The sequence below is a fragment of the Mustelus asterias genome, chromosome 10, assembly GCF_964213995.1.
Source record: "Mustelus asterias chromosome 10, sMusAst1.hap1.1, whole genome shotgun sequence".
In the NCBI taxonomy this organism is placed as follows: Eukaryota; Metazoa; Chordata; class Chondrichthyes; order Carcharhiniformes; family Triakidae; genus Mustelus; species Mustelus asterias.
In genome coordinates, this window is record NC_135810.1 from 75,448,641 (window position 1) to 75,592,819 (window position 144,179).

The 144,179-nt window shown below is 44.9% G+C and overlaps 1 protein-coding gene across 1 annotated transcript; it reads left to right on the forward strand.

Annotated features, from left to right (window-relative positions):
* Positions 1–32,791: 32,791 nt before the first annotated feature.
* On the forward strand, positions 32,792–108,101 carry LOC144499686 (transmembrane protein 182-like). The gene is made up of 6 exons (XM_078221958.1): positions 32,792–33,153; positions 53,428–53,565; positions 69,159–69,255; positions 87,250–87,345; positions 101,273–101,398; positions 105,651–108,101. The coding sequence occupies exons 1-6, from the start codon at positions 33,010–33,012 to the stop codon at positions 105,890–105,892; spliced, it is 843 nt and encodes a 280-aa protein (XP_078078084.1). The 5' UTR covers positions 32,792–33,009; the 3' UTR covers positions 105,893–108,101.
* Positions 108,102–144,179: the final 36,078 nt, after the last annotated feature.

The following is a 144,179-nucleotide window of genomic DNA, read 5'->3' on the forward strand; positions in this document are numbered from 1 at the left end:
CCCACTAATCACAGGCAGAGTGGCAGCGGACCCTCCCTTCCCCCTCCCTGATCACAGGCAGAGTGGCAGCGGAGCCCCCCCCCCCCCCCCCCCCCCCCCCACCGATCTCAAGCAGAGAGCCGTTGGACGTTCGGCACTTATCTCCTCACTAATTGGAGCTCCGGAATTGGACTTTTGTAAAGCATGTCTGTTTCGCGTTGAATCTGGATGGGTGAATGCAGTGGTAAAAGGGGAAGTGCTGGTAAGGTTGGTGTGCAGCCCATTAAGTCAATTTAAATGCATGCAAATGCACTTAAATGGCCGTCGCACCCTTTTCGGGCGCGGTCCCGATCGCAGCTATTTTCAGGCCTTGGTAAAGGGGGAACCGGTGCAGAGGTGGGCGCGGATTATGCTACTCACCTCACGCCCGACTTTACCAAGTTTTCACGCCCGAAAACGGGCGAAACGTGATGGTAAAATCAGGCCAATGTGTTCAGGAAGGATAGAGAAGGAAATAAAGGAGGAAGGGTGACAGTATTAACTAAGGAAACTATTATAGTGCTGGTGAGAGGGGCTGTCCTAGTGAAATCAAAGACAGAGACCAATTTCCACGCTTCACTGGGACTGGTGTGTTCGGTTCTGAGATAAGAAAATTTCACGAGAAGTGCCTAACGTGGTTCCCAGCTATGTAAATCCAGGAAGCGGTTGTCCCTTCCCCGCTGTCAATAGCAGACTGCACATCCCAACGTCAAACATCCGAAGCTTAATTTAAATACATTTGCATCTCATTATGCTGGAATCACCACCCAAGTCAAATTTAAATCCTATGTCAGCATAACTTCAGAATGGCATGATTAAAAACTGCTTTTAAAATATGTGCACCTGGTGACTTGAACTTCAAGGGGAACTCCGAGGTGAGTACACACTACTTAGAGTGGCACTCACTAGGACCCCAATACAAGGAAGTGGCTCTGTGGATTTCGGGAGGGGGGAACCACAGGAAATTCTCTATAACAGCTTATTCATGGCTGCCTTGTAGCATTGGGGCATGGGCAACAGTGCAAGAGAGAAAGGAACCTCAGGGAAAGCAGTGCAATGGGTATAGGGGAGTTGACAACACAGACTAAAGATTGAATGCAAACACATGGGGGGCGGTGGAGAGGTGATGAAAAGGATGAGACAAATGGAAAAACCTGTCAAAGATGAGTACACTCTTGCAGCTGAGACCATTTAGCTTGAGCTCAATTGACATGCTTGGAATCAGGTTCATTAAGCTGCTATGTCTACACAAGCAGCACTAATTCCTAGAGTGGCTCTAAGCAGACAAGTGTGACCCTCATGTCTCTTTCTTTGATACTGCAATGAGGAGACCATCAGGAAGACAGAGGCTGGTGATCTTGTTATTTGCTTCATTGCTTATAGGCAGGATAGAAGACGGAGAAGAATATAATGGCTGTGTTTGGCTCGCCAAAGATAGGAGCAGGACTGCCAAGGCCAAGGGACAGCAGGGCCTCCTCTGCATTTCATGGATGGACCCCACAGAGCCGTAGTTCACAGGCCTATCAACAGACCCAGGGTCTATAGAATGTATATGTTCTACCTGCAGATGAACGACAACCAATGTCGCCGATGACTGCACAAATGCCACCTTCAGTAGGATTTGGTGCCATGCTGATGCAGAGGGCATCCACTGCCAGTGGCAGTGAAAGTGACCACTGGGCTCAGTTTCTACAGCCGTAGATCCCTCCGGGGCTCCACTGGGGAGCTGTGTGAGAACTCACAAGCCTCCACCCACAATTGTATCCAGGACGTCCCGGATGACATTTTTGCCAAGGAGCACAACTTTGTCAACTTTGTCAGAGATCAGGCAAGCCAAGATGAAAGAACTCTTAAATCTCCCTGTCAACAAGCAGTCTGGTGCATGAACCACAAAGGCTTCCACTTTCTTGTTGTTCAGCTCTGCTCAATTTTGACTGTAACAAATGGATCATGCAGGTTTGTGCAAGGTATTCCAGGGATGTACAGTACTCATACATCCTCAGCAGGTCTCAAATTCCTAATATCTACCCACAAAGTATATGGCTGAATACACGTATGGCCCTCTTACCACGTCTTGGTGCAAGCAGTCTGCTGACTGCTGCGCCCGTTGTCTGTGATGACTTCGATTGGCCCCCTTTGGAGAGCTGAGATCTGGAAGGCCCTGGCTTGCTTTTGGGGTCCTATAGTGTGGCAGTGCCACTCCCCTTGGCCTATGAAGCTGAAGTTGATGGGATCACAGGAAGAGGTTCATTCATTCAGATGTCAACTTAGGCTAGTGAGTGGGCTGCTTGAGTTACCCTCCTTCATCTCAGCAGCTGCAAGGTAGACATCTGGCATGTTTCCTAACTGTGTAAGGGGAAAAATACAAGGGAGCACACTTTAAAATGAAAATACAAGAAAGCACACTTTAAATTGGCTGCCTGGCACATAAAGGGTTAACTGGGAAAGAAGCCAAAAAAGCAGATACAGGCTCCCGCTGTTCAGAAATCACTTTAAGTCAAAACCTAACAGACAAGCCATTTCCAAATCACAGACAGTGACTCATAGCAAACAAACACCTCAGGAAGCCAAGCCAAGGGTCAAAACATCTTTTAAGATAAGGAAAACCCGAAACAAAGAGCTTAGATTAACGTTAGAGGAGCGCGGGAAAATATGAATGCGAGGAAACCTATTAGCACCTGAATGAGACGAAACTGACCATTGACAGATACAGACATGAGGAAATGTACCCATTCATATTATGTTAAATGTCTATACCTGCTTGTACTTGCTTAAACATGAAGGGATGTACCCATTCATAAAATGTTAAATGTCTATACCTGCTTGTACTCACTTAAACGATGTGATAATGTTCGAATCACCGGTTTACCTATTGTGTAAAGGGTATAAAAATGAACCGCTCCCGACATACTAGTGAGAAAAGGTGTTCTACGAACTTGTGCCTTATTTCCTGGAGCTCCGTTTAATAAATCGTATTTTCTGAATCTCGAAGTCTGACTACTAGTGGATTTTTCCCACAACAAATTGGCGTAGTCGGCTAGGATCCTATTACTGGTGAGATCGATTGGCCACGGTCGCAGCCGGGGTAGAGATCGCGGAATCTGTGACAGACTGGATCAGAAAATACAGTTTATAAGGGGAAATATTTGTACTGTGTATTTGTGATAGTATTTTGTTATAGTGATAAGTACTAACTGCTGATAGGAATAAATAACTGTGATTTGTGCTGATCGACAAAAGGACAAGGTAGTGCCTGTCTCAAAACCTCTGCCTTAGACTGGCTATTAAGAGCAGAAATCTGCCACGTGAAGGTCAGGAATTGAAGTGAGTGACAGACACCAAGGGCACTAAAGGATTGTGAAGCACAAAAGGGCAGAAGTCGGTTTAACATCACCCTCTGTAGTGGCGAACAGACGCAGAGTTGCCAGCTGATTGCATGAAAGTATTGAGAAGTTGAGAACTGTACTGTCAATGTTGTGAAAAGCGGGGTGGAACAGGAGTTTGATCAACTCTGACCTAAACCGGACTCCGGTGGAGAAGCACATTGCCGAAGTGATAATCGTGGAAGCCGTGAGTATAACTTGAAACCCTGTAACGGCAGTGAAACACGGTGTGAGAACAGCAATGGTGGCCGGGGGTAGTGAAGTCCCTACGGTAGAGAGCACACTTTGCTAAGAATAGTAATAGTGGCCGGGGGTAGTGAAGTCCCTACGGTAGTTAGCACACTTTACTAAAGAATAATCGTGGCCGGGGTTAGTGAAATCTGCGAAATGGCAGATAGTGAAGTTAAAAGGGGATCTGCAGGTTCCCTGATTGAAATCTACATGACACACAGGAAGGAGTTAATAAAGAGAATGCAAAAGGATGGCTGGGATACTTCTCAAACCTTAGAGCAGCAGAGAAAGTGGATAGATAAGGAAAAAAGAAACAGAACGAAGAAAATAGGAATAATGTTAACACATCAGTTAGCAGGTCTAATTGAACAGGTAGTTGCCTCTACAAGGAAATGGAGGGAGGATAAAGAAAGAATTAGAGAATTAGAATCCCGACTGAGGTAATTGGAAAAACAAAATCAGGTTTTAGAAAGGCAATGGGGAGGAGAAACAGATCCTCTACCTTCTTATGAGTCTACCCAGCAAGGACCAACCGCTCCCTCAGAAGAATGGGAACAGCTGGAATACAACTTAGCGCCCATAACTAGAGGGGGGACAGCAGCGCGACCAAAGGCAAATTATAAACCCTTTACCCCAGGGGAGAGACAGCAGATAATGGCTTCCCTGGGCAAATTACAAACTAGAAGCACGAACACTACATTCTGGGAAGAATTAGACACAATCTGGGGAGGACATCAATTACACCTAAGAGACGTACACCAGCTGGTCAGGGCAGCCTGTCCAGCGGATAAGTGGAGGCAGGTAGTAGGTGGACCCGCTGCCCCTATAGCACAGGATTATAATAGGGGACGGTGGACACATGTAATCCCCCTAACAGCAGAAATAGATGCCCAACAGGCACCCTTCTTACAGTTTAAAGAAGAAATTCAGAGGGTCTTAGGGAATGCTCCCATTAACTGGAGCAGAATTACCACCACAAGACAGCTAAAGGGAGAAGGAGCCTCTGAGTACGGGGAACGATTGTTCCGAATATACCAAGAGTGCTCAGGACAAGGAAATCCAGGGCGAGGAGATCGAGCGTTCATCCAAGCTTTTAAGGATGGACTCTCTAATGCCCACCAGATCATCCTAAAAATGGGAGTGATTATGTCCCAAAATTACGATGAGCTGGTGGAATGGGCTAGCGGCGTCCCAGGGGAAGAGAAACCCCAGACAAGAGCAAGGTTAGAAAGAGCAGCAGCCTACAGTAACGGGAATGGAACAAAACCCAAATTGATTTGCCACAATTGTGGACGACAAGGGCACTTTGCGAGGGATTGCGGGACTCTACGGAGAAAGAACAAAGCTGGGAACAGTGGTAAGTATTGCAGCCACTGTAATAAACACGGACATACGGAAGCAGTATGTTGGAATAAGCATGGGAGACCCCCAGCCCAATCCATGTCCCCAGCTGGACCCCAGGAACAAAAGGACACCCAGGGTCAGCAAGATTGACGGTCTGCAGCCCCCGTTCACAAGGGTAAAAAGGAGGGAAGGATTTATGTGTCAGCTCTGGTAGGGGGCAGACAATGCGAGATGCTATTGGACACAGGGGCATCCTTTGGGCAGCACGGTAGCACAGTGGTTAGCACTGCTGCTTCACAGCTCCAGGGACCTGGGTTCGATTCCCGGCTTGGGTCACTGTCTGTGTGGAGTTTGCACATTCTCCTCGTGTTTGCGTGGGTTTCCTCCGGGTGCCCCGGTTTCCTCCCACAGTCCAAAAATGTGCGGGTTAGGTTGATTGGCCGTGCTAAAAATTGTCCCTTAGTGTCCTGAAATGCGTAGGTTAGAGGGATTAGTGAGTAAATATGTAGGGATATGGGGGTAGGGCCTGGGTGGGATTGTGGTTGGTGCAGACTCGATGGGTCGAATGGCCTCTTTCTGTACTGTAGGGTTTCTATGTTTCTCTTTTTTCTCATCCATATCCGTTACCGACCTACCCTTACCCACTACAAATAAAATGATTTATCTGACTGGGATAGGAGGGAACAAAACACCCGCCTACCTGAGCGAGACCACGTTAGTAGAAATAAATAATCTATATATCCCAATGAAGTTCTATGTGTGCAGAAATAACGAGGGAACCACAATGGGGAACGATTTAATGAAAGAATATGAGATCTTGATAGACTGTGGGAAGGGAGAATTAATTTGGCCAAGACAGGACGGTCGAAAAACTAGAATAGGGAAACTCACAAGTCACCTCGAGACCAGTAAGGTGGCCACAGTCACCACCAGAAAATGGGAGTTAGAGACAGGAGGGTTCGGAGCCATTTGTGCTTCCGTTCCCGGAGTATGGGCTGAAACAAAGTTAGATACCGGTTTAACCAAAACAGACCCAATAAAGGTACCGGGACCAGAGCATAAACCACACTGGCAGTACCCAATCAAACCAGAAGCAGAGAAAGCTGTAGTAGAAATTGTTCAAGGGTTAGTGGAAAAGGGGATCCTGAGAGAAGCCACAAGCACCACTAACTCCCCAACATGGCCAGTGAGTAAACCTGACGGGAGCTATAGGCTCACGATAGATTACACCGGACTTAATAAAGTCACGTCCAAGCTGCACCCCATTGTAGCAAGCCCTTCGACAATCCTGAATGGACTGTCACAGGAGCATAAAATATTTACAGTACTGGACATAGCTAATGGATTCTGGTCCTTACCATTGGATCCTGAATCCCAAGACAAATTTGCATTTACAGTGGGGGACAAGCAGTACACCTGGACCCGCTTACCACAGGGATTCCACAACAGCCCCGCTATATTTCATTGAGTAATGAGTGACATCCTAAACAGGGTAGAACTGCCAGAGGGTAACACGACCTTACAATATGTAGACGACATCCTAATAGCTTCAGAGTCCAAGTCAGGACATCAAGAAGCCTTATATTTAGTACTGAACGAATTAAAAGCCGCAGGGTTAAAGGTCAGCCCCAAAAAGGCGCAGATCGGGAAATCACAGGTCCTATACCTCGGGCACCTTATATCCCAAGGACTTAAAGAAATGCCGGCGCACAGGAAAGAGGCAATACAACAGATGCCGCGACCGGTTAGCATAAGAGGGGTTAGAAAGGTGCTAGGACCATTCAACTACAGTCGGAGTTTCATCCAAGGGTTCTCAAAACTCACAGAACCCATACAGAGACTCGTTAAAGGGGGGAAGCCAGCTTTAGACCCCGTAGAGTGGGGACCCGAGCAAGAAGAAGCTTACACTAAATTAAAAACAGAACTAATATCAGCCCCCGGATTAGGCTTACCCGATCTTAACAAAGACTTCCACATTCATTGTAATAATGAGGAAGGGTTCTATTCCGCAATAGTAACACAGGACCATGGCGACAGAAAGAGACCCATAGGATATTATTCCACCGCAGAGGGGCCGGTAGTCACTGGACTGCCAAGGTGCATAGCCGCCTTGGATTGCGCCGCATGGGCTGTAAAGGTTAGCGAGCCAGTAATCATGACAGGGAATATAATCCTCCACACCAAACACACCTTGGTGGAAATGCTGAACACAGGAAAACTAAAGTCAGTCTCCAACATGAGAAGGGCTGAATGGGAAGCTGTCCTCCTACCTCCCAGCAAGTCCGTAACAATAATAAGGGATACGGGAAATAACCCAGCAGAAGGAATCTTAGATGGAGGAGAACCCCACAATTGTGGGGATGTGGATGTGGGAGAAGGGGAAGGTAGGATAAAGGATAAGCCCCTGGTAACAGCGGAAGAGACCCTCTTTGTGGATGGGTCACGCAAATATGTGGAAGGATCACCCCGGACAGGATGGGCAGTAGTAAATGATAAATTAGAAACGGTAAGGTCAGGAAGAATTGACGGAGGCTTGTCCGCACAAGTGGCAGAACTGGTGGCACTCACCCAGGCACTTGAGTTATCCGAGGGTAAAGCGGTAAACACTTATTCAGACAGCCGCTATGCCTTCGGAGTCACACATGATTATATGACAGCTTGGGGAAGGAGAGGGTTCATAACCACAGGGGGAACCCCTATCAAGCACCAGCAGAGAATTGAGGCATTATTGAGAGCTAGCGAGAGACCTAGAGAAGCCGCAGTAATAAAAATTAAAGTGCACCAGAAAGAGCCCGGAAGAGATAGCACAGACTGGTTAAATTTCAAAGGAAACCAAGCCGCAGATAGGGCAGCACAGTTAGCCCGAGAGCAGGAAATAATTGATGAATTGCCAATCGCAGCGATAGAACCAACAGAAGCTGAAGTAGACATTCAGGGTTTGCATGAGGATACCCCAAAGGAAGAAAAGGAGAAATGGGAAGCTCAGGGAGCGGTTAAGGGGACCGATAACATTTGGAGACGAGAAGATAAGGTAATAGCACCAGAGTGCATACAAAACACCCTATTGGGGTTACATAATGGACTCTCACATGTGGGTAGAGAGGCCATGATAACTAATATCGGGAAGGAGTGGTGGTGGAAGGGAATGGGAAAAGATATTGCCTGACACAGTCACCGATGCGTGACGTACGCGCAACACAACCCTGGCAGACCCATAAAAATTAAAATGGGACATCAGCCAAGACCCAAGGGACCCTGGGAACATCTACATCTAGATTTTACAGGACCACTACCACAGTCCCATGGCAAGGCTTACTGTCTGGTCATCATAGACCAGTTCACCAGGTGGGTGGAAGCGTTCCCGACTTCAAACTGCACTGCTACCACAGTGGCTAGGATATTGGCAGAGGAGGTAATCCCAAGATGGGGGAGTACCCCTACAAATTGATTCGGACCAGGGAACGCACTTCACTGGAAAGGTGATAAAAACAGTATGCCAATTAATGGGGATAAAACAAAAATTTCACATCCCCTACCACCCGCAGAGCTCTGGAATGGTGGAGCGTATGAACAGAACACTAAAAAATGCACTTGCTAAGGCCATGCAGACATCAGGGAGAAGGTGGACAGAGGTATTGCCCACCATACTAATGAAATTAAGAGCTACCACAAACCGGACAACCGGATTAACTCCTTATGAACTAATGACAGGACGGGCGATGCAGTTACCAGAAAGCATCATAACAGGTGGGACCGATGTCGGTCCACTAAAAGATAAAATCAAAAGATACGTTCTGGACCTGAGCACCCAGCTAAAAGGGATGCGCAAATTGGTAAGAGACAATCAGGAAATAAAAGACGCAGAGAGAGAGCTGGAAATGCTCCCTGACGTCCCAACAGTGGGAAGTCGCGTCCTAGTGAAAACATTACCCGACAAACCAGGGTTTGCACCAAAGTGGAATGGGCCATATGAAATTATAATTAGTGGGGACACCTGTGCCTGTATAGACATAAGAGGGAAAGGTGTCTGGAAGCACTGGACACAGCTGAAATTACACAAAGGAGATAAGTACCTAAATTGATGAACTAACAGAACTGCTTTCCTCAACACAGGCAAAGACTGCAAGCAAGAGCCGGCGTGCGCGGGTTAATAAATAAAATAACTTGTAAAATATTGAATTATAGTGTTAAGTTTTATGACTGTTGCGAATATGTATGTAATCGCATATGTAATTGTATTATTTTGCGTTGTGGCAACTGTAAATCTGACTGGGCTGGAAGATAACTTGTTTTACAAAGCTCACATACATTTACACGGGAATCGGACTGTATGTTACCCGTTAACCCAATCTGTCGAAGCCCTATTTGTAGCCACCCCTGGGTGGACCCCTCATGACTTATATACTGAAGATACATCAGAGACACCCTGTAAGGGACAAATTGGCAAATATAAAAGAGGTTTACAGGGGAGATGTGTGGGACTTGTAAACCCCACAAATCCTACGTGCGAGGGGTCCCAAAAGGAGGGAGGAAAAGCTTGCCCAGACACTGCAAGCTATCCGCTTTGTTTCACGCGGCAGGGATGGGGATGTGCCTATGCCTTAGTCCCCAAGAATGATTCGTGTGTACAGACACAGTGTGTCCGTCAACATTGTCGGATTAACAAGGGACAGATTACTTGTATTTGTGACGAACGGAAATGTTTAAATATAACCGTGGGAAGACAGCTTATTTGCGGGCAATGTAATGGAACTCACGTAAGCTCAGCCAAATGGACATAGCCCTTTGATACTTACCAGTTGGTGGGATCAAACGGGAAGCCAAATAAACTGAACAATTGGCAGTATGAGCAAACTCATAATCAGGACACTAAATGTTACCGGGCTAAGAAGGGGTATGTATTCCTCTTCAATGGTACCTACATGACAGAAACACCAAACCTCCCAAACCGTTTCGCGGTAGGAACAATCGGGCCACTGACTGTTCCATGCCCTCAGAAGGGGTACATTTGGAGGAGAATAGTAACCCGGGCTATTAGCAGGGAATTCTGCGCTGACTGGGAAGTCCCGGGTACACTGGGATCCTCACTGGGGTATGGGTTCCTCGGAGCTTTATCTCTAGGGGGGTCAGCCCGGGTAATTGGAACAAAGGATAGAAACCATATTGTTTGTGGACTAACAATCCTGGAAAACAGCACTTCAAAAGCATTGGAGGCTGTTAACCAAGAAATGGCTGAACTGAGATTGTATGCTCAGCAGACATGATACGCAGTGGACTACCAGTTAGCACAACAAGGGGGAGTCTGTGCAATCATAGGCAACAAATGCATAACCCATGTCACAGATGAGTCTTACAATATTACACAGGTCATCAATGACATCAGGACGCAACTTGATAACTTTAGACAGGGACCCAAGAGAGGAAGTAGTTGGCTGGCATGGCTGGTGGGAGAATCCTGGGAATCGTACCTGGTACATGGATTGGTCATACTCATTGTCATTATAATTGTCTGTTGTCTGACTGTGGGATGCCTTAAAGACTGTTTTAACATAATGTTGACAAGAATTGTGCCAGGAGCCAGTGTGTACATCGAAGAAGAGCCCCTAATGAAGATCCCTGAAGATGTCAGAAGAAATGAAGATACTGGAAGAAATGAAGACATCAAAAGAAGCAAAGAAGGAGAGAAGAATGAAGACCTGTATATGTGAATGTATGATTGTTGGTCTGGGGATTGTTCAAGCTATAATCCGACCAAAAAGGAGGGACTGTAAGGGGAAAAATACAAGGGAGCACACTTTAAAATGAAAATACAAGAAAGCACACTTTAAAATGGCTGCCTGGCACATAAAGGGTTAACTGGGAAAGAAGCCAAAAAAGCAGATACAGGCTCCCGCTGTTCAGAAATCACTTTAAGTCAAAACCTAACAGACAAGCCATTTCCAAATTACAGACAGTGACTCATAGCAAACAAACACCTCAGGAAGCCAAGCCAAGGGTCAAAACATCTTTTAAGATAAGGAAAACCCGAAACAAAGAGCTTAGATTAACGTTAGAGGAGCGCGGGAAAATATGAATGCGTGGAAACCAATTAGCACCTGAATGAGACGAAACTGACCATTGACAGATACAGACATGAGGAAATGTACCCATTCATATTATGTTAAATGTCTATACCTGCTTGCACTCACTTAAACGATGTGATAATGTTCAAATCACCGGTTTACCTATTGTGTAAAGGGTATAAAAATGAACCGCTCCCGACATACTAGGGAGAAAAGGTGTTCTACGAACTTGTGCCTTAACTCCCAGAGCTCCGTTTAATAAATCGTATTTTCTGAATCTCGAAGTCTGACTACTAGTGGATTTTTCCCACAACACTGTGTCCCTAGAATATAACTGAATACATTCAATATATACCAAATATTTCATAACAAGTTCTAGGAAATGCATAGTTATTTACATATTAATAGAACTGTCATTAACTTCAAGTGGTAAAAACAAAATAGATATTTACACTTGGAAGGACAAGGAGCGAGTGCCTGGCTCTCACAGTCAGTGTTTAGTGCAATCAGCACACACCTCACTTCATGTGTCCTTGCTTTGTGTGAGCATCACTTCCGTCATGCTGATAGGAAAAAAGCCACACAGATGGAAATCAGCAGAATGTGACAACTTTGTGCATGGGCAACAGGCAACAAAATGTCCCATGGGCTGCACTCAGAACCCAGATAGGTTTAAGGTTGCCCACCACTGATCTATTACACTGGGGTGTAACTTCCAGCCCGAATGCCGGGTTAAGTTGATTATGCCCCGCATATGCACATGGGATATCACGGAAGTATAAAGAGCGTCACATTTGAACCTCTGATTGAGGTTCTGAAAGCTGCCAGTACTGAAGGGCTGAGCTGGAATTGTGCCAAAAACTCCGTCACTTGCACTGTTGTTGAGTGATTTTTTTTGCCCTTATTTATTTGCACTTTTATCTTTTGGTCTAGCTGCGAGCGTGTAGAGACACCAGACATTCTTTGGATGGGTTATTTTTTTGTACATGTTTTTAAAAAATGTTTAACATATATGTAAAGCACAGAAAGTGAAAGAATGATTTAAAAAATTTTTTTTACAACTTTGTCATTACAATGAATTCCAGTAAAAAAAGTTTGTTTACATATAACAAAATCGATGTTAGTTTCTGGAATGAATTTCAGCATTTGGATTTGCAATATATTTTAAGCAGTTTTTAACCCTATTTTAAGAGTCTCCCTGATGCAACGTTGATCCTTGTGTAAGTTGACTTGTTCAAATGCTTCAGGCAAGTGTATCCCTAAAATAACGTGTGCAAGTCTCATGTAATGTTCATCCCAATTTTATGAGATTTCCTGATGCAACGTTGATCCTTATGCAATTTTATTACTTCAACTGCTTTGGGAAAGTGTATCCCTTAAGATAGCATATGCAAGTCTCCTGTAAGCTGATGTGAACTAGGTATTACAGAATCCAGTGCAGCTTGAAAATCTGGAGTCATGTTCCACCACCACTGGAACATGGTGCTTTTTGCTTGATTCTTAACTGAAGTTCTTTTTCATGCTTTGATGTAGGTATGGAAGAGTCAGGCTACATAAAATCCAAACCCTTCTCACTTCCCTTTCCCCTTTCCCCCCTTTCCCTTCTTCCTCCTTTCCCCCATCCTTTTCATCCCCCCCTCCTTTTCCCCCCTCCCCTTCCTCATATCCCTCTCTCACCTCCTTGTTTAGAAACAACAGAATTGTTGTGTTAGTGTATATATCAATATATTTTATTGATTGTTGTTAGAGAAATACATATTTTGTAAAAAACTTGTAAAGATGAGGCAATTAACCATGTCAGTGCAGCTGTTAAAGTAAAATGTTTAGTTAAATGTTAACATGGTCTCAAAGTTTTGTATTTATAACATTAGTTTTGTTAATAAATATTTTTCATTAAACTACAAAATTCTACTAATGCTCTATTGAAACAAAACTTTTAAATATTAAATTATACAAATGTTTTATTGAAACATACAGAACAATCAAATATGAGAATTATAAATGAAGCAAGCAAGGCAGAAGTAATACTAGTGATAAACACATCTAGATTTTCCACGGCCCAAAACGTGAACTCTCCTTTGCTCAGTCTTAAGCAGGTATCCGAATCATGATTCAAGTAGTTCTGATCCCTCATCTTCCCAGTAAATTTTCAGTTTCCATCATTTAAATTAAAACACAGAAAAACTCATATAACTTTTATAATAATAGAATGCTGGTTAAATAGTTTCCTAAATTTAAACTATTCTAAACTAAAACATTTATAAGCATGTTTAATGCAGATTTAAATAGTAATTTTCCATGAACTTTCCTCTGTTCCACTTCATGCATTAATTTTTCTAAATCATGGTCAGAGAAATTCTGAGCTTTTTCCGAGCAAACATTTCAGTGGCCATATTCTAAATTAAAACACACAAACACTTCTAATCATGCCACACATATTAAAAAGTTACACAATAATACAATGCAGATTTAGGGTGGCACGGTAGCACAGTGGTTAACACTGTTGCCTCACTGCTCCAGGGACCCGGGTTCAATTCCAGTCTTGGGTGTCTGTTAGTGTGGAGTTTACACATTTTCCCCGTGTCTGCGTGGGTTTCCTCCGGGTGCTCTGGTTTCCTCCCACATTCCAAAGATGTGCGGGTTAGGTTAATTAGCGATGGTATATTCCCCTTAGTGTCAGGGGGATTAGCAATGCAAATTCATGGGGTTCCAGGGATAGGGCCTAGGTGGAATTGTTGTCACTGCAGGCTCGATGGGCCGAATGGCCTCCTTCTGCACTGTAAGGATTCTATGATTCCAAACAGTGCTTTCACAAATTTAAAACGTATGTTTATTTATACATATTAAATAATACTCATGTTCAATCACTAAAATAAAACTAAAAATGGCAGTTTGAGTGAGCCAATAACAGTGGTATTAACTACTTAAAAAAAATAGCAACAAAAAAAGACAAGCTTCAACATAGCTTTTATAAGAGCAGATAAATCCTTCTGTTTTCAATGCAAAACTACCTTTTGAAACCTGGACTTCAATGGGCATTCCCAGTCTTGCCACGTCATAAGGGACTGTGGTTCAGGTTTGTTTGCATCGCGCTGGGTCCAGGGGAGATGGCTGCGCAGAAGGTCAAAGGCTGCTGCACCCATCGGGAGTTTCTGCACGAAAAATAAGTGTGCAAAAGTTTCTTCTATTTTTGGTGGCCTATAGATTTCCGCCAGCGACCAAAGGTTACAGCCCATTGTTTTCCTATGTATTAATCATTTTAATCCCCAACCGTCAATGAAACTATGCTTTTTAAATTAAAAATATAAGTGCTGCTTGGCATTTTATTTCAAACCATGAATCATTGAATCATTAGTCTTTAGCATAGCTAGAAATTTGTTACGCAACAATTTAAATTATGTAATTCAAGCCTATTGAAATGAATTACGGAATTTTACTTCCAAGATATGGAACAAGACTGGGTAAATAGAGTTAAGATACAGATCAGTCATAATGGTAGAACAAGCTCAAGAGGCTGAATGGCCTGCTCTTGTTCGTATGTTCCGATGCAAATATCAATGAATGGGGCTTGGCACATGTGTGGATATATCCATGCACAAAGTCAATTCAAACTGATCCAGGTTTCAAAGAACTATTAGGCAGCTAAATTAATGACTTGCATAGGACCTCTCTAATTTTCTCCAGAATTCCAGTTAAATCTTATCAACAACCTGAAGAATCTTTAGTGTCTCAAACCAATCTAAGGCCATTTGTGCATTTACTTTCAAGGAGTCAATATCTAAAGCATACGTTTCTCCCACTGTATATCCTCAATAGTGAAAATGAAAATATATATAATTACATTTCAGCCACATCCTGTTCGTCAATCCTTACCACCATGCTAAAGCTTTCAAAGGAACTATGTGGCTTTTCTGGTGATAGACAGAACTGATAAAACTTTACCATGGTAATACCGCTGATTGGTTGTTTCTTTTTTGTAAGGCATTTTTGGCATTCATTTGTGGTTTAGGTTAGTTTCAATGACTATTCATATGAATTGAGTGGTTGTTAGGACAGGGACAGTGACAGGAATACAATCCACCAAATGTTTTACATCTAAATTTAAAAAAAAAGAGAACTAAGACCATATGGTTCTTTCTGAGAACTGTGCAACTATAATGATTGGCTAAATAGCTTCCTTCTGTACTGTGAATTTTGACAGCTCCCACATGGAAACCAGGGCCGCGATTCTCCCATCGCAACCCGCAACTTTTCTGGTGGGTTGTGGTGGGAGATGTGCGTCGCTGGCCTTGTACCGGGATTTGCGCGTACACCGGGAACGCATGCGCATCTCCCAGAGTCAGCGAACAGTCGCCGGTCAGGCCACGCTAGAAACCAGAGGGAAGGCAGGTAAGTAATTTGAATCTTTTTAAAATGTATTTTTAAAAATGTTTTAAATGTGATCATCGGGAACTTTTGGGTCCCGATTGAATCTCCCACCCCACCAGGAGTATTTCATTCCGGCGGGGTTTACACTAGCTCCCTACACTTGGGGAACTAGCGGGAGACCCTGCCGGAATGAAGGGGGGGCAATCGGGGTCCCCCAGGGGGTCAGGCGGTGCCTGGGTATGGGCACCCTGGCAGTGCCAGCCTGTGCCCACTGACACTGTCCAAGGGGCAAAGTGCCCATGCTCAGGGGGCACTTTGGCACAGCCCATTGGGCATCGGGCAGTGCCAAGGGGGTGGGGCCAATTGTGGGCGATCGGTGGGGGTGGGGGGTCCTGATGCCACTCTTCATGACGATTGGTCTGGGATGGAGGGAGGGCAGCGATTGGGATGGGCTGGCGGGGGGGTGGTTAGCCAGGATCAGGGGGGTGGGGGGATTGCCACTGCTGGGAAGGGTGGGCTGTGCATTGGGGCGCTCCGGGACGGAGGGGGGGGGGGGGCGGCTGAGGGCTGGCCCGGGAATTGCTGTGGGGGCTGCGATTGGGTGATGGGGGAAGGGGGGCACGGGAAGGGCAGCACTGCAGGGGTCCCGGGCTCGCAGCGATTGAGCTGACCAGCAGACGGGGAGACTGACAGATCTGGACCACAGCACATGCGCATAGTTCCAGAATTGCCAAATTCTGGTGCGAATAGGCCCCCCCGCACCCCTACCCCCCCCCCCCCCCCCCCCACCTCTAGGGTTTTAATGAGATTCACGACTGGGACCTCTGCCGTGCATAGAGTGCGGAGATTCAGGTGAGAAGCTGAACTGAGAAAACAGTCAGGATCTAGAACAGTTTTCCCGCCAATTCAACGCTTTTGGAAGAATTGCAGCCCAGATTTCACCTCAGGAGTCCTGCTACTGATTAAATCCATTGCTTGTTGATTAAGGAATAAATTCTTGGCTGCATCCTCAACTATCTTTTCCCTGTCATACAATCTACTGAATAAGATATTACACCCTAATTTTTGACCAATTATCAGTGTTTCATAATATATAAAGTTAAATTTAGGACACAAAGATAAGTGGAAAAGTGAATCGTGTGGAGGGTGTAGAAGGTCTGCAGAGAGATTTGGACAGGTTGAGTGAGTGGGCGAGGATCTGGCAGATGGAGTATAATGTTGACAAATGCGAGGTTATTCACTTTGGAGGAAATAATAGCAAATTGGATTATTATCTAAATGGAAAAAAATTACAACATGCTGCTGTGCAAAGGGATCTGGGGGTCCTTGTGCATGAGACGCAAAAACCCAGTCTGCAGGTGCAACAGGTGATCAAGAAGGCAAATGGGATGTTGGCCTATTTCGCAAGGGGGATAGAATATAAAAGCAGAGATGTCTTGCTGCATCTGTACAGGGCATTGGTGAGGCCGCAGCTGGAATACTGTGTGCAGTATTGGTCCCCTTATTTGCGGAAGGATATATTGGCCTTGGAGGGAGTGCAGAGAAGGTTCACCAGGTTGATACCAGAGATGAGGGGTGTTGATTATGAGGAGAGACTGAGCAGATTGGGTTTGTACTCATTGGAATTTAGAAGGCTGAGGGGGGATCTTATAGAGGCCTATAAGATAATGAAGGGGCTGGAGAGGGTAAAGGCAGAGAGATTCTTTCCACTTAGAAAGGAAACTAGAACTAGAGGGCACAGCCTCAAAATAAAGGGGGGTCAGTTTAGGACAGAGTTGAGGAGGAACTTCTTCTCTCAGAGGGTGGTGAATCTCTGGAATTCTCTTCCCACTGAAGTGGTGGAGGCTTCCTCGTTGAATATGTTTAAATCACGGATAGATGGATTCCTGATCGGTAAGGGAATTAGGGGTTATGGGGATCAGGCGGGTAAGTGAAACTGATCCACTTCAGATCAGCCATTATCTTATTAAATGGCGGGGCAGGCTCGAGGGGCTAGATGGCCTACTCCTGCTCCTATTTCTTATGTTCTTATTGTATTTATGCTTCAAATAAGATCAATCAAGTAATTAACAAAACTTCTGGGGTCGAAACAAGTCTCTAAATTCTTTGAGAATTTGGCTTAACATGACCCAGGTCTTGATCCTCATAAAATATTTATTAGGTTGGGAAGCCCAAAGAGATCGCAGTCCTGGTGCTGAGATTCTATGAGAGAGGCTATTGCCCAAATTTATTCCTGCTTGTGATAACACAAAGGAAAAAAAACATTAATTGAAAAGCAGAATACAACGTTGATTCTGAGGGAATGCAGGCCTAAAGTGGACTGACTTGGCTTGGCTTTAGTGCTAGGGTGAGAAATTTTCTTGCAGAATGTACTTCTCTCTCCTGGTGAGCTGGTGGTGTATGCCACATGCTACTGTGAGGGCAAAAGCAAAATACTGACCATGCTGGAATCCGAAGCAAAAACAGAAAATGCTGGAAGGGTCATTTAGACTCGAAACGTTGGCTCTATTCTCTCTCCGCAGATGCTGTCAGACCTGCTGAGATTTTCCAGCATTTTCTGTTTTTGTACTGCGATAATAGTTGCCCCTTGAAAAATTCCAGTAGCCAACTGCATCACATGGCCAGGTGGAGGCCGCTGTCAGAATTGGCTCACTGTTGAAGGAACCTGGATATAAACAGGTGGCAAACACACACTCTCTCACTCCCACACAAACAGCATTTTTCTACTGGGTAATGGGGGGAGATGAAGGAGGGGGCCATAGGTGGGTGAAGGAGGAGGAAATGGGTTGGTAAGGAGGAGGACATGGGTTGTGTTGGTAAAAAGACAGGTATGGGTGGGTGAAAGGGGATGGATAGGTGAAGGAAGTGATGGGGTAAAGGAGGGGGTGTGTATGTGAAAGGGGGGAAATGGGTATGTGAAGTAAGGGACATGAATTGGAAAGGAGTAGATATGGAGGTGGGAAAGAGGGGGGTTAAGGGTGTGAAGAAAGGGGGATAGATGTGAAGGAGGGGAGGTAGGGTGAAGGAGGTGGTATGGGGGGTTGGTGAATGGGGAATTTGAGGTAGAGGATGTGAAATGCTTGCGATCTTGATGCCCGCTGCCATGGGCTGGGATTTACAGATGCGTCCATGTGTACAGATACCAAAAACTTGAATGTATTGCCAAAACATTGAATGTATTCAAGAGGCGGCTAGATATAGCATTTGGAGTGAATGGGATCAAAGGTTATGGGGAAAAAGCAGGATTAGGCTATTGAGTTGGATGATCAGCCATGAATGTAATGAATGGCGGAGCAGGCTCGAAGGGCCAAATGGCCTCCTATCTTCTATGTTTTTATGAACCTCAAATTCCAGCCTTGCCCACATGACAGCTGTTTCTGCGTGTGAGCTCTCTGATTCAAACTCCCAAACACTGGGTACCAACCATCTCTGTGCTCTCATCAGGCACTGTGAGCTGACTCTCTCCCCGGTTTCATACTGATGCTCTTCACTGAGCAGACACTTGCCACATGCAGCATGGGTAATGTTGTTCTGAACATGTGACTGACTCCATAGACTCTGAGCAGCAATGGATCAGATAAGTCTCGCCCTTCTTCTGTGTATGGTTCGGAAAAGTGACTGACTTTTCCAGTTTGGGAGGGTTTGCCATATATGTCCGCACCTGATTGGTTGTGAGTGATATGAATCATAAAACCTGCATTTTGGGGCCCCTTAGCTGGGTGCAATGTTTTCATTGTAAATCTACCCCTAACCTGGCTGGATGGCCCCCCGGGTGTGCACCTGTTGATCTTCTTCCCTATGGGTGCCAAAAGGCCCCTGGCTATCTCCTCGAGAGGGAGTGACAACTGGAGTGAGCTGTGACATTGATAGATTGCAGCAAGTGCCTCAGCCATGGAGTGCAGCTCCCGCAGCAATGCTGGACCAATGTCCTGGACCAAGGTCTCCACAGCGGTCGCCACCCAATGAGTGTTCAGCGTGGTGCATTGGCATGTTGGCACTATCACCTCAGTCTGAAGGCAGACAGACTCCTCCATTGAGTCTTGCAACTTGTTCCTGAGTTTGCCTTTGCAGCTCTGGCAACTGAGGCATGACTGGGTCTAGAGGCTCCTCATCTGCTGATTCCTGGTCTCCAGCAGTTCTCGAAGTGCCAGCAATTGGGATGTCCCTGCTCACCAGATTGTGACTCTGTGGCTACTCAAGAACTCGGTGCTGGGTGTGGGTGATCACTGATGGGTCAATTATGTTGGTCTGTTGATTAATCTTCTGTGATGTTTTCAGGGCTGGAGTCCAGGATCTGGCTTGTGGACCCCCTTTTCGAGATGTGCCTGTGAAAGAAAAGAGATTGTTAGTGATGTGTCTAAGAAACAAGCCTACTTGTGATAATAATAAATAAACTTTTTGTTGTGTGCCAGCTTTCTTGCACGAAGACAGATGGAAAAGTGTAAGCAGGATACCTCCCGGGCCAGATGATGAGGGAGCCTGTAATGCGTGGGTGCTGAGGATCAGGACATGACCCACAGGTGAGATAAAGGTGTGTGTGGGAGAGTGAGCTGGCATTGAGTGAGATTTCTGTGGGTGTGTGAGTTGAGAGTAATGAGAAGTGTTACCCTGGTGAAACTGAGATGATCATTCATCCTCTTTCAGCACTGGGTGGCTGTCCTCTTTTGGAGGTGCTGGTGCTGATCACAGCTGCCAGTGCCTCCCATGCTGGACTTGTTACCTTGCTTGGTGGCCTTGGCCCAGAGTGAGAGGAAGGACAGTGCAGTGGGCCTCCACTGTGTCCAGTTGGTGCTCGAGGGAGGCACAGTAAAATTTAAGGGCAGTTCCCAGTGGCTTCCTGTTTCTTGAGGAGTTCTACTTCTGAGCATGGGCAGCCTTTAAATGTGGTGCCCAGATTACTGAAGCTCTGAGTTCGCAGTGGGGTGGGCGAATCAGAGGCTACCAGCCAGCAATATGAGGAGAAACCCGTGTCTCTGCATTAAAACAAAGTGTCACACAATATTGTCGCCAGCAGGTCAAATACCACTTTACTAGCCCAACATCTCACATTGCTGATTTCTGGGATGATTCCACCCTGAATCTATTTGGTTACAGCTAAGAAACAAAAGAGGTACCATTGCACTATTGGGTGTACACAATAGGCCACCAACTACTGGTGGAGATATAAGGAGAAATTTGCAGGGAAATTACAGAGAAGTGCAAAACTATAGAGTAGTGATAATCAGGGACTTTAATCTTCCTGGTATAGGCTGGAATAGTAATAATGCAAAGGGTAGATGGGGAAAGAGTATCTGAAGTGTGTTCGGAGGAATTTTAATCATGGGTTTTCTGGCCCAATGAGGAAGAAGGCATTGCTGGATTTGATTCTGGGGAATAAAGTGGTCATTAGTGGAGTATTTAAGGAATAGTGATCATAGTATCACAGATGACTGACATGTCCCTGAGACATGAAATAGATCATAGAATCCCTACAGTGCAGAATTATGATTTGATTTATTATTGTCACATGTATTAGCATACAGTGAAAAGTATTGTGTCTTGCGCACTATACAGACAAAGCATATCATACATAGGGAAGGAAAGGCGTGAATGGAGAATGTAGCGTTACAGTCATAGCTAGGGTGTAGAGAAATATCAATTTAGTGCGAGGTAAGTCCATTCAAAAGTCTGACAGCAGCAGGGAAGAAGCTGCTCTTGAGTCGGTTGGTCCATGACCTCAGACTTTTGTATCTTTTTTCCAATGGAAAAAGGTGGAAGAGAGTATGTCTGGGATACGTGGGGTCCTTAATTATGCTGGCTGTTTTTCCGAGGCAGCGGGCAGTGTAGCCAGTGTCAATGGATGGGAGGCTAGTTTGTGTGATGGATTGCGTTTCATTCACATCCCTTTGTAGTTTCTTGCGGTCTTGGGTAGAGCAGGAGCAATACCAAGCTGTAATATAATCAGAAAGAATGCTTTCTATGGTGCATCTGTAGAAGTTGCAGAGAGTTGTAGCAGACATGCCAAATTTCCTTAGTCTCCTGAGAAAGTAGAGACGTTGGTGGGCTTTCTTAACTTTAGTGTCCGCATGGAGGGACTGGGACAGGTTGTTGGTCTGGCCCATCGATACTGCACTGACAACAATCCCACCCAGGCCCTATCTTCATAACCCACATACTTAACCTGCTAATCCCCTGACACTAAGGGTCAATTTAGCATGGCCAATAAACACAATCTGCACACACATCTTTGGAGTTGCTGGCCTATTGTGTATACTCAGGATCATAAACTTTTGAGTCAAACCATGCATTTTTGCTCATTTAAAATGTGGACCTTGCCGAACCAACACATGGCTGCTAGAGGCCACATGATTCACAAGTTGGCTTTGCTTCTAGAAATTGCCAACAGCAGTTTCAGGCCAAAGGCTCAACCATTGTCCTTGTGGATTCTCACACCTCCATTGTGAGGACATACTACAATAAATGATCTGTCTCCTCAGCCTGGTCTGATAACAAAGAGGAAAACATTGGTTATGCATTGTACTTGCAAAGACCTAAAAAGCCACCATCTATCTCTTAAACTGAAGAATGGATTTTGACCAGAGACATAGAAACTGCTTGCTGGCCTGCAACTGACTCACTATGAAGCAATGTCACATGACCAAAGCTTGACCATGACCTAGGCAACATGGTAGCACAGTGGTTAGCGCTGCTGCCTCACAGCACCATGGACCTGGGTTCAACTCCCAGCTTGGGTCACTGTCTGTGCAGAGTCTGCACGTTCTCCCCATGTCTGCGTGGGTTTCTGCTGGGGGCTCTGTTTTCCTCCCATAGTCTGAAAGATGTGCCAGTTAGGTACATTGGCTATACTAAATTCTTCCCCAGTGTCCCCAAAGAGTGGTGACTGGTGGATTTTCACAGTAACTTCTTTGCATTGTTAATGTAAGCACAATTCTCCTGGTAGTTGTAGTCAAGATGCAATCTCTGGTCCCCTTGCTCTTCCCGCGGCCTTTCCTTTGAACTGACTGTGTGTGATTGCAGCTGTCCCAGTGGGAGTCCTCCTTCAAATGGCCATTCTCGCACTCTACCATTTGGTAGCTGCTTCCTTTGTTTAAATCATACACAAGCCTACGGGAAAAGCAAGACTTACAACCCAACATCTATATTTAACTTTCCGTTTTATCAGAATGATATCAACAAGCTAGGGAACCATGAACAAATGGCTTACACTACTAAAAGTAGAAGATGAAAGACATGAACAAATGGCTTATACTACTACTACCAGGAGCAATATAAACAAAGGGGAGACTAGCCATAAGGAAGGGTTATGTTTGTGATACATTCCAGGTACAAAGTTCAACCTTTTAGGTACAAAATACATTGAGTACAAAAAGATTTAACCCTTTCCCTCCTTCAATCCCACCTTTTGGTCAGAGCCAAGTGCAAACATGGCCCCATGACCAATTCAGAGCCAAAGGTTACCTATATATGGACCTACCTCCTTCATCAGGAAGACTGTCCCTTCTGCCTGTACACTTGCACTCGGCATAATTCGGGCTGCTTGTTCAATAATGTCATATAAATACAACAAGCAATAACAATGACAATAATACAATCAACCCATGCATCAGATATGATCCCCACGACCCAAACCATTGCCCTAGCCATCCCGGAGGGTTATAATTATGATATTGGTTCCCTTCATCTTGTATTGTCATCGCCACTCGTTTGATATGATCTGCCAAACGAGTTATATTTTCCAAAACATCTGGGATATACGTGCAGCATTCGCATTCAATTATAGCGCACGTTCCTCCCTGGAAAGCCAACACATAATCAAGTGTCAATCAGTTCTGTAAAGCAACAGTCCGGATAGCTACAACCTCGGCTGATACTTCAGAGAAGGCTGTGCTCATCTCCTCGAACCTGTCTCTAGTTTCATTCGCAATTCTCTCCAAGATTGAGGCTATATGTATAAGTTCCTGTGCTGCTTTTGCTGTCCCATAAAGTGGGAAAGCTATCATAAAGAACCGTTCTGTCTCACTAATGGTGAATATAGGGTACCACATGTGCTAAATAACACAATCCCCAATCCCAAGGAAGCCATGGGTAGGCATTGTTTCCACAGACAAAACAGGTACCATCATATGCAGTCATGCTGCTCATATAAGTAGAGGAGAGGCTGACCAGGACATCAGCAATGGGGCAATGGACTATAATCTGTTGCACCAAAGTCCAGGCACCACTGGTGACATTAATCTGCTGGGTACAGTAGCTACAGCCAACATATATGGTTCCGTTTCTTACCAAGCAGATAGATCCCCCCTTGTTGGTTTTTCACAACATGCCTGATGGGGTTTTAAATGTCACTTTCCTTGTCCAATCTTGGGTTCCATTCTGATTCGAGATCCCCTCTACCATTCCTGGAGTTGACAAAGGGATAGGGAATAAAGGACTTTCCCCCCTTTCCTTCGTGCATGGGAATATGTAAACAGACCCAGCACTGGCTCAAAATTTTGACTGCAATACATACAAGGGAGACATATACATGAAAGTGTTCATGTGATAGGGTCGGATTTTAGAGGATTGGTACAATGATCGCTTGGATCGACCAAATCTCGTGTTGATGTACACATCCTTCCGAGCCCTCCGCTGATGCCGGGTTCAGGTCCATCCCGGTCCTCAGATAAAGACCAAAAATTCCAGCTACACCACGTTACATTGCATGGGAGACCCCAATCACCTCACCCCTCCAACAGAGTTGGCAACATGCCATGGTTAAGGAATCCCAAGCAGCGGTCCCTATGGGTTACCTCCTAGGGACTTATTCCATGTGTCGGAAGGTTACAATACATAGAGCCATCGTTACAGAGATGCTTGCGATGCTCTATCCTCAAGTCTACACAATTCCATCTATACTTCCCCTCCGTAACTAGCAAGGCAAGAGTCGTTAGAAGCAGCAAGAAAATCATCCTATCACTTAACTAATAACCCGCGCGACCGTTATACAATGGTCCAAAGGCTATACCGCCTGCGCGCCACTGCCCGCGAACCCGTTCAGCTTGCTTGGAGGTCAACCGTCTCACATACCTGTGAATTAAGCACACTACACAATTTTAACTTCATTAGGGGCGAACCCAGGTTTCAAGTAGTACTTTTACTCGGACGCAACTTCCTGCCCGTCAAGGAGCATTTCAAGCTCTCTCTCCCTCTGTGTCTCTTTGTTCCGGATTGTCTTTTACTAATTTGTGCATCCCTTTCAGTTGGGTGCTTAGTTCCAAAACATATTCCCTGAATTAATCTTTTAGTGAACCTACATCATCGCTCACTCTGTCATTAACTTCATAAGGGGTTAATCCGGTTGTCTGGTTTGTGGTAACTCTTAGCCTCATCAGTATAGTGGGCAATACTCCTGTCCACAATTTTCCCGATATCGGTATGGCTTTAGCTAGTACATTATACATTTAACTACACACCCCCCTTCCATAGAAAGCTTAGTATGAATTAAATAACGCTTTACACTGTTTTTTTGGCTGCAGTTGGGCATCCATTCATTTGTATATAATCTCATCAAAAGACATCGCATTCCCCATTAAAATCACATACCATACAGCTCCAATCTTTATATAATTGTTGTGCGAAAAATCCACGAGTAGTCAGACTTCAAGATTCAGAAAATACGATTTATTTAACGGAGCTCCGGGAAATAAGGCACAAGTTAGTAGAATACCTTTTCTCGCTAGAATGTCGGGAGCGGTCCATCTTTATACTTTTTACACAATGGATGGATCGGTGATTCGAACATTATCACATCGTTTAGGCAGGTACAAACAATATAGACATTTAATATAGTATTGTTCTTATGAATGGGTACATTTCCTTATGTCTGTATCTATCAATGGTTGGTTTCGGCTCATTCAGGTGTTAATTGGTTTCCTCGCATTCATATTTTCCCACCCTTCCTATGGCTAATCTATTCCCTTTGTTTCGGGTTTTCCTTATCTTAAAAGATGTCTTGACCCTTGGCTTGGCTTCCTGAAGTGTTTGTTTACTACGAGTCACTGTCTGTGATTGAGAAATGGCTTGTCTGTTAAGTTTTGATTTAAAGTGATTTCTGATAAGTGGGAGCCGGTGTCTGCTTTTTGGCTCCTTTCCCAGTTAACTCTTTATGTGCCAGGCAGCCATTTTAAAGTGTGTTCTCTTTGTATTTTCCCCTTACATAATGTACCCCGACATTATCTCTAATTTAATCATTTGTATGGCGAGGAAAACAGGAAGCTCCTACAGAATTATGTTTTATCAATACACAACATATAATATATAACTATATTATACAAAATTGGTGAAGGCTTTTCAGGATTTGATTTTATCTTCGGGTCTATACAGCAGTGCTATACTGTATAATAAAAATAATCAAGCGGCAGTTATATCATACCACTTTACACATCATCACTGTGATATCCAAACCCTTTTAATCCAAGCCATTTCCAATTTTAAACTGAGCTCCAGATCAAAACCCCCCCCCCCGGCACTCGAGGAAAACAACAGGCGCCACATCAAAACCAAAGTAGGTACGATGCGTACTAGTTAATTAATCAGAAACATTTTGGTTTGATTTTAACTGGCTAGATTTTAAGCTTGACAGTGCTCAATATTTGGTAAACCTTGAACAATAGATAAAATTCCAACGGCAGTACATAATTTTAACCAGGTTACAGAATATTAAACTCTCAGACATTTGTAAGGGCAATTTGCATTGGCAACTAAGATTTAATTGATTAATCTCCCGCTGGAACTTGAAATAAGCAGAATTACGATCCATTCCACTAGCTTAAAATATTTTAAACTGACTCATAGACAGTACATTTACCTCATTCTTTTGTCCTTGTTTATCTACTTTTCCATAAAATTACTTAATTTCTTCTCCCAATTTCTCAACTAACTCTCATAATCTTCACTTCAAGACAAAGGAGAGAGCACATGGTTCCCTCCAAGGTTTAAATCCTTTCTTAACAAAATTCAAACACAGATTTAATCAAAATTCAAATTGGCTATTTCCAACTTCAATTTATGTACTGTGATTTTGAAATTTCAATTTACTTTCCAATTTTATTTAAACTCTGTATCAAACCCACTGTTGTAAAATCACAACAAAGCAAACAACTTTGTAAACACACACAGACACACATGGAAGCTTCCAACACTCATTCAAATTTAACATCTTAAACTGAGATGTAAGTAAAACATTTAAAAGAATACAGAACTTGGATTAAGACAGTCACTTTTATTCTTCTTTCTTCGAAACTGTAATTAAAACTCAAAACAGAAGTAAATTCAAGAAATCTTATCACTTTAATCTTTAACAGTCTTAACACCTCCCCAGCTCTCCTGAGGCTAAACTAAGGTCATTTATTACCCGCAATAAACACTCCACAAGAACAAACAAAGGCTTCAACAATTCCCGCTCTCAATTTAATACAACAACAACCACCTACATTCGACTAGTAACCAGATCACACAAACACACTGAAATACAAAAACTAAGATCTCTCCTATCCACCTCCAGGTATGCCATTAGCCCATTCTACCAACTCATCATAGTTCGGGGTACTGAGAATTCCCATTTTAAGGATTTTTTGGTGAACACTAAAGAATTCATCCTTAAAAGCCCGGATGAACGCTCGATCTCCTTGGCCTGGGTTCCCTTGTCCTGAGCACTCCTGATGTACCTGGAACAACCATCCCCCACATTCAGAAGCTCCTTCCCCTTTTAGCTGTTTCATTGTGGTTATTCTGCTCCAGTTAGTAGGAGCATTCCCTACCACTCTCAGAATTTCTACCTTAAACTGGGCATCTATCTCTGATGTTAGGGTGACTACATGTGTCCACCATCCCCCACTATAATCCTGTGCTGGAGGAGCGGCGGGTCCACCTGTTATCTGCCTCCACTTACCCGCTGGACAGGCTGCCCTTACCAGCTGGTGTACATCTCTCAGGTGTAATAGGTGTCCTACCCAGATTGTGTCTAATTCTTCCCAGAATTTAGTGTTTGCGCTTCTAGGGTGTAATTTACCCAGGGAAGCCATTATCTGCTGCCTCTCACCTGAGGTGAAGGGTTCATAATTTACTTTTGGCTGCGCATCTGTTCCCCCTTGGGTTACTGGCACTAAGTTGTATTCTAGCGCTTCCCATTCCTCTGGAACAGCGTTTAGTCCCTGTTGTGTGGACTCACGAGGAGGTAGAGGAACGGTTTTCCCTCTCCATAGCTTTTCTTCTAATACTTGGTTTTGTTTCTCCAGTTCCCTTACTCTGCATTCTAACTCCTTAATCTTTTCTTTATCCTCACTCCATTTCTTAGTAGAGGTGACTACTTGTTCAATCAGTCCAGCTAACTGATGTATTAACAATACTCCTATTTTCTTTGTCATGTTTCTCTTTTCTTTATCCAACCACTTATGCTGTTGGCCCAGAGGGTAGGATAAGTTCCACCCACTTTTCTCATCTGTTTAATGAATTTGTTCCTCTTAGTCATACACTCATTTATCAGGGATTCCGGAGGTCCCCACTGTCTTTGTGATCCCGCCATAATACAGATAAGTTTTATACTCACCACCTGGAGCCTTCTATTCTCCCTTCTCACTCTCCCACTCCTAGGTCGCTCTTATCGGAGTCCGGTGTTACCTGTCAGGGGTGATCAAATCCCTCCGTACCACCACTTACACTATTAAGCTTACATTAGCTCAGACCAAAGGATTGAGATGTGTTTTCTTTAATGCCAGGAGTATAGTGAATAAAAGGGATGTGCTGAGAGCGTGGATCGATGCCTGGAAATGTGATGTGGTGGCCATTACGGAGACTTGGATGTCTCAGGGACAGGACTGGATACTCCAGGTGCCGGGATTCAGATGTTTCAGGAAGGACAGGGAGGGAGGCAAGAGAGGGGTGGAGTGGCACTGCTGATCAGGGATAGTGTCACAGCTGTAGAGAAGGTGTATGCTGTTGAGGGATTGTCCACCGAGTCTCTGTGGGTGGAAGTTCAGAGTGGGAAGGGGCCGGTCACTTTGCTGGGAGTTTTCTATAGGCCGCCCAATAGTAGCAGGGAAGTGGAGGAGCGGATAGGGAAACAGATCCTGGAGAGATGCAGTAATAGCAGAGTTGTTGTGATGGGAGACTTTAATTTCCCAAACATAGATTGGAATATCCCTAGGGTAAGGGGATTGGATGGGGAAGAGTTCATTAGGTGCGTTCAGGAGGGTTTCCTGACACAGCATGTGGACAAGCCTACAAGAGGAGAGGCTGTACTTGATCTGATACTGACCAATGAACCTGGACAGGTGTCAGATCTCTCAGTGGGAGAGCATCTTGGGGATAGCGATCATAACTCTATCTCCTTTAGGCTTGCATTGGAAAAAGAGAGGATGAGGCAAGCTAGGAAAGTGTTTATATGGAGTAAGGGGAAATATGAAGACATTAGACAGCAAATTAGAGCAGTAAATTGGAAGGAGGTATTCTCGGGGAAATGTACTGAAGAGAGGTGGCAATTTTTCAAGGAATGTCTGTCTAGAGTTCTACAGGACAACGTTCCGAGCAGACAGGGAGGTGTTGGTCGGTTAAAGGAACCGTGGTGCATGAAAGCTGTGCGGGACCGAGTCGAGAAGAAAAGGAAAGCGTACAAAAGGCTCAGAGAGCTTGGCGAAGATAGGGATTTAGAAGAGTATAAGGCTTGTAGGAAGGGACTAAAGAAGGAAATTAGGAGAGCCAGAAGGGGTCACAAGAAAGCCCTGGCAGGTAGGATTAAGGAGAACCCTAAGGCGTTCTATAAATATGTGAAGAGTAAAAGGATGAGACGTGACGGAATAGGGTCTATAAAAGGTGAAGGTGAGAAAGTCTGTACGGAACCAGTAGAAATGGCAGAGGTGCTCAATGAGTGTTTTGCCTCGGTTTTCACAGAGGAAAAGGACCTGGGTGGATGTACTGCGGATGTGGTTCCTATTTTCAAGAAGGGGAATAGGGATAGCCCAGGTAATTACCGGCCGGTGAGTCTAACCTCAGTGGTTGGTAAACTGATGGAGAAGATCCTGAGGGACAGGATATATGAGCATTTAGAGAGGTTTGGTATGCTCAAGAATACTCAGCACGGCTTTGTCAAGGGCAGATCGTGCCTTACGAGCCTGGTGGAGTTCTTCAAAAATGTGACAAAACACATTGACGAAGGGAAGGCGATAGATGTGGTTTATATGGATTTTAGCAAGGTGTTCGATAAGGTCCCCCATGCAAGGCTTCTAGAAAACGTGAGAGGGCATGGGGTCCAAGGGGCTGCTGCCCGCTGGATCCAGAACTGGCTTGCCCAAAGGAGGCAGAGAGTGGGTATAGATGGGTCTCTTTCTAAATGGAGGTCGGTCACCAGTGGTGTGCCCCAGGGATCTGTTCTGGGACCCTTGCTGTTTGTCATTTTCACAAATGACCTGGATGAGGAAGCGGAGGGATGGGTTGGTAAGTTTGCCGACGACACAAAGGTTGGTGGGGTTGTGGATAGTCTGGAGGGATGTCAGAAGTTACAGAGGGACATAGATAGGATGCAAGACTGGGCGGATCAGTGGCAGATGGCCTTCAACCCAGATAAATGCGTAGTGGTCCATTTTGGTAGGTCAAATGGGATGAAGGAGTACAATATAAAGTGAAAGACTCTTAGTACTGTAGAGGATCAGAAGGACCTTGGAGTCCGAGTCCATAGAACTCTAAAATCGGCCCCGCAGGTGGAGGAGGTGGTTAAGAAGGCATATGGTGTGCTGGCCTTTATCAATCGAGGGATTGAATTTAGGAGTCCGGGTATAATGATGCACCTATATAAGACCCTCGTCAGACCCCACTTGGAGTACTGTGCTCAGTTCTGGTCGCCTCACTATAGGAAGGATGTGGAAAAGATTGAAAGGGTGCAGAGGAGATTTACAAGGATGTTGCCTGGATTGAGTGGCATGCCTTATGAGGATAGGCTGAGTGAGCTCGGTCTTTTCTCCTTGGAGAGACGAAGGATAAGAGGAGACCTAATAGAGGTGCATAAGATGTTGAGAGGCGTAGATTGGGTGGACTCTCAGAGGCTTTTTCCCAGGGTGGAAATGTCTGCTACGAGAGGACACAGGTTTAGGGTGCTGGGGGGTAAGTACAGGGGAGATGTACGGGGTAGGTTTTTCACACAGAGGGTGGTAGACGTGTGGAATCGGCTGCCATCAGTGGTGGTGGAGGCGAACTCAATAGGGTCTTTTAAGAGACTCCTGGATGAGTCCATGGAGCTTAATAGGATGGAGGGTTATAGGTAGGTCTAGAAGATAGGGATGTGTTCGGCACAACTTGTGGGCCGAAGGGCCTGTTTGTGCTGTAGTTTTTCTATGTTTCTATTAATCTTACTTCATTAAGCCGGCTTTTACTCCGGTGATCACTCAGACAGTTTCTTTCTCACTCACGTCTGAACATCACACCTCAGGCACCTTTTTCTCCAGTCTTTGGACTCACTTGAGTATTAAAGAGAAATGCCTCCTTGTCCATATGTGTTCAGTACAGACGTCTTTCACTCTCACACTCTCTCATCACATATGATCAGCCCACTGTAGTTTGACTCAGAACTCTATTCCAGTACCCAGGTTGTGGCCATTCAACCTGAGCCCGCAAACAGAGTCCCGCAAACAGACCCCGGGGGTCTCCTGGGTTTCGGCACCAAATGAAGTAGGTAAAAATACCTCTGAGGCTGGTATGGGTCAAAATAGAGTAAGGCTTTATTCTCACAAGCTTGCAGGAGAACTTGACTCCTTGAAAGCGGAAGCCAAAGTTCTCTCTGAACACAAGAAGCGTGGACCTTTATACATCAGGGTTCCCAATACAAGCAAAGTCCAGTTAACAGTCCTTGATCATAAATTATAGTTCCTTTAACAGCTTCTGATGGTCTCTAACCATAATCCAGAGTGTATCTGGTATCCTTGGGTCATAAAGCACAATTCTCCTGGACGTTGTAGTCAAGATGCAATCTCTGGTCCCCCTGCTCTTCCCGCGGCCTTTCCTTTGAACTGACTGTGTGCGATTGCAGCTGTCCCAGTGGGAGTCCTCCTTCCAACGGCCATTCTCGCACTCTACCATTTGGTAGCTGCTTCCTTTGTTTAAATCATACACAAGCCTACGGGAAAAGCAAGACTTACAACCCAACATCTATATTTAACTGTCCGTTTTATCAGAATGATATCAACAAGCTAGGGAACCATGAACAAATGGCTTACACTACTAAAAGTAGAAGATGAAAGACATGAACAAATGGCTTATACTACTACCAGGAGCAATATAAACAAAGGAGAGTCTAGCCATAAGGAAGGGTTATGTTTGTGATACATTCCAGGTACAAAGTTCAACCTTTTAGGTACAAAATACATTGAGTACGAAAAAACATTCACCCTTTCCCTCCTTCAAAAAGCTTACATGATAATGTCTTTATGGGCTGGAATTCTCCGACCGTTCACGCCTGTGGGATTCTCTGGTCCCACTGCAGTGAACGGAGATTTTGTTGAGCGTCAATTCTCTGTCCTTGCTGGCAGCAGCAGTGGGGGCATGGACGGCCAGAGAATACCTCCTTATAGAGTACATAGAATACTAAAGCAAAGACATTTTGATGAACCCAGGTAAAACCGCTTTGACAAAGGGCCAACTGGACTTAAAAAACGCTGACGTTTTACAGATACTGCCAGACCTGCTGAGATTTTCCAGCATTTTCTCTTTTGGTTTCAGCTAAAACACAAGTTTGGTCTCAACTGGAAAATTGTGGCCAATCCTGGCCACTGCCCTTTAGGAAGGATTTGAAAGCTTTAGAGAGGGTGCAGAAAGGATCTACCAGATTTTCCATCACCTGGATAGATTGGAGAAGACAGCCTTGTTCTCCTTAAAGAGGTTGAAAGCGGATTTGATGGATCTGTTCAGAATCATGTGAAAAAATTGTGTGTTGTGTGTGTGTTGGGCGGGGGGTGAGGGGGTGATGGTGACAGGAGCCTAATTTCTCATGCAGTGGGGCGACCCAGATTGGCCACAAATAGCCTCCTTCTGTACCACAGCAATTCTGATGAGAACTCTGCAAGTATTAGTGAACACGGTAATGCTCCACTCAAACCTCATCCATCTTTATCCCATTTGATGTTCCTATGTAGTTATCTAAGTTCCCTTCAAATGATTCTCTGCAATTCACCTCAACCACTTTGTGTGACAAGTCAGTCTCTGAATAACAAAGTTTCTCCTGAATAACTAGTTTAAACGTATGGCCCCGTGCTTTCGATTCTCATGGGGGATGGTCACATTGGAATCTGATCCCTGCGCATATTTCTTTCGAGGCATCAATTGGACAGACAGACAGTGCTCTTCATTGGGTGAAAAATGCTTGAACCAAGACTGAATGAGAGAAAATTGCCGGAATTTCCCCGTGACTGGACTGGTTCCGGCTGACATTGTCAGAGCTGGGAGAGAATGCGAGGGGTTTTCTGAAAGTATACACACGGCGGAGATACAGAGTGTTCAGAGTTCTCTCTCTCTCACACACAGCCGTGCTGCTGCTGCTGGATTGAGTCAGTGAGCGATCCTCCACACACCGCAGCGGCACCATGCAGCGGCTCAGAGTGACTCTGCACTGTGCCAAGCTCAGCGCTGCCATCGCCTTGGTTCTCTTCTACTTAACTTCGTGCACCAACTATTGGCTCCACGCCATCACCTACCCGAGCGTCAATGATACCACGATGGCCAAGCTGGTGAGTGTCAGTCCCCAACCGGGAACCCTGAGCCTGGATGAGGGTCCAAGGATTGAAGCTGCCCACCCTCCCTCTCTCGCCCCTACTTTCCACAGACCCTCCCTCACCCCCACTTTCTCCGGACCCTCCCTAGTGGCGGATTAACCATTAGGCAGAGTAGACTTAAGCCTAGGGGCCCGGAAGGGAGAGGGGCCCCCAGAGCAAAAAAAACACTGTTCAGGTGAGCGTTCATTTTCGGCACTGAAGCGGATCAAAATCTATTTGCGCTCGAGCGATGAGAAACTTAGTCATGTGGCACTCATGCACAGTGAATCAGACATGCTTCGATCTGTTGATTTACATGCTGTTATCGACACTTTTGTAAACCAAAAAACACGGAAGCTTTTTAAAGTACAAATGTAAAGAAAATGAGAAATAAATGAATAAAAGGGCTGTAAATGATTAATATAACTTTATGATATTACACATGTAGTATATTATACATAGTACAACGATATAAGTTATCTAACGTCACTTTATTCTATTCAACGAAGGATGGGGCGGGGGCAAGGTCAGGGTGCCTTACTAAAGCTCAGCCTACGGGTCCGGGTGGTAGTTAATCCGCCACTGACCCTCCCTCTCCCCCACTTTCTCCCGACCCTCCTTCCCTCTCCCCCACTTTCCACGGACCCTCCCTCTCCCCACCTTCTCCGGACCCACCGTCTCCTCCCCAACCCCTGTTTTCCTGCAGCCCCCCCCCCCCCCCCTCTCCCTGGGGGTAGGTGTTACAGGGGCTGTTTACCGATAGTCTGTCTGAGTGACAGATAAGCGCTTTCCACTGTAAATCTTTAACTTTTAAACATGGAGTGCAGTTTTTTTTAAGTTCTGAAAAAAAGTTAGCACTTTTATCTGTCAGATTTGTTGTGTGTCTGTGTGTTTTTCAGAGTTTGTTACATTCTGAGACTGGCCACTGTTTGTGTGGTAGCGAATGTCCCAAGTATAGAACAGACTGGCCACTCACTGGTTTCCACAGCTCGCCAGGAGCGGATTAAGGGGGAGACTTGCCCCTCTCCAGATCCATGCAGCTTTTCGGAAATCTGGATCTGATCAGTATCTGATTTCACTCTGCACTTAAATATTGGCTATACAGACCCCTTTGAGAGGACAGCAAGTCCGTAGTTTGTTTACAAGAGCTAATCTGCACAATTACAATCTTTTTCCAAATTATTTTGTTCAAATGGCAAAGTGGGAACTGTTGCAGAGGTCAGAGCAAATGCTAAGACATGGGCAATCAATTAACTTATTGGGTCTTCACTTAGCACTTAATGGTAAAGAAATACCAGACTTAACAGGAGTTATAGAAAGTGGAGAATAAAGCCGAGCAGAAGCTGCTTTCAGAAAGCCACGTTCACAGTTGCCACTGCAGTACTATCTGCAGCGTAGATTGTCAACATCGTCACTCCTGAGGCCCCTTTACCCTGATATTAAAAGCTACACACTCTGTAACGCAACGCAAATACTTAAGATGCATAAACGTAGTTATACAGTTAAACACATTCATAATTTGATTTACGTGAAACCTGACGCCGTGCTGGCTACCAGATTGCTGCCTGTGTGAAGGGGCATTGCACTGAGCCCCTTGCTTTCTCAGTACTAGGTCCCTTGCCCTTTGTGTTTAATATCAATGATTTGGACCTGAATGGGATGGGGATTGGGGAGGGGGGGAGGGGGGGGGGCACGATTAAGAAATTTGTTGTGTGGTCGATAATGAGGAAGAAAGCTGTAAACTGCGGGAAGCTGTCAATGGACTAGTCGGGCGAGCAGAACAGTTAGTGTTTTTTTTGCTCTCGGGGGCCCCTCTCCCTTCCGGGCCCCTAGGCTTAAATCTACTCCGCCTAATGTGGTAAATAGAAGTCAATCTGCAGCGCACAATAAATGGGGGGATGCTGAGAAGTGTAGAGGAACAGAGGGACCTTGGAGTCCACATTCACAGATCCCAAGGCTGGCTGGACAGATGGTCAAGAAGGGATATGGGATACTTGCCTTTAATGGCTGAGGTTATGCTGGAACTGTATAAAACACCTTGAATACTGTGTGCAGTTCTGGTCATTGCATTAATATAGGAAAGATGTGATTGAGCTGCAGATGATACAAAGGAGATTTACAAGGATGTTGCCTGGCCTAGAGAATTTTAGTTATGAGGAAAGATTGGGTAGATTAGAGTTCTTTCCTTTAGAAGTGAGGCGGCTGAGGGGCGATGTGATTGAATTGTATCCATGATGTGGAGGTGCCGGCGTTGGACTGGGATGGGCACAGTAAGAAGTCTCACAACACCAGGTTAAAGTCCAACAGGTTTATTAGGAATCACAAGCTTTTGGAATACTTTGTACTGGCTTTCATCAGGTGAGTGGAAAGGTGGGTTCACAAACACGGCATATATAAGCGAAGACACAATTGCAAGATAGAACAAAGAACAAAGAACAGTACAGCACAGGAAACAGGCCCTTCGGCCCTCCAAGCCTGTGCCGCTCCTTGGTCAAACTAGACCAATCGTTTGTATCCCTCCATTCCCAGGCTGCTCATGTGACTATCCAGGTAAGTCTTAAACGATGTCAGCGTGCCTGCCTCCACCACCCTACTTGGCAGCGCATTCCAGGCCCCCACCACCCTCTGTGTAAAAAACGTCCCTCTGATATCTGAGTTATACTTCGCCCCTCTCAGCTTGAGCCCGTGACCCCTCGTGATCGTCACCTCCAACCTGGGAAAAAGCTTCCCACTGTTCACCCTATCTATACCCTTCATAATCTTGTACACCTCTATTAGATCTCCCCTCATTCTCCATCTTTCCAAGGAGAACAACCCCAGTCTACCCAATCTCTCCTCATAGCTAAGACCCTCCATACCAGGCAACATCCTGGTAAACCTTCTCTGCACTCTCTCTAACGCCTCCACGTCCTTCTGGTAGTGCGGCGACCAGAACTGGACGCAGTACTCCAAATGTGGCCTAACCAGTGTTCTATACAGCTGCATCATCAGACTCCAGCTTTTATACTCTATACCCCGTCCTATAAAGGCAAGCATACCATATGCCTTCTTCACCACCTTCTCCACCTGTGTTGCCACCTTCAAGGATTTGTGGACTTGCACACCTAGGTCCCTCTGTGTTTCTATACTCCTGATGACTCTGCCATTTATTGTATAACTCCTCCCTACATTATTTCTTCCAAAATGCATCACTTCGCATTTATCCGGATTAAACTCCATCTGCCACCTCTCCGCCCAATTTTCCAGCCTATTTATATCCTGCTGTATTGCCCGACAATGCTCTTCGCTATCCGCAAGTCCAGCCATCTTCGTGTCATCTGCAAACTTGCTGATTACACCAGTTACACCTTCTTCCAAATCATTTATATATATCACAAATAGCAGAGGTCCCAGTACAGAGCCCTGCGGAACACCACTGGTCACAGACCTCCAGCCGGAAAAAGACCCTTCGACCACTACCCTCTGTCTCCTATGGCCAAGCCAGTTCTCCACCCATCTAGCTACTTCTCCTTGTATCCCATGAGCCTTAACCTTCTTAACCAACCTGCCATGTGGGACTTTGTCAAATGCCTTACTGAAATCCATATAGATGACATCCACGGCCCTTCCTTCATCAACCGTTTTTGTCACTTCCTCAAAAAACTCCACCAAATTTGTAAGGCACGACCTCCCTCTTACAAAACCATTATGTCTGTCACTAATGAGATTGTTCCGTTCTAAATGCACATACATCCTGTCTCTAAGAATCCTCTCCAACAACTTCCCTACCACGGACGTCAAGCTCACCGACCTATAATTTCTTGGGTTATCCCTGCTACCCTTCTTAAACAACGGGACCACATTCACTATCCTCCAATCCTCAGGGACCTCACCCGTGTCCAAAGAAGCGACAAAGATTTCCGTCAGAGGCCCAGCAATTTCATCTCTCGTCTCCCTGAGCAGTTGAGGATAGATGCCATCAGGCCCTGGGGCTTTGTCAGTTTTAATGTTCCCTAAAAAACCTAACACTTCCTCTCTTGTAATGCAGATTTTCTCTAACGGGTCAACACCTCCCTCCGAGACACTCCCGGTTAACACGCCCCTCTCCTTCGTGAATACCGATGCAAAGTATTCATTTAGGATCTCCCCTATTCCCTTGGGTTCTAATCATAATTCCCCTCCTTTGTCCCTGAGAGGTCCGATTTTCTCCCTGACAACTCTTTTGTTCCTAACGTATGAATAGAATGCCTTAGGATTCTCCTTAATCCTGCCTGCCAAGAACATCTCGTGACCTCTTTTTGCCCTTCTAACTCCCCGTTTGAGTTCTTTCCTACTCTCTCTGTATTCCTCCAGAGCTCCATCTGTTTTCAGTTGCTTGGACTTAACGTACGCCTCCCTTTTCATTTTAATCAGATCCTCAATTTCCCTGGTTATCCACGGATAATGGTTGGAATGTGAGTCTTTACAGGTACAGACAGTGTGAGTGGAGAGAGGGATAATCACAAGCTAAAGAGGTGTGAATTCTCTCAAACCAGGACAGTTAGTAGGATTTTGCAAGCTCAAGCCAAATGGTGGGAGTTACATGTAGTGTGACATGAACCCAAGATCCCAGTTGAGGCCATCCTCATGCGTGCAGAACTTAGCTGTCAGTTTCTGCTCGGCGATTCTGTGTTGTCGTGTGTCAAAGAATCGCCGAGCGGATAAATACTATATAATTGCAATGGCCAATTATAATAATGATACATAATAACTATCAGGCTAATAACTTCAACAAAGAGTCCATTTGATATATAAACACCAAAGAACAACATTCCAACATGCCACAATCTCATTCCATCAAGACAACTGGCTGCAGGCCACCCCTTCATATTATGGTTACATACCCAGCACCATGTCAATCGGACAAAGACTGAGATGTATGAAGTGAAATGTCAGGTGCAACGCAAGTCTAGTACCTACCCTTAAAAGGCAATGAGCCCACTTATGTGGTTAGCCAATATATTGGCAACAAATGAAGTAAGATACAATATCAATCTAAATATCTACACACATGGGAAGGAAAATGGAAATCCAGCAGTCTGGAAGAGCTGTAAAATGTGACACAAAAACACCAGTAAGAGCTGCAAAGATTTACATGAAAAAGAGACTTATAATGATATTAAGGCTAACAGTAACATTTTGCATTAATATATCAACAAGAGTGTGATTAGGGAAAACGTGGTGTGAGTAGACAGGTGCAGAGTACATTATAATCAAATGGCATACTTGCTAAATGAATATTTTGCACTGGCTTCGCATTAGTGGAAGAGGAAAAGTATCATTGGTACAAGGTAAACAAACATGAATCAACAGGTGGAACTTATTGAAATCAATCAGTTTAAAAATTACAATGTTGAAAATAAGACGGCTTAAGCTATCACCAGGATCCGATAGTTTCCAAGTCAGGGTATTAAATAAAGGAAGTTATGGAATTACAGATGCATTAATTCTTCCAAAGCTTCAGGAAGTTGAATGGAAAACTTCCTGCCTGATTATATGCCTCCACCTCCTGGCCTCGCAGCTGTGGGTGTAGTACATTCCACCCCAAGTAACCTGTCAGTCCAGTATTAGTTGTGGGTGAGTTAATATATTTTGTCATGACTGAACACTTGGATACATTTGTGCTGATCAAAGAGTCTTCATGGATGTGCAAGTAGCGAGTTATATTTGGCGAATGTGATACACCATTCAACACTCTGATCTTTGTTTCCTAACTCACAACCAATTTCTAATCAACACCCCCAGATTCGCTGCAATACCTTGCACTTTAAGTTTTGCTAACAATCTCTCATACAAAACTTACCAATTGCTTCTCGATGGCCATGAAGATAACATCCATAGATGCTTCCTTATCTATCATTTTACAGACCTCTTCAAGTGTTGTAAAGCGAAGATGAAGTGAGTGGGCAAACAGGGAAAATGGAGTTCAATGTGACGAAATGTAAATTTATCCAGTTTGGATTTAAGAAAGATGAATTGGAATATGTATTAAATAGGGAGAATTCAGCAGAGGAGTGTTGAAGATTTGAGAGCGTGTGTGTACATTACACATTGGTTCCTGGGATGTTGGTCTTTGTTGCATTGTTTTCACAGAACAAAAACAGACCATTCAGTACAACATGTCTACACTGGTGTTTATATTCTAAGAGTTTTAACAACACCAGGTTAAAGTCCAACAGGTTTATTTGGTAGCAAATACCATTAGCTTTCGGAGCACTGCTCCTTCGTCAGATGGAGTGGATATCTGCTCTCAAACAGGGTGTTGTGGGAAAAATCCACTAGTAGTCAGACTTCAAGATTCAGAAAATACGATTTATTTAACGGAGCTCCGTGGAGACAAGGCACATGTCTGTAATAGACCTTCTCTCCGTAAGATGTCGGGAGCGGTCCATCTTTATACTCTTTACACAATGGATGGACCGGTGATTTGAACATTATCACATCGCTCAGGCAGGTACAAACAGATATAGACATTTAACATAGTATTGTTCTTATGAATGGGTACATTTCCTTATGTCTGTATCTATCAATGGTTGGTTTCGGCTCATTCAGGTGTTAATTGGTTTCCTCGCATTCATATTTTCCCGCCCTTCCTATGGCTAATCTATTCCCTTTGTTTCGGGTTTTCCCTATCTTAAAAGATGTCTTGACCCTCGGCTTGGCTTCCTGAGGTGTTTGTTTTATTTTGAGTCACCGTCTGTGATTTAGAAATGGCTTGTCTGTTAGGTTTTGATTTAAAGTGATTTCTGATAAGTGGGAGCCGGTGTCTGCTTTTTTGGCTCCTTTCCCAGTTAACTCTTTATGTGCCAGGCAGCCATTTTAAAGTGTGTTCTCCTTGTATTTTCCCCTTACAGTCCCTCCTTTTTGGTCAGATTATAGCTTCAACAATCCCCAGACCAACAATTATACATTCACATATACAAATCTTCGTTCTTCTCTCCTTCTTTGCTTCTTTCGACGTCTTCATTTCTTCCAGTATCTTCATTTCTTCCGATGTCTTTAGGGATCTTCATTAGGGGCTCTTCTTCGATGTACACACTGGCTCCTGGCACAATTCTTGTCAACATTATGTTAAAACAGAGTTTAAGGCATCCCACAGTCAGACAACAGACAATTATAATGACAATGAGTATGACCAATCCATGTAACAGGTACGACTCCCAGGACTCCCCCACCAGCCATGCCAGCCAACTACTTTCTCTCTTGGGTCCCTGTCTAAAGTTATCAAGTTGTTTCCTGATGTCATTGATGACCTGTGTAATGTTGAAAGACTCATCTGTGACATGGGTTATGCATTTGTTGCCTATGATTGCACAGACTCCCCCTTTTTGTGCTAACTGGTAGTCCACTGCGTATCGTGTCTGCTGTGCATATAATCTCAGTTCAGCCATTTCTTGGTTAACAGCCTCCAATGCTTTTGAAGTGCTGTTTCCCAGGATTGTTAGTCCACAAACAGTATGGTTTCTATTCTTTGCTCCAATTACCCCGGCTGACCCCCCCCCCGCCCCCCCAGAGATAAAGCTCCGAGGAACCCATACCCCAGTGAGGATCCCAGTGTACCCGGGGCTTCCCAGTCAGCGCAGAATTCCCTGCTAATAGCCCGGGTTACTATTCTCCTCCGAATGTACCCCTTCTGAGGGCATGGAACAGTCAGTGGTCCGATTGTTCCTACCGCAAAACGGTTTGGGAGGTTTGGTGTTTCTGTCATGTAGGTACCATTGAAGAGGAATACATACCCCTTCTTAGCCCGGTAACACTTAGTGTCCCGATTATGAGTTTGCTCATACTGCCAATTGTTCAGTTTATTTGGCTTCCCGTTTGATTCCACCACCTGGTAAGTATCAAAGGGGTATGTCCATTTGGCTGAGCTTACGTGAGTTCCATTACATTGTCCGCAAATAAGCTGTCTTCCCGCGGTTATATTTAAACATTTCCGTTTGAAACAAATACAAGTAATCTGTCCCTTGTTAATCCGACAATGTTGACGGACACACTGTGTCTGTACACAAGAATCATTCTTAGGGACTAAGGCATAGGCACATCCCCATCCCTGCCCCGTAAAACAAAGCAGATAGCTTGCAGTATCTGGGCAAGCTTTTCCTCCCACCTGTTGGGACCCCCCGCATGTAGGATCTGTGGGGTTTACAAGTCCCACACATCTCCCCTGTAAACCTCTTTTATATTTGCCAATTTGTCCCTTACAGGGTGTATCTGATGTATCTACAGTATATAAGTCCTGAGGGGTCCACCCAGGGGTGGCTACAAATAGGGCTTCTACGGATTGTGTTAACGGGTAATGTACAGTTCAATTCCCGTGTAAATGTATGTGAGCTTTGTAAAACAAGTTATCTTCCAGCCCAGTTAAATTTACAGTTGCCACAACGCAAAATAATACAGTTACATACGCGATTACATACATATCCGCAACAGTCATAAAACTTAACACTATAATTCAATTTTTACAAGTTATTTTATTTATTAACCCGCGCACGCCGGCTCTTGCTTGCAGTCTTTGCCTGTGTTGAGGAAAGCAGTTCTTTTAGTTCATCAATTTAGCTACTTATCTCCTTTGTATAATTTCAGCTGCGTCCAGTGCTTCCAGACACCTTTCCCTCTTATGTCTATACAGGCACAGGTGTCCCCACTAATTATAATTTCATATGGCACATTCCACTTTGGTGCAAACCCTGGTTTGTCGGGTAATGTTTTCACTAGGACGCGACTTCCCGCTGTTGGGACGTCAGGGAGCATTTCAAGCTCTCTCTCTGCATCTTTTATTTCCTGATGGTCTTTTACCAATTTGCGCATCCCTTTTAGCTGGGTGCTCAGGTCCAGAACGTATCTCTTGATTTTATCTTTTAGTGGACCTACATCGGTCCCAGCTGTTATGATGCTTTCTGGTAATTGCATCGCCCGTCCTGTCATTAGCTCATAAGGGGTTAATCCGGTTGTCCGGTTCGTGGTAGCTCTTAATTTCATTAGTATAGTGGGCAATACCTCTGTCCACCTTCTCCCTGATGTCTGCATGGCTTTAGCTAGTGCATTATACATTTTAACTATATATCCCCCTTCCATAGAAAGCTTAGTGTGAATTAAATAGCACTTTGTACTGGCCTTTTTTGGCTGCAGTTGGACATCCATTCATTTGTATGTAATCTTATCAAAAGACACCGCTTCCCCATTAAAATCACATGCCATACAGCTCCAATCTTTATATGATGTGCTCCTACACTATCTCTAATTTGATCATTTGTTTGCGTGCAAGCGCCGCACCGCAGTGCTTCACAAAATAATTATGTTTTTATCAATACACAATATATAGTATATAAATATATCATACAAAGTTGGTGAAGGTTTTTCAGGATTTGATGTTATTCTTGTGTCTATATGGCAGTGCTATACTGTATAATAAAAATAATCAAGCGGCAGTTGTATCATACCACTTTACACATCGTAACCGTGATATCCAAACCCTTTTAATTCAAGCCGTTTCCATTTTTAAACTGAGCTCCAGATCAAAACCCCCGCACTCTAGGAAAAATAGCAGGCGCCGAATCAAAATCAAAGTAGGTACTATACATACCAGTTATTTGATTAGGAACATTTTGGTTTCTTAACTGGCTAGATTTTAAGCTTTGCAGTGTTTTTATATTTGACAAACCTTGAACAATAAATGGCACATGAAATTCCGACGGCAGTGTATAATTTTAACCAGTTCAGAATACTAAACTATCTGACGTTCGTAAATCGCGATATTCTGTGATTAATACTGTATTTCACTGACTTGATATACTTTAAACTGACTCATAAACCTCAGTCTTTACCTTAGTCTTTTGTTCCTGCTTTTCTACCTTTCCACAATTACTTATTTTCTTCTCTGAACTTCTCAACTAATTCTTATAATTTCTACTTCAAGACAAAGGAAAGAGCACATGGTTCCTTCCAAGGTTTAAATCCTTTCTTAACATTAAAACATTAAAGCAAACAACAACAAAACATCCATGCAACACTTTGTTTAAACACACACAGACACACATGGAAGCTTCCAAAAGTCATTCCACAGCACATCCTTTTTCATTCAAACTTAACATTTCAAACTGGGATGAGAGTAAAACATTCAAAGAGAATACAGAACGTTGGTTAAGACGGTCGCTTTTATTCTTCTTTCTTCCAAACTATAATTAACTCAAAACAGAAGTAAATTCAAGAAATCTTATCACTTTAATCTTTAACAGTTTTAACACTCCCCCAGCCCCCCTGAGGCTAAACCAAGGTGCAATGCACTGCACCCACTGCCTGCAACAAACATTCCACAGGAACAAACAGGCTTCTCCAGCTCCCTGCTCTCAATCTAATACAACAACAACCACCTACATTCGACAAGCTACCAGATCTCACAAACACACTGAAATACAAAAACTAAGATCTCTCCTATCCACCTCCAGGTATGCCACTAGCCCATTCTACCAATTCATCGTAATCTTGGGACATAATCACTCCCATTTTTAGGATGAATTGGTGAGCACTAGAGAGTCCATCCTTAAAAGCCTGGATGAATGCTCGATCTCCTCGCCCTGGATTTCCTTGTCCTGAGCACTCTTGGTATATCCGGAACAGTCGTTCCCCGTACTCAGAAGCTCCTTCTCCTTTTAGCTGCTTTGTGGTGGTAATTCTGCTCCAGTTAGTGGGAGCAATCCCTAAGACCCTCTGAATTTCTTCTTTAAACTGTAAAAAGGGTGCCTGTTGGGCATCTATCTCTGCTGTCAGGGGGATTACATGTGTCCACCATCCCCCATTATAATCCTGTGCTATAGGGGTAGCGGGTCCACCTACTACCTGCCTCCACTTATCCGCTGGACAGGCTGCCCTGACTAGCTGGTGTATGTCTCTTGGGTATAATTGGTGTCCTACCCAGATTGTGTCTAATTCTTCCCAGAATGTAGTGTTTGCGCTTCTAGTTTGTAATTTGCCCAGGGAAGCCATTATCTGCTGTCTCTCTCCTGGGGTAAAGGGTTTATAATTTGCCTTTGGTCGCGCTGCTGTCCCCCCTCGGGTTATGGGCGCTAAGTTGTGTTCCAGCTGTTCCCATTCCTCTGAGGGAGCGGTTGGTCCTCACTGGGTAGACTCATAAGAAGGTAGAGGATCAGTTTCTCCTCCCCATTGCCTTTCTAAAACCTGATTTTGTTTTTCCAATTACCTCAGTCGGGATTCTAATTCTCTAATTCTTTCTTTATCTTCCCTCCATTTCTTTGTAGAGGAAACTATTTGTTCAATTAGACCTGCTAACTGATGTGTTAATATTACTCCTATCTTCTTCGTTTTGTTTCTTTTTTCCTTATCTATCCACTCTCTCTGCTGCTCTAAGGTTTGAGAAGTATCCCAGCCATCCTTTTGCATTCTCTTTATTAACTCCTTCCTGTCTGTCATGTAGATTTCAATCAGGGAACCTGCAGATCCCCTTTTCACTCCGCTACCTGTCATTTCGCAGATTTCACTAACCCCGGCCACGATTATTCTTTAGTAAAGTGTGCTCTCTACCGTAGGGACTTCACTACCCCCGGCCACTATTACTATTCTTAGCAAAGTGTGCTCTCTACCGTAGGGACTTCACTACCCCCGGCCACTATTGCTATTCTCACACCGTGTTTCACTGCCGTTACAGGGTTTCAAGTTATACTCACGGCTTCCACGATTACCACTTCGGCAATGTGCTTCTCCACCGGAGTCCGGTTTAGGTCAGAGTTGATCAAACTCCTGTTCCGCCCCGCTTTTCACAACATTGACAGTACAGTTCCCAACTTTTCAATACTTTCATGCAATCAGCTGGCAACTCTGCATCTGTTCACCACTACAGAGTTTGATGTTAAACCGACTTCTGCCCTTTTGTGCTTCATAATCCTTTAGTGCCCTTGGTGTCTGTCACTCACTTCAATTCCTGACCTTCACGTGGCAGATTTCTGCTCTTAATAGCCAGTCTAAGGCAGAGGTTTTGAGACAGGCACTACCTTGTCCTTTTGTCGATCCGCACAAATCACAGTTACTTATTACTATCAGCAGTTAGTACTTATCACTATAACAAATACTATAACAAATACACAGTACAAATATTTCCCCTTATAAACTGTATTTTCTGACCCAGTCTGACTTTCACAGATTCCGCGATCTCTACGCCGGTTGCGATCGTGGCCAATCGATCTCATAAGTAATAGGATCCTAGCCGACTACGCCAATTTGTTGTGGGAAAAATCCACTAGTAGTCAGACTTCGAGATTCAGAAAATACGATTTATTTAACGGAGCTCCGTGGAGACAAGGCACATGTCTGTAATAGACCTTCTCTCCGTAAGATGTCGGGAGCGGTCCATCTTTATACTCTTTACACAATGGATGGACCAGTGATTTGAACATTATCACATCGTTTAGGCAGGTACAAACAGATATAGACATTTAACATAGTATTGTTCTTATGAATGGGTACATTTCCTTATGTCTGTATCTATCAATGGTTGGTTTCGGCTCATTCAGGTGTTAATTGGTTTCCTCGCATTCATATTTTCCCGCCCTTCCTATGGCTAATCTATTCCCTTTGTTTCGGGTTTTCCTTATCTTAAAAGATGTCTCGACCCTCGGCTTGGCTTCCTGAGATGTTTGTTTTACTTTGAGTCACCGTCTGTGATTTAGAAATGGCTTGTCTGTTAGGTTTTGATTTAAAGTGATTTCTGATAAGTGGGAGCCGGTGTCTGCTTTTTTGGCTCCTTTCCCAGTTAACTCTTTATGTGCCAGGCAGCCATTTTAAAGTGTGTTCTCCTTGTATTTTCCCCTTACACAGGGCTATTCAAACAGGGATATTCTACACAGGCCTCCATCCAGCTTCATCTCATCTACATATGCATTTCATTCCTTTTCCCCTTTTATAGTTATCAACTTTCCCTTCAACTGATCCATATTATTTGCCTCAGCTACATCATGTTGCAGCAAGTTCCACATCTGCGTTCCTTCCTGAGTTCCATACTGGAGTTCCTAGCAGGATTAAAACACTAACTCCTGGGTTACTTTGGTCCTTATGCCCATCAATCCCCAAATTGGACTGCCAGACTACCACCCTTACCACATTCCACCGCGCCCCCCCCTCCCCCCCCCCACAAAAACTTCCCCGGCTTTCCCCTCATAGCCCCGACTGCTCTCTCATTCCCCCCCATCTAACTTCTGATCCCCCAATTACCCTCTCACCCTAAGGCTACACTCCTGACTCCGAATAGCTTCCCCCACAATTGTCTATGCCCCCCACACTGGATTACCCTCCCAATACCCCCAACAACTCCCCCGCCACCCAACTAACCCCAATACCCCCAACCCTTCCTGAGTACACCCTCAACCCCATGATTTCCCTCCCACACCACTGAGCACCCAAACCTCTCCCAATCAACCATTCCCCCCCCATGACCAAATGATTTCTCCTCCCCACATGGCCACCCCAGTCTGATTTCCACCCACCCTAACCCCTGATCAACCATCAGCTGGCAGCTCTAGATCTTGGAACAGAGCTTCAGTTTGGGGGCTGGGGTTTGAGAGGCCATAGGGAGCAGAGGAGGGCAACCTAGGTGCTGTAATACCTTGGGCTAGGGGCCTTCAATGTACCTTTGCTCCACCCCCCATCATTTCTGAATGGCCTCACAAGCCATTCAGTTGTGTAGAAATTAAATGGATCACCTAGACACCAGAAATGATGATATCACACCTTGCCCAGCCATCTCTGCAAATTCTTCCTCAGAAACATCTGGAAATCTGTGCCAAAATTGGAAAAGCTCACCATGGACCAGTTAAGCAACTGCCTGGAATACTCTGTCAGTCCTAACTTTTTTTTAAAAACAGCTAATATCTTAGATTCCTCCATCAATACATCTCAATATTTTCTAACCCACCAACAGACACACACACCAGAGGTGGTGTCATAGTGGCATGCAGTCAGTCTTCAACATTGACTCTGGACCCCATGAAACCTCATGGCATCTTGTCAAAGATGGGCATGAGAACTTGCTGCTAATTTGCTACCTGTTGACCTTGGAGCTGGTGAATCAATGCTGTTCGACACTGAGCACCACTTGGAAGAAATAAGGGTGCAAAATGTGCTGTGGCTGGGGGATTTCAATGCCCATCACCAAGAATGGCTCAGCAGCAAAATGATTCATTCATTTGGCTGAGTCCTGGTGTCATATCTGCCAGACAAAGCCTGTGGCACATGATGAGGCAACCAATAAAGGGGAAAAACTTATTTAGCCTCATCCTCACCAATCTACCTGTTATAGATGCATCTGCCCATGACAGTATTGATTGGGTTGACCACAGCACAGTCCTTGTGGAGACTAAGCCTCATCTTCAATTAGGATACCCTCCGTTGTGTCATGTGACACAACCACTGTGTGAATTGGATTAACTCAGAACAAATCTAGCAGCTCAGAACTGGGCATCAATAACGTGCTGCAGAATTGTGTTTAACTAAAATCTGAAATCTCATGGCCCAACATGTTCCCCCATCCTACCGTTACTAAAAAGCCAGGGATCAACCTTGATTCAGTGAGGAGTTTGGAATGCATGCCAGAAGCAGCACCAAGCATAGCTAAAAATGAGGCACCAACCTGGTGAAGCTACAATGCAGGACTATATACATGCTATGCAATGGAATAAACAGACCTCAGCAATTCCCCAACCAATAGATCAGATCAAACCTGGAATTCTCCAACCTCACCCGTTGCTGTGAATGGAGATTCTCCATTCTCGCTGGCAGGGCAGGCAATATTGGAGGATTCTGTGACAAAGCTCTGGGGTGGACAATTAAACAACCAACAGGAGGAGGCTGTAAAACCACCCCTCCTCAATGATGGGGGTGTATAGCACATCAGTGCAAAAGCCAAGGCTGAAGCATTTGCAGCCACCTTCAGCCATAAGTGCTGAGTGGTTGATTCACCTTGGCCTCCTCCTGAGGGCTCCATTATCATAAATGCACATATTTATATTGCACGAGAAGAGAATGCTGATTGGTACAGGCATTGCCATGGGGAATGCACCGGGAAATAGTTAGTTGCCAAGCTTTTATTCAAACTCAAACCAGGCAGACTGACTCTGATTTGTCAAGGCATTGCCAAGGAATGGCTGTCTCCCAGCTTCTATTTAGTTGAAAAAGGAGCAATGTTGGGACATGTTCTTTCTCTCTGCAAAGGACAGGGCCCTGTGTGTGAATATACGTAGCTTCTAGCAAGTGTAAGAGAGCCCCACTGTAAATCCGAAATTGGCTGTCAGTGTAATTCTTAACAAAATCAAGATTGTTCTGCAAGTGTTTTGATGCTGTACCAATCTGACATCCTTCTGACCTTCCTCAATTTCTTTATTGTTATCACCATTCTCGACCTCCTCCAAATATGCCATACAGAAAATTCTAAGTGCCAAATTTGCGTGAAAACTGGAGTAACTCCCGCAGGTTTTTAGTGTGATTTTCAGAATGAATCTGACACTCTTGAGCACTGCAGAATGCCATAGCGAGATTCACACTGAAAATCAGTGGGCGGGAGAGGTCAGCAGCATAGCACTAAGCGGGCCACTGCGCATGCGCTGATCTGTCAGCATCGAGATTGGCGCATACACAATGGCCCTGCAGTGCTGGATTCCTGATCCAACCCCCCTCATCGCCCCCCCCCACCTCCCCCACAGCCGTCATGAACTCCCACCCCGACCCTGATGGCCAGTCCCGATCACTCCCTTCCCTCCCTCTGGCACCAATCCCTATGCAGATTGGCAGCGGGACCCCCCCCCCCCATTCATTGGCCCTCTTATAGGCCCCACCCTCCGCCTGGTGGGCAGTGCCAAGGTGCCCCCTGAGCAGTGCCAGGGGCCCAGGCTGGTACTGCCCAGGGTCCACCCTCCTTACCCCTGACCTCCTGGGGGGGAGGGGGGAGCCTCAATTCTCTCTGGCGGGGTCAGCCACCTTCTCCCTGTTCGTGGGGAACAGGAGTAAACGCCGCTGGAGTGAACCACTCCTGGGGTGGGGGAGGGGGGGAAGATGCCAGCGGGCCTGGAGACTTCTGGTGAAATGGTAATGCTGATTTAGATATTTAAAATCAGCTCTATGCCCGATATCGGATGACTCCAAAAAACCTGGAGACGCACAGAGGCCGCGGCAACCAGCCGGGAGCCCGCTAAATGATTTGATTTATTATTGTCACGTGTATTAGTTTACAGTGAAAAATATTGTTTCTTGCATGCTATACAAAGTATACCGCTCATAGAGAAGGAAAGAAGAGAATGCAGAATGTAGTGTTATAGTCATGGCTCGGGTGTAGAGAAAGATTAACTTAATGCGAGGTCGGTCCATTCAAAAGTCTGGTGGCAGCAGAGAAGAAGCTGTTCTTGAGTCGGTTGGTACGTGACCTCAGACTCCTGTGTCTTTTTCCTGACGGAAGAAGATGGAAGAGAGAATGTCCGGGGTGCGTGGGGTCCTTGATTATGCTGGCTGCTTTTCCAAGGCAGTGTGAAGTGTAGACAGAGTCAATGGATGGGAGGCTGGTTTGCGTGATGGATTGGGCTACATTCACGACCTTTTGTAATTTCTTGCAGTCTTGGGCAGAGCAGGAGCCATACCAAGCTATGATACAACCAGAAAGAATGCTTTCTATGTTGCATCTGTAAAAGTTGGTGAAAGTTGTAGCTGACATGCCAAATTTCCTTAGTCTTCTGAGAAAGTAGAGGCGTTGGTGGGTTTTCTTAACTGTAGCGTTGGCATGGAGGGACCAGGACAGGTTGTTGGTGATCTGGACACCTAAAAACTTGAAGCTCTTGACCAATTCTACTTCGTCCCCATTGATGTGGACAGGGGCATGTTCTCCTTTACGCTTCCTGAAGTCAATGACAATCTCCTTTGTTTTGTTGACATTAAGGGAGATTATTGTTGCCACACCAGTTCACCAGATTCTCTATCTCATTCCTGTACTCTGTCTCGTCATTGTTTGAGATCCGACCCATTACAGTGGTTTTGTCAGCAAACTTGATAATCAATTTGGAGCAGAATTTGGCACAGTCATAGGTGTATAAGGGGTATAGTAGGGGGCTGAGAACACAGCCTTGTGGGGCACCGGTGTTGAGGATGATCATGGAGGAGTTGTTGCCTATCCTTACTGATTGTGGTCTGTGGGTTAGGAAGTTCAGGATCCAGTCGCAGAGGGAGGAGCCGAGGTCCAGGCCATGGAGTTTGGAGTTGAGCTTCATAGGAATAATGATGTTAAATGGCTTCCACTGATGTCTCCCAGCCCACTCCCTCTGCTAGAGCAGTGCAGCAGGCTGGGAGAATCGCCCACAAAGTATTTCATTTGTAAAGCCTCTCTCTCAGCCTCAGGGGATTCCAAAGTGATTTTCAGCCAATGAAGTTGATTTGAGGTGAAGTCACTGGTTGGAGGGGGATGCCTAATGGAAAGGAATTGAGAGTTTGGCAGAGGATATGAGATTCAGGAGATGAGACAGGTAAATTCAGCAAACAACTTCCATAGCAAATGGAAGACTGAATTAAGGTAGAGTTTCAACAATACAGTCATAGTTTTGTTATTACTGAGCAAAGCTTGGTAGGCAAAATGCCAGGAAAATATCAAAGCTTTACTGCTTAACTCTATAAATTGTGATTGAAGCTGGGATCTACCTGTTCTGCAGTGATCAGGCGAATATTATCTCAACTTGCTGAGTATTCATGGATTATTTCAATTCAGTATAGCACAGGTTTCTCTTTCTGAAACACTTGAGTGAGAAAAGGAATTTTGAGGATTACATTGGTAAATGGCACGGAAATAGATTATTTGGTTCACCCAGTCAATGCTGGTGTTTAGGCTTGTTGTGGGAAATCACCACTCGGAGTCAGACTTAAAGACTGAACATGCAGTTTATTGGACAAAGCTTTGGGCGAAGTGCTTGGCACTCTGCAGTGCTCGCAGTCAACTTCTCAACTTTAAAATGGCAGCTGAGCTTCTTTTATACATTTCAAAGAGTCGACAAGTACAGACATTATCAGTTATTACATCATTAGCCTTGGTTAGTTACACACATTAGCCAATTATGCCCCCCTAGCAACAATTGGCCTCCAATCACATTCCTTCAAAAACAACCGTTAACAAAACTTATTGTTTCGGTTCCAGTTTATCTTAAGCTAAGCTGACCATCTGGACCTCAAGATCTGGTTTTTTGTCTGTTCCGCAGTTTTTATACAATAACAGGATGTAGCTCAAAGGTTAGTTTGTTGTGCAATGTCTATGCCTAAGTCAGCACATTTTAATGTCTTTCCACAGAGTCCATTTTGTACCAGGTAACCATCTTGTATCTTCTAATTTCAGGATTCCATCTGGCAGCGTCTCATTTTTACTCCAACAGGCTCCAAGAAGCTATCTCTCATTGTAACATCTATTCTCTTCACCCATCAAATGCTTGTCTGCCTTGTAAATGCAGCTATAATATTTGTTTCAACCACTCCCTCTGATAATAGGTTCCACATCCTTACTATACTTTGACAAAGAAGTTTCTTCTAAATTTCTGATTCAATTTCCTGGTGACTATCTTGTATCAATGGCCGCTAGCTATGCTTTTCTCTACAAGTGGAATCAATCTGTCCACTTCTTTCATAATTTAAAGACCATCAGCCCTCAGCTTTCTTCTGTCAAGAGAAAAGTGATCCAGCCTGTCAGTTCTTTCCTGATCTGCATATCCATGCATTTCTAAGATCATTCTGATAAACTCCTGTGCTCCCTCTCCAGTGGCATTTTATCTTTTGTATAATGCGCAGATTCGAACTGCTTGCAATACTCTTAAGTGTGGTCTACCCTGGTTCAATACAGGTTTAGTAAGAAGTCTCACAACACCAGGTTAAAGTCCAAAGTTTTATTAGGTAGCGCAAGCTTTCTGAGTGTTGCTTCTTCCTCAGGTGAGTGAAGAGTTGTGTTCACAAACAGGGCATACATAGACACATTTTCAATTTACAAGATGCAATGCGAGTCTTTACAGGTATAGACAATGTGAGTGGAGAGAGGGTTAACCACAGGTTAAAGAGGTGTGAATTTTCTCCAACCAGGACAGTTAGTGAGATTTTGCAGGCCCAGGCAAGTCGTGGGGGTTATAGATAGTGTGACATGAACTCAAGATCCCGGTTGAGGCCGTCCTCATGTGTGCGGAACTTGGCTATCAGTTTTCACTCGGCGATTCTGTGTTGTGTGTTGTGAAGGCCGCCTTGGAGAATGCGAACCCGAAGATCAGAGGCTGAATGCCCGCGACTGCTGAAGTGTTCCCCGTCAGGAAGAGAGCACTCCTGCCTGGTGATTGTCGAGTGGTGTTCATTCATCTGTTGTCATTGTGTCTGCATGGACTCACCAATGTACCATGCCTCGGGACATCCTTTCCTGCAGCGTATCGGGTAGACAACGTTGGCCGAGTTGCAAGAGTATGTACTGTGTACCTGGTGGATGGTGTTCTCATGTGAGATGATGGCATCCATGTCAATGATCCGGCACGTCTTGCAGAGGTTGCTGTGGCAGGGTTGAGTTGTGTCATGGTCCCTATTCTCCTGAAGGCTGGGTAGTTTGCTGCGGACAATGGTCTGGGCTCGCAAAATCTCACTAACTGTCCTGGCTGGAGACAATTCACACCTCTTTAACCTGTGCTTAACCCTCTCTCCACTCACATTGTCTGTATCTGTAAAGACCTGATTAGCTGTAAAGACTCGCATTCCAACCATTATCTTGTAAATTGAGTCTGTGTCTCTGTATGCCCTGTTTATGAACACAACTCTTCACTCACCTGAGGAAGGAGCGAGACTCCGAAAGCTTGTGCTACCAAATAAACCTATTGGACTTTAACCTGTGAGACTTCTTACTGTGCTTACCCCAGTCCAACGCCAGCATCTCCACATCAATGCAAGTTTAGCATAGCTTCCCTTCTTTTCAATTCTAGCCCTCTGGAAATTAAACCTAGTGCTTTGTTTGGTTTGTATTTTGGCCCTGCTAACCTATGATAACTTTTAATGCTGTAATTTTACTCAGAGATCCCTTTGTTCCTCTACCCCATTTAAACATGCAACCTCCAAGTAATACACCATCTCCCTATTCTTTCTACCAAAATGTACTATCCTCACATTTTTCTGTATTGAACTTAGTTCGTCAATTGTTTGCTTATTTGGGAAGCTTTATTAATGCCTTCCTGTAATTTGTTGCAGCACTCCAATTCAACTGGAACCAATCAGGATCACTTCAGTGAGAAAGGGAATTCAACTGGAGTGATGCAGCCAGTTGTCCAGAAAAAGGAATATTTTATGACTCGAAGAAGGCACAACGCGGGGAGAACCCATTTTCAGGTAAGTTTGTAATGATGTACTTCCATGAACTTCATTCGTAACATAAAAAGATATTTATTAATCAGAAAAGCTGGACAGTAGTACAACAGCCACCCAGCTGCCCTACGTCTCTACATAGGCGAATTTCTCAGAAATTCTAAGCATTTAACGAGTGAGGAAAAACGTTAGGTTTTCTCGCTTTTTTTTCCAGCGAGGCAAGTAATGAGAATATATGGCACACTGCAGAACTGAAGCCGTCATGCGAATCTCGCCAGTGGAAGGGGGAGGGGAGATCTGAACATTAAAACTTAAAAGTTTCACATCTTGAGTATTCTGCTTTTTTATTTTTACTACCAAGAAGAATAACCTCAGATCTTTTCTGTAAGGATGAAGGACAAGTATGGCAAGTTTTGCGAACCTTGGATAATGAGAGATATTGTGAGCCTCGACAAAAAAAGGAAGCAATTGTCAAGGCTAGGAGGCTGGGAACACACGAAGCAAGTGTGGAATACAAGGAAAGTAGAAAGAAACTTAAGCAAGGAGTAAGGAGGGCTAAAAGAGGTCACAAAAAATCATTGGCCAGCGGGATTAAGGAAAATCCCAAGGCTTTTTATGCATATATAAAGAGCAAGAGGATAGCCAGGGAGAGAGTTGGCCCACTCAACGGCAGGGGAGGGAATCTATGTGTAGAGCCGGAGGAAATGGGCGAGGTATTAAATGAGTACTTTGCGTCAGTATTCACCAACGAGAAGGACTTGGTGGATGATGAGTCTGGGCGAGGGTGTGTAGATAGTTTGAGATAGTTGAGATCAAAAAGGAGGTATTGGGGTTCTTGAGAAACATTAAGGTAGACAAGTCCCCAGGGCCTGATGGGATATATCCCAGAATACTGAGAGAGGCAAGGGAGGAAATTGCTGGGGCCTTGAGAGAAACCTTTGTATTCTCACTGGCTACAGGGGAGGTCCCAGAGGATTGGAGAATAGCCAATGTTGTTCCTTTGTTTAAGAAGGGTAGCAAGAATAATCCAGGTAATTACAGACCGGTGAGCCTTACAACAGTGTAAGGGAAATTATTGGAGAGGATTTTTCGAGACAGGATTTACTCCCACTTAGAAATAAGTGGACGTATTAGCGAGAGGCAACATAGTTTTATGAAGGGGAGGTTGTGTCTCACTAACTTGATCAAGTTTTTCGAGGAAGTGACAAAGATGATTGATGACGGTAGGGCAGTGGATGCTGTCTACATGGACTTCAGTAAGGCCTTTGACAAGGTCCCTCATGGCAGACTGGAGCAGAAGTGAAGTTGCATGGGATCAGTTTGTGAACTGGCAAGGTGGATACAGAACTGGTTCGGTCATAGAAGACAGAGGGTAACAGTGGAAGGGTGTGTTTCTGAATGGAGGGCTGTGACAAGTGCCATTCCTCAGGGATCAGTGCTGGGACCTTTGCTGTTTGCAATATATATAAATGATTTGGAGGAAAATGTAACTGGTTTGATTAGTAAGTTTGTGGACAACACAAAGGTTGGTGGATTTGCGGATAGCAATGAGGACCATCAGAGGATACAGCAGGATATAGATCGGTTGGAGACTTGGGCGGAGAGCTGGCAGATGGAGTTTAATCCAGACAAATGTGAAGTAATGCATTTTGGAAGGTCTAATACAGAGAGGAAATATACACTAAATGGCAGAACCCTTAAGAGTATTGATAAGCAGAGGAATCTGGGTGTACAGGTACACAGGTCACTGAAAGTGGCAACACAGGTGGAGAAGGTAGTCAAGAAGGCATATGGCATGCTTGCCTTCATCAGCCAGGGCATTGAGTTTAAAAATTGGCAAGTCATGTTGCAACTTTATAGAACCTTAGTTAGGCTGCACTTGGAACATAGTGTTCAATTCTGGTCGCCACATTGCCAGAAGGTTGTGGAGGCTTTGGAGAGGGTACGGAAAAGATTTACGAGGATGTTGCCTGGCATAGGGGGCATTAGCTATGAGGAGAGGTTGGAGAAACTTGGCTTGTTCTCACTGGAACGACGGAGGTTGAGGGGCGACCTGATAGAAGTCGACAAGATTATAAGAGGCATGGACTGAGTGGATAGTCAGAAGCTTTTTCCCAGGGTGGAAGAGTCAATTACTAGGGGGCATAGGTTTAAGGTGCGAGGGGCAACGTTTAAAGGAGATGTATGAGGCAAGTTTTTTACACAGAGGGTGGTGGGTGCCTGAAACTCGTTGCGCAGGGAGGTCGTGGAAGCAGATACGATGGTGACTTTCAAGGAGCGTTTTGACAAATACATGAATAGGATGGGAATAGAGGGATATGGTCCCCGGAAGGGTAGGGGGTTTTAGTTCAGTCAGGCAGCATGGTTGATGCAGGCTTGGAGGGCCGAAGGGCCTATTCCTATGCTGTAATTTTCTTTGTTCTTTCTACGTAACACTCTATCTGCCATCTACGTGCCTACTCACGTAACCTTTCTCTCTCTTTCTGTAGATATTCTGTGGCTTCCTCCCAGCTTACATTCCCACACAGCAAACTTAGATAAGAACATAAGAACATAAGAAATAGGAGCAGGAGTAGGCCATCTAGCCCCTCGAGCCTGCCCTGCCATTCAATAAGATCATGGCTGATCTGATAGTGGTTTAGTTCCACTTACCCGCCCGCTCCCCATAACCCTTAATTCCCTTATTGATCAGAAATCTATCTACCTGTGACTTAAACATATTTAACGAGGTAGCCTCCACTGCTTCAATGGGCACAGAATTCCAGAGATTCACTACCCTCTGAGAGAAGAAGTTCCTCCTCAACTCTGTTCTAAACTGACTCCCCCATATTTTGTGGCTGTGTCCTCTCGTTCTTGTTTCCTTTCTAAGTGGAAAGAATCTCTCTGCCTCTACCCTGTCTAGCCCTTTCATTATCTTATATGTCTCTATAAGATCTCCCCTCAGCCTTCTAAACTCCAACGAGTACAGGCCCAATCTACTCAATCTCTCCTCATAAGCTAACCCCCTCATGCCCGGTATCAACCTGGTGAACCTTCTCTGTACTCCCTCCAAGGCCAATATATCCTTCGGCAAATAAGGGGACCAAAATTGCACACTAGTTGCAAATATTCTATTCTTTTCAACTCTAGTTGCGGCCTCACCAGTAGCTTGTACAATTGCAGCAAGACCTCCCTGCTTTTATACTCCATCCCCTTCGCGATATAGGCCAACATTCCATTTGCCTTCTTGATCACCTGCTGCACCTATATTCCACCTATATGTATTACTCTTGGTCTCTTCATCTTTCATATAGATTGTAAATAGCTGAGGCCATTACACAGATCCTTGTTGCATTCTATTAATCACAGCCTGCCAACTTGAAAATACCCAATATATCCTTCGTTTCTGCTTTTTGTCTGTCAGGTAACCCTCTATCCTTGCTAATAGATTTCCCCCAACTCCATGAGCTCTTATCATATGTATTAACTCTGTGTGGCATTTTTTGACAGCTGTTTGGAAATCCAGTTCTTCTTTATCCACCCACTAGTTCAATCCTCAAAAAAAAACATAAATAAATTCATCAAGCACGATTTTCCTTTTGTAATACCATGTTGACTTTGTCTGATGATAAATGTTAAGACTTCGTACATAATCGGTTTCAACATTTTCCAATGACTAATGTCAGGCTAACTGGCCCGTAGTTCCCTGTTTTCTCTTCGCCTCCTTCCTTCGATAGCAGATTCCAATCTGTTGGGACTATCTAGAATCTGGGAAATTTTGCAAAGTCATATTGAGTGCATCCACTATCTTTGCAGTTACCCCTATTAGAACCCCAGGATGTAGGCCATAATTTCTTGGGTGTTTGTTAGAGGCCTGATAGATTTCTACAATACTTGTTCTCTGCTGACGCTATTTACCTTAATTTCCTGACTTTTTAGCTCCTCGGTTACTCTGTATTTCTGTATGTAACATGTCTTCTGTGAGGACAGGTGCAAAATATTTTTAATGTCCCTGCAATAATTTCTCCTGTCTTTGCCTCTAAAGGGAGCAATATTTACTTTATGAGGAGCTACTCCCTTTTTTGTTATGCTTGTAATTGCTCTTATAAATTGTTTTTGTATTCCTCCCTGGTTTACTTTCACATTCTATTTTTATATTCTATTCTTTTCATGAATCCTCAAACACACTCAATCCTCAGGCTTCTTACTGTCCTTTGCCACAGTAGAAGCCTCATCTTTCAATCTAATGCTATCCTTAATTGCCAGAGTAAGTCACGCATGGATCAGTCATGTTTTTCAATGGAATGTATTTTTGTTGATCATTTTGAATTACCTCTTTAAATGTTTCCTACTGTTTATTTATCATGATATTTTTCAGTCTATTTATCCAATTAGTTTGAACCAGTTCTCCGTTTAGACCTTTGGTTATATTTCCTGCCCTAGATAAATGCATAAGAAAGGTTTACTAGGCTGATTCCAGGGATGGTGGGACTGATGTATGAGGAGAGATTGGCTAGGTTAGAATTGTTTTCACAGGAGTTCAGGCGAATGAAGGGGGATCTCAGGGACTTATAAAATTCCAATAGGACTAGACAGGGTAGATGCAGGGAGAATGTTCCTGATGGTGGGGGAGCCCAGAACCAGAGGTCACAGTGTGAGGATTCAGGGTAGACCATTTAGGACGGAGGTGAAGAGACATTTCTTCACCCAAAGAGTGGTGAGCCTGTGGAATTCATTGCCGCAGGAAGTAGTTGATGCCAAAACATTGAATATATTCAAGAGGCGGCTAGATATAGTTTTTGGGACGAATGGGATCAAAGGTTATGAGGAGAAAGCAGGATTAGGCTATTGAGTTGGACGATCAGCCATGATCGTAATGATTGGCGGTGCAGGCTCAAAGGGCCAAATGGCTTCCGCCTGCTCCTATCTTCTATGTTTCTATATTTCTCAAGTAGAACTGAGTATATGTGGAACATTAATTTTTACTCATGCCACTGCTTTTGCAAAATCAATAAAGACAGGAATTTTGACTGTTGAATCTAGTAAATTGTGATTCAAATGAATGAGGCTATATTACAACTGTAATTACTATATTGAATTTGAAAGCAATGGGCATATTTTTTGGTTAACTGGCTCATTCTCATGAGTGTGTTCAGGTGTCAGGAAATTAAGTGAAGACCTATATTAAGTAACCCTGTATAAATTGGACAGATATTTAGCTTTACAACCAAACATTTATTTTAACCTGTGTTAGTGTCTGGAACAAGCTGCCAGAGGTAGTAGTACAGGCAGGTCTTTTAAAAAGCGTTTAGACAGTTACATGGGTAAGATGGGTATAGAGGGATATGGGCCAAACACGGGCAATTGGGACTAGCTTAGAGGTTTAAAAAAAAGGGCAGCTTGGACAAGTTGGGCCGAAGGACCACTTTCCATGCTGTAAACCTCTATGACTCTATAACTTCAAGCCTAGTTATGAAGGGGAATTCAATCCAATTTAGCTTTGCCTAAAGCCTCATTTTCATAGAATCTCTTCAGTGCAGAAAGAGGCCATTTAGCCCATCAAGTCTGCAATGACTCTCTAACAGAGTATCCCATCCAGGCCTTATCCCAAAACCCCATATATTTACCCAGATAATCCTCCTCTAAACCACTCATCTTTGGACACTAAGTGGCAATTTAACATGGCCAATGTATCTAACCTGCACATCTTTGGACTGTGGGATGAAACCTACAATAACACGGGGAGAACGTGCAAACTACACACAGACAAACAGTCACCCAAGGTGGGAATTGAACCCAGGTCCCTGGTGCTGTCAGGCATCAGTGCTAACCACTGTGCCAACCAATTTTGCATTGATGTAACAGCAGTAGAGGGAAAAAAAAGAACTTGCATGTATTTAAATGAGACATGGGCATTGCTGGCTGGCCAGCATTTATTGCCCATCCCTATTTGCCCTTGAGAAGGCGCTGGTGAGCTTTCTGAGAGCAGTTCAGAGTCAACCACATTGCTGTGCCTCTGGAGTCACATGTACGTGAGATCAGGTAAGGACAGCAGATTTCCTTCCCTAAAAGGACATAATCAATGACATTTTTAATTGAGTCCAAATTCCACCATCTGCCGTGGCAGGATTTGAACCCAGGTCCCAGAAGGTTCACAGAGTTTCTGGATTAGTAGTCCAGTGAATAATATCACTAGACTATCACCTCCCCGATTAAAGACAGGCACAAACTACTTTTCGATTAATGATAAGGGTAAATTGTTTTTCTCCAATTTAAAGCTACATTAAGGAGAAAAAGAAAGTTCTAGCTTTTTCAAAAAAATAACTTAAATAATTCTTCTACTTGAAATAAATTTAGCATAAGAATCTTTTAACTTAAAGTATGACGGGGGAGTTCAGTCCCATGTTTTGCACAGCCTGCAACTTGTGGGAATTCCCAGACACTTCTTGCAGTGTGGATGACCACATTTGCAGGAAGTGCCTGAGAGTGGGTTTCAGAGCTTGAGCATCAGCCAAAGGCACAGCGGTGCATTCACAAGCCTGAGAGGTTCGTGGATGGCAGATTTTTAGATGTGGTCAGCCTGCACCTCAAGGAAATGCTGTCAGAGAGGGAATGGGTGACCACCAGTCAGACGGAGGGCAGGCAGGTAGTCAGGAAAGCCCCAGAGTGCATCTCACTCAATAACCACCTTTTCTATATTGGAAAATGGTGAGTGTGACAGTTCCTCTGGGGAGTGCCAGAGCCAAGTTCACGGTACTGTAGGTGGCTCAGCTGCCCAAAGGGGGTGGGAGGTGGGTGGGAGTAAGAGCAGGGGAACAATAGTGATAGGAGACTCAATAGTGAGGGGTGCAGACAGGCGTTTTTTGTGGTTACAGACTTCAAGATGGTATGCTGCCTCCCTGGTGTCAGGGTCAAGGATGTCACTGACTGGCTGCAGGGCATTTTAAAAGGGGAGGGTGAACAGTCAGAGGTCGTGGTTCACGTTGGTACCAACGACATAGGCAGAAAGAGGAATGATGCCCTGCAGCAAGAATTTAGGGAGCTAGGCAGCAGTATGAAAAGCAGGACCTCAAAGGTTGTAATCTCTGCATTACTCTCTGTGTCATGTGCTAGTGAGTGTATGAATAGAAAGATAGAGCAGATGAACATGTGGCTGAAGAGATGGTTCAGGAGGGAGAGCTTTAGTTTTTGGGTTCACTGGTTCTGTTTCTGGGAAAGGTGGGACCTGTACAAGTTACACCTGAATTGGAATGGTACCAATGCTCTTTCGGGGAGGTTTGCTATTGCTGTTGTTTTGGGGGGGTGGGGGGGAGGGGAGGGGTGGGGGGGAGGGGAGCGGTGGGGTGTGTTAAACTAATGTCGCAGGAGGATGTATTGCAGAGTGGAGGTACAGTTGAGGTTATGCGCAGCTAAACATAGAAGAAAAACTTAGTCAGAAGGCAGAGCAAAGATAGACATGTTAAGGAGCAAGGAAATATGGCAAAGCTGGGATGGCATTTATTTTAATGCAAGGATGTTATGAGTAAGCCTGTTGAATTAAGGGCATTGATTAACACATGGGAGTGTGATATTATTGCTATCATAGAGACATGGTTAAGGGAGGGGCAGGACAGACAGCTTAATATTCCAGGATGTAGAATCTTTAGGAGTGATGGTGGGGTGTAAGAGGTTGGTGTCGTAAAATTGTTCAAGGAGTCAAAGGATGACATCCTAGCTGGCTCCTCAACTGAGGCCATATGGGTGGAACTTGAAACAAAAAAGGGGGTAATCACATTGCTGGGAGTGTAGTATAGACCCCCAAACAGAGTCAGGGAGATTGAAGAGCACACACTTCAGAGAAGTGTAAAAATTATAGGGTAATAATAGTAGGGGATTGCAACTTCCTTTACCTTAATTGGGCTAGGCAGAGTGTGAAAGGTTTAGGAGGGACTGAAATTCTTAAAGTGCATTCAGCAGAGATTTTTGAGACAGTACTTAGAAAGTATAGGCTACTAACTATTTGTATAGATGTAGCACAAAAGACTTGTAGAAAAATTACAGAGAAGTGCAAGAATTATAGAGCAGGTATAATGGGGATTTTATCCAAATGTAGACTGGGATGGTAATGGTGTAAAGGGTGGAGAAGGGCTAGAGTTTCTAGAGTGTGTTCAGGAGAATTTTCTACACCGATATGTTTCCAGTCCAATAAGAAAGGAGGCATTGATGGATCTGGTTCATGGGAATGAAGTGTATCAAGTGTCAGTAGAAGAAAATTTAGGCGACAGTGATCATTGTCTCATAAAGTTTAGGTTGGTTATGAAAAAGGAGAAATGACAATCCAGAATAAGAATAATTAACTAGGGGAAAGGCGACTTCAGTGGGATAAGAATGCATCTTGCCCTGAAAAATTGGAATCGAAGATTGGCAGGCAAAATTGTAACTGAGCAAAGGACTAGCTTTAAAAAAAAGATTACCGTCAAGTTATATTCTCATGAAGGGGAAAAGTGGGGCTAATAGAGAGCTCCCTGGCTACTGCCCAGATCATGGTGAAAGAGGAGACACTTGAAATATTTAAAAATAAGAAAAAGGTATTGCATAGGCTAATTAATAAAGGCATCAGAATCTGATGAGGTGAATACTGAGAGAAATGAGTGGAAATTGCAGAAGTACTGACCATAATTTTCCAATCATCTTTAGACTCAGTAGTGGTGCCACAGGAGTAGAGAATTGAAAATGTTATACACTCTTGTACAAAAGTAGTTGTAAAGAGAGTCCAGCAGCTAAAGGCCAGTCAATTTAGCCCTGATGGTTGTGGAAGCCATAAAAATGATAAGTTGAGACAGCATTAATTATCACTTAGGTAAATATAGGTTAAGCCAGCTTGGAATTGGCTAAGGACAAATTGTGTTTAATTAACTTGCTGGAGCTTTTTGATCAGGAAGCAGTTGATAAAGATAATACTATTGTTGTTATGCATGTGGACTTCTAAAAGTCATTTGATAAATTGCCACAAAGCAGGCAAAGTTGGAGCTCATGGAATAAAAGGGACACCAGCAATCTGGATATGAAATTTGCTGAGTGACAGGAAACAGATTAGTGATGATTGCTTGTTTCAAATAGGAGGATGATATACACTGGAGTTATATAAGATTTAGGGATTTTGGAGTATAAAAGTCTTTTAAACAAAATCACAAGCTCCGAATGTTTAATCTATGGCAAAGGGTTCCTTAATTGTGCTTGACCTAACGAGGTACAAACAACTAGTATTTGTGAATTGAGCAGAATTTATGAAGTAAAATGTAAAATATACTTAACAGCAAGCAAGGAAGACAGTCTGACAATACTTTATCCTTCAAGGAACTCGGGTTCCTTGCAAGCTGACAGCACAGCCAATGTCTGTTCTCTGTCCCAGAAAGAATGATGAATAATGGGCCTGATTTGAAATCGCGGTAAAGTTGGGCGTTGGGCCTTTAATGTGATCCGAGCAGATCGCGCCTTTACCGACACCCGATTCGGGCGTGGGTCCGGCCCGCGCCCGAATCGGGCGGCCCGATGATTTAAATGCATTTGTATGCATCCGCGCTGTAACCGACCTGCAAAATAAAAGCCTGAAGTCGCCACTGCAGCCTCCGAAGAGCGGGGTCAGTTGTGAAAACCAGTTGATTGCTTGTTTGAAGTCTCCACAAAGACAGACTGAACCATCTGGCTTCATAATAGGCACCACAGGTGCTGCCCATTCCGCAAACTGGACAAGTTTTGTTATACCTCCTCGTTCCAATCTTTTAATTTGTTTCCACTTTCTCTCCTAGCAAATACAACCGGGTGAACCTTTCAAAATTTTGGAACTGCGTCCGGATTGATGTAATGTCGCTTTGACTCCTTTTATTGTTCCTAGCACTTCTCAGAAAACTTCTGGCATTTTAGCAGGACTTCGCTCAAGCGATTGTTTTCCAACTGGAGAATGTTCACCCAATCCAGGTGGATTTCTCTCCACCAACCCCTCCACTACCATTAATGGTAGCCTAACCAGTTGCTTTTCATAAGAAACAGGAAGAAAAGTCATACCCACAACTTTCAGTGGTTCCCCTGTATAAATCCTCATTCTTGATTAAGTATAAGGGACCTAGGTTCGATTCCCAGCTTGGTTCACTGTGTGGAGTCTGCACATTCTCACCATGTCTGCATGGGTTTCCTCCCAGTCTGAAAGACGTGTTGGTTAGGTGAATGGGCCATGCTAAATTCTCCCTCAATGTACCCAAACAGGCGCCGGAGTGTGGAAACTAGGGGATTTTCACAGTAACAATCGGTCTCTTAACATCTCATTTAGTGTCAACCCAAATTCACAAGCTTCTGCTGGATGTCTCAACCTTGTTAAGAAACTTGTGACAGACTCCCCCATCTCCTAGATTGCTGAGTAAAATCAGTACCTTCTCAGGATCAGGGGTGGCTTAGGGTCCTAATATTCTTTCACTAGGTCCACCAATTCATAGAAATCATAGAAACCCTACAGTGCAGAAGGAGGCCATTCGGCCCATCGAGTCTGCACTGACCACAATCCCACCCAGGCCCTACCCCCACATATTTACCCACTAATCCCTCTGACCTACGCATCTCAGGACTCTAAGGGGCAATTTTTAACCTGGCCAATCAACCTAACCCGCACATCTTTGGACTGTGGGAGGAAACCGGAGCACCCGGAGGAAACCCACGCAGACACGAGGAGAATGTGCAAACTCCACACAGACAGTGACCCGAGCCGGGAATCGAACCCGGGACCCTGGAGCTGTGAAGCAGCAGTGCTAACCACTGTGCTACCGTGCCGCCCTTAAAGGCGGGAAGGTTTTGGTACCTGTGGCCTCCAAGAAAATTAAGCTGTACATAATGGCAAATGGCAACAGTCCACACAGTCAGAAGGATGGCCCATTGCTTTTTATCTGACACTATGTGCCCGAATTTACCATTTTGATTCTAAGTGCTGAATCTGGGCGCAATTCAGATCCGACTTGTAAGCCTGTTCTCAGGCACCCCCATACATACTTAGCCTGAAAAAAGAATTGCGGGTCAGAATCACGCTGTGGGCGGGGGATTATCACACCCAAAATGCTGCAGCTCCGATTGGAGCTTTGAACTGTGCATACGCAGTGAAAAAAAAATTGAAAATCGCTCCCCTGTCACATTGCTCCCCGGGCTGCAAAAAGTGGATAAAGCAGACCGCCAGTGGAAAGTGGGAGCGATGGCCCCCACAGACATCGTTCCATCCCCGACAACATAACTGTCCCCCTTATTCACCCACCCCGCCTGCTACCCAGACCATTGCGACCCTCTGCTCCCCTTCCACCCCACCGGCCGCCCACAGACTGGCAGCGGGCCCCCTGCCCCCCCCCCCCCCCCCCCCCCCCCCCCCCCCCACCAGAGAACGATCTGGCACCCCTCCTCCTCCCCCTGCCAGGAAACCATCTGGCCTCCACCCCCCCCCCCCCCCCCCCCCCCCCCCCCCGCCGCCCCCCCCTCCACCTCCCCAACAGAAAGCAATCTGGCCCCCCTCCTCCCTCTCCCCCCCACCAGAGAATGATCAGGCCACCCTCCTTCTGCCACCCCCCCTCCCCAGTAAGATGTTTAACAACACCAGGTTAAAGTCCAACAGTTTATTTGGTAGCAAAAGCCACACCTACCAAATAAACCTGTTGGACTTTAACCTGGTGTTGTTAAACTTCTTACTGTGTCTACCCCAGTCCAACGCCGGCATCTCCACATCATGACCCCCCTCCCCCACCAGAGAATGATCTGGCCCACTTCCCTTTCCCTTTTCCCCCCCCTCCCCCAATCGATCTGAGTCAGAGAGCCATTGGAAACTCTGAACTTACCCCTTTTCAGAAACTGGAGCGACCGAAACAGACCTTTGCTGAGCATGTCTGTTTCGCTCCGAATCTGGACGCGCGAATGCGATGGTAAAGGGGGAAATGCTGATAAAATTGGGCGGGCAGCCCATTAATTCAATTTAAATGCATGCAAATACATTTAAATCACCGTTGCGCACGTTTCGGGCGCAATTCGGATCATGGCCATTTTCGGGCCTTGTGGTGAAGTGGACATCGGCGCAGGCGCGCATTGCGCAAATCGGCTCATGCCCGACTTTACCAAGTTTGCGTGCAATTGGGCCCTATGTCATTAGCTCAAAAAAAAATGTATTTGTTCTACGAATTGGGCCCAGTCCCTCAAAGCAGGGACAAAGAGTCCAGTTTCCCAAACAGAGGCATGATGCCTGACAATGGCTTACCCCCAATGCATCATGGCTGTTAGCAAGCAATTTCCTTCGTGTCTTTTTTTCCCTCATCACCACTGAAACAAGTCAGCAGAGACCAGTATCCCTTCACCAGATTCCCTTTTTATTTCCAAGCTGTATTTAAGTTCATAAAGTGTTACAAGCTCTGAGTCAGCAGCCAGAATAACAGGAGACCTGCCATTCCCAGTTATGTATGCAACAAAGTTCCTGATTGGACAAGCAATAAAGAGCTCAGGGATATTTTTTGTGTTCAACAAAATAAATAAAATCAACATCGTCAGATTGGAGAAGAAAAGATTGAGCAGTTCAAGATCGTGAGGGGTCTGGATAGAGTAGGTAGGGGGAAACTGTTTTTTTGGTGGAAGGATTGAGAACAAGAGGGCAGAGATTTAAGGTAATTGGCAAAAGAGGTGATGTTGACCTGAGGAAAAACATTTTCATGCAGTGAATGGTTTGGATCTGGAATTCAATTCCACAGACTGTAATGGAGGTAGGTTCAACTGAGGCATTCAAAAGGGAACTGGATCATTATCCGGAAACGAAAGATGTGCAGGGCTATCAGGAAAGTGTAGGGGTCATACTAGATGACTTGATCCTACAGAGGGCCTGTGTAGGATCAAGTCATCTAGTATGACCCCTACACAGAATGGACAGGACAGGCTGAATGGTCTCCTTTGTGCTGTATCCATTCTGTGGGTGGTATTATGCAAGGTGCTAGATTCCCTGCTCTGCCAGATAAAACGTCAGTGGAGATCGGGGAGGTGGACTCGACAAGTGGCAGCACCAGTTGGCCTGCACCCATTTGATGGACAATTTAGAATTGGCTTGTCGTTGGACTGGACCTAGGAATACCACCCCTCAGGGATAGCTGCTGCTGTCTCAGAGAGTTGCCAATCAATCAGAGGCCAGAAACTTCCAGGACTCTGGAACAGTGGGGTGTGGCATTGGATTGAAATTTGGGTAAATGACTGGTGGTCCTACCACGCGCCAAATTGGCAGGCCTGGCTGAGTGAATTGGGGTTGGGATTTGTGAGGCCATGTGGGGAGAGCAACCTGAGAACTCTCAAAGTTTGGGGAGAGGGCCTTCTATGTCCCTCTGGGGCCCATTATGGAAGGACACACCCCCTCCCCCATCCACCACTAGCCAATTCAGGATAACCTTCTCCCACCACTATTCTGTTGCTGGTGGGATGAGGTCCCTATGTGGGCATTAATTGGTTCTCAATTGCAATCATAGAGAAAGGCTTGGTTTCTGGGTCAGAAAGGAATCCAGTGCACATGGCAATATCTGAATTTCCATTTCCTTGTCCACTGCCTCTTTTTGCCAGCTTATTTGGGAATTGGAGGATGGTGGGGTGGAGTTGCAGCCGAAGTTGCTTCTGTTTATTATTCTATGGCCCAAATTTTTCAGTCCCTGCTAAGTGGGTCACCCCCCCCCGCAGTGGAGGCAGCACACACAAGATCTCCCAGTCCCAGTCCCGCAGAAGTCAATGGTAAATTGCATGGCTCGCCTGTCCAGCCGCTTGGGAACCCATGGCAGGCGTTGGCTTCAGCGGGACCGATCCTCCCAGCAGGAAGGACTGGAAAATACCCCCCTACATCGTTTGCTCATTTTATGAATTTGCCAACTTATTTCTTCCACCTGTTCACTTCTCCAGTTTGGTCCTGGACTGTACAACTGTGAGTGTGATTGGTGTCTCTTATTTCCTATAGCCATTCTGCTATCTCTAATTAATACAATTATAAAGCTTTCCTCCTCCTTTCAGGATTCTTTCTAAATATGTTTGAACCTTCAATATTTTACTTCTAATATTCAACCCACTCTTATTCCTCACTGGTTAAAATTGCTGGAAATGGAAATGGGAATCCTGGTATATGGTCTTATCTGCCATTCTTAAATGCCTCCTGAGTAGGTGAAAAGCCAGACCTGTTTCTCTCTCCACGGTGTTAATGTTGGAAATGCGGTGACAACTGAGTGCATGCTCCAGTTATGATTAAGGGCAGCTGATACTAATTGGGGACAGGTAAGGGCACATACTTAAGAGCCAGTTTTCACCTGTGGTGGAGGGAACTATGTTAAGTTCGTTTTCGTGAGACACTTCCGTCCCTGATACAAAGGCAAACACCAACTGTTATCCGATTCAAAAGTTCTTTATTTGGCTTACATATGCAAGCTGGCAAACCTTTGCTATGTAACTTCCATTCAGTGCTGGGAGTCAGTTAGCAAAAGCACGCCAAGCAAAAAGGCAGTCCCCTTTTGTACAATTTACAATTCCAGCAGACAGATTTCAGCAAGCACATGTCATCTGATACAATCAAGGACAAGCACAAGAAAGACCATTCTGTTCCTAGCAAAAACAATACCCCAGCTGTCTTAAGCACAAACATCTGTTGCAAAGGCCTGGTCTGGCCTAAATGTGACTCCAGCAATGTGGGTGACTTTTAAATGTCTTCTGAAACTCAGTTCAAGGGCAATTAGGAATGGACAGTAAGTGCTGGCCCAGCCAGTGATGCCCATGTGAATGAACTTAAAAAAACTAGGTTATGCTGGGTTTTGTGAATGAGCCCATTTTGAAGACAGACTAAATCCAACTTTCTTTGCCAGATGGATGTTCACTGAATTATCACACATCTAACCTGAATTTTTCCAGTATTTTTTGTTTTTTCCAGTATCTGCGGTATCTTTCATTTGTAAGAACAGGATGGTCTAACTGTGACCGTGAGGAAGCCTGTTGCTTCATATAATTAAACTATCTTCTCTGATCTTCAGATTTTTAGAATGATATCTTCAAAAGCAGGGAAAGTTTTAAAATTGTATTCCTCTCCTGACAGTTTTCTCTTTCATGTTACTTGGCATATGGTTCTGAAAGCATTGCAGTGATTTTATGATATTGGAAGTTTGAAGAGGACATATAGTGATGCCCAAATGTTCAGTCTGGGTTATAGCTTGTGAATAGTTTAACTAGTTCCATTGTGACTATGATTGCAGCTAAAATGCTTGGATTACTAAATGTCCAATTGAATGTTTTGGCTATTTCCTTCAGGAAGAGGTTGGCTATAAGATGATGCGAGCCCAGGAACATTCAATGTGATTATTACTCCTAAGGCATGAGTAAAAAATTCTCAATGCACCAAATGAGCTCCGGGTGGGAAAAATATCTCCATAAAATATCTCCATCTATTGACTATTAATTCACTTTGTAATATACAGCACATCAACCCAAAATTTACAATTATAGTGTTAAGTTTAAAAAAAACAAAGAAGACTACAAATAAATTAATTATAATGAGTAAAATCATTCATATGAAATATTATTTTGGTGAATTTATGTTGTATCTCTGTGTACTAATGTGTTTTTTTGGGGTGGTTTTACAGACACAATGGAGTGTGACTTACCATCATGAGGGTTTCTTCTGGAGATGCTGGTTCACAGACCAATGGGTAGAAGATACAATCTCAAAATTTATTTTCTGTGAGTGGTAACATGACTTTTGATGCGATGATATCTCTTCCAGTTGTTAAGCCAGCTTCTGTATTTCCATTTGCATGAAGTCACCTCACCTGTTATAGGAGTTTGTGATATTTAAATATTTCAATTGCGTTTCCAGCATATAACATATGAAGTGCTGGGCAGTACAGAGGCTGGTAACTCAGGCAAAAGCAAGTGAAAAGCCATTGTTTACTCACATAGTGTTGTCATCATTTTGATATTGGTCCACTGCTGGACACTTGTCCTGAAATGCCAATTGGTCCTCGGGTACAACTGGATGGCATCAATTTGCATTGTGTATGGAACCTGGGTCTGCAGGAATTCTGCCCCATTTACCCAAAACCAGCAAATTCTAGAGGGTGACTCTTCTGCCTTTTACCCTCCCACTTCATTAGGATTTTAGAAGAATACATTGTGAATTCTGCATAATGTGCTCTCATAAATCCTGAACAAATCTCTCTCCACCTTTTAATCCACTTGTTGGAAAGAAGCCGAAAAACTTCTTTTGTTTTCTAGTATTTCAACTGATCCTTCCTATTCCATCAGAATGGCATGCTGTCACACTTGATTTCCCACCTTGCTGTGAGAATAAGTGCTTTCAGAGGCAATGTTAGAGATCCAGCATCAGGAATGTCTCTGATCGGGTGCACAGCATTCTGAAGTGGGAGGGTGATCAGCCAGATGTCGTGGTACACATTGATACCAATGACGTAGGAAGGAAGAGTGAGGAGGTCCTAAAGAGTGAGTATAGAGAGCTTGGTAGGAAGTTAAAAAGCAGGACCCCGAGGTTAGTAATCTCAGGATTGCTACCTGTGCCACGTGCCAGTGAGGGTAAGAGTAGGATGCTCGGGCAGATGAACACGTGGCTGAGGGACTGGTGTAGGGGGCAGGGTTTCAGATTTCTAGATCATTGGGACCTCTTCTGGGGCAGGTGGGACCTGTACAAGAGAGATGGGTTACACCTGAACTACAAGGGGACCAATATACTTGCAGGGAGGTTTGCTAGTGTTATTGGGGAGGGTTTAAACTAGATTTGCAGGGGGATGGGAACCAGAGTGCCAGAGCAGATAGTGGAGCGGGGGTGAAAATAAATGATGTTAATAGTTGATGCAAATGCACAAATAGAAGGGTTGTGTGTGGTGGTAATAACCTTCTGAGGTGTGTCTATTTCAATGCCAGGAGTATTGTGGGGAAGGCAGATGAGCTGAGGGCGTGGATTGACACATGGAATTATGACATTATATCCATTAGTGAAACTTGGCTACAGGAGGGGCAGGACTGGCAGCTCAATGTTCCAGGGTTCCGATGTTTCAGACGTGATAGAGACAGAGGGAGGAAGGGTGGGGGGGTGGCATTGCTAGTCAGGGAAAATGCTACAGCAGTGCTCAGGCAGGACAGATTAGAGGGCTTGTCTACCGAGGCCATATGGGTGGAGCTGAGAAACAGGAAAGGTATGACCACATTAATGGGGTTGTATTATCGACCACCCAATAGTCAGCAAGAATTGGAGGAGCAAATCTGCAGAGAGATAGCAGACAACTGCAGGAAACATAAAGTTGTGATAGTAGGGGATTTTAATTTTCCACATATAGATTGGGACTCCCATACTGTTAAAGGTCTAGACGGGTTAGAGTTTGTAAAATGTGTTCAGGAAAATTTTCTAAATCAATATATAGAGGTACCAACTAGACAGGATGCAATATTAGATCTCCTATTAGGAAACGAGTTAGGACAAGTGACGGAAGTGTGTGTAGGGGAACACTTTGGTTCCAGTGATCATAACGCCATTAGTTTCAACTTGAACATGGATAAAGATAGATCTGGCCCTCGGGTTGAGGTTCTAAACTGGAAAAAGGCCAAATTTGAAGAAATGAGAAAGGATCTAAAAAGCATGGATTGGGACAGGCTGTTCTCTGGCAAGGATGTGAATGGTAAGTAGGAGGCCTTCAAAGGAGAAATTTTGAGAGTGCAGAGTTTGTATGTTCCTGTTAGGATTAAAGGCAAAGTGAATAAGAATAAGGAACCTTGGTTCTCGAGGGATATTGGAACTCTGATAAAGAAGAAGAGAGAGATGTATGACGTGTATAGGCAACAGGGAGCAAATAAGATGCTTGAGGAGTATAAAAAGTGCAAGAAACTACTTAAGAAAGAAATCAGGAGGGCTAAAAGAAGACATGAGGTTGCTTTGGCAGACAAGGTGAAGGATAATCCTAAGAGCTTCTACAGGTATATTAAGAGCAAAAGGATAGTAAGGGATAAAATTGGTCCTCTTGAAGATCAGAGTGGTCGGCTATGTATGGAACCAAAAGAAATGGGGGAGATATTAAATGGGTTTTTTGCATCCGTATCTACTAAGGAAACTGGCATGGAGTCTATGGAAATAAGACAAACAAGTAGGAAGGTCATGGAACCTATACAGATTAAAGGGGAGGAGGTGCTTGCTGTCTTGAGGCAAATCAGAGTAGGTAAATCCCCAGGACCGGACCGTGTATTCCCTCGGACCTTGAACGAGACTAGTGTTGAAATTGCAGGGGGCCCTGGCAGATATATTTACAATGTCGGTATCCACGGGTGAGGCGCCGGATGATTGGAGGATAGCTCATGTTGTTCTGTTGTTTAAAAAAGGCTCAAAAAGTAATGCGGGAAATTATAGGCCGGTAAGTTTGATGTCAGTAGTAGGTAAATTATTGGAAGGAGTACTAAAAGACTACAAATATTTGGACAGACAGGGACTTATTAGGGAGAGTCAACATGGCTTTGTGCGTGGTAGGTCATGTTTAACCAACCTATTAGAGTTTTTCGAGGAGGTTACCAGGAAAGTGGATGAAGGGAAGGCAGTGGATGTTGTCTACATGGACTTCAGTAAGGCCTTTGACAAGGTCCCGCATGGGAGGCTAGTCAGGAAGGTTCAGTCGCTAGGTATACATGGAGAGGTAGTAAATTGGATTAGATATTGGCTCAATGGAAGAAGCCAGAGAGTGGTTGTGGAGGATTGCTTATCTGAGTGGAGGCCTGTGACTAGTGGTGTGCCACAGGGATCAGTGCTGGGTCCATTGGTGTTTGTCATCTATATCAATGATCTGGATGATAATGTGGTAAATTGGATCAGCAAATTTGCTGATGATACAAAGATTGGAGGTGTAATGGACAGTGAGGAAGGTTTTTCAAAGCTTGCAGAGGGATTTGGACCAGCTAGAAAAATGGGCTGAAAAATGGCAGATGGAGTTTAATGCAGACAAGTGTGAGGTATTGCCCTTTGGAAGGACAAACCAAAGTAGAACATACAAGGTAAATTGTAGGACACTGAAGAGTGCAGTAGAACAGAGGGATCTGGGAATACAGATACATAATTCCCTAAAAGTGTTGTCACAGGTAGATAGGGTCGTAAAGAGTGCTTTTGGTACATTGGCCTTTATAAATCAAAGTATTGAGTATAGGAGTTGGAATGTTATGATCATGAAGCAAATACACGTATTCTTCAGGATTCTTCAATGTCTTATACACCAATTGTATAAGACATTGGTGAGACCGAATTTAGAGTATTGTGTGCAGTTTTGGTCACCTAATTACAGGAAGGATATTAATAAGGTTGAAAGAGTGCAGAGAAGGTTTACAAGGATGTTGCCGGGACTTGAGAAACTGAGTTACAGAGAAAGGTTGAATAGGTTAGGACTTTATTCCCTGGAGCGTAGAAGAATGAGGGGAGATTTGATAGAGGTGTATAAAATTATGATGGGTATAGATAGAATGAATGCAAGCAGGCTTTTTCCACTGAGGAGAAAATAACTAGAGGACATGGGTTAAGGGTGAGGGGGGAAAAGTTTAAAGGGAATATTAGGGGGGGCTTCTTCTCACAGAGAGTGTTGGGAGTGTGGAATGAGCTGTCAGATGAGGTGGTGAATGAGGTGGCTCACTTTTAACATTTAAGAAAAACTTGGACAGGTACATGGATGAGAGGGGTGTGGAGGGATATGGTCCAGGTGCAGGTCGGTGGGACTAGGCAGAAAAATGGAACTGCACTGCCAAGAAGGGCCAAAAGGCCTGTTTCTGTGCTGTAATGTTCTATGGTTCTATGGTTCTATCCAGCCAAACAGTCTCTGACTGAACAGCTTGGTAAGAGATCTGTGTCAATTTCACCGGGTGCACTCAAATGTTATCATTCTAGCAGGGACAGACCCCAGAACAAGGTTCCCTTACTCATTGTGGCCATTGGAGGCTGATGGTAAATTATAATAGTTCTACGTTAAGAAACAGGTCTCTCAACAACAAAGTGCACCTCTCTGTAGCGTCCTGCAGATCATTTCAAATGTGTTTAGCAAGGGTCTGGGTGACCCATCTACATAAATTGTGTACAGACCCTCAGTACGTTGGCTGGTCACATTGGGTGGAATTCTCTCCATCTTGAGAATAAGTGGGGTGGTGGGTGGCTCCAGCAGCGCCTCTCCTGCCAACCAGAATAGCGGGATCCCGTGCTTGGAACCTCATTAATTACGCACAAGCATGTGCCCCTTTGAGTCACCTGGCAGTCCGACAGCTGATTCATCCGCCCACCCTCAGCAGGCAGGTTTGAATATCCACATATTTAAATGTCAGTCCAGCACACTCTCACTCTCTCCAACCCACCTGACTTCACCAGACCGTGCAGGATGTCAGCAACCCAGAGGGAAAAGTCTAGTAGCCTCAAGAGGAAGTCTGTTCCTCAATTCAACCACCCTCCCCCGAGCCCATCACCTGCGAGGGACCCATGCCCCACTTGGATGTGTACCCTCCACCTCTGGAGTCTCTGTACATCCCCTTTCAGCAAAAGATTTAATATCTATCTGTAGATGAGGATTTCCCCTCAAGGCTATGTATTGCTACTTAAGCTAATACAGAGACTCATGGAATGCAGTGAACTGATTTTTAAGACGTGACTTTATTTCACCAAACGATCAAATGGGAGAATGATATAAAGTAGCCCTGCTCTCAAGGCATAGAATGCGGGCAGCCCAATATCACTCTGAAAAACAAATATTTCTCATTTAAAACATGTATTTTGAATTTATAAAATGAATGTCTTTTGCTTTTAGTGACATTTTGTGAAACTTCAGTCATGATAAAATCCAGCAAGCCCTGGTGTGAGTTTTTCTTGCAGCCATGTCAGGGTCTAACTTCCTTCCCTTTGGTCTTTCCTCTGCCTTCCACAGTCACTCCCAACTCTACCTCGCCTCCCTCACTGTACAGTCCACCCTCGGTCGAATTTTGGACCTTTGTTGTGGTGGCTGCATGGGCCCCACAGCACAGCTGTCCAGATAGACACTAGTAGATACTAGTGTGTGGCACCGAGGGTGAAGAAGATCCCTGTACTGGTTGGGTATGCACTGTTGGTTAAGTATTTAGTACTTTTATCGCTTACAGTTTGTAAGGTCTTTATTTTGTGGTCTATAGTTTGTAAGGGCTATATTCTGCAGTAACAGAGAGTGCAACGAACAAAGAGAGTGGCAGTTTGGTAAGTGTGTGAGTTAGGTGAAGAGGGGGAGGGAACTGTATTTTTTTAAAAAGACGGGATTAACTGAGAACAAATAAATTTAGGGTCATTATAATAACGTAATATGGGGTATAAGCAAAGTAGGGTAAGGGAAGTAAAGTTAGTGTGAGGGAGATATGTTAATAGAAATCTGATATAGTTATAACATTTTGTTTAAAAGAAGGGAGTAAATATGAGGCTTTAAGGCAGTCACGGCAGGGGAGCTCGCACCTGTAATATGCTCCTCCTGTGCTATGTAACAAACTGTGGAAGCTTCAGTTGGCCGTGGTAACCATGGTTGTGATTCTCCCATCACGATCCGCAACTTTTCTGGCGGATCGCAGTGGGAGACGCGCATCTTCGGCCTTGTACAGGGATTTGCGCATGCGCCAGGAATGCATGTGTGAACAGTCGCCGGTCAGACCACACTGGAAACCGGCGGGAAGGCAGGTAAGTAATTTGAATCTTTTAAAAATGTATTTTAAATATGTTTTAAATGTGATTATCGGGAACTTTCGGGTCCCGATTGAATCTCCCACCCCGCCAGGAGTACTTCATTCTGGCAGGGTTTAGACTAGCTCCCCACGTTCGAGGAACTAGCCAGAGACTCTGCCGGAATGAAGGGGGGGTGGGCAATCGGGGTCCCCCAGGGGGTTGGGCGGCAGGGGGGTGGTGCCCCCAGGGCATGGGCAGCCTGTCAGTGCTAGTTTGCACCCCCTGGCACTGCCCAATGGGCAAAGGACCTATGCCCAGGGGCACCTTGGCACTACCCATCAGACATTGGGCAGTGCCAAGGGGGTGGGGCCTATTGTGGGTGGGGCCTAGGGGTGATCAGTGGGGGTAGGGGGGTCCCGCTGCCACTCTGCAGACAGGATCGGTTTGGGATGGAGAGAGGCCAGCGATTGGGGCGGGCTGGGGGGTGGGGGGGTGGTGGTCTGCCTGGGGGTGGGGGCTGCCTCCGGGGGGTGGGGGGTCTGACCCTAGGGGGGTCAGTGGGGGGGATTGCCATTGCTGGGGGGGGTGGGCTGTGCATCGGGGCACTCCGGCCTGGGTTGGGGGGGTCAGGGCTGGCCCAGGAATTGTTGTGGGGGCTGCGATTGGGCCGGAGGGGGGGGGGGGGGGGGGCTGGAGGGGCAGCACATAGGGGGTTGTGGGCTGGCCAGCGATCGGGCTGGCCAACAAACGGGGAGTCTGACAGATCGGAGCCACTGTGCATGCGCAGAGTTCCAGCCCACCCCCCTGGAATTTTAATGATACTGCACTGCAGGGACCCCCTGCAGTACACAGAGTGCGGAGATTCAGGTGAGAAGCTGAACTGACAAAACAGTCGGGATTTAGAACAGTTTTCCTTCAATTCAGCACTTTTGGGAAAATCGCAGCCCACGTGTGCAAGAAGTGTGTCCAACTGAAGCTGTGACTAACTGCATTTCAGAGCTGGAGCTGAGGATGGATTCATTGTGGAGCATCTGTGATGCTGAGCAAGTCGTGAATAGCATGTTCAATGAGGTGGTCACACCACAGGTAAAGATTGATAGGCAGGAAAGGCGTGGGTGACCACCAGGCAGAGTAGAGGAAGGCAGGTAGTGTAGGAGTCCTCTGTGGCCATCCCCCTTTCTAACAGATATATCATTTTGGATACTGTTGGGGGAGACTGTTGGGACAGAAGAGTGAGCAGGGGAAAGCAGTAACAGCCAACTTCATGGCACCATGGGCGGATCTACTGCACAAGAGGAAGTAAGAAGAACAACAGGGCTATAGTGGTGGAGATTCATAGAAATCATAGAAAGAAATCATAGAAATCATAGAAACCCTACAGTACAGAAAGAGGCCATTCGGCCCATCGAGTCTGCACCGACCACAATCCCACCCAGGCCCTACCCCCATATATTTTACCCACTAATCCCTCTATTCTATGCATCCCAGGACACTAAGGGGCAATTTTAGCATAGCCAATCAACCTAACCCGCACATCTTTGGATTCAATTGTAAGGGGGACAGAAAGGCATTTTTGCAGCCACAAAAGAGATTCCAGGATGGTTTGTTGCCTCCCTAGTGCCAGGGTCAGGGATGTCACTGAATGACTGCAGGACATTCTGAAAGGAGGATAAACAGACAGAGATCGTGGTACATATTGGTACCAATGATCTAGGTAGAAAAAGGGATGAGGTCCTGCAAGTACAATTTAGGGAGTAGAGTAAAAAACAGGGCCCAGAAGGTAATCTCTGGATTACTTCCGGTGCCACGTGCTCGTGAGTTTTGAAATAGGAAGTTAGTCCAGATGAATGTTTGGCTGGAGAGATGGTGCAGGAGGGAAGGCTTTAGATTTCTGGGACACTGGGTCCATTTTTGGGGACGATGGGACCTGTACAAGGTGGACGGGTTGCACCTGAACTGAAATATGATCAGCGACCTTGCAGGGAGGTTTGCTACAGATGTTGGGGAGGGTTTGAACTAATTTGGCAGGGGGACAGCATCCTAAGAGAAGGTTCAGCAGGGGGAAATGCACAGCCAAATCTGGAAGTGACAGCAAGTGAGTCAGGAAGGCATAGAAGTTATAGGCCAGTTAAGGCACAAAGGAACTTGGCAAATTTGGATGGTATTTATTTTTGAGAGAAAGAAACACATTCACATTTGCACATTCTCCTCGTGTCTGCGTGGGTTTTCTCTGGGTGCTCCGGTTTCCTCCCACAGTCCAAAGATGTGCGGGTTAGGTTGATTGGCCATGCTACAATTGCCCCTTAGTGTCCCGGGATGCGCAGATCAGAGGGATTAGCGGGTAAAATATGTGGGGATACGGGGGTAGGGCCTGGGTGGGATTGTGGTCGGTGCAGACTCGATGGGCCGAATGGCCTCTTTCTGTACTGTAGGGTTTCTATGATTTCTATGATTTTAATGCAAGGAGTCTGATGAACAAGCAGATGAGTTGAGGGCACAAATTAAAACGTGGGGGTACAATGTCATTGCTGTCTCTGAGACATGGTTGAGAGCGTGGCAGGATTGACAGCTCAAATTTCCAGAATATAGGATCTACAGGCAAAACAAGGAAGGAGGTAACAATTTTGATCAGTGAACCAATTACAGTGTAAGGAGGGACAACATCTTAGAAGATGTCATTTTACCCATTAAGGGTAAAAGGATAACTAGGGAACGAGTAGGGCTCACTAAGGTCCACAATGGTAACATATGTGTGGAGCGGAGGATGTAGATAGGGTTCTAAATGAATACTTTGTATCAGTGTTCTCCAGTGAGAGAGACAGATGGTGATTCCCATCCCGCAGTGCTGCTTTTTTAGTGCAGCAGGCTGAGAGCTCGATAAGGGGCCGTTTTGCAAGCTCTCCGCTAGGCACCCAGGCCTGAGCGCATCTCCCAGCATCGGATTTCCGGTGCCTTCAGCTCCGGCGCGGAACTGCATAAAATATGCAGCACCTAATTTGCATCCTATTTAAATGCCATTAGTGGGCCCAGGACTGAAATCTCTGGGTCGCCACTATCTCTCCCCTGTGGTGGTTCACTCCAGCAGGTATTACTTTGGCTCCCCACTTGCGGGGAGCTGGTGGCTTGACCCTGCTGGAGTGAAAGGGGGGAGGGTGATCAAGGCCCCCCTGAGGGTCAGACACTTGGGGGGATGTGCTCCCTGGGCATTGGCACCTTGGCAGTGCCAGCCTGGACTCCCTGGCACTGCCCAAGAGGCAAAGTGGCAATGCCCGGACTGGAGGTTTGGGACTGCCGGTGGGGTGGGGTGAGAGGGGGAATCGGGGGGGGGGGGGGGGAGCGGGGAGAGATCAGGGCTACCAGGGTGGGGTGGGATCGAGGCTGGCCAGTAAATGTCCAGGAGACCAGAGATCGGGCCACTGGGGGGGGTGTCGTACAATCGGTGTTGCAGGTTTGCGGGGCTGGCCAGCGATTGAGCTGGCCAGCAATTTGGAGGCCGGCAGACAGGGGCCACTATGCATGCACCAATCTCGGCGTTGACAGATCAGCACACGCACAGTGGCCCGCTTAGCACCATGCTGCCGGTCTCTCCAGCGAGAATAGGCCCACCCACTGATTCTTAACTTGATTCACGCTCATGCACTCAGAGTGGGAGATTCATTTTGAAACTCCCGCTGAAAAAAACAGCGGGATTTACAATGTGGGTTGGAATCAGGGAGAAGGACTGTGATACAACTGAAGAAATTAACATAGACAGAGAGGAGGTTCTGAGTAGACTGGCAGGCTTAAATGCAAATCTCCAGGGCCGGATGAGATGCAACCCAGGCTGTTGAGTGAGGCAAAGGAGGAAATAGCTGGCAATAATTTTCAACTCCTCTCTGGCCATGGGAGAGGTGCCAGACGACTGGAGGACAACCAATGTGATATCATTATTCAAGAAGGGAGGAAGGGATAAACCAGGAAATTACAGACCAGTCAGCCAAACCTCAGTGGCGGGGAAGTTATTGGAAGCAATTTTGAGAAACAGAATTAATCTCTTGAGAGACAGGGATTAATCAAGAACATCAGCATGGTTTTGTTAAGGGGAGATCTAGTCTGATCCACTTGGTTGAATTTTTCAAGGAGATGGCCAGGTATGTAGATGAGATCAATGCATTTGACGTAGTCTTTTTGGACTTCAGCAAGGGTTTTGACAAGGTCTCAGATGAGAGACTGGCAGAAAAGGTAAGAGCCCATTGGATCCAATTAAATTTGATAAATTGGATCTAGAATTGGCTGAGTGGCATGAAGCAGAGGGTGATGGTCGAGGAGTATTTTCTGATTGGACGATTGTATCCATTGGGGTCCCGCAGGAATCAGTGTTGGGGCCCTTGCTGATTTAGATTTGAAAGTTGGAGAGTTAATCGGTAAGTTCGCGGATGGTACAAAAATTGGCAGTGTGATAAATAGTGAGGAGGATAGTCTTAGATTACAGGAGGATGTGGACAGGCTGGTCAGATGGGCTGATCCAATCTGGATAAGTGTGAGGTGGTGCGCTTGGGCAGGACAAACAAGGCAAGGAAATACATGATGAATGGCAGGAATTTGGGAAGCACCGAGGATCAGAGGGATCTTGGTGTGTATGTAGACCGGGCCTTGAAGGTGGAAGGACAGGTGGCTAAAGTGAGTAAAAATTCGGAGCCATGCCGATGTAAAGTTCTGTGTCTAATCATGATGTCACTGTTTTAAACAAAAAAACACTCATTAGTAAAAAAAAATCATTCAGTACATCGAAACTCCTTTAACTAATCACTTATGAAGACAAAGATTTCTGTTTGAAAACTACTTGGAGCTGTCAATCAAATTGTTCACTTAGCAGGCACCCCATTGTGATAATGTTAGTTTGTAATATCAGTCATTGTAGCACATATTCTACAATCTTATGGCATGAATTATCAAGCACTGATTTTTTTTTGAACACCAGACTTTTAAAAATTTAAAGCACATCAGAGTTAAATCTTTTGACAGCTTTAACAGCTCTTTGACAGCTTGACGGTTCTTTGACAGCTATAACAGTTCCAATGACTTTGTACACAGTCATGCTTACTTTTAACAATCCCGAAGCGTGTTTTACCTCCAAAAGGGTAGCTTACCGCCCCAAAGATGTCATGGACCAGATTCAAAGGGGTACTCTGGCTATCTAAACAAATTCACTAAATTCAAACCAGATTTAAATTGATCTAAAGTGCATACTCCAGGTTCCACCCTCCTGCCTACCAAAATCTGACTGCCATGGATGTAAATGGCCAGCTTCCTCTGTAAATCATGTACGCATCTAGCTCACCTCAACTCCTGTCCTGCACCCACAAAAATAGTAAATGCTGTGTTTGGGAATGGGTGGTAGGATTTCTGGGCTCATCCGCCTTTTTCATCACAATGGAAAGGTTTCACACCCTTATAGGTTCCTTTATTTTAGACACTAGATATGGACCCACATTTCTCACATAAACAGAGCGTGAAGTTCCAATATTTTATGATCAGCTTTGCTGAGAGGATCCTTTTGTTATGATTCTTCATTAATCCAGCAGAGGGATCTTGATGAACACAAGCAGAGACCCATAACATTGCAGGACAGGTAGATGGAGTGTGATAGAGTATGATAGACACTAGTTACAGGGAGGTTGTCACACCACAGGTTCAGACAGGTAGATGGGTGACCGCCAGGAGAGGCAGGCAGGTAGTGCAGGAGTCTCCTGTGTCTATTCCCCTTTCAAACAGGTATACCATTTTGGATACTGTTGAGGGGGAAAGCCTGTCAGGGGGAGATACCAGCAGCAGCCAGGCCTGTGGCACCACACCCGGTTCTGCTGTAGAGCAGGGTCGGGCAAAGAGCAAGCGAGCAGTAGTAATAGGGAACTTGCTAGTTAGAGGCACAGACAGGTGTTTCTATGACCGAGATCGAGATTCCAGGATGGTGTGTTGCCTCCCTGGTGCCAGGGTCAAGGACATCTCTGAGCTGTTGAAGGACATTCTTAAGGAGGAGGGTGAGCAGCCAGAGGTGATTGTACATATTGGTACCAATGACATAGGTAGGAAAAGGGATCAGGTTCTGAAGTATAAATATAAAGTGTTAGGCAGAAGGCTAAAGTGCAGGATCTCAAAGGTAGTAATTTCTGGACTACTACCAGTGCCACGTGCTAGTGAGAATAGGAATAGGAGAATTAGGCAGATGAATGCATGGCCTGAGAGCTAGTGCAGGGGGCAGGGATTTAGATTTTTGGATCATTGGGATCTCTTCTGGGGAAGGGGTGACCTCTTCAAGAGGGACGGGTTACACCTGAACTGGAGGGGGACTAATATCCTGGCGGGGAGATTTGCTAGAGCCACTCGGGAGGGTTTAAACTAGGCAGCGGGGTGGGACCCAAAGCAGTAGGGAGACAGAAGTGAAGGTTGAGGACAGCACAGAAGTTAAAGAGAGCACACTAAGTAGTAAAGGCAGTGTGAGTAATCCCAGTACCAGACAGATCAGGTAAAAGCAAGACAGAGAGCAAGGGAAGTCCAGATTAAACTGCATTTATTTCAATGCAAGAGACCTGACGGGCAAGGCAGATGAACTCAGGGCATGATGGGTACATGGGACTGGGATATAGCAATTACTGAAACATGGCTAAGGAAGGGAGAGGACTGGCAGCTCAATGTTCCAGGGTACAGATGCTATAGGAAAGATAGAACAGGAGGTAAGAGAGGAGGGGGAGTTGCACTTTTGATTAGGGAAAACATCACGGCAGTACTGAGAGGGGATATATCCGAGGGTCGGCCACTGAGTCTATATGAGTAGAACTGGGAAATAAGAAGGGGGAAATCACTTTGATAGGGTTGTACTATAGGCCCCCAAATAGTCAGTGGGAAATTGAGGAGCAAATATGTAAGGAGATTACAGATAGCTCCAAGAAAAATAGGGTGGTAATAGTAGGGGATTTTTACTTTCCCAACATTGACTGGGACAGTCATATTATTAGAGGGTTGGATGGAGAGAAATTTGTTGAGTGTATTCAGGAGGAATTTTTCATTCAGTATGTGGATGGCCTGACTAGAGAGGGGACAAAACATGACCTCCTCTTGGGAAATAAGGAAGGGCAGGTGACAGAAGTGTTAATGAGGGATCACTTTGGGACCAGTGACCATAATTCTATTAGTTTTAAGATAGCTATGGAGAATGATAAGTCTGGCCCAAAATTTAAAATTCTAAATTGGGGCAAGGCCAATTTCGATGGTATCAGGCAGGAACTGTCAAAAGTTAATTGGGGGAGTCTGTGGGAAGGCAAAGGGATGTCTGGTAACTGGGAGGCTTTCAAAAGTGTGTTAACCAGAGTTCTGGATAAGCACATTCCTCTTAAGATGAAGGGCAAGGCCGGTAGAAGTAAGGAACCATGGATGACTCGGGATATTGAGGCTCTGGTCAAGAAGAAGAAGGAAGCACATGACATGCATAGGCGACTGGGATCAAGTGAATCCCTTGAAGAGTATAGGGGGTGTAGGAGTAGAGTTAAGAGAGAAATCAGGAGGTCAAAAAGGGGACACAAGATTGTTTTGGCAGATAAGGCAAAGGAGAATCCAAAGAGCTTTTACAAATACGTAAAGGCAAAAGAGTAACTAGGGAGAGAGTGGGGCCTCCTTAGGATTCACAAGGTCATCTATGTGTGGATCCACAAGAGATGGGTGAGATCCTAAATGAATATTTCTCATCAGTATTTACTGTTGAGAAAAGTATGGATGTTAGGGAACTTGAGGAAATGAATAGTGATGTCTTAAGGAGTGTACATATTACAGAGAAGGAGGTGCTGGAAGTCTTAAAGCGCATCAAGGTAGATAAATCCACAGGACCTGATGAAGTATATCCCAGGACATTGTGGGAGGCTAGGGAGGAAATTGTGAGTCCCCTAGCAGAGATATTTGAATCATCGATAATCACAGATGAGTTGCCTGAAGATTGGAGGGTGGCAAATGTTGTGCCTTTGTTTAAAAAGGGCTGCAGGGAAAAGCCTGGGAACTACAGGCCGGTGAGCCTGTTGGAAGTTGTTGGAAGGTATTTTGAGAGACAGGATCTACAGGCATTTAGAGATGCAAGGACTGATTAGGGACAGTTAGCATGTCTTTGTGAGTGGGAAATCATGTCTCTCAAATTTGATTGAGTTTTTTAAAGGGGTAACCAAGAAGATAGATGAGGGCAGTGCAGTTGATGTTGTCTACATGGACTTTAGCAAGGCCTTTGACAAGGTACCACATGGTAGGTTGTTGCATAAGGTTAAATCTCACAAGATCTAGGATGAGGTAGCTAAATGGATACAAAAGTGGCTTGATGACAGAAGCCAGAGGATGATTGTGGAGGGTTGTTTTTCAAACTGGATACCTGTGACCAGTGGTGTGCCTCAGGGATCGATGCTGGGTCCACTGTTATTTGTCATTTATATTAATGATTTGGATGAGAATATAGGAGGCATGGTTAGTAAGTTTGCAGATGACACCAAGATTGGTGGCATAGTGGACAGTGAAGAAGGTTATCTCCGATTGCAACGGGATCTTGATCAATTGGGCCAGTGGGCTGATGAATGGCAGGTGGAGTTTAACTTAGATAAATGCGAAGTGATGCATTTTTGTAGATTGAACCAGGACTTACTCAGTTAATGGTATGGCATTGGGGAGAGTCACAGAACAAAGAGATCTAGGGATACAGGTTCATAGCCCCTGGAAAGTGGAGTCACAGGTTGACAGAGTGGTGAAGAAGGCATTCAGCATGCTTGGTTTAATTGGTCAGAACATTGAATACAATTTTTTCACACAGAGGGAGGAACAAGCTGCCAGAGGTAATAGTAGAGGCACGTACAATTTTGTCTTTTAAAAAGCCTTCAGACAATTACATGGGTAAGATGGGTATAAAGGGATATGGGCCAAATGCGGGCAATTGGAACTAGCTTCGGGGTTTAAAAAGAAAGGGCAGCATGGACAAGTTGGGCCGAAGCGCCTTTTTCCATGCTGTAAACCTCTATGACTATATGTTTTTATTTAGCTGAGAAAAAACATGTAAGAAGAGAGAGATGATGCTAGAACTGTAAGGAACACTTGTTGGGCCATAGTTTGAGAAGGACATGTAGTTCCAGTCACAGCATTACAGGAAGGACATGATCACATGAGAGATATTTATAGGAAATTCATGAGCATATTACCAGAACTGGAAACCTGTGGCAAAGAGGAAAGGTTGGATAGGCTGGGGTTGTTTTCTTTGGAACAGAGGAGGCTTAAGCAAGATTTAACTGAGATCTGTAAAATTATAAGGGCCTTGATAGAGTTGATAGAAATTACCTTTTGCTCTGGGTTAAAGAGGCCTACAACAGAGGGACATTTATTTTAAGTAGTTGGTAGAAGCGTTAGAGGATGGTGGGGATCTGGAACTCAGTGCCTGAAAGGGCGGTGGATGGCACGGTGGTTAAGCACTGCTGCCTCACAGTGCCAGGGACCATGAATAACTATCTGTGTGGAGTTTGCACATTCTCCCCGTGTCTGTGTGGGTTTCTTCTGGATGCTTTGGTTTCCTCCCACAGTCCAAAGATGTGCAGATTAGATGGATTGGCTATGCTAAATTGCCCCTTCGTGTCCAAATCTGTGTGGGTTAGATGGATTAGCCATGGTAAGTGTGCAGGGTTGTGGGAATAGGGCTGGGTAGGGGATGGTGCCTGGGCTTGGGTAAAGTGCTCATTCAAAGAGTCGGCGTTGACTCGAATGGCCAAGTAACCTCCTTCTGCATTGTAGGGATTTTCTGGTTGTGTGATTCTGTGCAGAAATCCTCATCACATTTAAAAATATTTGGATATGCATTTGAAATGCATATAATGATAGAATGGAGGAGGTGATCCTCTTCAGTCTCTGTCCTTTGGTCAGAGCTACTCGAGCAAGTGATTGACATAGGGTAAACAACAGGCCCCTAAAAATAAAGGATATAAAGAGTGCTCTGGGATTGAGGGGAACTGCTTTCTACAGATGAAGTAAAAAGAAAGCCTGGAGAAGAGTGAGGAAGTCCAGGAGGAAGAGCTTCCTAACACTTCAGCTGGAGAGCAGAAGACTGCTGACAGAGATCACAGGCCATTTGCTTTTCCTATCTTTTTAGCTTGTGCATAATTTTTAAACTGTAGCTTCTTAATAAACTACTTTGAAATCGCCTGTGAGTTTGACCCCAATTTTGGATAATATGTGACTCTTAACCTCAGAGCAGCCATAATGCAGAGCCCCTTTAAGATGCACCTTGGTACACAATGAGTTCCAAACAGCCTTTCCCACTGGGAGGTAACTGGTAAAATTAGAACAAGATTAGCCCCAAAGTTTCTAACTAAGGAACATGGCAATGAAAAAAAACCTGCTGTTTCTGCCTTTCTCAAAAATAAGTGCTTCAAAATGCTATTAGAAAGGTACACTATGGGCCCGATTTTACCATCAAGTTGTGCCCGTTTTTGGGCACGAAAGCTTGGTAAAGTCGGGTGTGAGATGAGTAGCATGATCCATGCCCGCCTCTGCGCTGATTCCCCCTTTACCAAGGGCCGAAAATGGCCACCGTCAGGACCGCGCACGAAACGGGCACGATGTCAATTAAAATGCATTTGCATGCATTTAAATTGACTTAATGGGTTGCACGCCCAAACTTACCAGCACTTCCCCCTTTACCACCGTGTTCACCTGTCCAGATTCGGCGCGAAACAGACATGGTCCGCAAAGGCCAGATTCGGGCACTCCAGCTTCTGAGGAGGTAAGTTCTGAGCTTCTGGTGGCTCTCTGACTCAAATTGGTGGGGGGAGAGTAGGGGAGGGGGAGGGAGGTGGGTCAGATGGTTCTCTGACTCAGATCGGTGGGGGGGGGGGGGGGGGGGCGGGGGGGGGGTAGGGAGGCGGGTCAGATGGCTCACTGAGTCAGATTGAGGGGGAGGTTGGTCAGATGGCTCGCTGACTCAGATCGGGGATGGGGGAAGTGGGGGGAAGATGGCTCTTTGACTCAGATTGGGGGTGGGGGGAAGTGGGTCAGATGGCTCTCTGACTCAGATCGGTGGTGGGGGGTGCAGGAGGGAGGCGGGTCAGATGGCTCTCTGACTCAGATCGGTGGGGGAGGGATGTGGGTCAGATGGCTCTCTGACTCAGATGGGGGGGAGGGGGGGCGGGGGGGTTCACTGCCACTCTATGTGTGATCAGTGGGGAGGGCTCTGCTGCCACTCTGCGTGTGATCGGTGGGGGGAAGGGGGGGTCCGTTGCCACTTTGGGTGTGATCGGTGGGGAGCAAGGGAGTCCGCTGCCACTCTGCATGTGATCGGTGGGGGGGGCAAGGGGCCCACAATCGGTCTGGGTGGCGGGGGGAGGTGGGGGGGATAAGGGGTTCAGTAATATTGTGGGGGTGGGGTATTGTTTGCGGGGGCCAGGCGGAGGCATTATCCGGCCTGGGAACGATGTGGCAGGGGAATGTTTTCTGTATCTTTTTTTTCTGCACATGTGCAGTTGGAGGCACCCATCGGAGCTGCAGGATTTATGCAGCGCGATTCAGAATCACTGCTATTATTTCAGGCAGAGTGCGTATGGAGGCACCTGAGAATGGGTCTAAAAGTCAGATCTGAAACACTCCCAGTTTCAAGTCCGCCCAGCACTCAGAATGAAATTGGTAAAATAGGGCTCTGTTTCATGGCTTATGTGGTTCATGCCTCTGATAAACTTGTCATGGTTAAAGCGTCATGGTTGTCAAAAATATATGTATACTCAACAACAAAAAGTACTGGTGGCATGAGTAAATTTCATTGATTTTTGAGGTGACAATATCCTGCCAAAATTTCAGTCAGTGCATCTAAGGACTTGCTATGAATACCAGATTCTCAATGTCAAACTTTTTCCCTCTTGTGAAAGCCTCAGAATAACTCAGAAGGCCTGACCTACCATGTTCCAATTCAGTTTTTAAAATTTGATATTTTGCTCATGTTAATGAAAATTGTTCAGTTAAATCAAATATTAATGTGTAATATTTTCTTTGTTTAGTTAACCAACCACCTACAAAATGCTGCATACATGCCTATCATTCTCCATTTCCAAGTATCAAAGAAACATCCTCCTCTGAATTTGAATCTTGGATTGGTAAGCACTTTTTGAGTTGAGTTACCATAGTGCATATTATAATTGGAAAATATGTTGTTAAAATTATCCACTCACAGGTATTTGAACTGCATTTTATAACCAATGGAACTTGTTACGATCTGGCATGTGGTAATTGCCGGACTAACGAAATCCAAAGGGAAACTTGGGCAAGCTATCGCAGTGATGTTCAATTTGTATTTTTAACATACAACATATAATCCCAACAGTGCAGAAGGAGGCCATTCGGCCTATTGAGTCTGCACCGACCACAATCCCATCCAGGCCCTATTACCATAACCCCACATATTCACTCTGTTAATCCTCCTGACACTAGGGTCAATTTAGTGTGGTCAATCAACCTAACCCACATATCTTTGGACTGTGGGAGGAAACTGGAGCACCCGGAAAAACCCACACAGACAAGGGGAGAAAGTGCAAACTCCGCACAGTGACCCGAGGCTGGAATTGAACACGGGTCCCTGACGCTTTGAGGCAGCAGTGCTAACCACTGTGCCACCGTGCTGCCCAATGAAGATTCATGAAGATCTGCGTACTGAAGTTAGAAGTCACTAATTCCAATAACACTTTTGGAGATTTTCGATAGCAAATTAAACAATTTATTAACACAGGAAAATAAAACTTGAACACACAAGATTGCATTTACGCAATTAAAATTCGTTTTGCAGAACATTGCTCCCCAAAGAGTTTTACTTAGTTAAACTTACAAATAACCAACCCCTTTAGGCAACAATCCTTATAGATATTTAATCTTTACACATTCCAGAAATATTACCACAAGGCACCCACAGGTCCCTGGGTCGCTTCCCTCACTCCACTCTAGATAATTCCAAAAGCTTTAGAACAAAACTGCTTTCTGAAGACAGCAGGAACTCATCTGGGTGGTTGAAGACTGCTTCTTTTCACAGCTATGACCCAGCACAGAGCACACTCCAGGGTCTCACATGGCTACTCCCCCTCAACATAGCTCCCAGGTTGCCTGAAATACATTCTTTCTCTACTTCTTTAAAACCATTGTTCGTAATATCTCTCTGAACCTAACTGTTTTCAAGATATAAACATTTTTCATATTCTCTATTTGCACAACTCTTGGGACAAATAAACCTTTCCCAAGTTTATTTATGACATTTACCAAGTTGTAAAACCTTTTAGTTCTCTTTGAAAGTTAACAACTGAAATCCAAACCCTATCACCTAATGCAAATTTCAACCCATATTGTGTTTATCTTCAGCAAACCAGGCTGGCACTACCACCTTGACACTGCCAAGGGGAAAGGGCCGGGCCAGAGGGGGTGGGGCCAGACCAGGGGAAGCCGGTTGGTGGTGGTGGTTGGGTGGGGTGGAGGGGGGGTGGGGTGAGGGACTTGCTGCACACTCTGCATTGGGATCGGTATGGGGAGGGAGAGGGGACTCACTGCCACTTTGCATTGCAATTGGTGGTGGTGGTGGGCGGGGGTGGGGGGGCGAACCTGCTGCCACTCTGTACTAGGGATTGGAGGGAGGAGGGAAGGGGATGATCGAGGCTGGCCATGGGGGAGGGTCGGGCAGCCGATTGTAGGGGGCTGCGGGAGGGAGGGGGCCAGTCTGGGTGGGGGGTCATGAGGTCGATTGGTCCAAGCAGATGGGGGGGGGGGGGTCGTGATAGACCACGGGCCCCCGTGGTAGCTGGTGGGCGGGGGCGTTGCTGTTTCTGAGGCTAGAGACCTGCACATGTGCAATGGCGTCCTCTGCTGCTCTCAACCATCATTTGGGTGACTTAAGCCCTGCCCCCTACAGGCAACAAACCTGTTTGTCCTTTTAAAAAAAACTCTAAGTAAATAAGAGCAAAGTGTCCAGAAGATGCTGAAAGTCTGCAAAGGGACATAGATAGTTTATGTGAGTGGGCAAAGGTCTGGGAGATGGAGTACAATGTTGGTAAATGTGAGGTCATCCATTTTGGTAGGAATAACAGCAAAATGAGCTGTTATTTAAATGGTAAAAAATTGCAGCATGCTGCTGTGCAGAGGGACCTGGGTGTCCTTGTGCATGAATCACAAAAGGTTGGTTTGCAGGTGCAGCAGGTAATTAAGAAGGCAAATAGAACTTTGTCCTTCATTGCTAAAGGGATGGAGTTTAAAAAGAGGGAGGTTATGTTGCAGCTATATAAGGTGCTGGTGAGGCCACACCTGGAGTAGTGTGTGCAGTTTTGGTCTCCTTATTTGAGAAAGGATATACTGGCATTGGAGGGGGTACAGAGGAGATTCACTACGTTGATTCTGGAGTTGAGAGAATCATAGAATCCCTACAGTGCAGAAGGAGGCAATTTGGCCCATCAAGTCTGCATCAATCACAATCCCACCCAGGCCCTATGCCCATAACTTCATTTATTTACCCTGCTAGTCCCCCTGACACTAAGGGGCAATTTACTATGACTAATCAACCTAATCCCCACATCTTTGGACTGTGGGAGGAAATCGGAGCACCTGGAGGAAACCCACACAGACATGGGGAGAACATGCAAACTCCACCCAGACAGTCAACCAAGGCCAGAATTGAACTCAGATCCCTGACGCTGTGAGGCAGCAGTGGGTTGGCTTATGAGGAGAGACTGAGTAGGCTGGGACTATACTCTTGGAACTCAGAAGAATGAGGTGGGATCTTGTAGAAACATATAAAATTATGAAGGGAAGAGCTAAGATAGAAGCAGGGAGGTTGTTTCCACTGGTGGGTGAAACCAGAACTAAGGGGCATAGCCTCAAAATAAAGGGGAGCAGATTTTGGACTGAGTTGAGGACGAACTTCTTCACCCAAAGGGTTGTGAATCTGTGGAATTCCCTGCCCAATGAAGCAATTGACGCAACCTTGAATGTTTTAAGGCAAAGATAGATAGATTTTTGAACAGTAAAGGAATTAAGGGTTATGTTGAGCGGGTGGGTAAATGGAACTGAGTCCACAAAAAGATCAGTCATGATCTTATTGAATGGCGGAGAAGGCTCGAGGGGCCAGATGGCCTACTCCTGCTCCTCGTTCTTATGTTCTAAGATAGCAGATTTGAACTCGCCCAAAAAACGGATCTGAAACTCTTTCATTTTCACATCCATCCTGGACTTAGAATTTTTTTTGGTAAGTTCTGTCTTCAGTTTAATTAAAGCAGGCACACATACACTTACACTCCCACACTCCCCTCACACACTCCCATCACACACACATCATCTCCCAATGACTCACTGTAATTCTTCCTCATTATCCTGTCTGTCTCTTTGACTTCCAGAACATTCTTCTCTCTCTCTGCGATGATTCCACAGATACACTGCACAGACACAATTTAGTGCAAGTACACATAATACACACATCATCCATCCCTCCCTCACTCACTCCTCCCTCACCAAAAATCTATCCGCACAGTGGGCTGGGAGAGGACGAAAACCCAGACTGAAAGACACCCTGCTTCTGACACTCGCATTCATATGAATTCTGCTGAGGCCAACTCAGAGTTTACACCATCAGCAGTGAATGCAAGGTCAGTATTATGTTCAGACCCAGGTCAGAAACTGCAAGGTATTGTGTGAAGTTAGCCTAGACCCCAAGTTTTACATTTGATTTTAGCATTGGTGAGCATAAGGTGTTTCACTCCAGGTCTGATTTAGGTGACCCGCTAGGAAGCTTTTATCAAACAAAGTTGATTTAAGAATGCAGTTAGAGATTAACAAGAAGAATTAGCATAACTTTTTTACCAATTACAAGACTTAAACATGACACAGTATATTTCTTAAAGCAATACCCCATAAATATACACCCTTCTTCAGAATTAGCACAAAAACAGGTATGCTCAGATGATGCTGGATTTTCAGCTTTTTAACACTTGTGACAGAAGTCCAGGTAGCAATTTTCAGAGAAGAATTTATCCTCAAAGCAGCAAAACCTCAGAGAAGCAAACCCAGCCTCTGGCAGTTCCCCATCTCCAGATCCCAGAGACAGAAAATAATACCCTTCCCTCTGCAGCTTTCAAAGCAACAATGCTCATACAGCAGAATCTCCAACTTTAGAGAGGGGTAAAGAAAGAGACTCCTTTATCTTAACTCAAAAGCAGCATCTAACCTTGAATATTCTGTGAAAAAGCCCAGCTTCCCCCATTACATGACCATACGTGCCAATCGTCCTAATGAAACCTCAAAAATCCCAGGGGAATACAGCATAACAATACTGGCTCAGATTAAGACCAACATCTCGCCAATAGAAACACTTGTGCTGTTGCAGCAATAGCACAGGATATAGTTGTAAACAGAACGGCACCGATAAAATGGAAGAGACTGCTTGACACATCCTGCACAAGAACATGGCTCAAATACATTTCTTAAAGACACGGTATCATCACAGTTAGTTAAACCCAACTCCTTGTCTCAACCCTGGTCCCCTGACTCCTCCCTGGTGACCAGGATTTGGGCCTAGTCTGACCCTTTTTAGCCCTGTGTCTTAACCTAAGAGGCAAGGGGTTTTATTAGTTAGCACTGCTGCTTGACACTTTTGAGTGGTAAATTTTGTTGATTATTCATTTTTAAATCATCAATTTAATGCTTTGACTTTGTTGTATATGTTTTTGTGATGTTTCATATTGTGCCAAGCCAGATCTCAGGCAGCTGCTTCTGGGTTTCTTGCAGAAGATGTGGAGATGCCGGCGTTGGACTGGGGTGGTCACAATAAAAAATCTCACAACACCAGGTTAAGGTCCAACAGGTTTATTTGGAATCACAAGCTTTTGGAGCGCTGCTCCTTCCAAAGGAGCAGCGCTCCAAAAGCTTGTGATTCCAAATAAACCTGTTGGACTTTAACCTGGTGTTGTGAGATTTCTTACTGTTTCTTGCAGAAGGGGAATGAAATTGCTCCTAGACTCTGATTACTTTTTGAAGGGTTGGCAACAGGGGTCAATTTAGCTTCAGTCAAAACGGGAAGTGTGTGAAATGCTCAATACATCTGGCGACATCTATGCGGAGAGAAACAGAGGTCAATGACCCTTTGTCAGAACTAAAGCTGATCATGGACCCAAAGCACTGACTCCTTTTCTCTCTCTACAGTCGCTCCTCAATATTTCCAGTATTTTCTGTTTATATTTCAGATATCCAGCATCCACAGAACTATACGTTGTATGCTGGTCATTTGTAAGGATATTTAGCTTCAATTTAAAATGAGGAAATATTTATTACTGAATGCATAATGTGATTTTTGTATGGCAAGAAACAGGATGTCAATAGCAGGGGAATTACTTGTTACTGCAAAGTTTTGCCATTTTTAAACTTGAAACTCGGAGTCATGCGCTAAAAGAATATCTCACTGTTAGTACAAGATGTTCTCATTTCTGCAATGGAAATTTGGTCACTTATCCTGTTCAGGTCTTTAGGAAGTTGCTGTCCGGATATTGCAGAGGGCTAGGTTCCAAGAAGTGTGCAATTGTCTGACAAATCCTTGGTTGTATAGGGGAGGCGGTGATGTAGTGATATTATCATTGGACTAGTAATCTAGAGACCCAGGGAAAAGATCTGAAGACCTGGGTTGAAATCCCACCATGGCAGATGGTGAAATTTGAATTCAATAAAAAGATCTGAGACCGCTGTTGATTGAAGTAAAAACTCATCTGGTTCACTCGTGCCCTTCAGGGAAAGAAATCTGCCAACCTTCCCTGGTCTGGCTTACATGTGACTCCAGATCCACAGCAATGTGATTGACTCTTAAATGCCCTCTGAAATGGTCTAGCAAGCCACTGAGATGTATCAAACAACTACAAAGTCTAAAAGAAATGGAATGGAACAGACCACCTGGCATTAACCTAGGCACAAGAAATGACAATGGCAAACCCAGCCTTGTTGGCCCTGCAAGGTCCTCCTTATTAACATCTTTGACTGTATCACAGACTAGTCAAGCAACAGCCTGACATAGTCATCCTCTCGGAATCATACCTTACAGATAAAGTCATAGACACCACCATCCTTTAGTATGTCCTGCCCCACTAGTGGTGGCACAGTGGTAAATTGTCAGGATGGAGTTGCCCTGGGAGTCTTCAACTCTGACTCCCGACCCTGTGAAGTCTCATGGCATTAGGTCAAACATGGGCAATGCAACCTGATTACCACATAGACAAAAATGCTAAAGTCCAGAAGTGAGCTGAGAGTGACATCAAGGCAGCATCTGACTGAGTGTGGCATTAAGGAGCCCTAGTAAAACTGGAGTTAATGGGGATCAGGAGGATAACTCTCTGCTGGTTAGAGTCATACTGAGAATAAAGGTAGTGCTTGTTGGAGATCAATCATCTCAGTTCCAGAGCATCGCTGCAGGAGTTCCTCAGCGTACTGTTCTAGGCACAACTATCTTCAGCTGCTTCATCAGTGACCTTCCTCCATATCATTAAGTCAGAATTGGAGATGTTAGCTCTGCTGCCTCATAGCGCCAGAGACCCAGGTTTGATTCCTAGCTTGGGTCACTGTCTGTGCAGAGTCTGCAAGTTCTCTCCATGTCTGCATGGGTTTCCTCCCACAGTCCGAAAGACATGCTGGTTAGGTGCACTGGCCATGCTAAATTCTCCCTCAATGTACCCAAACAGACGCTAGTGTTAATGTAAATATACTTGTGACGCTCATAAATAATAAACTTTAAAACTTTTAAGAAAAACATGCTGAAACCTGAACTTTTGATGTGCTTGGTAATTAGGGGCACAGCATACAGAAGACAAAAAGTTTTGCTGAACCTTTATAAAGCACTTCACCCCCTTTGTGACATTGGTTTCCAATTCCAAGCCGCTAAAGGATGTGTGGGAGGAGGGAGGGAGGTGTTAAATGGAGGATGGGATAAGGAGCCCAGAAACAGGAGAAGCACCAGGGAGCTTTCCTGGCCCTGATCTTACTATCAACTGAGGAAGTAGCTATAGGGAGCTTCCCACCACCATAAGGATATAAAATATCTTTTTTATTCCGATTTTTCAGCCAAGACTGCTAGTGCAGTGTCTAAAAGCCAATATGCACATCCTCACCCAACCTCAACCATTGTTGATTGTTGCTGTTCATTATTCCCAAATATCTCAGCACTTCCAGCAGCTACAACACACCCAGATGTGTTTTTACAACAATTGACAATGGTTCCTTGGTCGCCATTAGACTTTTAATTACAGATTTTTATTGAATTCAAATTTCACCGTCTCCCATGGCGGGATTTGATCCCGGGTCCCCAGAGCATTACCCTGGGTCTCTGGATTACTGGTCGAGTAACAATACCACTGTGCCATTGCTTCCCCTAAATGAATGACCAGGAACTCCATTAGCATACATTTAAATGCCATAAGAGGGCCTCCCCACTATATGATCCAATCATGTAAAGATTTCCACCACACCGTGGTGTGATGTCACGTCGGCAGGGTTTACAACAGGTCTTGACAAATGGGGACCTGGCAAACAAACCTGTTGGGGGCGCACAGGTAAGTACAGCCTCCGGTGGAGGGGCAGGGCTGGGTAATGCCCAGGCTTGCATAGTGGAGATTCAGCTGGGGGTTGTTTCTCTGGGAGGTCGGGGCTGGGGGGGTCCCCTGTCCATGGGGGTTTCCATTTTTTATTTTTATTTTTTCAAATTGTTCTGTCAGGAGCCAATGTTGTTGGCAGGATGGGCTCATTCAGAAAAGAGAACAAATTAGCAAAGCTTTAGGGATATTGTGATGGGCAAAGGAGTGCAATAGTGATTGGTGGAAGGAGAAGCTGAAAGGGAAATTGGGACATATTGCATTACAATACAGCACAGGAACAGGCCCTTCAGCCCACGATGTTGTGCCAAACATGATGCCAAATTAAACTAATCCCTTCTGCCAGCCCTTGGTCCATATCCCTCTATTCCTTGCATATTCAATTGCTTATCTAAAAGCCCTTGAAATGCCCTGTTCGTATCTGCCTGCAACACCACCCCTGGCAACGCATTCCAGACACCTACTACTCCCTGTGTAAATGAACTTGCCCCTCACATCTCCTTTGAACTTTCCCCCTCTACCTTAAATGCATGCCTCCTAGTAGTAGACATTTCAACTCTGGGAAAAAGATTCTGACTGCCTATTTCTTTCCATTAAATTGCGATGCCTTAGAATAGACCTTTATGCAATTTTCTGTAATATTCTTGTCAACTGTGCAATAAAACAAACATATATTTTAAATTTGCTGGCCTACCATGAGCTGGGAAGCTGATGCACAGGGAACGCAGAATTGAGACTTCCATCACATGCTGCAAGCTCAAACTGCAAGCGAGCCTTGACCTTGTGGTGAACCATCGTTGGTTCCCACTGGATAGTACTGAGCCAGGGTCTGGCCAGTACTACAAGGATATACATATGCTACTGTTGGGTTGTGCTATTGTTGCTGTTGGGGTTAGGGTGGGGTTGTTACACCTTTGTACTGTAGTGTTGTGGCACATCCCAGTTGGGCTCAGTCTCCTGGGAGAGGTATAAGAGTCCCTGCTCTGGCCGGGACCCCTTCAGTCTGGGATAGTGTATATAATTACTGGCTGCTTCATTACAGTAAATAAAAGCCTTTCATTTACCGAGCTTCAGGCCTCGTGTTTGAGTAGCGCATCAATTTTATTTACTGTCGTTAAACTCTCGTCGAAGAAAAAAAAAGAGAGTATGGAGCAAATTCTGAAGCCGGAACACCTTACACTAGATCCACGTGCGGTAGGCGCTTCTAACACCTTCGACCACTGGCTGAAGTGTTTCGAAGACTACCTGGCAGCCTCCGCAGCGGTCACCACAGATGATGACAGACTCCGGGTCCTCCATGCGAGGGTAAGCGACACTGTCTACCTCGCGATCCGTGCGGCCACCGATTATACTAAGGCCCTCGAGCTTCTGAAGAAGCGCTATATCAAACCACCCAATGAAATACACGCTCGTTACCTCCTAGCCACTCGACGACGGCAGTCTGGCGAAACGATGGAGGAATATGCGAACGAGCTCCTACAGCTAGCCAGGGGCTGTAACTGCAAAGCTGTGTCGGCTGAGCAGAGCATGAACGACCTCGCCTGAGATGCGTTTGTGGCGGGAGTCGGATCGTCGTACATTCGACTTAAAACTGTTGGAGAAGGGTAACCTTGATCTTACCCAGGCCATCGAGCTAGCAGAGATGCTCGAGACGGCCTCCAAAAGCTTAGTATTATATCCGGAGGACCATGTGGAGACAACGTGGCAGGAGCAGTCGCCAATCCCTCCTTGTCCCTCGGGTTCGAAATGCTGCGTAATGGCGTGCTCACACTCGGGCCAGACGACGGCAGCAGCCCCGGGCGGCCCGCGGTGCTATTTCTGTGGGGGAGCGAAGCATACTCGGCAACGGTGTCCCGCTAAAGCTGTGTTGTGCACTGCATGCGGCAAAAAAGGGCACTATTCGAAAGTGTGCCGATCTAAACCCAGGAACGGCAGTGCGGCCTGCGATTCTTCAGAGCTCGGGTCTTCGTCGTCGAAGTCATCGCGGGGTTCGTCCACGTGCGAGGCCAGGACAACGCCATTACGGTCGACGGAGTCGGAGGAGTGTGACCACCAGGGGTCGCTGAGTTTGGTGCCCTCACCCACGTGCGACTCATGGGAGCGGCCATGTTGGTCAACACTGACCACGAACGACCAGCAGGGGTCCTCCTCATCGATTTCAGCTGCCTGCAGTGGCGCTCATGAACCAACGGTGGCGTCGATCATCCTGGACCAGGCCAAGCCTCATAGACTTGACAAATCTATGATGAATATCCAGGTTAATGACCACATGATTTATTGTCTGTTTGACAGCGGGAGCACTGAGAGCTTTATCCACCCAGATGCTGTGAAGCAGTGTGGACTCCAGATTCAACCTGCCAAACAGACAATCTCTATGGCATCAAGGTCCCGGTCTGTTGCCATGCTAGGGAGTTGCGTGGTAACTTTGAAGGTGCAAGGCACAGTTTACGAGCGTTTCAAGCTCCTCGTGTTGCCGTATCTTTGCGCGCCAATACTTCTCGGACTAAACTTCATGGTCCACTTGAGGAGTGTAATCCTACAGTACGGTGGGCCACTCCCTTCACTGGCAGTGGGAAAACAGCAGCAGCCTCCAAATTGCCCAACGCGCCCCGCCTGCAGCCTCTCGACGCTGAAGATCACCACACCCTCCTTGTTCCAGAATCTTGTGCCAGGCTGCAAGCCCATCGCAACTAAAAGTAGGCGTTACAGCGCTGAGGTTCAGATCTTCATTAGATCTGAGGTTCAGCGGCTCCTCAAAGAAAGGATCATACAACCCAGCGCTCGTCCGTGGAGAGCGCAGGTCGTGGTGGTCAAGAGCGGGATGGTCATTGACGGTGGTCATTGAAATGGTCATTGACTACAGTCAGACCATTAACCGATATACGCAGCTGGATGCGTATCCTCTCCCGCGCATATCTGATATGGTCAATCAGATTGCGCAGTACCGGGTGTTCTCCACCATAGACCTCAAGTCTGCCTACCACCGACTCCCCATTCGCCCAGAGGACCGACAATACACGGCTTTTGAGGCGGATGGTCGCTTGTATCACTTTCTCAGGGTTCCCTTTGGTGTCACCAATGGGGTCTCGGTCTTCCAGCGTGCTATGGACCGAATGGTGGACCAGAACGGGCTGCGGGCTACCTTCCCGTACCTGGATAATGTCACCATCTGCGGCCATGACCAGCAGGACCATGACATGAATCTCCTGAACTTCCTACGCACTGCATCTCGCCTGAACTTGACCTACAACAGGGAGAAGTGTGTGTTTCGTACGCGCCGTTTAGCCATCCTAGAATACGTGGTGGAAAACGGGGTCATTGGCCCTGATTCAGAGCATATGCGCCCCCTTTCTGAACTTCCCTTGCCTGCTAGTGCAAAAGCACTGAGAAGATGCTTAGGCTTCTTCTCTTATTATGCGCAGTGGGTTCCCAACTACGCGGACAAAGCCCGTCCGCTCATTAAGTCCACGACTTTTCCCCTAACGCCAGAGGCCCGATTGGCCTTCGATAAATTGAAAGCCGACATCGCGAAAGCTACGATGCACGCTGTAAATGAGTCCATCCCCTTTCAGGTGGAGAGCGATGCATCTGATTTCACCCTGGCCGCCACACTTAACCAGGCGGGCAGGCCCGTCGCATTTTTTTCCCGCACCCTCCAAGGCCCCGAAATTCGGCATTCAGCGGTGGAAAAGGAGGCCCAGGCCATTGGGGAGGCCGTCAGGCACTGGCGCCATTACTTGGCGGGAAAACGGTTCACCCTGATCACGGACCAGCGGTCCGTGGCGTTCATGTTTAACAACACGCAGAGGGGCAAGATCAAGAACGACAAGATCTTGCGGTGGAGAATTGAACTCTCCACCTATAACTACGACATCATGTACCGTCCAGGGAAACTCAATGAGCCCTCGGATGCCCTCTCGTGTGGAACATGCACTAGTATACAGGAGGACCGTTTGCAGGCCCTCCATAATGACCTATGCCATCCTGGGGTCACTCGGCTCTACCACTTTATAAAAGCCCGCAACCTGCCTTACTCGGTGGAGGACGTCAGGTCAGTAACAAGGAGCTGTCGGGTTTGCGCGGAATGCAAACCGCACTTTTACCGACCTGACCGGGCACATTTAGTCAAGGCCACTCGTCCCTTCGAGAGACTGAGTGTCGATTTTAAGGGCCCCCTTCCCTCAACAGATCGGAATGTGTACTTCCTCAATATCATTGACGAGTACTCTCGGTTCCCTTTTGTTGTTCCCTGCTCTGATACCTCCGCTGCCACGGTTATCAAGGCATTCCGTGATCTCTTTACCCTGTTCGGGTACCCCGGCTACATCCATAGCGACAGGGGCTCGTCGTTCATGAGCGATGACTTGAGGCAATTCCTGCTCTCATACGGGATTGCCTCTAGTAGGACCACGAGCTACAACCCTAGCGGTAACGGACAGGTGGAACGTGAGAATGCTACAGTCTGGAAGGCTGTCTTAATGGCGTTGAAGTCAAAAGGTCTTCCAGTCTCCCGTTGGCAAGAGGTGCTCCCTGATGCGCTCCATTCTATTCGCTCCCTCCTGTGTACGGCAACCAATGCTACTCCCCACGAGAGGATGTTTTCATTCCCTCGGAAGTCTTCCTCGGGGACCTCATTACCGTCTTGGTTGACGTACTCTGGACCTGTCCTCCTGCGGCGACATGTAAGGGCCCGCAAGTCCGACCCGTTGGTCGAACAGGTCCATCTCCTCCACGCCAACCCTCAGTATGCCTATGTGGCATACCCTGACGGGCGAGAGGATATGGTCTCGATCCGAGACCTGGCGCCAGCAGGGGACGTAGCAACCCCTGTCGCTCCCATACCCCCTGTTACAAACCCTTTATCTCTTGTTTCTTCCCCGGACACGGCGCGGGCAGCATCGGGACCATTGCTTAACCATTTTACTCCCATATACAGCTTGCCTGAGCCCGGAAGATGGTCGCCACTGCAGGGCGTGTCAGGATCCCATGGACTACCGTCACCTCAGGGTCAACCGGCCTGTGAGTCCGTGGAAGAACAGCTGGACGCCGCCTTGGGGAGAACGCCACCGCAAGTGCCTACTCCGGTGCCACCGCCGGAATTGAGGAGGTCACAACAACGGTGCGGTCCCCCTGACCGTCTGAACTTATAGACTACTGACACTTTATTCTGTTTTTGTACCCCGCCGGCCTTTGTTCTCAAAGGAGGGGTGAATGTGGTGAATCATCGTTGGTTCCCACTGGATAGTACTGAGCCAGGGTCTGGCCAGTACTACAAGGATGTACATATGTTACTGTTGGGTTGTGCTATTGTTGCTGTTGGGGTTAGGGTGGGGTTGTTACACCTTTGTACTGTAGTGTTGTGGCACATCCCAGTAGGGCTCCGCCTCCTGGGAGAGGTATAAGAGTCCCTGCTCTGGCCGGGACCCCTTCAGTCTGGGATAGTGTATATAATTACTGGCTGCTTCATTACAGTAAATAAAAGCCTTTCATTTACCGAGCTTCAGGCCTCGTGTTTGAGTAGCGCATCAGACCTGCAACCTTTAACACCTATGAGGTCCCCAACTGGTTGCCTACCTGGCTGACCGCCTGGTAGCTTTAGCTTCTGGGAAGGTGGGGAGCAATTTGGAGGAGGTAAGACCACACTCCAATTACGGAGAGAGAGGTGAAAAATTGACTTTGAGGTGGGAAGAGGCCATTGTGAGGTGCTTGAGAAGAGGGGGTGGGGTTGGGAAGTTGGGGGTCAGGGGTGGGGGGAAATCAGTGATCTCAGTTTGGGAAGGCTGTGAGGATTACTGCAGATATTGAAGGCCTGTAGGGAGAACAGTATTGGAGGATAGAGAGAGAGATCGGAGGCCTCAGAGTGAGGGCTGTAGAGAGTGGGAGAGGAATATATCTCCAAGGCTCCAGGGTCTAACCAGGCAGGCTGAATGCAGCAGAAAGTGGAAAGGCATTTATCTCCTGACTACAGTAGTTCTGTCTGAGTTTCACTGACAGGTTTTCTGAGGCTATAAGGCACACTGCTTCATATAATACTTAAAATGCCAACCAGCCACCTTGGAGTGCGTTGGTCAGCCACACCCCTTGTCCCACCCACCTCTGTTAAAAACAGAAGTGGGTGGCATGGGGATGGGATTCAGACATTAACCCTTTAATCCCACACCTGACCCAAACCCGCCAATTTTTGGGGTTCTCAGTCTAACTGAGTCTTCCTGAAGCTCTTAAACGAGTAGATGTGCAGAAAGCTCACTCTGAAACGCAAAATGCTATTCAATCTGTGTTTGCATTCACTAGATGGTAGTGCAATTTGCAGAGATTATCTTCAGCAGCAGTGTTGTTCGATGGCTCCTTGCAGCACTGTTAGAATGAGGAATTATGTTTACAGATGAGAAACAAATTGTTAAATGTGGTCAATATGTACTCTTTGTTTTTCTAGTTTATCGTCGTTTGTGGAGTGCACTGATGTTTCTCGCAGTAATATTTATTACAATTGGATGTGTAATCATTACATTTCGAGCATACCGGATATATAAATTTGTGGGGGCCATATTTTTACTGTCTGGTAAGTGAAACATTTTCACTCATTGTGTTGCCTAGCTTCTTCCCACTGCTTGTCCTGGAAGGTATGACAGTTTTTCATGGGTTGTGTGGAGTTTATAAAGTCAGGGTGGTGAGGGAACTGACAAGGGTGGAAAACCCTGACTGACCTTGCCTTTTTCAATCTGCCTGCCACAGAAGTTCATGAAAGTATTGGTTGGAGTGACCATCACACAAAGTCCCACTTTCACACGAGGGATGCTGCTCCTCGTGTTGTGTGTCACTACCACTGTTCTGAAAGGGACAGATTCTGATCTAGTAGCTCAAAACTGAGCATGAGGCAGCGTGGGCCATCACAATCTGTAACCTGATAGCTTGGCACACTCCTCACTCTTCCATCACCATCAAGCCAGAGGGTCAACCCTGGTTTAGTGAGGAGAGCAGGCGAGTAGAACCCAGTGCACAATTACATGCATGCTAAACAGCAGAAGCAGCATGCAATAGATATAGCTCAGTGATCCACATGTCAGAAAAAAGTTCTGCAGTCCAAACACATCCAGTCATGAGTGGTGGTAGCAATTGAACAGCTATCCAGAGGAGGAGAATCCAGAAACATCCCAATCCTTGATGATGAGGGAGCTCAGCAGCTTAGTGCAAAAGATGAGGCTGAAGATTTTGGGTAAACACGTTGTGGGTTCACTTATTAAGACTAGGCACATGGGAACTGATATGCATAGGTATACATATAGGTCGAGCTGTACTATGTTCTGCTCACAAACAAAAGTAAAACCAAAACTGAAATTTGTGACACAGTTCCCTTCTTGTGATGTTATGCAGATATCCCTTCAAGTATGTATAACATTCCCCATCCTTTTTAAAGATAGTTCTCTCTTTCACTACCCCCCCCCCCCCCCCCCCCCCACCACATTGCCTTGGAGTACACGCATATGGTAATGCTGCTGGTGCTATGGTCACTTTTGCTCTCCTCTGCTGCAATCCTTACTCCTCTGTCTGCTGCCCCTGTCCTTCTAGATATTAGTGGTTGTGAGTTTGGAAGGTGCTGCCATCGGAACCTTGGTGAATTCTTGCAGTGCATTTTGTCGGTAGTACACACTGCTGCCACTGTTTCAGCGTTGGGAGGAATGGATGTTTGTGGATGGGGTGCCAACAAAATGGGCTGCTTTGTCTTGGATGGTGTTAAGCTTCTTGAGTGTTGTTGGAGTTGCGCTCATCCAGGCCAGTGGAGAGCATTCCATCACACTAGCTTGTAGATGGTGGACAGGGTTGGGGGGTCAGGAGATGAACAAAGAACAAAGAACAAAGAACAATACAGCACAGGAACAGGCCCTTCGGCCCTCCAAGCCCGCGCCGCTCCCCGGTCCAGGATTGAATCCTGAATCCAGGATCCCCGCCCAATTTTCCAGCCTATCTACATACCAATATCCTATCCACCGAGCTGTCCCTCACAGCTACGATGCTTTGTTCATTACAACCTATTAACTTACCCCCACCCCCCCATTCCAGACCATGTGATCTCCAGGGAGAGGCGAAAACCCAGAGTGAAAAACCCCAGGGCCAATATGGGGAAAAAAAAATCTGGGAAATTCCTCTCCGACCCCCTGAGGCGATCGAAACGAGTCCAGGAGATCACAATGGCCCCGATCGGAAAATGCTTCCCAACCCTAGTCATTTCCACTTCCACGAACACCATATGAATTCCCTGCCCCCGAGACAGGTTCCCAACTATCCGCAGTCTCACTCTGTACTGGCACCAGCAAGATGATCGTAGAATGAAGCCTTGAAACGAGAAACCAGGAACAATTAGCCCGCGCCGCTCCCTGGTCCAAACTAGACCACTCTTTTGTATCCCTCCATTCCCACTCCGTTCATATAGCTGTCTAGATAAGTCTTAAACGTTCCCAGTGTGTCCGCCTCCACCACCTTGCCCGGCAACACATTCCAGGCCCCCACGACCCTCTGTGTGAAATATGTCCTTCTGATATCTGTGTTAAACCTCCCCCCCTTCACCTTGAACCTATGACCCCTTGTGAACGTCACCACCGACCCGGGGAAAAGCTTCCCACCGTTCACCCTATCTATGCCTTTCATAATTTTATACACCTCTATTAAGTCTCCCCTCATCCTCCGTCTTTCCAAGGAGAACAACCCCAGTTTCCCCAATATCTCCTCATAACCAAGCCCCTCCATACCAGGCAACATCCTGGTAAACCTCCTCTGTACTCTCTCCAAAGCCTCCACGTCCTTCTGGTAGTGTGGCGACCAGAACTGGACGCAGTATTCCAAATGCGGCCGAACCAACGTTCTATACATCTGCAACATCAGACCCCAACTCTTATACTCTATGCCCCGTCCTATAAAGGCAAGCATGCCATATGCCTTCTTCACCACCTTCTCCACCTGTGACGTCACCTTCAAAGATCTGTGGACTTGCACACCCAGGTCCCTCTGCGTCTCTACACCCTTTATGGTTCTTCCATTTATCGCGTAGCTCCTCCCTACCTTATTCCCACCAAAATGCATCACTTCGCATTTATCAGGATTGAACTCCATGAGTTACGATCCACAGGAATCCAAGCCTCTGACCGGCTTTTGTAACCACAGTACATAGTATTGAAAGCTAGTGAAATTCAGTTTCTACTAAATGATAACCTAAAAGATGTTGACAGTGGTAGTTCAGCAATGGTAATGCCATTGAATGTCAAGGGGTGATGGTGAGATTCTCTCTTGTTGAAGATGGTTATTGCCCGACACTTGTGCAGTGTGAATGTTACTTGTAACTTGTCAGCCTAAGCCTGGATATTGTCCAGGACTTGTTGCATTTGGACATGGATTACATCGGCATTTGAAGACTTGCAAATGGTGCTGAACATTGTGCAATAATCAATGAACATCCCCACTTCTGAGGGAAGGTCAATGATGAATCAGCTGAATATGATTGGGTCTAGGGCACTATCCTGAGGAACTCTTGCAGTGATGTCCTGGAACTGAAATGATGGACCTCCAACAATCACAACCATCAGGAACCGAGTGGTCCTGGTGGAACCCAAACTAAGCATTGGTGAACAGGTTGTTTCTAAGCAAGTTCTGCTTAATAGCACTGTTGATGACCCCTTCTATTACTTTATTGAGGCTTGAATTAATTGATGGGGTGGTAATTAACCAGGTTCGATTTGTCCTGCTTCTTGTCTACAGGATATACTTGAGCAATTTTCCACATTGTCGGGTACATGTCAGTGTTGTAGCTGTACTGGAACAACTTAGCTAGTGGTACAGCACATTCTGGAGTACAAGTCTTCAGTACTATTGCTGGAAAATGGTTGGGGTTCATAAGATTTGTAGTACCTAGTGTCCTCAACCATTTGTTGATATCATGTGGGGTGAATCGAATTAGCTGAAGACTGCCATCTGTGATGCTGGCAACCTCTGAAGGAGGCCGAGATGGACCAACCACTCAATGCTTCTGGCTGAAGATTGTTGCAAATGCTTCAGCCTTGTCTTTTGCACCAAATCTTGCCTCTTCAGTATTAGTAGAGGAATTGTCAAGACTGAGATCCATAGATTGTTTGAGGATTAACATCTTTATGGACACAGAGGAAAGGTGGGGTAATGAAGCTGAGATACAGATCCATCATGATCTGTTGGAATAGTGGAAGATACTTGAAAAGCTAAGTTGTTGTCCAGATTCTATATTGCTATCTTGCCCTGAACTTAAATCGTCAAACTCCTGACCTCTTGTGATGCTGTCCCCACACCTTGCACCAAAACTGCTGTTCTCCTTAACATTACTGGATTTTGTCTTAAGCTACTGAGGCTGTACACTCTGGACTTCAAAAACAAACCCTCAAATCCTTCTAATTCTCTAAGTTTATCCAAAATCAATTTCTTCTCCCAAGCTTCCTTTCACTTCTAATCTTTGGCTCATTGTGCATTTCTCCCCCTCTCCAATAATGCAGGCTGTTGTTGTTCTGTGGAAACAAATTAAAGATAACTTTCAAATAATATTCCAAATAAACTCTTAACCATAGGGAAAAATCATATCTTATAACTATGTTGGATTGTTGCAGCTTAATAATGAACAGCCGGTCACGTTCAATGGAGATATCAACTGCATCGGTCAAAATTAGCGACTTAAAAGTTATCTCAAGGCACAAAGCACTTTTTAAAATCTGAGTGAATGGTTTGATCCGTAAGAAGATTTGATACAGTCTAAAAATGAAACATTTTAATTTAATTCTGCTCTTCACTCTTGTACTTAGCTGTTTTGTATTCGACATCACTTATCATGTATGCCTACTGGATATCTGCTGTACCTCAAATGATAACTGCGAATCAGGCGATTATGCAAGACAATATGGATGTGATCATTGACAAGAGTGAAGTGAAATTTGGCTGGTCGTTCATGGCAGCTCCTGTTGCAGCATTCTTCTCTTTGGTTGCAGGCTTGTTGTTCATTAAAGTATCTGACATTGCTTCCAAGGAACAAAATAGCATCATTTAAATGTATATGCGACACGACTAAACACAAAAATGTAAATTGTGTCATTGTATTTTATCCTCTCAAAACATGAAAAAAAGCATGAATTTGATAATTAGACATTTGCTAATATGCAATCATTATTCTCACGGTGTTACTTCAGAATTTTAACTGCGTCTTCAGCTTTTAATATTGTATGAAATGTTTAATGTTCACAGATAGCTGATTTTGATTTGCTTCAAAGGTCTTTTATCATTTTTAAGATTGTGTATCGGGGATCATAACATTGTGGGGAGTAAAGAGTTAATACGATTAATATGAGTTATAAAGTGAATTATATTCATAACTGCTTCTGTCAATGTATTTATCCACCACAACTTTTCGCCTATTAATTTCCTAGGAATGTTTAGCTAGAGATAATGTCACTATAACTCACGAGCCGGAGATTTTTTTAGTTTCTGTACATACTGTACTTTCCTATTAACTTGCTGACAAAACATGTCTGGCCAGCTGCAGTTGTATTGCTTTTATTTCTCCTTTTATCCTTCAATGGAATGTGGGCGTGACCAGCATTTGTTGCCCATCTCTCATTGCCTTTGAACTGTGTGTCTTTCTCGGGCTATCTCAGAGGGCAGTTAAGGGTCAATCCCATTGCTGTGGGTCTGGAGTCACAGGTAGGCCAGACTGAGTAAGGACAGCAGATTTCTTTCTGAGCGCAGCTTTCAATTCCAGATTTATTCATTGAATTTCAATTTCACCTGCTACTGTGGTGGAGGAATAAGCTCTGGATTATTAGTTCAGTGACATTACCAAGCACCAGCATCTCCCCTGGGAAAAGGTTCAAACTGCAGAATCTTTTTAAGTAGCAATCACACATGTATACACATTTGACAAAATATGATTAAAGGTTAAGGATTGACTTTGCTAGTATAAAGGAAATGTTAGAGATAAAAATTTAGAAATCTCAAGATAAAATGGTATGGTGCAAGTTAAGAATTATTGGACGACTTTACAAAAAAGAATGCTTGCTCAAATAAATTATTGGAGGTCCTAAAAGAAGGACATCATGTTTAAGATGGGCATGTGGAATAGGAAAATAATTATTTCTTTTTGTTTTGTAATGATTTGAGTGTTTAATAAAGTGGGTGGCATGGTGGCACAGTGGTTAGACCTGCTGCCTCACAGTGCCAGAGACCTAGTTCAATTCCGGCCTTGGGTCACTGTCTGTGTGGAGTTTGCACATTCTCCCCATGTCTGCGTGGGTTTCCTCCGGGTGCTCCGTCTTCCTCCCACAGTTCAAAGATGTGCGGGTTAGGTTGATTGGTCATTCTAAATTGCCCCTTAATGTCAAGGGATTAGCAGGGTAAATATGTGGGGTTACAGGAATAGGGCCTGGGTGGGATTGTGGTCGGGGCAGACTTGATGGCTGAATGGCCTCCTTCTGCACTGTAGGGATTCTATGGATTCTAAAGCTTTTGTTTAAAAGTGGATCTGTTAATAGTATGTTAATTATATTACTAAAATACACAAGTGAAAGTCATTGTTTAATTAATAACTGACTTATAAAGAGAGACTAGACTGAACTTCTATTGTCAGGGGAAATTTTCCTGTTCCGCCCACCACGGGAATTGTGGGGGGTGGACCATGCAAAGGTCTGTTGACCTCGCAGGGGATTTTCCAGTTTTGGGGTGAACGTGACCGAAAAATCTTGCCCTATGTTTTTTGCAAGAATTGCTCCTTAAACTTTGGCTGCATTCCAGTCGAACACTCCTGATCTGTGACCACCTGGTGCAGAGGAGGTGTGGGAAAGGAGGAGGAGCTCCTTGTAAGCCTTCTCCGAAGCCTGACAAAGCTGCCCTCTAATAGATCCAGGCAGCAGGCAGTTGATGGGATGTCCGGTCCATCTGTCTGCCCTTCTATTGCAACTATGTTTGTGGCCGGTTAACCCTGGAGAGGGAGCACTGGTACATTCGAGGCCTTCTGCAACTGGTGGACACTGTGGGGAATGGAGTGCATCACTGGGCCCCAAAATGACATTTAACTTTGATTTAAGAAGTTTCCTGTAATATTATTGTCTTTTGTTCCAGCACCCCTTTAAGGGGCTGTTACTTTAATTTGTTTAATTAATTTGACCATTGTTTTATCTCAAGAGTATAAAGAGAAACTGTCGGAGCATGGGGTAGTTGATTAACAGCAGACACAACTAATATATTCTGTAAATAAAGCCATTATCAAGAAAAGTACTTGTGTCTATTTCCATTCTTCACTAACTGGTTTGGAATTGGTTTAACAGAATGATGCAGAGCTGCATTCTTTACCATTACTGGAAAGTATAGAAAAAAAACACCAGTAATAGTGGTTGCATCATCGTGGTGAAATATTATTGAAATAATCTGACACACATGTATTCCTGAAAAACATGAACAATGATGAATGAATGGGATTTATCATTGCATTAAGCACACGTCAATTCTAAGGAAAATAAAGAATGAATTAGATTGGGAATTTTTGAGAATATCTGAAAGATAAAATCTGAAATGTGCAATATTTGGCCATCCATTTAATTCTTTGTGCAATTTAAGCATTCCGAGGAAGACTTTGGTGGAGTGCTTCTTTTAACTTTCAGCTAACAGCTGCTACTGTTGAGATTACATTTTGCTATTCCTTGTCATTTTGAGCCAAAAGGAAATAAAAGAGACAATTCTTTATTGGACAACTGCCAATAAAAGAGGAAAAAAAAAGTACTCTGGAAAAGAGCCATTTGGAGTTTGAAACACAATTGCTGGAAACTCTGGGCCCGATTTTACCAAAAATTAAATGGGCCTTTAACGCGATCTGCACCTGAATCCGAGCAGATCGCGGCTTTACCGACACCCGATTGATCCCCGTGCTCGAATCGGGCGGCCCGACGATTTAAATGTACTTGCATGCATTTAAATCGACTTAATGAACCGCGCGCCCAACTCTACCGCCAAATCCCACTTTACCACCGCGTGGCCCAATCCAGATCCAAAATTTGGGACAATATTTCAAAATATATTCCCCCCATCCATATTTTGAAATATTTCCCCAAATTTTTGACTGTCAAGTTTTTAGTTCCTGCGATTATAATTTTGACATTATCTTCCAAAGGGAATTCCTCTAATTCTGTGCAATATTCAGATGAAAACAAGATTTAGTAATCTCCTTGAATCTTATTTCCAACCAAGTTCCACCACGGGGACAATTCTGCCAAGTTCACCACAGGACTCTGAACATTTGAGCATCAACAATCCAGTTACAGATCACAAATGTATTATACAGGTCACTAATTGCTCACTAGGACACTGTAGTTTAATTACCTTTCCCATAGATAATTAGGCAGCACAAAGAAGGTGCTACATTATTTTCAGTTTGCAAGATTCTCCCAAGTCCATCCTCCCCCCCCCCCCCCCCCCCCCCCCCCCCGCTCTCTCTGCTGTTTTTTCTTTCGCGTCTGGGCACGCTGCTTCGGATTTTTTTCAAACTGCGCATGCGCAGTTCAGAACTCCGATCGGTCCGGCAGCGCTAAGCCCCGCCCACAGTGTGGTTCGGACTGGAGCCGGCAAAACGCGTATGGGCGCACTGGAAAGAGGATTCCGGGCTTGGATCTATTTGAGCCCAGATTCGGCACTTAGACTCAAAATGGTAAAATCAGGCCCCCTACCTTTACATTTTTTAGGAGTGGTTCCAATTCCAGGACCTGTCCCTGCCGCTGGCTACAGTCCATCTGTTGGGCTGATCTTACAGGAGGCAGTTCAATTAACTGGCTGAATCAACATTTGCGTTCCAATCAGGCAAATAGTGGGCCATGTCACCTCTCCATACTGGTTTTGAGGAAGAATGTGTACCCCTTTGCCTGGGTTCTTGAAGTTGTTCATGTCCTAACTCTTAAGTCTTAAAGGTGGTATCCTTTGCCCTAGAAGACGAATCAGCTCTGGTTGGCCAGGCTTGAATTATGAAATGTAGATGGCCTTCTTATGGTTCCCTTTAAATTTCATCTCTGCAGCCCACAGGAGGTTGTTCGAGTCTCTTCAGAAATAATGAGATACAGATTTTTGAGGAACTACCATATTAGCTTTTATTGTCCAAGGGTCACAGGTAGACATCACTTCAGCCATTTTAAAAGAAGTTCTTTGTCCAGTTTTTAAGTGTTTAGAAATTAGGCAGGAGGATATCCATATATCACAGAATTCCTACAGTGCAGGAGGAGGCCATGTGGCTCATTGAATCTGCACCAACAACAATTGCACCCAGACCCTATCCTCATAACCCATGATGCGCGATTAAATCACTCGGGAGGCTAGATCGTACCCGGGAAATAAAGGCTGTTATTAGTAACACGAATGGAGCATACTACATACAATACAAACCCAGACTAAAGGGTCACCAGGCAGTGCAGTGACCTTTATACTCCTCCAGGTAGGCGGAGCCAACTGGAGTGTACCACAGAACAATATCAACAGGTAGAACACCCCAACCCTAACCCCAACAGTGACAACAGTAACATATCTACAAATACCCATAGTGCTGACCATCTATGGTTCAGTACTCATAGTGGTAACCAACTATGGTTCACCACATTCACCCCTCCTTTAAAACAAAGGCCGGCGGGGCAAAAAAAACAGAATGAACTGTCCATATATTCACAAGTTCAGTCGTATTGGAGGACCGCACCGTCTCTGCGACCTCCTCAACATTGGCGGTAACGCCGGTTCTGGTGACCGTGATGACCCTCTCTCCAAGGTGGTGTCCAGTGACTCCTCCAGTTCCTCACGGACAGGTGGACCACGAGGTGGCGACAATCTGCTGGACTCGAGCACGCCGCGAGGTGGCGACAATCTCCTGGACTCAGGCAAGCTCTATGCCCATCATGGACTTGTCGAGTCTGTGAGGCTTGGCCTGGTCCAGGATGATTGACGCCACCATTGGGTCTTGAGTGCAACTGCAGGCAGCTGAGATGGTTGATGATGATGACCCCTGCTGGTCGTCTGCGGTCGGTGCCGACCAAAATGGCTGCGCCCATGGATTGCACATGGTTGGTGGCGCTAAAAGTGGCGGCCCCTGCAGGTCGCACGTGTCTTGCGTCTTCGTCGTCAGGAATGGCGGCGCTCTGGAATCGCACGTGGTGGAAGACCTCGAAGAAGCTGGAGACAAGGAGACAGGCTCTGGAGAATCACACGCCGCGCTGCTATGCTTGGAGGTTGGTTTAGCCCTGCAGACTTTGGCATAATGCCCTTTCTTCCCACACGCAGAGCAAAATACCGTTCTGGCTGGACATCGCTGCCGAGGGTGTTTCGCCAATCCACAGAAATAGCACCGCGGGCCTCCTGGAGCTGCCGCCATCGTCAGGTCCGAGGTTGAAAGCACAATCGCGCAGTTTTTCGGAGCCGCTGGGTAGAGTTGAGTCGGTGGCTGTACTTGCCACGATGTTCCCACGTGGTCGGTGGGGTAAGTTTCTAGACTTCTGGAGGCCGTTTCCATCGTGTCAGCCAATTCCACTGTCTTAGCTAGGTCTAGGTTACCTTGCTCTAGCAGCTGCAGGCGAATATACGATGAGCCGATTCCCGCCACGAACGCATCTCGGATCAAGTCGTTAGTATACTGGGCCGCCGACACTGGCTTGCAGTTGCATGCTCTGGCTAGCTGCTGAAGTTCGCGCAGGTACTGTCCTGTCGTTTCACCGGGCTGCCGCCGTCGAGTGGCTAGAAGGTGTCGAGCATGGATCTCGTTTGGCGGTTTGTTGTACAGTTTCTTAAGTAGTTCGATGGCCCCTTTGTAGTCTTGGGCATCGCGGATTGATGAGTATACAGTGTCGCTTACCCTTGCGTGGAGGACCCGCAGTCTATCGGCGTTGTTTTGAATGGCTGTTGAGGCATCGATTTAGTCTTGAAAACACTTTAACCAATGGTCGAAAGTGTTCGACGCTCCCGCTGCACGTGGATCTAAGGTAAGCCGATCGGGTTTCAACATTTGCTCCATGGTTTTTTTTTAACCAAAATTTGTTAGTAATAAAATTGATGCGCGATTAAATCACTCGGGAGGCTAGATCGCACCCGGGAAATAAAGGCTGTTATTACTAACAAGAATGGAGCATACTATATACAATACAAACCCAGACTAAAGGGTCACCAGGCAGTGCAGTGACCTTTATACTCCTCCAGGTAGGCGGAGCCAACTGGAGTGTACCACAGAACAATATCAACAGGTAGAACAGCCCAACCCTAACCCCAACAGTGACAACAGTAACATATCTACAAGTACCCATAGGGCTGACCATCTATGGTTCAGTACTCATAGTGGTAACCATCTATGGTTCACCACAACCCATATATTTAAAAAAAATACAGAGATTTTCCAGCCCCCCAGCCTCTCCCCGGTGTGTTTTACAGTGATGGAGGTGGCTCACCATTGGCCACTGGTGGAATCTTCTGCTGCCACTGCTGTCTACGGTGTTTTGGTATTTTGCTTGGCTGCCCATCCCGCCGCCGGGTAATCCACTGGGGGAAGAATTGGGGGGAGTCATCTTCCAGCAGGAAAGGCCAGAAAATCCCACCCATAGAGTGTGAATTCTTACCTCCCGACAAAATTTAAAATTAAAAGAAGACAAACCTAAAACTAGTGTATTAAACCTCGAGTTACCTAGAATCCAGTTACAAATGAAGCAGCTTGCGATAGATAGACAACAAAAATACAATCAGCTCTATAATGATTCTTATGATCAAAGGTTATGGCGGGAAAGTGGAGTTGCAGATTATCATTTCAGATCAGTCATGATCTCATTGAATGGCAGAGCAGACTGCTCTGACAAAGGGTCATCCAGACTCAAAACTATTCTCTATTCCCTCTCCACAGACTTGCTGAGATTTTCCAACATTTTCTGTTTTTGTGGCAGAGCAGACTTGATGGGCTGAATGGCCTACTTCTGCTCCTATGTCCTCTGGTCTGAACAGAAGCTTGAAATTGAGTTCTAGAGAAAAAGGTTAGAAAAAAAAAGAAATGGAAGTAAAAAAAAAACTAGAAACATAAAAACAAAATGTGGATACAAAAATTTGAGCTCAGGTATCAAAGAGGGAAAGAAATTGGCTAGAGAGAAGCTTCGAATAAAGGAAGAACAGAGAGATGGTAGTTTCATGGATGATTCTGGTTCCAGTGAGGATTTTTATTTAACTAAAAAACAAAGTTGAGTCGAAAGTTAGAATTTGGTGTTTGTAAAATTATAAACAATTGTAAAAATGCTAAGAAGTGAAAGTATTGCATGGTCCCTTTAAAAAGTAGTGTTTTTTGCTGTGCTTAGGAAGTTTTAAAAAATGCAAGTACAGATAGAGTGCCCAAAGTGAAACGTTTGTATTAGAGGGCCAGGCAGCAGTGTTGCCAAGACAACAAACAGGCTTTTGAATTTTTTTGAATTCAGTCAATCAATTTAAATCAGATACTTGGATGCCAGCAACCTATTAGATTCAAATTTAATGGTTTTGACAACCTGAGACCAATTATATTGTAGGGGATGTTGATATGTCATCACAGGTATAAAAGAAGAAGGCAGTTGACCAATAAGCGGAGAGAGCAACTGCCATCTGTGAGAGTAACAGCCTCATTCATGTCTTAGAGAAAGCCCCATCTAGATGGCGAAGGTACCAAAGAAGACAGAAATTCCAGACAGGAGAATCAACAGAGAAAGCCCAGAATATTCCAGAAGTTGCCAAACCTGGTTATAATTCAGAGAGTGACTAAAATTCTATTTTTCTGTTAGTAAGTGGGAATTGTATTTATCTAAACAGCATTCCATTAGAATCATGTTTTATTCGGTTTGTTAATTGTTCAGTTAACTTGTTCATTGTTAGATAAATAAATTGTTACTTGTTGACTTTAGAGAGTGGTCAAGGAGTTATTTTGATTTAACCACTGAAAGTTGCTGAAGCGCAGATCGTACCACTTCCCACTCAATTTAACAGATTATGAGGTGAGGTACTCCTCTTTGAGTGAGTATGTGTTAGTTCTCAGAGAGGGGGGGTTTCCCAAAATTCCCAATCTACCTCCACTTCGTAACAATAATGAGTACACCAGACAGAAGGAAATGTCAACAAGGTGAGTCATGTTAATATTATGACAGAGAAGATAGGATAGGAGCGTATTTGCAGTGCGAAAAGAAGTAGGAAGTTAAATAAAAATAGCAGAACATTGAGAATGAATCAGAAGTCAAAAATTCTAAAGTTGACCTTCCATAAATCAGAATAAATAGATGGAGGTGCTTAAAAATTTATATGTAAAAATAAGCTATCTTCCAGAAAACTGTCAAGGTGACTTACAAAAGCTTTTATAAACTCATGAACCAATTTGAGTGACTAGGCCAGGAAAAACATCTTTGGCCATACATGATGTTAATGTAGGGCATGTTACCTATAAAGCAACATCCTTACAGGATAAATTCCGAGAGGTTAGCCCAAGTGAGGGAAGAGATGAAGTTTGTGATGGAAATTGGTATTATTGAATGGAGTTACAGTAGCTGTAAAACATTGCCACAACATTGAATGTATTTTGCCAAAACATTGAATGTATTCAAGAGGCAGCTAGATATAGCACTTGGGGCAAATGGGATCAAAGGTTATGGTTGGAGAAAGCAGGATTAGGCTATTGAGTTGGATGATCAGCCATGATCATAATGAATGGCAGAACCTGCTCGAAGGGCCAAATGGCCTTCTCCTGCTCTTATCTTCTATACTTCTTTGCTTCTATGTCTATGTTTATATGTAGCTGGACCTGACTTATTGTAAAGGTACTGAAACCAGATGGGTTATAGCGATCATGTATAGATTACTGAAAAGTTAGTGCAGTAACAAAGGTGGATTCAAATTCAATTCCCTAGTCAGAAGACTGGATTGAAGAGATTGGACAGCAGAGTTGTTATAAAAATTGATTTATTGAAGGGATATTTTGACAAGTTGGAGTCATAGGCCTGAATTCTCTGGTTGTTCACACCCTGTCGCTGCTCTCAGTGAGGATGGAGAATTTGGTGCTCAGCCAAATCTCTGTTCACTGCAGCGGGACGAGAGAATCCTGGCTGCGAGTGAGGTTGGAGCATCCGGCCTATAAGAGTTACAGCACAGAAAGAGACCCATAGGCCCTTTGTGTCCATGCTGGCCATCAAGCATCTAACTATTCTAATCACATTTTCCAGCTCTTGGCTGCCTTGTATGCTATGGTATTTCAAATGCTCACCTAAATACTTCTTAAATGTTCTGAGGGTTTCTGCCTCTACCATCCTTTCAGGCAATGAGTTCTAGATTCTCACCATCCTCTGGGTGAAAAGGTTTTCCCTTACATCTCCTGACCCTTAACACAAATCTATGTCCCCTGGTTATTAAGCCTTCTGCTAAGGGGAAAAGTTCTGCCCTATCCACCCTACCTATGCCCTTCATAATTTTATACAACTCAATCAGGTCCCCCTTCAGCCTTCTCTGCTTCAAGGAAAACAACCCCAGTTTATCCAGTCGCTCTTGATAGCTGAAACCCTCCAGTCCAGGCAACATCCTGGTGAATCTCCTCTGCACCTTCTCTCTTGCAATTACCTCCTATAGTGTGGTGACCAGAACTGCACACAGTACTCCAACTGTGGCCTAACCAACATTTTATATGGTTTCATCATAACCTCCATGCTCATCTTTCAATGCCTTGGTTAATAAAGGCCAATATCCCACATGCCTTCTTAACCACATTATCTACCTGTCCTGGTGTCTTCAGAAATCTATGGATATGCACACCAAAGTCCCTCTGATCCTCTGTACTTCCCAGGGTCTGAACATTCATTGTATATCTCCTTGCCTTGTTAGTCCTTCCAGAACGCATTACCTCACATTATTCAGGATTAAATTCCATTTGCCACTGTTCTGCCTATTTAACTAGCCCTTCTACACTGTCCACTAATCTAAGGCTTTGTTCCTCACTACTTACTTATCATGCCTCTTACATTCATTCCAGATCATTAATGTGCACTACAAACAACAAGGGACCCAGCACTGATCCCTGCAGAGCACCACTGGACATAGTAGGCTTCCAGTCACTTAAACTAAATTCCATTAACTGATACAGCCAAAGAAATATCAGCTTTTCTAACTTTGGATGGACTTCATCAATGCAAAGTCATGCCTTTCAGAATGTAAATGCATCAGCATCTTTTCAAAGATTAACCAACAAGGTCGGTGAAGGATTATGCCAAATCAAAGCTAACTTAGTTGGGCTATACTGTGGTCAAGGCTAAGTAGCACCTTGAATAGTAGAATTCTACAATGCGGAAGGAGGCCATTCGGCCCATCGAGTCTGCACCACCACACTCCCACCCAGCCCCTATTTCCATAATCCCACATATTTACCCTGCTAATCCCCCTAACACTAGGGCCAATTTAGCATGGCCAATCAACCTAACCCACACATCTTTGGGCAGTGGGAGGAAACCGGAGCACCCGGAGGACACCCACGCAGACACGGGGAGAATGTGCAAACTCCACACAGACAGTGACCCAAGGCCGGAATTGAACCCAGGTCCCTGCTGCTATGAGGCAGCAGTGCTAACCACTGTGCCACCGTGCTGCCCTCAAAACAAAAATAAGGGCTATTTTGGTGCCTAAGACGAAACAAGATATTTTGCAGTTTATAGGCATGAATGGATTCCATCAGCAGTTTGTTCTGAATTTCAGCACTCTCCTGGGGCTCTGCTGACCAATTTATTGAAGAAAGGCAAGGAATCTGAATGGATAAAGCAATGTCAAAGCATCTTTGAAAGCTTGAAAGCTGTACTGACGAGTGCATCCGCTTTAGCAGTGCTGAATTACCAGGCAGCTCTGTACTTCCTAGGGCCTGACCATTCATTGTACAGGAAATGATCACAGACTGGCACAACCACGGGATCGCACAAAGCTCATTTTAATACATAAGCATGACATTAGCCAGCATTCTATCTGGGACTCCCCTCACTGGATGCTCAGCAGGCATGGCATGGATCACATTGGCGGCATTTACAAAAGGTCTACATAAGCATGGACCTGGCACCTTTACCTCTGAGGGATGTTCGCTGCTCCCCTTGCTATGAAGTGGTTGTGAAGGCTGGTATGCAGGCAGCACTTCCCGAGTCCTCCTTCCTGGGTTCTTGACCATATCGAAGTTGAGGGAATGCCCTTCCTCAGTGGAGGCTGGCCAGAAGGTTGGAGGGCTTGAAAACAAGAGGCTCAGCACTGGGGGAGACTGTGAGTTACCCGGATGGGGTCACATGAGAGGCCCCATCCGGGGGTGTCCTCCGGGCTGTCAAGACGCAGAAGGGGAATCAGGAATGGGCTGTGTCTCCCCTCATGCAGAGTGAAGGACCTGGCACTCGGAGGAGGATGACAGCAGTGTGATTGGAACCCACACTCAGGCAGCAATGTGAGGGTAAAGGGGAGAGGCTGCCCGGAAGGTCAAAACTAATTGTCAGGCGTGCTATATCTCTATGGGTCAGCTGTCCTACTTATTGGCATAGAGCCAATTTCTATGAATTTCTACATGAGTGGCTCATTCCAGGGCAGCATGGGCGACCTGTGTGGCATCTCCCAGTCACTCAGCCACACACAAATGCATCCAGGAGGTTACAGATGTCCTTTATGTGAGGGCTCACAAGTATATCAACTTGGACTGGAACCAGGCAAGCCAAGACATCAGGGGCATGGATTTCGCCACCTTTGCAGGCTTGTCCCAGGTACAAGGTTTGATTGATTGCACCCACATGGTACTGCGCACTCCAGAGTGCCACGCGATGCCAGTCATGAACCGCAACGGAACGCCCATGACAGTTATATCTTGCGACGCTCTCAGATCCCAGCCGTCTTTGAGGGAAAGTGACGGTTGGAAGGATGTCTCCTCGGGGACAGGGCCTACCCATTCAGGAGGTGGCTGATGATGCCAGTGCAGAGGCGACAAACACCAATAGAGACTTGTTACAATGATGCTCACGCGTCAATGCACATGCTGCTCGAGCAGGCAATTGGCCTGCTGAAGATGCAGTTCAGGTGCCTGGACAGGTTGGGGGAGGTGCTCTAAAATATTGCCCCCAGAGACTCTCCCGCATCATTGTAATCTGTTGTGCTCTCCACCACTTGGCGCTGCAGAGGGGGGATCACCTGGACCAGGAGGAGATGGAGGAGCACCACATCTCCTCAAATGTGGAGGATATCAAGGAGGGTGGTGAGGGTGACCACTCAGAGGAGGAAGCAGAAGAAGCTCAGGCAATGGACAGGGCCTGACTGGGTCGACGTGCTAGGGATGGCCCCATGTTGTCCCACTTTGGAGACAAGCAGGACTAGGGAGCGACTGGCACTCCTGCCATGAGGACTAACATCTAACCAGTTATGTGGTGCCAGCAGTATACTCCCATGCTGTTGCTAGGAGTTGGGCAGGGCAGGGTGCTGAAGCTATTGGCTGGACTCTGCAGACAGAGTGATGCTCCCCTCATCCTCAGCGATATGTCTGACTCCAGCCTGACAGAGAGCTTAATGATTCCTGCTATTGAATGGTCTTATCATAGGGTTCAGAAACGTGGGATGCACAGTGTCAGCTACTACTGGCCCCATCCACGTCAGGAGTCTGGTGGTGTTCACATCCACCTTGCAGCTTAAGTGGGCAGCCTGGCAACACCTTGGCAATCCTTGGCCTCATGATCGCTAGAGAACACTGTTAGACAAGAGAGGAGTGTGATTTGATGGAGGGGGCGATAGAGGGGTGGGGGTGGGGATTGGGGGATTCTCTGCAGGAGGGGAGTGGCATGCCAGCAGCAGCACCTCCTTACTGCATCACCAATGTGGGAGGGACATAGCACCGTAATTCTCACACTCTAGAGGAATGGGGGGGGGGGCTGCTGAGTGAGCATGGTGCTTCCCCCAAGCTTGGATGCATGAACAGACAGGGTAGAGGCCCTGTGGGTGAACAAAGTGAAATTTAATGCCAAACATTCAAAACAAAATGGTGACCTATCTACACTATTGCCTATGTTCGCCCGTGCCCACTAAGTGCCTACAGTTTTTTAATCTTCCTGACCCTCCTACCGCATCGACGTTTATCCCCAGGATCCACAGCTGAGGTCGAAGTGGCCTTGCTGACTTCCACACCCTTTTGCCTGATGACCTTGGTGGGTGTCCCCTGGAAGGCCGGGACCTTGAGGGTCCAGGCCTACTTTCAGGCAGCACTAATTTTTGATTGCGCCCCTCTTTGGTGTCAGAGACTGGAGGTGTGTCGTTCATAGAGAGTGGGGTGTCAGATGGGATGGAGAGAGTATATGTGTTGAGAATTCTCACATTTCTCTGCTCCCTCACTTCACAAGCAGCACTCTTCTTCTTCCTTGACCAGTTTGAGGGCTCAGTTTTCAAAACGCATGAGGGTTCAGAGCTCGGACATGACTCCAGCTGGCTGCGCCTGCTCACAGTTGTTGTGCTTGAGTTTGTCCTGCAATAGAGGGTGTAAATGGGAGTGATGACATTTAATATAGTGATGAGGTGTGGGAAGTATGAGGCTTGGGTAGGAGCTGAAGTGTGAGGAGCATAGCAGCTACTGGGGGGATCATGGTGACTGTGGGGGGAGGGGGGAAACTGGTGGCTGATGTTGGCAAAGGCCAAGGTGGCTGGGTGAGAGAAAAAGTTGAGGGTGCAGGGGGGGTGTGCGAGGGGTCCAGTGGGAGACTGGGGGTAGTTCACTTACTCTGGCTGAGTAAAGATACTGCTGCCCAGTCCTCTTTTGAACTGCACTTGCACTGACCAGGGCTGCCACTGCATCCCAGAAAGGGGTGGTCACCCTGCTGGAAGGTCGTTGCCTGGAGCGGGGGCAGAGTGTGTCCCGCCTCTTCTGCCATCCAGCATTCTGGTGAGGCCCCTCTGTAAAGCACGATGCTGCCTTCTTGCCTGCCATCTCCTGCAGTCGTTGTGGAACAAATGCTGGGGAATCTGTTCATATGGAGCGCATCAGTACTGGTAGCAGTTAAATCGTTGTGGGGTGGGCCAATCGGATGGAACACGCTGCAATTGTGGCATGATACTGGTGGGCATGGAAGTTATCGCTAATGAGGCAAAGGATTTGGTCCGAAAACATGCCATCGCTATTGGTGGGAATTAGTTGCCAATATGACTGTAACAATGAACTCAATTTACATTTAACTTCTGAGTAAAAATGAAAAAAAATGTTTTTTGAGCAGTCAATCTTCAGGTTTGAAAACAGCGCTGGAAACAACACTGCCATTTTTTCGTGAGATTTTGCAGTTTATTTTGAAGGTAGGATGTATTTACAAATAGTTCTGAGATATTCATGACGTGCAAATATATTACAAGTAGGTACCTGTCACAGTCAGGCATGAGGAACGCTACACCGCAAATGCACCACTGGCATAACCTCTAAATTTCAACTTGCTGTCAGGAAATAAAAATTCTAAATTAAAGCCACCATGTTTCCTGCTCTTGCAGGCTCCATAGGATTTCCCAAAATATGTGAGATTTTGAATCCTTAAAGTGCAGCAAAGGATGTCGGAGCTATTCATGAACATGCTCTGAAGGAGAAAGGAAATGTAATCCAAGCAATCAATCAATTCTATAACTAAATAGGTTCAGTAGTTCAAGGTTAAGTCACTTCGTTGAGCCTGCATCGAAGAGATATTGTACCGTCTTTTTTTTCTTGTTTTCTTTCCAATCCTGGTGACAGCTAGGAGACTGACCAGGGAAATTTAATTGAGTTGATGGTGGAAGATGAACTATTCACAAGTTTGAAGGAGTTTTAAAGAGGCGAATTTTGAACCTCGGCAATTAGAATTTTTCACCTTGTGTTCACAACCTTGGTGAACACTGCCATCTACAGTTTGGCTCTGTCAGGTCTGAATACAGCTTCATTCACAGCCTGGCCAGTGAACAATCATTCAGATAGATACTGACAATTCTGACATAGTTGCCCTAACACCAACAAGTGATGACAGGTTGTCCTCAAGTACACAAATGTTGGCGTAATATAAAATTACAATCCATCAATTAAACAGTTGCCAGTTGCCAACAGACATAGCCACTTACATCCTTCACAATGAAATGGTGACTGACCCAGAAGAAGCCCACTCATAATTTGCTCATCTATTCACTCCCCACTACACACCAGCAATACATTCACAACAAACTTAATTTGTGTTGCATTAAGCCTGTCAGAAATAATTGTTATGCAGCAAGTTAAGAAGAAAGACTAATTTAGGCTAATCAGTATTTAATAATTTAACATGCTGTCAATTAACCTTCACATCTTAAGTCTTTGTGATTAAAACAAAACAAGATCTTGACAAGGAATTTCCTGAGCAGAGAAAGGTATGGCTATATTTTCTTCTGTGGGAAAAATGGAAAAGAAAATGTGACTTACAGGAACTGAGAGAAAATGATAATGTCTGTGCTTTACCAAGAGTCTCACTCCCATAGAATCCCTACAGTGCAGAAGGAGACCATTCGGCCCATCGAGTCTGCACCGACCACAATCCCACCCAGGCCCTACCCCCACATATTTACTGCTAATCCCTCTAACCGACAAATCTCAGGACTCTAAGGGACAATTTTTAACCTGGCCAATCAACCTAACCCGCACATCTTTGGACTGTGGGAGGAAACCAGAGCACCCGGAGGAAACCCACGCAGACACGAGGAGAATGTGCAAACTCCACACAGACAGTGACCCGAGCCGGGAATCGAACCCGGGACCCTGGAGCTGTGAAGCAGCAGTGCTAACCACGATGCTACCGTGCCGTACAATGCAAATTCAAGAACTCCACCTAAAATAAATACTTTTGGTTGTTACAGACTACCCAATTATTGTTGGAAAACATTTTTTTTCATTTTTACTCAGAAGTTTAATGTAAATTGAGTTCATAGTTACAGTCATATTGGCAAAGACAAAAAGTGCTTCAGGTATAATTTTTAACATGATTTGATGAAAATCTATAGTGGAGCGTGAGGTATTTATTTTACAAGCTACCTTTGGCCTCAGTATTTTTTAATTTTTATGTTACAAGTGATCAAATCAGGATTTAGATTAGTTTCCGGATCATCACTTTTATTTGAAGCAGAGAAGCAACAAATAAGTTCTCAAAACTTGAGCAGTCAATCTTCAGGTTTGAAAACAGCTTCCATCAATTTAGATGAACTAAAAACTCAACTCTAATCCTGAACAGTATGTTACATAATAGTGCACAGGGCGGCACCGTGGCACAGTGCATGCTGCTTCACAGCGCTAGGGACCCGGGTTCAATTCTGGCCTCGGGTGACTGCCTTTGTAGAGTTTGCACTTTCTCCCCGCGTCTGCATGGGTTTCCTCCGGGTGCTCTGGTTTCCTCCCACAGTCTAAAGATGTGATTGGCCATGCTACATTGCCTCTTCGTGTCAGGGGGATTTGGAGGGTAAATATGTGAGGTTACAGGGATAGGATCTGGGTGGGATTGGTGTTGGTGCAGGCTCGATGGGCCAAATGGCCTCCTTCTGCACTGTAGATTCTATGATTCTATGCTAACAATGTACATGAGCAACAAATTTCAAATTTTATGTACTCTGTCTGGCACCTCTACATTTTGCAGGAATTTCTGATGTGAAATGTTCGCAAGAGTATTGAAAAGAACATGCACTCCATTCTTCTTTCTTGCTTTGCAGCAACTTTATAGACAATTCATGGATTAGATTGAACTTGGTCCCAAAGTTACAATGGTGGAGCAGGAGAAATCCCAAGAAAATTCCAGGAATACATGATTTACTCATCTCTTTTCCCCTCCTTTACAGTCTTGGATAATAGACATCTCTTCAATTAGATTTATTAGTAAGAACCAATGTTGAATCTGATTGAATTTTCATCCCAATACCGGTAAACACCACTGCCAAATGAAGAAATATTTACAGTAATGATGGTGTCCTTATCCGGATTGTCCTACAGAAGCCCACTTCCACAACAAAGTGATTGGCTTTTAATTATCTCTGAAAGGGCATAGCAAGCCACTCAGCTAAGGCCAATCAGACTTTTGGCCATAAATGCAGCCTTGCAAAAGACAGCCAGCTCCTGTGAGTGAATTTAGAAGAAAAGGGGGGAATTGTCTATTAGAACAATTCTGCTCTTAGCCACTGGATGGCATAGGCTACACACATATGTAAAAGTAATGAGGTAAGGCAAGCTATGCATGAAGGCCAAGAAATTTTATTCAACCTAAAAATGGTGCAGGGCAGCTGGGGGATTGCTGTGAATGGTCTGGGATGTACATGCCTACTTTATATGGACATATAAGGACACTGTGAGATTCGTTTGGGCAACTCATTTTCATGAGTCAGACATATGCTGTTTTTTTGTTGCTCACCTGTTTGAGATGTAGGAAATCATACTTCACTGTCATTCCTTAAAGGGAACTAATATTTTTTAAAGGAGAAATGTACTCTGGCTGAAGATAGCAGGAGAATGTCACAACTGGTGAAATGGAGGATATTTTCTGATGCAAGCTTGGAAGCCCTGGACCAGGTGGTGGACTGGAGAAGGGAGAAAGATTTCTCAATTAAAAACAAATTCTTAGTCTGATTGAATTTTCAGCTGAATGCTGAAACGCCACTGCAGAATAAAGAAATACTTACAATGATTATGCTGAGTTTGGCCGATATCTTTTTAGTTCCACAACAAAGTGATTGGCTCTTAATTGCTCTCTGAAATGGCCCAGCAAGCCACACAGTTAAGGTGAATGCATGGTGGAGGGGAACGCGCTCTGGGCAACACCATCAGCAGTGGGAAGAGTTCGTTGAAAAGATCAATACCAAATGCTTAGCTCTCAGCACATGCTAGAAAAAAAATTACATTGAAACAGTCCAGTGACTTCTCCGGATTCGTTAAGGTGAGAACCTCAACTCCTCTTGCCTCACACTTGCACCTTCTGCAATCGCTCAATTCACAGCCCTCACCTTTCTGAATTCCCTCAACTTTGCTACCTGCACTACACCGCATTTCATTCTAACTCCTGCTCATCCCACTCACACACTCTGAACATCCCACTGTCACTGCTAGCACACACCTCCACACACCTCCAATTGTGGACGCAGCATATAAATTATGCGATCATGACAGACTCATTCTCAGTACAGTCCACAGGGTTGTCACAAATACATTCCTCATTGGAGAATAGAACATAGAACATAGAACATTACAGCGCAGTACAGGCCCTTCGTGCCCTCGATGTTGCGCCGACCAGTGGTACCAATCTAAAGCCCCTCTAATCTACACTATTCCAATATCATCCATATGTTTATCCAATAACCATTTGAATGCTCTTAATGTTGACGAGTCCACTACTGCTGCAGGCAGGGCATTCCACGCCCTTACTACTCTCTGAGTAAAGAACCTACCTCTAACATCGGTCCTATATTTCTCACCCCTCAATTTAAAGCTATGTCCCCTCATGCTAGCCAACACCATCCAAGGAAAAAGGCTCTCACTATCCACCCTATCTAATCCTCTGATCATCTTGTATGCCTCTATTAAGTCACCTCTTAACCTTCTTCTCTCTAACGAAAACAACCTCAAGCCCCTCAGCCTTTCCTCATACGATCTTCCCACCATACCAGGCAACATCCTGGTAAATCTCCTCTGCACCCTTTCCAACACTTCCACATCTTTCCTATAATACGGCGACCAGAACTGTACGCAATACTCCAAATGTGGCCGCACCAGAGTTTTGTACAGTTGCAGCATGACCTCCTGGCTCCGAAACTCAATCCCTCTACCAATAAAAGCTAACACACCGTACGCCTTCTTAACAACCCTATCAACCTGGGTGCCAACTTTCAGGGATCTATGCACATGGACACCCAGATCCCTCTGTTCATCCACCCTACCAAGTATCTTACCATTAGCCCAGTACTCTGAATTCCTGTTACTCCTTCCAAAGTGAATCACCTCACACTTTTCTGCATTAAACTCCATTTGCCACCTCTCAGCCCAGCTCTGCAGCCTATCTATGTCCCTCTGTAACCTGCCACTTTCCTCCGCACTGTCTACAACTCCACCGACTTTAGTGTCATCCGCAAATTTACTAATCCATCCTTCCACGCCCTCATCCAGGTCATTAATAAAAATGACAAACAGCAGTGGCCCCAAAACAGATCCCTGCGGCACACCACGAGTAACTGAACTCCAGGATGAATATTCCCCATCAACCACCCCCCTTTGTTTTCTTACAGCTAGCCAATTCTTGATCCAAACCACTAAATCACCCTCAATCCCATGTGTCCGTATTTTCTGCAAAAGCTTACCATGGGGAACCTTATCAAACGCTTTGCTGAAATCCATATACACCACATCAACCGCTTTACCCTCATCCACCTCTTTGGTCACCTTCTCAACGAACTCAATAAGGTTTGTGAGGCACGACCTACCCTTCACAAAACCGTGCTGACTATCCCTAATCAAATTATTCCTTTCTCGGTGATTATAAATCCTATCTCTTATAATCCTTTCCAATACTTTGCCCACAACAGAAGTAAGGCTCACCGGTCTATAATTACCAGGGTTGTCCCTACTCCCCTTCTTGAACAAGGGGACAACATTTGCTATCCTCCAGTCTTCTGGCACTGTTCCTGTAGACAATGACGACACAAAGATCAAAGCCAAAGGCTCTGCAATCTCCTCCCTAGCCTCCCAGAGAATCCTAGGATAAATCCCATCTGGCCCAGGGGACTTATCTATTTTTACCCTTTCCAGAATTGCTAACACCTCCTCCTTATGAACATCAATCCCATCCAGTCCAACAGCCTGCATCTCAGTACTCCCCTCAACAACACTGTCCCTCTCCAGTGTGAATACCGACGAAAAATATTCATTTAGTGCCTCTCCTATCTCTTCAGACTCCACGCACAACTTCCCACTACTGTCTTTGACTGGCCCTAATCCTGGAATGTTGCACACAATGTAGGATAGCACGGTGGCACAATGGTTGGCACTGTTGCCTCACAGTGCCAGAGACCTGGGTTCAATTTCGGCCTTGGGTGACTGTGTGGTGTTTGCAAGTTCTCACCCTGTCTGCATGGATTTCCTCTGAATGCTCCGGTTTCCTCCCACAATACAAGGTGTGCGGGTTAGGTAGATTGGCCATGCTAAATTGCCACTTAGTGTCCAAAAATGTATGAGTTAGGGGGATTAGCATGTGAATATATGGGGTTATGAGGATAGGGCCAGGGTGATATGCTCTGCTGGAGAGCTGGTGCAGAACCGATGGGCCGAATGGCTTCCTTCTGCACTGTAGGGACTCTATGATTCTATCAAACGGAGGTGGCAGGAAAATTCTAGGCCCACCAGTCAAAGTCAGTCTGTAATACTTTGTAACATAAAGTTAAATGTAGTGTGGTAATATGTGGGCTGAAAACCACAATTCTCATCAGAGTAATCAATGGTGTTACCGTCACTGAATCCCCCACTGTCAACATCCTGGGGTTACCATTGACCAGAAACTCAACTGGACTCATCACATAAACACAGGGGCTACAAGAGCAGGTCAGAGGTCAGGTCAGGAATACTGTGGCGAGTAACTCACCTCCTGACTCCCCAAAGCCTATCCACCATCTACAAGGCACAAGTCCAATGTGTGATGGAATACTCCCCACTTGCCTGGATGGGTGCAGCTCCAACAACACTCAAGAAGCTTGACACCATCCAGGACAAAGCAGGCTGCTTGATTAGCACCACATCTACAAACATTCAATCCCTCCGCCACCGACGCTCAGTAGCAGCAGTATGTAATATCTACAAGATGCATTGCAGCAATTCACCAAAGATCCTTAGACAGCATCTTCCAAACCCACGACCATTCCCATCTTGAAGGACAATGGCAGCAGATATATGGCAGCACCAACACCTGCAAGTTCCCCTCCAAGCCACTCACCATCCTGACTTGGAAATATATCGCCGTTCCTTCGTCGCTGGGTCAAAATCTTGGAATTCCCTCCCTAACGGCATTGTGTGGGTCTATCCAACAGAACATGGACTGCAGCAATTCAAGAGGGCAGCTCACCACTACCTTCTCAAGGGTAACTAGGGATGGGCAATAAAAATGCTGGCCAGCCAGCGACACCATGTCCCACCAATGAATAAAAAAAAGGCAAGCCATTAAAGGAGATTGAGTGAGAAGTAAAGGGTTCCATGCTAAGCTTCTCCCACAAAGTTTGGTGGCATGACCAGGTCAACCCAAAGGTAAGTTAAAAAATAATTTGGTTTTGACAAAATGTGAGATGTGTTGTTGCACTGCAGGTTTAATGAAAAAATGAAAAATCTTTTCTTTTTGAATGCCACATTTAGTAATCAAAATAATTGACATATAACTAAGCATCAGGAAAATGGCATCAAATGTCAACACTTGAGAATTATATTTTTTTCAAAGTACATTTTTGAGCTATTTGGAGAGACAGAGTTATTAAATGCTGGAGATTTTGCAAGAAATAGAAAATGAGAATGCTAAGGAGAGTTTTGAGAAAACAAGACTAAATGAGAAAGGGTTTGAGAAGTAGTGAGAAAAACAATGCTGGAAGCGATTCAGCATGTTGCATTTGCTGTGACACTCGTATTTTCTCTACAATATGACTGTACTTCAACCTAACGTCTTCATTGCAAATCCTCTGCCAGTTTCAGTGCAAAATCTCACTGGTTGAGGTGCGAATGTAAATCAATTAAAATAAAACTTAAGGAGAGATGTAAACTGAACTGCAGACCTGTTATCACCCTTTTCCAATATTACACAACTTACTGAGTGTACTTAATTGCCGGCTACACATGAGAATAATTACAGTTTATCTTTTCCTACTACATCCCACTAGACTATCTTTTTCTTGGTTTATGGTACTAGTTCTTAACTATCATCGTCACTTCCCTATTTGCTTGGTTTGTATCAGGTTGTTGGATCAATTCAGATCAAATCTATTGAGGAATTCAAGCAAATATTCTATATCTATAATTCATTGTATTGTTATCAGTGGCTAGGTATATATAGGCATCCTTTACAGAAGGTGAGCTATGCTTTTCATTTTCATTTCTCGCCACAGCACATATTTTTCAAGTCATAGCCCTTTGGCCAGATATTGCTCCATGTTTTGCTGCTTTTTGTGTTTTAAGATACAGGCAATACTTTTCAAGCAGGTAGCCCAGCCACACTATGCAGAAAGGTTGTCCCTGCCTTTACACTGTTGGCTATCGCCCACAGATCATTGCTGGCAAACCTGACTTTCACTGCCTCTGCTGTCCACCCAATATTCCTGCAATAGTGCCAGGGGATTGTTTTACACTCCGAAACAGGCAGACAAGACTTCAATTTAATGTTTCACTCAAAATGTGACAACTTTGATAACGTGGCACTCCCTAAGTACTACATTGAAACTTCGGCTTTCTTTACGTGCTCACCTTCTGGAGTATTGTTTCAATCGATAATATTCTGACTCAGAGATGAGAGTGATGCTGAACTGAACTAATATTTTAAATGGTGACATTAGCATTTTATTTAAATGGGTCATCAAATGTTTGTAAAATTTTGACCACGATCTTTCAATTCTTCATAGATGCAGGAGAGGTACCAGAGAACTGGTGGATTGCCAATGTTAAGATCCTATTCAAAAGAGGGAAGAGGGATAAACCTGGCATTTAGATAGAGTGAGTGGGAAAAAACTGTTTCTGGGACCTGTTTGAACAGGTCAAGAAATTGTATCTCTTTAAGCAATCAGATTGAAGGATGATTAAGAGCATTACGGAGCCTTAAGCAGGAACTGTCAGATTGAAATGATTGGCAAAAGGACTCGTGAAGAAATGAAGAGAAGGTTGTTAAGATTTGGAACGCATGGCCTGAAGGGGTGGTGGAAGCCAATTCTGTAGCAACTCTCTTAAGGCAATTGAACAAACTAAAGACTAATTTGCAGGGGTATGAGGAAAAAACTCTGGTTTGGAACTAAATTGGAAAACTCTTTCAAAGAGCAAGCAGCAGTATAATGGGTTGAATGTCCTTCTCCTGCATTGTGTAGGATTTGTAACTACATGGCATGATCTCCAGGCTTTAATGCTTTAATTATTCAACAAAAGAAATGTAAGCAAATTATGGGATTATGTAGTTGTAAGATAACATAGGCTGAGTTTTCCCAGTAGGATAGTAGGCTTAGTGCTGGGGGTGGGGAGGAAACAGAGAAAATAGAGGGGAGCCACCTTGCATTGACTCCCCAATGAGGAACATCCCTTTGGCAGCCTGGGATGCGGATCAGCTGTCCACAGTTAAGGCCCTAATTAAGGGTGATTTTCGGCATTGCCATTTTGGCATTGGCATTTGGTATTACCATACAGTATTTATCAGGGGCGAAGTTACCCTTCACCAGATGTGGAGACGGGCAGCTCAATGCAAACAGCCTTGCTGCAGCAATTTGAATGGCAATCCTAATTTCAAGCTCCATGTTGCAAAGGGGTGGCTGCATTTCTAAAAAGCTGCAGTAGTGGCCAATTCTTAGTTTCAGAGAATTTAATGAAATGTTTTCAACTAAGCTAAGATCGGCATGATCTAATAAACTGACCCCTTATCTTAACACTGACATCCTGCATACTTTTGTTTATTAGGTTGGATTTTCACTGAATTGGGATGACTTGGGAACTCATCCAAAATGAAAGAGCCAGGCTGGCATTCCTGACCCACAAACTCGGGATCTCTGATGTTTGGGAGTACCTTTTAAGGGTGCTCTCTAGTTCGGAGTTTTTCAATGGCTGAAATGGCAAGCACTTGAAGCCTCTTTATATTGAGTAAATAAACAGTGGAAAATTGACAGCATCGATTAAAGAGACAGAGCTGTCTATCAGGCAACGTTTCTGCTGGTGTTCAAGTCTTTTGACTGGCTAATGGATTTCTGGGCTCTCAGCCAAGACTCATAATCTATTCTTGACCATTAACCATGGCTATTGACTTTTTTGCCGGTAGCATAGCTGACACTTGCCATCCGGGGAACTGCTCAGCTGTGGCAGCTCAGACAACCGTCAGAGCCAGAGGCTCCAAGGCCAAAAAAAGGCTGTGGGCAGGAAAGGCTGCCCCCAGGTCCCCAACAAAACCATCGGTGGCACTTCCCCTCCAATGGGTGGAGCCTTTTGACCTTGTTCATCCTGAATCTATTATTATTTCTATTTACCTTTCTGAGGACATCTTTATGTTGATGTACGCTGCAGTCATCTACTTACCTCAGCACTGCCCGACCACCGCCCCAGTGTGACTGGCCAAGCTTCAGAGCTGCCAGCCCTCTGATTGGGTGGTAGGATAAGCAACCTATCCACCATCTTTGATTGGACACTGGGCTCAGAAGTTGCCAGTTAGGAGGCAACCTGCAGTAAAATCGCCGAGTTGGCCTCACGGTTACCAAGTGTGGGTTTGGGATCTCACTTGGTCTTGAAATTGGGTCCTGAACCCCATGATAAAATTCAGCTCATTATGTCTTTCATGAGAAGTACTGAGGACTGGGACATCAGCACAAACCAAAGATGTGATTTCTCTTTCTCTGTTATTGTTGATCACTCATACTCTACTTCCATATTGTCATTCACATTCAAAGATCTCTCATACCCCAATTCCTGTGCTGGGTTCCCTCAATACACAGAATTAGTAACCACAGGTTTGTATCTGTCATCTAGTTTGCACATAACACTTAGGTCTTTGGTAGCGATGGGTGTGAGATCAAGGAAATCCATATCTTTTGGGGCACCTGGGCACGGCCCTTATAGACCCTTGCATTAATTTAACCCTGATTAATGTTAATGGTTGGAATATCAGGGCCAAGGTTTGTCTGAATATTCAACTGATGTAACTGCCAAGAAAAACTTCCTGTCTGCTGTGTGGATTACCCCAATTGCTTTGCTTTCAATAGGAAAAACATGCAAAATGCTTTCTAATACACTCTTCAGTCACAACACATCTTTCTAGAAAGGACATATTGCACTGAAAGCATCTCGTAGATCAGGTTACAATGTAGATTACAGCGGATAATGATAACATGTATCTGTTTCTCTAGATCTCTCTGTGTTTTGACTAGCCTTTGCTAAACACGAGAGATTTGTGGATTTTAATTTATCTGCAAGCAATAACCTATTAAGTATAAGTAATAAATCAGTAGGAATTAGTGCAACACAAAAGATTTGCTCCTAACAGGCTTTAAGTAAATGTGCCAACGTATGATTAAATGCGAGAGACATACACTATGTGTGGCCTTGATTTGGACTGTCTTACAGTAGATATAGCTAGATCAATATTATTAATATTCTATTGAAATTCCACATATTGTTAACAAACAAATCTAACATCAGCCTGGAGTTTGTCATCCTGCCATTGTTACCTGGAATGCCTGGGCAGGGGTATATTATGCACAGGAGTGGCCACAGGCATGACTAGAGAGATTAAGTCATGATGCATGCTGAGCTGAGAGCTCTTGTCTGCGGTTATATTTATTCAAGTATAAATATGTAAGTATGTCTGATAGAGATTTTGACTGCACAAAGAAGATGTTAAATGTTAGAGTGAAAGAATTGTCAGCATTTTTACCAGGAGCAACTGGAAAGACGTCTAAACATTAATTTCATTTCTGTTGCCTATTTCTTTTGATGCTTGAAAAATGATAAACAATGAGTCATAATAGCACTTACTGGAGTCGCCTTGAATTAACACACGCAACTGGAATGGCAAATCATTGAGGACTGGGTTCATGGCTGTGTCCTCTGATCTTACTCCAGCTTCCTCATTATCTAATTCAATAAATCTTTGCCAGACTATTTCCTCAATACCCTCATCAGGATGTGATGTTATACGGTGTTGCTTTGAAAATCTGGAATAATATAGGGAGTAATTCCCTCCTGTTGATGCAACTTTTACAAAGAGATCAAACAAGGGGCCAGATTTTCATTTCCACTGGAGATGTAACCAGATTGTGAAACACTGAACAGTATTTCTTTTCTGGAAAAATAATTTTCCCTTGCCCTTTTGATCCCACTTTGGGTGGGATTTTCCAGCCATGTTCGCCCCAAAACTGGAAATTTCCACCCAGGTCAATGGACCTGTGCATGGTCTGTCCCCACCCACTACAATTCCCATGGCGAGCAGGACAGGAAAATTCCGCCCTTTGCGTGGGATTTTGGTGGATAAGAAAGGCTTTGGATTGAAAACACATGTGCATTTCTTCCGAGGTAGATGTCCCCATCGTGAGGATAAGAGGGAAATTGTATTTCCTCCCACACACTATTTCTGTGTGGGGAAGCCTGCTGAGGAGTCAGGAAAACTTTGAAAGGTAGACGTAATATGTTTGGATACCTTCAAATATCACTATGAGATGCTGTATTGTAATGCAGATGTGTCTTTAATGTAGAGATTCATCAAAGGGAGCTGTACTGCAAAGGTAAGTTGACCCTTATATTGACCACCATTATGTATGTATTGTCATGCATCATAATACTTTTTCCATTGGAGAAAATGCCACAATGCATTAAACCAGTAAGAAAAATGTCCTGTCAACTTCTGCTGTCATGTTTTGTGCTGTGATTTAAGTCAACTGACTGCTCTGACTGTCAAAAGATCCTGCTTTTGAAAGTAGATTAAATGTCTGCACCTGCTTCCCTCCATTGATTGACAGGCAATGCTTTGAAATGGAAATCAGATACCATTATTTTCAGTCAGTTTCAGCCAATGTAGCTGGAAGCTTTTGTTATGACAGCTGTAGCCATTGTGAATGTTTGGCTGGGTTTCACAAGCTGTGAATTGCATCAGCTCAGCAGATGGTCTATTGACTGAAGAATGAATGAAACCTTTGAGAGGGAATATTAACAGAATATCCCTCCGGTGTAGTTTCTTATTTATTTACAAATCTAATAGGGACTTAAAGGTTTATGTTTTTTGCACCGGAGTAGTTTTATTTTCTTTTCAGTATCAATGATCGAATTCAGGATTTTATCAGACTGTTAGAATGATTTTAAAATAATTCTCACTGCAATTGCATGACTCCTGAGGACTCTATATAGTTATTCTTACGGTACAATTTAGAAGGCACAAAAGTGTACAGCTTAGAATTTTCAGGCAAAAAACTGGCCCAAGGTGCCCTATTTACGTTCATAGGTTGACTTCCCCTTTCCTTTAACAGAGCAAAGTCATTGATAGCATGCATTCTCTAACAGTATCTATTTGCAATTAGATATTTATTTAAATTGTTCTGAATTTCCTTACAAGCTAGGAGGAAAATATTTTTGTCTCCTTGCCATACATGTTGCAAATGAAAACACTTATTTGAAGAGGACATTTACTGTGGCATTGGTTCAATTGCCATCCATGCTGCAATGTTTATTTAACCATCATTGACTACATGGACATATTGCAAGCATTTTCTTGCTATAGGACAACACCAATTGAGCTTTTCAAATGAACTCAAATGGCAGTCACTTCTGAATATATTCCATGTATATACACTAGAGGGTGGTGTTGTATGTATTTCACAGCAGAAGTCCTACTCACACAATTCTCTGAAATTATTAATAATTGTGAAGGATGAAGCAATTACAGCATCTATCAAGGAGGAGAAGGAGTTCAGTACTAATTGGGATTCTACTGGAGTGCACAAGTTATAGTCCTAGAGAAAAAAAAACAATGGAGTGCTTGAAGAAAAACCCAGGATTAGACCAAATGTTATTAGCAATCTTGGATTTGGGTTTACAATATACAACTGTTAATGAAACCCCCCTATTAAAAAGCATAATTTTTCAAATGTTCAATTGTGTTTCTTTAATAGCTAACAGCTGGATGGAGGAAATATTTTTCTTTTTGCTTGTCACCACCGTGGGCTTGTGGTGGGGGTGGTTCTAATTAACAGTATTAATATAATCAAGAGCAGACTAAAGTTGCTCGAAAAATGCACTCAACAGTCTACGCACCTTTCTCAGATCAGACCTGCCTGCAAATGGATGGGACTATTTAAGGAATCAGACTGGAGTTTATAACATTGGCCAACTCTTTTAGTTTTGGGAATACAGATTTATGCAAAAATCTACCGAAAATGAAACATTTTATGAGTGATGAGAATTCAGTTCAGAGCTGTCGGAAAATCAGAGGCCTTTAACATAACTGAAAATATATTGAGGAACAAGGATAGATAAGCCATTGAAAACAAACTTTCTCACCTCTATTTCTCTCTGGCTTCATCCTTGCTCTTTAGTTTGCAGGAAGACTTTGGAATAAGCTTCCCACTTGGCCACCATGTGCTAACCAACATAATAAATAAATGGAGTGATTTCCCTGTTTATTAACGAGCAAAATTAAAAAGACTTTCAAAATTATTGCATTTAATATTGCAGTAGAAATATAAGTAACTCATAAAAACCTTGGGAAAGCTTCCATCCATACAATCAAAAACTCAAATTGATATCATGACATTTAATTAAGATCCAAGTTTTGAAATTGTGAGTGTTGCTATTTAATTGCTGAGAAACAACTGAATAAAATTTGGGGATATGAGTTTAATGCCAATTGACAGAATTTAAAAAAATCTCTTATAACAATTTACCACATGCGGGAATGAGACTCAACAGTTTTTGTTACTCTCTTTCAGGGCTGGAGAGAATCTTTGGCATTGCATCAACAATTGTCACATTATTAAATGGGCCTTTAGGGTGTTTATTACGAGTCCTAGCCTTCTGTAGCGAGTTTAACATACAATTAATGTGCAAGTATGACAGGTTTCTAAAATTATATGGAAGCGAAAGGTGGGATACATTTCATGGAAGATAAATGGTAAAGTGGTATAAATCAATCAGCAAGTTATGGAGATTCGCAATTCACAGCATGTCTCTTCATTCGTTGAATTTGTTGGCTGATTTGTGCATTGAAAACTGCGTACATCATTAACATGCCATTATTTTTCCAGGGAGACTTTGTGTATGTAAAATCATTAAATTGCATATTTATTGAGAAAAGAACAAGAACAAAGATGTAAGTATCTCTCGTCCTCTAAACGTGTGCATAGCAGCCTGTTGTTAACTTGAAAAGGAAATTAGCCCTCCATTTTGATTTCACTGTTATTAAGGTACCTTCTATGGTTTAGAACTAAAGTATGCTCCAATGCATTCATTTTCTTAAATCAATCATTCTTAAGGCTCTAGTATTCATGGGAAAAATCCTGGAAGAGTCTCTAATCCGGTAATCCTATCCCGAACATGGCATGTACCATTTTCACTGGGGTGGGAATATGTTCAGGTCAGGATTCAATTGTGCACATTTCATTAAGGCAGCTGCCCATGGAAATCAGCACAGCTTCTACTCTTGTGATTTTGGTGTGAAAAGTCTGAAACCTGAAGTTTACAGATTGGACTTTGTAGGAGCAAGTCTGAGCTTTGCAAATTTATTTGGATAGCCAGGGTTAGTCTTTTCGAGAGGTAAGGTACCCTTTTGGATATGGTCCCAGCAACCTTAGAAGGAACTCTGATGCCCTTTGGGAGAGGTCAACTGTCTTTTGGAAGAAGCAAGCTGCCTTTTGGGAGAGGTCTGATGCACATTGGGATTTCTGAAATGAGGCATGAATGTGCATGAAATGTGTTTAAACTCATTGGAACTGTGAAGTTATTGGATCTTTCAAAAAATCACTGTCAAAAATGTCAAGATGAACAGTCAAAGGGAGCTTTCAAAAAGGCATTTAAAACCCCTGCCCTTTAGTCCTTTGAAGAAAAACTGTCTGGCGTGTTAGAAGATAAAATGCTTGCAATTTCACTCTGTTTGTTTACATAAGCCTTAGTGTTTCCATTATTAGATTAGTGCTTATGACAGATTTCATAACCAGCCATCACCACAGTAGGGTGCCTGTCATTTCACAGTTTAATTGTTAGCTCCAAGTGGTTATGGACTCTTTGAAGGGGGCTAAGAATTCCAATGATTGTTTTCATTAGGAATTGAGGAATTGAATGAAATGTTTGTTGTTGTAATGGATAATGTGATTGAAGAAATGTAACCATAGTAAATGGGTTTTATGAATAAGTATTTTAAAACCACGTCTGCAGTAGACATTTGGAACTTTGCTTTACTAATCTCAATTCTCAGGTCTGCCAATGGTAAATATTGCATGAGTTGGCAGAATAGGTGTAAGGTAAAAGAACTGAGGAAAGTTTCCACCCATATAATTAAAAATCTCTTCAAATAATTTACTACATGTAGGAATGAGACTCAACAATTTCCATTGCTTACTTTCAGGAGAGATTCTTTGGCATTGCATCAACAATTATCACGTTGTTAAATCGACGTTCAGCTGTTAATTGTAGCGAGCTATTTGAAGTTAGCCAATGAAAAGATTCCAATGCAACATGCTATACAGCTTGGCTAACTTGTCTCCAGTCAATTAATGGTCCTTGGAGCATTAAATGGCTGAGGGGCGGCCAGCATCAGTGGGAATGCATTCTCCGCTGACTCTTTGGGTGAAGGGATGGGAAACCCCATCAACCATTAAATTCTACCCTAGGAGCAGGAAATTACACCAGTAATTGTAGGCCTGTATGACTCAGCATTTACTGCACCCACCAATGGTCACAAACAGCATTGCTGCGGTCTGAGACCTAGTCAGTCATCAGTTGCTTACATATGTTTGGTGTCCAGTTTCCATTGCCAGAATGGGAGGTGGTGGCAGATTGTCACTGGACGAGTAATCCAGTGACCCAGGGTAATGCTGTGGGGACCCAGATTTGAATCCTGCAATGGCAAATTGTGGGATTTGGATTCAATAAAAAACTGGAATTAAAAGCCTAATGATGACAGTGAAACCATTGTGATTGTTGTAGTAACCCATCTGAATCACTAATGCCCTTTAGAGAAGGGATTCTGCCATTCTTACCTCATCTGGCCTACATGTGACTCCAGATGCATGGCAATGCGACTGACTCTTAAACCGTCAAGCAAACCACTCAGTTATATCAAAGTCTGAAAGGACTGGAAGTGAACAGACCACCTAGCATCAACCTAGGCTCTGGAAACAACAACGGCAAACCCAGCCCTGTCGACCCTACAATGTCTTCCTCACTTATATCTGGGGGCTTGTGCCAAAATTGGGAGAGCTGTCCCACAGACTAGTCAAGCACCAGCCTGACATAGTCATACTCGCTGAACATACCTTACCGATAATGGCCGCAATTCTCCCAAAAGCACTGAATTGGCTGGAAAACTGTTCTAGATCCCAACTGTTTTGTCAGTACAGCTTCTCACCCAAATCTCCCCACTCTGTGCACTGCAGAGGTCCCAATCATGAATCTCATTAAAAACGCAGGGGGGCGGGGTCTATTCGCGCTGGAGTTTGACAGTTATGGAACTCTGCGCATGATCTGTCAGATCCTTCGTTTGCTGGCCAGCTCAATCGCTGGCCAGCCTGAGGCCATCACAGTGCTGCCTCTCCAACCACGCCCACGGCCCGATCATGGCCCCCACAGCAATTCCCGGGCTAGCCCTGTACCCCCCCCCTGCCCTGGAGTGCCCCGATGCCCAGCCCACCCCCTCCCGCAGTGGCGATCCCCCCGCCCCCCTCACCCCGGCAGATCCCTCCTGCTGACCCCTCCCCCCAGGGGAAGGCCTCCCCCCAGCAGACCACCCCCTCAGCCTGCCCCAATTGCTGCCCTCCATCCATCCCAGACCAATCACCATGCAGAGTTGCAGGGGGACCCCCCCACCCCCCCCCACCCCCACCGATTGCCCCTAGGCCCTGTCCACAATAGGCCTCGCCCCCTTGGCACTGCCCGATGCCCGATGGGCAGTGTCAAAGTGCCCCTTGGGCATGGGCACTTTGCCCCTTGGGCAGTGCCAGGGGGCACAGGCTGGCACTGCCAGGGTGCCCATGCTCAGGGGGCACCCCCCACTGCCCGACCCGCTGGGGCAGGCCCAGATTGTCCCCCTTCATTCCGGCGGGGTCTCCTGCTCGTTCCCCGAATGTGGGGAGCTACTCTAAACTCCGCCAGAACAAAGTACTCTTGATGGGGTGGGAGATTCAATTGGGACTGGTAAGTTCCCAATAATTAGATTTAAACGACATTTAAAACATATTAAAAAAAGATTCAAATTACTTACCTCTCTTCCCGCCGGTTTCCAGCATGATCTGACCGGTGACTGTTCGCCGGTTCTGGGAGATGCGCATGCGTTCCCGGAGCATGCACAAGTCCCGGAACAAGGCCGGCGACGCGCATCTCCCACCTCAACCCGCCAAAAACGTTGTGGGTTACAATGGGAGAATCGAATGTTCCAGATACCACCGTCACCAATTCTGGGTAAGCCTTGTCCTATCGGCAGGGCAGACCCAGCAGAAGTGGTGATACAATGGTGTACAGTTGGGAGGGAGTTGTCCCAGGAGTCCTTAACATCAACTCTGGACCCCATGAATCTCATGGCACCAGGTCAAACACAAGCAAGGAAACCTCCTGCTCATTACCACATACTGTCCACCATCAGCTGATGAATCAGTACTCCTCCAAGTTGAACACCTCCTGGAGGAAGCACTGAGGGTGGCAAGGGCACAGAATATGCTCTGGATGGGGGACTTCAATGTCCATCAACAAGTGGCTCAGTAGCAGCACTACAGATGAAGCTGGCCAGGTCCCAATAGACATAACTGCGAGACTGGGACTGCGGCAGGTGGTGAGGGACTCAACAAGAGAGAAAAACACACTTGACTGTATCCTCACCAACCTGCCTAGAATCATTGAATCACTACAGTGCACAAGGAGGCTGTTTGGCACATTAAGTCTGCACCGATTCTTCGAAAGAGCATCTTACCCAGGCCCCATCCCCATAACCCCACATATGTATCCCACTAATCGCCCTAATCTACATATCTTGAGATATCAGGGGGCAATTTAGCATGGCCAATCCTCTTAACCTGCACATCTTTGGACTGTGATAGGAAAACCGGAGCACCCGGAGGAAACCCACACAGACACAGGGAGAATGTGCAAACTCCACACAGACACCCAAGGCCATAATTGAACCTGGGACCCTGGTGCTGTGAGACAGCAGTGCTATCCACTGTGCCACCGTGCCGCAGATGCATCTGTCCATAACAATATTGGTAGAGGTGACCACTGCATAGTCCTTGTGGAGACAAAATCTCGTCTTCACATTGAGGATACCCTCCTAATGAATGCCCAGCAACTCAAGGCTGGGCATTCGTTAGGCACTGTGAGCTAACATCAGCAATGGAATTGTACAGCCACAATCTGTAATCTCATGTTTTGGCAAATCCCCCACTCTACCATTACCACCAAGCAAGGGGATCAATGGTTCAATGAAGAGTACAGGAGGGCATGCCAGGAGCAGCACCAAGTGTACCCAAAAATGAGCTGTCAACCGGATGAAGCTGCAACACAGGACTACTTGCATGCCAAACATTAGCAGCAAGTGATAGAGATAAGAAACCATTGGAACAGATTAAGCTCCGCAGTCATGCCACATCCAGCTGTGAATGATGGTGGACAATTAAAAACTCACTGCAGGAGGAGGCTCTACCAATATCCCCATCCTCAATGATGGAGGAGCCCAGCACATCAGTGCAAAAGATAAAGTTGAAGCAATATCCTTTAGGCAGAATTACTGAGTGGATGATCCATCTTGGCCTCATCCTGAGATCCCAGCATCACAGATACCAGTCTTCGTCCAATTTGATTCACTCCATGTGATATCAAGAAATGGCTGAAGCCACTGGATGCTGCAAAATATTGCAGCTATAGTATTGAAGATCTGTGCTCAGCAGCCCTAGCCAAGTTGTTCTAGTACAGCTACAACACTGGTATCTATCCGATAATATAGAAAATTGTCCAGGTATGTCCTGTACACTAAAAGCAAGACAAATCCAACCCAACTAATTACCACCCCATCCGTTTACTCTCAAGCCTGAATAAAGTGATAGAAGGGGTCATCAACAGTGCTATTAAGCAGCACTTGCCTAAAAATAACCTGTTCACTGATGCTCCGTTTGGATTCTACCAGGACCACTCAGCTCCTGACATTATAACCTTGGTTCATACATGGACAAAAGAGCTGAAATCCAGAAGTAAGGTAAGAGTGACTGCCCTTAAGGCAGCATTTGACAGAGGATGACATTAAGGAGCCCTGGCAGAACTGGAGTTGATGGGAATCAAGGAAAAACTCTCTGCTGGTTGGAATTTCCAGAAGGTACTTGACAAGATGCCGCACCAAAGACTGCTACTTAAGATAAAGGTGCATAGTGTTACGGGTAATGTATTAGCATAGATAGAGGATTGGTTAACTAACAGAAAGCAAAGAGTGGGGGTAAATGGGTGTTTTTTTGGTTGGCAATCAGTGACTAGTGGTGTGCCTCAGGGACCAGTGTTGTGACCGCAATTTTTTACGATTTACATAGATGATTTGGAGTTGGGGACCAAGTGTAGTGTGTCAAAATTCACAGATGACACTAAGATGGGTGGAAGAGCAAAGTGTGCAGAGGACGTTGAAAGTCTGCAAAGGGATATAGATAATCTAAGTGAGTGGGCGAGGGTCTGGCAGATGGAATACAATGTTGGTAAATGTGAGGTCATCCATTTGGTCGGAATAACAGCAAAATGGACTATTATTTAAATGGTAAAAAATTGCAGCATGCTGCTGTGCAGAGGGACCTGGGTGTCCTTGTGCAGGAATCTCAAGGAGTTGGTTTGCATGTGCAGCAGGTAATTAAGAAGGCAAATGCAATTTTGTCCTTCATTGCTAGAGGGATGGAGTTTAAAAACAGTGAGATTATGTTGCAGCTGCATAAGGTGCTGGTGAGGTCACACCTGGAGTACTGTGTACAGTTTTGGTCTCCTTACTTGAGAAAGGATATACTGGCACTGGAGGGGGTGCAGAGGAGATTCACTAGGTTGATTCCAGAGTTGAGAGGGCTGGCTCATGAGGAGAGACTGAGTAGACTGGGGCTATACTCATTGGAATTCAGAAGAATGAGGGGAGATCTTATAGAAACATATAAGATTATGAAGGGAATAGATAAGATAGAGGCAGGGAAGTTGTTTCCACTGGTGGGTGAAACTAGAACTAGGGGGCATGGCCTCAAAATAAGGGGAAGCAGATCTAGGACTGAGTTGAGGAGGAACTTCTTCACACAAAGGGTTGTGAATCTGTGGAATTCCCTGCCCAGTGAAGCAGTTGAGGCCACCTAATTGAATGTTTTTAAGGCAAGGATAGATAAATTTTTGAACAGTAAAGGAATTAAGGGTTATGGTGAGCAGGTGGGTAAGTGGAGCTGAGTCCACAAAAAGATCAGCCGTGATCTTATTGAATGGCAGGGCAGGCTCGAGGGGCAAGATGGCCTACTCCTGCTCCTATTTCTTATGTTCTTATGAATCATTTCTAGCATAAACGAAGATAGTTGTGGCTGTTGGAGGTCCATCATGTCAGTTCCAGAACGTCACTGCAGGAGTTCCTCAGGGTACTGACCTAGGCCCAATCATATTCAGCTGCTTCATCAATGACCTTCCTTCCATCATAAGGTCAGAAGTGGGGATGTTCGCTGATGATTGCACAATGTTCAGCACCATTCCTGAGTCCTCAGATACTGAAGCAATCTATGTTCAAATGCAGCAAGTCCTGGACAATATCCAGGCTTGGGCTGACAAGTGAAAAGTAATATTCGTGTCACAAGTGTCAGGCATCACCATCTCCAACAAGAGAGAATCTAACCATCACCCCTTAACATTCAATGGCATTACCATTGCTGAACCCCCACTGTCAAAATCTTGTGAGTTACCATTGACTAGAAACAGAATTGGACCAGCCAAATAAACACTGTGGCCACAAGAGTAGGTCAGAGGCTAGGAATCCTATGTTGAGTAACTCACCTTCTGGCTCTCCAAAGCCTGTCTGCCATCTACAAGACACAAGTCAGGATTGTGATTAAATACTTTTCTGGATGAGTGCAGCTCCAATAACACTCAGCAAACTTGGCACCTTGAAGAACAAAGCACCCTGATTGATTAGTATCCCATTCACAAACATCCACTTCTTCCAACACCAAGGAACAGTGGCAGCATTGTGTACCATCTACAAGATGCGCTGCAGGAACTCACTAAGACTCCTTCGGTAGCACCTTCCAAACACATGACTGCCACTATCTAGATTTAGAAGGCCAAGGTCAGAAGAGACATGGGATCACCTACACCTGGAAGTACCCCGCCAAATAACTCACCATCCTGACTTGGAAATGTATTGTCATTCCTTCACTGTCACTAAGTCAAAATCCTAGAGCTCCTTCGCTAATGGACGGTAGGTGTACCTGCACCATAGCATCTGCAGTGGTTTCAGAAGGCAGCTCACCACTACCTTTCCAAGGGAAATTAGGAATGGACAACAAATACTAGCCATCAATGCCCACATTCCATAAATGAATTTAAAAAGTTGAATTCTAAAATAGAGGATAAATTGAGTAACATGATAAGCAGACATGTTGTTAGACCACCCATTTTTCTGGTTGTTAAAAAATCAGAGGCCACAAATATTGTCCCAGATTTTGTGGTAGTAATTCATGATGATTTATTGCCCCTCTCCAATTTTCCTTCAACTGAATGGCTTACTAAACCATTTCATAGGGCATTCAAGGGTCAAGTCAACCACATTGCCATGGATCTAGAGTCACCCAGAACAGACAAGGATAGCAGATTTCCTTCTCTAAAGAACTTTAGTGAACCAAATGGGTTTTTATTACGATTGACAATGGTTTCATTGTCATCATTTGACTTTTAATTCTAGATTTTTAACAAATTCAAATTGCGCCATCTACTGAGGTAGGATTTGAACCTGGATCCCCAGAACATTACCCTGGGTCTCTGGATTGCTAATCCATACGAGACTATACCAGTATGTCACCATTTCCCCACATGTGATTGGCACATATCCTGCTGTTGGATCCCTGGAGATCCCATTGACTTGGTGCCATATTCAACCTGAGTAAGGAAAGGGAAAACCCATGTTACAGAGGTCACTAGATTTCTTTTCGGAGTTTCCTCCAAGTTAATTGGAGAGGAAGCCATACAAATATAAGCACACCCATTTAAATGCTTAAGTGACAGCACATAGCATGTTTTGTAGGCTTGAACAGAAACATAATTCTCCAACAATTACATAAACCAACAATGATCTTATCACTTCCATTCCTACTCATCTAGTGTTCAAGTTCCCCACTCATTCTGTCCACTTTTAATCTTTATCCATTGACTGTTAATATATTTGCCTACCTACCAACTGGAAACACTCGTCTTTGTGTTTAGTTTTGACTGAGTCTTAACCTACATGTTGAGTTCCAACCTTGATACAATAGTAATACTTTTACCTTTGAGTTAGAAGGTTGTTTCAACCTCAATTCCTGAGATTGAGTTGTCATTAGCTGTGCTGCAGAGGGAAAGTCACACTCTTGAAGATGCTCTCTTTCAAATCAGATGTTACACTAAAGCCTTAACTGTGCTCCCAAAGTCGATGTACAAAATTCCTTTGCAATATTTGAAGAAAAACTGGGGCATTTTCCTCAGCTCCAGGCCAATATTTATTCTTTAAGCCTAAGTATTTGTTGTGGGAAATTCTTTTAGGTGGCCTGATTAATTTAAAGCCTTTTCATTAAACATTTAATTTCACAAAGGCAAAAAAAAAGTTTATTTAGTTCAATGAAATTCTTCAACTAAACTAGTTTTATTAAAACATTGACATGTTAGAATCAAAAACATTACAAATTAACAATATTCAGACAAACATACAATTAAGACAAGACAAATCTCATTTTGGCCAAAATGGGAGATCAATGGTTCCGCCTACACAGCTAATGTGTAGCAGGCTTTCACAAAAGATCTCAGCTTTCATGCCAAAGAGCAGAATTGGTTATAGTTTTCGTTATCAGATTATACAGCCCAGCACTTAATTAAAAGCAATTTCATTCATTCGCTGTTCTGTCAATCTAACCATGGCATGTCCTTTAATCAATCATATTTTGACACCTTCAAATATTGATATGTTATTCGTCTGTCCGTTTTATGGAAGTTCTCTCCCAAAAATGGCTTCTTATGATTCAACATTTCTCTAACCAATTTAAACCGGTTCTATTGAAGGCACCTTTATCTATTGGACTTATTCCCCCGGCTTAAACATGCATTGGTAATTTACTTTGTTGCATTATTTGTGCCTGACTTGTGCTGATGTCTTTCATGAATACATCTTTCATTTTAATAGCATGTTATAAACATTTCTTAGAGACATTATTAA

What these genes read in the sequence shown, in the direction of transcription:
- LOC144499686 (XM_078221958.1), top strand. Translation starts at nt 33,010, where the DNA reads ATGCAGCGGCTCAGAGTGACTCTGCACTGTGCCAAGCTCAGCGCTGCC. An exon ending in CGGGGAGAACCCATTTTCAG is followed by an intron (nt 53,566 to 69,158) that starts GTAAGTTTGTAA and finishes GTGGTTTTACAG; the next exon opens with ACACAATGGAGTGTGACTTA. An exon ending in TGAATTTGAATCTTGGATTG is followed by an intron (nt 87,346 to 101,272) that starts GTAAGCACTTTT and finishes TTGTTTTTCTAG; the next exon opens with TTTATCGTCGTTTGTGGAGT.